The 144,179-nt window shown below is 43.9% G+C and overlaps 1 protein-coding gene across 2 annotated transcripts; it reads right to left on the bottom strand.

Annotated features, from left to right (window-relative positions):
• Nucleotides 1-12,139: 12,139 nt before the first annotated feature.
• On the bottom strand, nucleotides 12,140-74,302 carry Smad1 (SMAD family member 1). Of its 2 annotated transcripts, XM_036187385.1 has the most exons (7): nucleotides 74,070-74,302; nucleotides 47,831-48,391; nucleotides 28,960-29,217; nucleotides 26,315-26,434; nucleotides 22,636-22,857; nucleotides 18,707-18,963; nucleotides 12,140-13,488 (listed from the first exon to the last, which is right to left on the bottom strand). In XM_036187385.1, the coding sequence occupies exons 2-7, from the start codon at nucleotides 48,228-48,230 to the stop codon at nucleotides 13,345-13,347; spliced, it is 1,401 nt and encodes a 466-aa protein (XP_036043278.1). In that variant the 5' UTR covers nucleotides 48,231-48,391; nucleotides 74,070-74,302; the 3' UTR covers nucleotides 12,140-13,344. The 2 variants fall into 2 exon arrangements, with proteins under 2 accessions (XP_036043278.1, XP_036043279.1); XM_036187386.1 differs by lacking the exons at nucleotides 26,315-26,434; nucleotides 28,960-29,217.
• Between the last annotated feature and the right edge of the window lie 69,877 nt (nucleotides 74,303-144,179).

A 144,179-nucleotide genomic window follows, 5' to 3' on the forward strand; every position in this document is an offset into this window, starting at 1 on the left:
TGTATGTACATGTAGCAGGCTTTTTCTTTTGGGCCATCAACCAGCTCCCAAATCATGACATGGAGACTTATTAATGGTTATGAATGCTCAGCCTTAGCTTAGGCTCATTTCTGGCTAGCTCTTTTAACTTGACCTGTTTCTCTTCATCTACATATTTGCCTCAAGGCTTTTTACCTTTCTTTCCTTCTGTGTGTTCTACTTATCCTGCTTCTCATGTCTGCCTGGCTTCTGGCCCCACGTGTGTCCCTCTCTTTCCCCCTCCTCCTCCTCCTCGCGAGCCTAGATTTCTCCTCCTTAGTCTCTCTGTCCACCAGCCCTGTCTATCCTTTCTCTTCCTAGCCATTGGCTGCTCGGCTTGTTATTAGACCAATTAGGTGCCTTGGGCAGGCAAGATGAAACAAATGCAACACATCGTTACATAATTAAACACATATCCTTACATTGTTAAACAAACAAATGCAGCAAAAAAAAATGTAACACAGCTTTACACAGTTAAAGTACTATTCTGCAGCATAAACAAATGTTACACATCTTTGCCTAGTTATAGTAATATTCCACGTGTGTGTATGTGTACTGTGTATGTTTGTGTGTGTATGTATGCATGTGTGTTCGTGTGTATGTATGTGGTGTATATGTGGTGTGTGTGTGTGCACATGTGTGTATGCATGCTCAGTGACCAGAAGTTGACATTTACTCTGAATCATTTTTCTATTTCCTTATCAAACTCAAAGCTCACCAAGACACTGATCTCACTAGCCAGCTTGTTTCAGGGAGCCCTTGTCTTCTTACTCTGAAGATTCTGGCCAGCTACCGCATGCGCCCAGCACTGTTATAGGATTGGAGGACATGAACTCCCATCCACACTTTAGAGCTGTAATCACTGCTGAGCCATCCCCAAGCCCCAGTTAACATTGTCACATTGCTCAGGAGATTATGTAAAGAGTTTGTTTGTTTTGAGACAGGGTCTTACAGTGTAGCCCTGGCTGTCCTGGAACTCACTCTGTAGACCAGGCTGGCCTTGAACTCAGAGATCTGCCTACTTCTGCATCCTGAGTGCTACATTAAAAGTGTGCACCACACCCTGGTTTCATGTGAAGATTTAAGTGTAGTTGAGGGAAGCACAGGGAGGCAGCCTAGATTCCAGTGAAGATTCAGGCCAGTGTTTCAACTGTTCTGCCTACATCTTTAGCACCTGAGAAATTTTCATGGTCCTCTAGGTAAGCAGCTATATGAAATAAGGCCTGCAAATCAAATATTTACTAATAAGAGAAATTAATTTTAAAACCATTCTTTAGTGTCCCTATTTTTACTGTTTATCGATGACAAAGCAAATTTGCATACTAATGAGAAATGTGCTGTAGTTGGAGAGCTTCTCTCCAGGTGCCACCAAACCCCCGAGGTCCCACAACCCACGTATAAAATAATCATACGGACACTTATATTATTTAAACTGCTTGGCCATTAGCTCAGGCCTACCATTGTCTAGCTCTTACTCTTATATTTAGCCCATTTCTATTAATCTATACTTTGCCACATGGCTCGTACCTTACATCTTATCATGGCAGCGGCTGGCAGTATCTCTCCACCCAACCTTCCACTTCCCACCATTCTCCTCTTCCTTGTCCTGCCTACCCTATCCTTCCTGCCTGGCTACTGGCCAATCAGCACTTTATTTATTTTAACCAATCAGAGCAACACATTTGACATACCCAACATCCCACAGCACTTCCCCTTTTCTTTTTTTTTAAAAGCAAGGTTTTAACTTTTATATAGTAAAATTTTAGATAATAAAACAATTATCAAGCAAGAATTACAATATTAAAGAAGATATCCTATCTATCTTATATTTGTGAGTCTAAGGTTTTATATCTAACTTACCTTTTATCATAACTGAGGAAATTATAACTATCAAAAAAAGAAATGAAATGGATAGGTATTAGATATTATGGTAGACTATCATATACATTAGTAAACAAATTTAGTAAAATAGCAGTCTTAGATAATTTGCACTGTTATGAATTCTTATATGTTGATACAAATATAAACTTTTTATATTCCTATTTAAGATAATTTGTATATTGAAACAAATGCAGAACTATGTTTATTATAATGTATACATATTTTTACTCTTATTTGAAATATTTGTATATTGATACAAATGTAAATTTATATCTGTCATACTATATGTATGTTCTACTTCTGTTTAAGATATTATGTATACTGATATATATTTAGGATTATTATCATGTTGCATATTGCTCTATACATTCCTACCTCTGTTAAAGATATTTTGTATATGGTCACAATTTTAAAGTCATTGTCCTTTTACTGTACATTTGCTTACAAACTGTTTGCCTTGTTTACATGAAGCTTTAGTCCTTAGGTTGTTTAGGTAGATAAGACTTACAGATTTATAGTCATAGTCACCTATGCTTGTCATCTCTATAATTATGTTAGTTAGGTTATCCAGATTTATAAATACATAGGTCGGATGGACAGGTAATCTTCATGGACCTAGAGAACATGGCATTTAAATAACTTAGAATTCTGTTGACGTGAGACACAATTGCTCCTGGCAGCACCAATTTGATCCCTAGAGAATGTTGGGCTTCTAAGACATTTCCATTTGGAAGTTTGTCTTCTTGGCACAAAATGGCCTACTGGGCAAAGAGCTGCCCTTGCCTCAACTGCTGACAGTACAGATGCTGTCCTTTCTGGACAAGCGGAACACAAGGAAAGCGACCACTGTACTTTGCCAAGACAGGGTAAGATGGTCTTTCAGAATTCCTGCTTCTGAAAATGGTCTGTCAGATACTCTAGGCCTGTAGCCAATTTGAATGCACTAACGATGCTGAGAAACATTAGGTGACTGTCCAGGCTGCCAGCTGTCTCTATCTACTCTTACAAGACTCCTGAAAGTTGCTTGCGTCCTTCTCCCATTTCTCAGGTATTATTATATTCCTTCTCAGGTCTTTGATGAGGTTAAAGACTAGCAGTTATAGTTACAACTATATAATATCTTAGATAGAATATATTAAGTATTAGACTCAGGTTCTTTAGGATAGGACACCTTTTGGAATGATCTTTGTAACATGCCACCTACCCATGTTCTAAACTTCCCTGGATTTTAGTATGTGTTTTTTGCTTCATATTGTTTGCATTTATTGTAATTCCAACTTATCTAGGTCATTACCCCTCATTACTCCTGGACAATATTTGATAACCATTTCTTTGTATATAGTCTTGTATTAGGTTAGAACCTTCCTATTTAGACAAAAGGGGGAGAGATGTAGTGGGTAGCCATCCCAGCCTTGGCCTGGAAGTTCCAACCCCCATTGAGGCTTCGGTAATGGTCACGCCCACAAGGCGGGGTGGAGGGAGGAAGCTGAAGACCCAGGATCGAGAGGAGAGGCTTCTCTTGGTTCTGGGACCCTGGACGCTGGAGGTAGACCGAGCAGAGTTCTCCAGAGAACACCGCCGGATTGTGCCATACCTTTCCCAGACCCTGCAACCTACCCCTTCATTTGTAAGTTACCCCACAAAATAAACCTCCCTTTTAACTATGTGGAGTGGCCTTAATAATTTCACCAATAATGTGCTTATTTATTTTTACTAAAGAATTAAATCTGGCAGAATATTCGATATTGTTGGATGTGGAACATCTTCAAAGGTTTTCAGTTTCGCTTTTATAATAGCCAAGTCTGAGAACCACTTTGTATAAATATGTAGTATAAGATAGAGAAATACATTTAGAGCATTCTGGAATTTGTACATCCTGTCATAATCTCAAGCCAAAATTTATTGAACAATTATTTCTATGGGACTTAGCATCTCAAACAGCAATTTTAAAATCAAACATTCTTACACAACACACACACACACACACACACACACACACACACACACACACACACATTTGTTCAATACTTACATTGGAATGCCAATAGAAAAATGTTTAGTGTTCGTTTTCTGTTATTAAACCATTATGTTTCTGTAAGAGCAGAAAACTATAGAGTAAAAGCAAAGGCAATTAACAACACTGCACAATCGTCTTGAATCTGAGCTTAGGTGTTTTGGGTGGGGTCTGTTGGCAGCAGTACCATGGCTCGTACTATGCAAAGGGTGAGTGTTTTGTGGTCTGAACCAAGATTGCAGTGAAGTTACACAAGGCAGCAGGGGTGAGCATCGCTAGAAATGCCTCAGACTCATTACGCAGTCCACTTTGAACTAATTTTTGGTCATTGCACATTTACAAACCCTTTATTAACGCCAATTTTTTGTAACCTCCCCATTCAGTCATGTGACCACCTATATGGTAGAGACCCACAATTTACGAAGCTATGGTGGGGGCAAGAGATGCCGCCACCTTAGCCAGGGTGAGAGAGGTAGATCTGAGAAGAAATGGAGGCACTGAGGATGGGTTAAGGGTAGAGGCAGAGGGACTTTCTGATGGTTTTGATGTGGGATGAGTTTCTATATCAACTTGGTAAATGACACTGATTAATAGTGACCAAGAAAGGAAAGATCACACTGTGGGTAGTACTCATGTTAAGTTTGAGGTGACATAGGTCAGGAGAGAAACATCAATTTAGAGCTACAAGTTCCTGAAAGGTGCCTGGCTGAAGACCCCTCCAAGGAGCAGCAGTACATGGGAGGCATTGCAAGCCCTGGGACTGATTGAAGATTGCAGGTCACATTGGGAGAGCGGGTGGATGGAGTAGAGAAGGGCAGTCAGGACCTATAATATTAAACAAAGCACTTCTCTATTAATTATTCCATTAAGAGGAAGACTGAAATTTCACACATTAATTTTAATGGGAATATTTAATGATTGATGACACTAGTTTTGACTTATGGGTAAAAACTTTGGAACTAATTATACTCATTTATCAAAGCATGAGGATGTATTCCTTTATTATTTTCAACTACTTCACAATGCAGAGTATGGATATCACAATAATAGTATGCTATAAAAGTAGTAATTAATGTTTGCATTAAGGGCAGCCTGCAGAAAGGCGGTCTTGGGCTCATGTTCTCCTGAAAAGTGGCAGTTGAGGTTCAGAAATCAATATTTATCGGTCACTTGCAGCACAGGACTGGAGTTTCTCAATTTAAAAGTCACTTTCATGTTTTCTAAGGAATTTGATGGATTCTATTTCCTAAGTCAGAGAAAATCCACCAACTTAAATTTAAGTATAATTTCCACACTGTACACACAACCTTTAATATTCAAACTTGAAAGCAATTATAATAAATTTCCACACACACACACACACACACACACACACACATACACACACACATACACACACACACACACACACACACACACACACACACACAGAGAGAGAGAGAGAGAGAGAGAGAGAGAGAGAGAGAGAGATCTTTTATCATACTAACATAACCATAGTAATATAGCTACTATTAATAACTATTGAGCAGGTACTAGGCATTGGCCAACAGGATTAATTATTCCGAATCTCTACAACATTCATGAAGGGTAGCTCCCTGCCTTTCATATAGAAAACACAGCTGTAATAGATCGGGAGAACTTTCCAGACAGTACTCAGGAGGAAGGGCAGGAGCCCGGATCTGATGCAGGTCTCAGTCCTCAAGCCTTTTCTGCTCCCTTACACATTCTGCTCCGTCTCCTAAGAGATGGAAGCTGGAGTCTGGAATAAATGTAGGCCCTCCCCCCCACTTCGAAGATAGATTAATGCCACAATTCATCAATACTAGAGTCATGCTGGTTTGATCTTTAAAGCACTTTACTGTCATACACAGATTAGCTTTAAAGAAATGTCTGAGTGATGTCACACTTAATGCTTACACTAAAGCAGAATCACACAGCCATAACCATGAAATACACTTACGTTGTCTCTTTCCTCTGAGAAGGCATGACTTACGCTGACTTAAGTTTCTAACTCACGTCCAGGGTGGGATACGAGCACTGGTAGGGACAAGTTAATGGATCTCACTAGGTACAAGTGGTTATTTATATATGATGACCCGAGACAGTAGAGTGTGCTGTGTATTTACGCGCTCACTCATGGCAAAGCAGCTGCCAGATCACCTAGTTACGGATCATACACTTCAGGAGAAGAATAGAAGACTTCCACTTCCTGACCAGAGGAGGTCGGATTACACAACCAAAATAAACCCTTGCCTACAAAGGGAGAGTGAGAACTTGGGATGCAGAACTTCAGGGGAATGAAAGGCTTAAGGAATGGTGGAGGTGCCACACAGGCTGCAAACTGCAAATCCAGTGAGGTGAGAAAATGAGCGGGAGCTGGAGAGGCTTCGGTTCTGTGGGCGTGGCTGGTTGACTCTGAAGCTGATAGTGAGGGTTGAGAGTACAGGGTCTGGTGGAGTGCCCATCAAGACAGAACACTGCCCGGGAATCCTCCCTAGCATTCATGAGGCCAGACTTTCATCCCCTAAACCATAATAACAGGGAATGGTGGCACATATCTGTAATCCCAGCATTTGGAAGGTAGACAGGAGGATCAGAAGTTCAAGGCCATCCTTAGCCACACAGTGAGTCTGTGGCCAGTCTTCTGCAATATATAACTCACTGTTTAAAAAAATATATTTTGGGAGTTGTTAATACTTAATCTTTAATTTCAACTTAGATTTAGAATCACCATGGCAACAAATCTCTGTGCATGCCTGTGAAGGAAGTAGGAAGACCCACCCTTAATGTGGACAGCAGTCTTCCATGGGCTGCAGTCCTCAGCTGAACAAGAAAGCCAGCAGAGCACCGGCATTCATGGCTTTCTGACTACAGATGCAGTGTGGGCAGCCGCCTCAGGCTCCTGCCACACCTTCCCATGCCACACCGTGGTAGACTATGACTTGCAACTGTGAGCCCAAACCCAAGCTGCTTTTGGCAGGTTTTGACCACAGCAAGGAGACGCGTGACTAAGACAGGTCACAGCTCAGCTGCACAGGCATCACCCTACGATGTCGTTGGCTAGGACTTCCCAGGACTGCTTTATCAGCTTCAGCTCTAGGAACCTGACCACACTCTTGTTCTCTGGCTGTTTCAGCTGTGGAAACAGCAACAGCAGGCCTGCTGCCCACCTCAGCGAGGCACACACCGCTTTCTGGGGTGCCTGGTTTGTCAACTGGCCAGCCCCTCTGCAGCAGTCTTTCTTACTTTCCCATCTTCAGCCCAGACACAGCCCTTTCTGTGGATGACTCACCAGGAGACAGGGATCTCACAGCTGTGCTCACACCTCCTGTCCCAGCACAACCTTCCTTCCTGTTTACTCATTTTCCAGCTCTGTTCTCTAACTTTGTCTCCTCCTCACCAGAAAACTTTTCTAGAACTCAAATAGACCGCTTCCACTCCTTTCCGCTCAGACTTCCAAACCTTCACCTGTTGGCTTTATGTCCTACCGCTGCCCTGTCCCCATGGTTAATTGTCAACCTCACAAAATCTAAAATCACCTGGGAGATGGGCACATGAGCATGCCTGTAGAGGATTATGTTGTTCTTTGAGGCAGGAAGACATGGCCACTGTGGGCGGCTTCATTCCCTGGCTGAGCTCCTGGATTGTATAAATGGAGAAATGGAACCACAGCATCGCATAGATTGCCCTCTGTTCCTGACTGTGGATGCCATGTGACCAGCAGCTACAAGATCCGGCCTTGACTTCCTCAAAATGATGGATTCCTTGGATCTTTCTTCCATGTTATTTTGTCAGTGTGTCTTATTACTATAATGGGAAAAGAAGCAAACATACCCCCAAAGCACAGGTCAGCAATGGCTTTGTAATTCCCATCTATTCTCAGGCCTCGCCCTTCTGTCTTGTGTCAGCCCTTCTGTATATCAAACCTTGCTCAGAAACCCTGCTTTCTGTGATTCTTCTCTCTTCCTTTCTGGTATCCTTCACGGAGTTGCAACATGGGTGCATGTTTGATCAAGTGATCAAGTCAATCAAGGGGCTATAATCACAGGAGGAAAAAAAAAACCCATCCTTTGGTCTAATGTACCCAAGATTGTCAATGGTGAGGCTCCTAACTACCCTACACTTACCCAGATCTCGTACTTGTACCTTTCCATTGTTTGCCTTGTATGCATACTTTACCTCACCAGCCTTTTGTGGGTATAATCTCTAGTTAGCATGCAGACAGTGCAGAGGCATCATCTCCAAGGACTGGGTGCATTTTCAGAGGTCAAACCAAACAATGGGACGTCACAGGTACTTTTCATCCAACGCTCCTACCTAGATGCTTCTCCAATTATCCAAATGTTCAACCTTAAATGCTACTTCATCTGTAAAACTTTTATTCATGGCCCTTAAACAAAACCCAACATGATTTCTTCTCTTATTGTTTTCTCCATATTTTGCAGTGTTTATGTTTATACTAAGCGACTTTGGACAAGACAGCTTCTGGGCTGACTTATTCATATAAAAAATGATGTGTAGTTTTGATCTTAAACATCACTGTTGTATGACCCTTTCCCAGGAAGGTGAGCACACAAGTCTCCTTACCTCCGCTAGGGAACCCAAGACAGGCAAAATGACTAGCCACATCAAGTCTGGTGAAGCGGTGAGTCCACTGTGCAAACAGCCTCATCACTGAAGCCTCACCCCAGGGTGGATGACTCCCGTGGCTGTGTAGATGAGGTCACTCTACCTCAGTTAGCCTTCCACTCTATCCCCACTCAAGCAGTAACCAAGACCACATGCAACTTGGGCAGAATTGCCGATAGCTGGGAGGAGAGGCTAGACTCTCAGGAGAGGGTTTGAACTCCTCACTCTCTAGGACAGAACATCACAGACCTGGCTTTCAGAGTTTCTTGCAGGCAATCTGGGCTGTTCTGCTTAAGGTGGTAACAGCTGTTATGCTGACAGCATTTCAGAATGGTCTCTCAGTGGTCTATCGTGTTAAAGGCTTAGCTTGCAGAATTGTGCTATCAGGAGATGGGGAAGTCTTTGAGAGGTGGGAATTAGTTGGAGGTCTTCGGGCCATTGGGGCATGCTTTCAAAGGGGACAGGAGACACCAACCTCACATCCCCCTTGCTGCTCAGCCACAAGGTGAGCAGTTAGTTCATTTCTGCTCTATGCTCCTGTAATGATGCATTGCCCCCTTTGTCCCTTACAGAGGTCTGAAGTCTGCCTCATCAAGTCTCAAATTACCTCCACACTGTGAGCTAAGAATAAACTGTTTCTCTTTATACACTGGCCATCTTAATCATTTATTTCAGCAAGGGATAACAAGAGTTGGGGATGGACTAGTAAGTATCTCCTACATTGTTATGAGGAAGAGAGAAATAATGTGGGGAAGCTGCTGGCTTGGTGCCTACGGCAGACCTGGGCATTCACAAACCACCAGCACCCTCCTCAGTCCACAAGCTTCTGTGCACAGGATCTGACCACTTGTGCCTTTGAAGGAAGAGTCTTCTCCAAATGTAGCTAAATCAAAGCCCTTTCCCAGGCAGACTTAACCAGATTTAATCATTTCCCGAGGAGTTCTATGTGCTTTGTATCTCTAGATGACCCAGTGAGGTTAGCTTTACCATCTCCATTTCACAGACAAGGGGACATGTGCAAGAAACATAGGGAATTTGCTGGTGAGGTCTGGGCACGAGTTCTAATTCTGTCAAACGCCAGGTGGTAGGGCCAGGACAGAACAGTCCACACCACCTTTGTCATTTTCTTGGTTTGTTTTCTTGTTATCTAGACAAATAGTTGCTTTGATTTTTCTCATTCCTTTAACAGAATATTCCCCAAAGACTTGCTCATTAACCTCCCATAGCAGATGAGAATGTTTTCATTAATATTTTACTAGAGTTCCATATAATTGCCCTAAAGCACAAAAGGCCTTCTTACACATCACATGGCACACCCCATGGACTCCATCTAGTAGGTCTCAATGGGTGAGATGATCTTTGTGTTTTATCTAGCACATCTTCAAGGCACTAATAGCGGAATACCCAACTTGCTAACTGCCCAGTAGCCAACAAAGAACTCAAGAACAGCAAAAGCAGTTTTCCACCAGGAAAGGGGAGAACACTTGACCTGAGCTTTTTATTTGTAGATAAATCTCCAGGTATATGTTATTCTTAACGGTAATTTTATTTATTCCCATTTGTCATTTCCATGGGTGTGTGTGTGGGCAGGGCGGGGAGTCCGTGTGCACGCAGAGGTCCAAGGTTGATGTTAGGAATCATTTTTGATGGCTCCTCTCCCTTATTCTTTGAGGCAGGGTCTCTCAGTCAAACCTAGAGCTCATGTATATGGCTAGTCTCCATAGCCAACCTGCTCAGGGCAATCCTGTCTCTTACCTTCTCAGGCTGGAATTGCAGGCGGGCTGCCACACCCACCCACTTATGTGGGTTACAGGGTGTGAACTCTGATCTTCACACTCACCCTTTACCTGCTGCACCCTCTCCCCACTCCAGCTTTAGTAATAATAATAAAAACAAACCAAAAAACTGTCTTACCTGTTACCCACTGATGCTGCTCACTGGCACAAGGAATGACACAGGCTGATGGAAAACAAAGACTACAGAAGGTTCAAGAAAGGTGGTTCCTGTATCTATGACACATTTCTAGGGCATTCGAAGCCTTAGGTGAATGATCCCCGACAAGTGTGCGATGACATCATCCCCCCTTAATGAGCATGGAGAGGTCCACAGGACCTAAGTAGTCCAGCAAAGATGGATAGGAGACTGTCACAGTGCAGGTCTCCTGGCCCAGGCTTTCTTTGCTGGCCATTGATGTTTCTGGAGGCAACAAAAAGAAGCAGAAATTTGGGTGGGCCTGGTCATTGTTTATGGGGAAACATTTTGTAGTTTCAGTGGGTGGGGAGTAAGACATTGTTTTCTTTTAAAGTGGATTTCAAGTGGTGGGGGGCTATAGATCCTTAAATTTTGTGGTTGTATGTAGACAGAAGTTTCTCTAGTCCCACCCAGCCCCACAGCCCTGCAGCCACTTATAAAATAATCAGAGGCTTAATATTAATTGCAAAATCTAATAGCCTATCAGGTTTCTTGCTAGCTAGCTCTTACAACCTAACTCAGCCCGTTTCTACTAATCTATGCATTACCACGTGGCTTACCGGTACTTCGACATCTTGCTTCTCCCAGTGGCAGCTTGGGGGTCTGCCCCACTCTCCTTTCTTCTCTCTCCAGATGGAACGTACCACCTAACCTTCTCTGCCTCACCGTTGGCCAAACAGCTTTATTAATCAACCAATCAGAGCAACACATATTCAGTGTGCAGAAAGACATCCCACAGCAGCTGTGTACCACGTCCAGGAAAGAATATGACACAAAACAGTGGCATTTATGATGACCTCAAATTGTTTCTTTTTCAAACAAATTAAAAAAAATCCCCTTGGTGGGAGAGTAGAGATCATCCCCTCCCAATAAAAACCGCACAATGGTCATCATTTTCTTCCGGGCAGTCTCAGATCTCAGCCCACATTGGCTACATTCTCCCATGGTTACCCTATGCATGCAACTTCAGTTTGGGAATCTACGCTTCCAGTTAACTAAGGGCATCCACCGGCAACTATACTGCCAAAGTTCCATATAGTACAACGTCTACACATCTGTGGGCTGGTGAGATGGCTCAGAGGGTAATGGTGCTCACCGCCAGGCCCGATGACCTGTTTGATCTTTGAAACTCACATCATGGAGGAGGGACTAGCTCCACCAGCTAACCTCTAACCTGTACAGGTGCACCATGGTACATGCTCCTCCCTCAAAAAATTGTTTAAGTTTACACATTTAAATTTTACTATTTTTTGGCCGGGCAGTGGTGGCATACACCTTTAATCCCAGCACTTGGGAGGCAGAGCCAAGTGGATCTCTATGAGTTTGAGGCCAGCCTTGTCTACAGAGTGAGATCCAGGACAGGCACCAAAACTACACAGAGAAACCCTGTTTTGAAAAAACAAACAAACAAACAAACAAACATTTTTTTCTTAATTCCCCCAGTTTTATGGATCCTTTCTCTTCTGATTTTAAATCACTCTGTTCTTTTAGCAAGTCAGGTTCCATGTTTTCGTTTTACTAATTGAGCTTTTTGAATATGGTAGAGAGTACTCAAAAGAGCACCATACCTTACTGATCCAAAATTTTAACATGCAAAGAAAGAAAATGACACATTTTTAATCAAAGTAAGCAATGATGACAGGTTTATTTAAAATTTTCCAGTAGAGAAAACCTGCTAGTGTTGGAATAAAAGTACTCAATGTATAAGAGCAGAGGAGAATAGAAAAAATTAACAGAAGAAAACAAAACCAAACAGTACAAAAAACAAAAACAAAATAAAAATGTTTGAAATGGAGTCCAATCAGGATCTTCTTTAAACCTGTGAATGATGGACAGAGCTACTAGGTTTGGCAAACAATTTATTCGAAAATTAAAGCCTAGGTCTGTGTTGTAAACTCCATAAAAACTGCTCATGAAATTCAAGCTTTCCATATGCTGGGTATGGGAACACAAAGCCAGTTGATTTGCAAATAAGAGGAATTATTCCTTTGCTCTCAGTTACAGGAATTAACCAGCTGCTTGACTGGGTGAGATAGAAGAAAAGAAAGGATAAAACTCTAAAAAACTGAGACACAGCAAATTCAGACACCAGCTTGTTCACTTAAGGCAGCAAACTGAACTTTACGGTATAGTCCACGTTTGCTTGCGGTTTTCATCTCCTCCCCCACCCCACCCCTCAGATACTTCCTAGATCCACTAGCCAGTTAGACTATTCATAACCTCCAAATATTCTGTATATACATATTTAGCAAAGAGCATTTGCCTGACAGCAGGACAGTCAGCATACAGTTTTAGAAAGATTACTATGTATGTCATAAAGATTAACCTTTACTTTGAAAACAAACAAAACCCCCATTTATTTCTAAACAAATAGTTTTAAAATATTATGAACACCCATGAGAAGATGATTCAGTGTGGGCTTGGAACCTGATGAGAAGCACACTCAGAAAGACTATCAACATTAACACTGCCCAACACTCCAGGCGAAAGGATTGCTTACGATCGCTCTTTTTCTTTTTCCTTCTTTTTCTTCTTCTAATAGATCATTTGTCCCTGGCTTGGCCATCTCTTTTTTTTTTTTAACTATGCACAAAAGTCCTGCTAAAAGTCAGCATTTTAGTTGATTATACAACAGAATGTCACAATGTAAACTAAATAGGTTCTTGATATCAACAGCATGTTACCAAGGCTTGTCAATCTCTCAATCCAACAGCTGGTCACAGAGGTCAAGTATTGTCAAGACTCCTCGGTCAGCCCTCATCTTGTCTGACACACCCATCCTTCAAGTACATGCAAGGCTCAATGGTGTGCAAGAGACTAAGGCCTGGCCCTTAAGACACCGATGAAATAGGATTGTGGGGCGAACCCATCTGGGTAAGGACTTTATCCAGCCACTGCAGCGGGCCATGCAGATGTATCTCAATCCAGCAGGGGGTGCTAGTAACATCCTGCCTGTGGTACTCCGCTCCCCAACCCTAGGAAGAAGAAAAAATGGAGTCAATTAACTCCCTCATCACAGGGACTCAGCCTCCTAAATAAAAAGATCATACCATCAGTTCATCAGTTTGGACTCATGGCTATGTCTCACAAGAAAAACAAAAACACCACAAATGCATGGGTAATTTGGTGGGTAACTTTTGGGGATGGACATTGGTCACTGAAAGTCCATCCAAGAGCCCCAGATCACCCATTCTGTTTGGTGTGGTGGTACACATCTTTAATCCCAGCATTTGGGAGGCAGGAGCAGGCACAATTCTGAGAGTTCCAGGCCAGTAGGTACAAAATGAGACCTTGTTTCAAATAAATAAAAATTACTATTCTTGGATAATTAAAGTTTTAAAATAAATTCAATAGTTGTCTGAATAAAGATATTTTAAATATTTATTTCCCATTACATTATTGTTATGTTAAAATTTTATTTTACATTTTATTTATTTATTTATTTTTGGTTTTTTTGAGACAGGGTTTCTCTGTGTAGCTTTGTGCCTTTCCTGGAACTCACTTGGTAGCCCAGGCTGGCCTGGAACTCACAGAGATCTGCCTGGTTCTGCCTCTGGAGTGCTGGGATTAAAGGCATGTGCCACCACTGTCCGGCTTACATTTTATTTTTTAAGACGTTCTTAACCCTGGCTGGCCTGAACTCCCTATTTAGACCAGACTAGCCTTGAACTCAGAGCTTACCCGTCTTACCCCTGAACACTGGAATTAAAAGCATGTGCCATCAAGCATAGCTTTATTTATTTTTTAGTATTTTATTTTAAAAAATCATGTATAAATGTATGTGTTTGAGTTATGCCTGTGGAGTCCTAAAGGTGTTGGGTCCTAGAGCTGGAGTTACAGGCTGTTGTGAGCCACCCCAGCTGGATGCTGGGAACTGAACCCAGGACCTCTGTAAGAGCACTAAACCCTTAACTGAGCAATCCCTTGCCCCTTTATCTGTGTGCCCATGCCCGGAGAGGACACAGATCAACACTGGCTGAGGTCTAAGGGATCCTACCTGTCTTTTATGCTGGAATTACACACAGCACTGCACCCAGCTTTTTGTTGTTGTTGCATTTTTGTGTGTGCATGCACTATAGTGTGCATGTGGAGCTCAGAGAACAGCTCTGTGAAGTCAGTTTTCTCTTTTCACCTTGATACATGTTGTATAGCAATTTCTTCAAAGATAAAACCTTCCATCTTAGAGGGAAGCTCCTTAATTGCCAAATGTTCTATAGGGAGGCGAAACATTCCACCTTATAGGCAAACTCTTTAAAACTCAGGAAGCAAACAACTCAAAAGCTTTAGGAAGTCCCTGAAACTGACAAGAGTCACTAGTTCCCTTCCTCCCCAAAGCTATGATATGAGCAGTAAGGACAGCTGAGACATTAGACCAACTAGGCTGCCTGGAAGAAGAGGCTCAGTCAGACCGACTGAGCCAGGAAGACATGCTCCAGCCTGTTAAGCTGCCTGTGTATTACGTAGTGAGCTCCAGGTTCTCAGCTTCTGTGAGCTGCCACCTGTGCTGCGTTAGGCTCTGGGGGACACAGAGCTGTTTTTGAGTTATTTCTGTTCCTATAAGTCACCCCAATAAAGTTCAATGGTTCACCAAGCTGGACTTCAGTAATATCCATACTCCGGTCTGTCACTGGCTCCCTATCTGGGGTGAGGAGACATTTGTCCATCCCCAAGAACAGCGTCATACAGCATCTCTCACAGGGACTGGACCTGGATTACCAGGCTGTGCAGTAAGAGCCCCCTTGGCGTTTTTCCTCTATGGAATGGGTACTGGGGATCCAAATTCAGGTCCTTATGGTTGCATGGGAGGCATCTCACTGAACAATCTCCTCAGCCCCTATTTTTAATTTTCAGACAGGGTTTTACTCTGTAGCCCAACTGGCCTGAAATTCACTACATAGTCCCATTTGGCTGCAAAGCTGTGGCAATCCTCCGGCCTCAGCCTCCCATGTGCTGGGATTACAGGTGTGGGTCATGCTTGTTTCCTTTCTCCCCATTTCTATGACACTGGGAATGAAACCCAAGGCCTCTCACGTGCTAAGCTACACACTCCACCACTGAGTGACATCCCCAGCCCTGTTAAAGCTACCATCAAATTCTCCCTTTACCCTCAGTAAAAACAGTAAAGGTGATGTCAGATGGACTGACATTCTTCTACCCATCAACACAGATCTCTTGATCTTTCAGTCTCAAAGTTCTTCCTGACACCTAGTCACTGCCTTGAAAAAATAGGTTCCATCATTCTTCAGGCCAAGATGGTGGTTTGCTAGATGGCTTCAGAAAGTCCAGTTAGAACAGTACTACTCCACAGAAGTTACCATGAAAGCAGGTGATGGTCTGTACCTGCACTCTCAGCACTAGTGAGAGGCTGAGGCAGGGGGTGACGACTTCAAGGTCAGTCTGGGCTACACTGAGATTGAGGCTAACCTAGGATATTCAACAGTGGCAGTCACCATACAGGCCTGTCTCTTTAGACAGTGAGTTCTTTGAGGTGGGGCTTGGCCTCTGACCCCAGCATCCAGGACGTTGCCAGCATGAGGCAGAAGCCCCACAAGAACTGTCTGGGCCAAACTTATTTGGGTTTTTCAGATAGGGAAGATTTGGTTTTTTACATTCAAAAATTCTATATTAACACAAAAAATCATCTCAAAAGTAACACAAGATTGCCTTGTAATGTCAGTAAGATGACCTGTGTTGTTTCTCTGAGACACTAAGGACAGGTAAACCGAGGCCCCTCACAGTAGACAACAGTGCTACATTAAGTGTGCAAAGCTTTTGTTACCAAAATATTATTTCTTGTGTGATGATTGTTATGTTACAGTCACTGAGCTTTAAAAAAATTATTATTATGTGTACATGTGCGCATCTATGTGCTTGTGTGTGCAAGTACTCATGGAGGACAAAAGAAGGTGTCAGATTTTTGGAGACAGAGTCACAGGCAATTATGAGCTGCCTGATGTGGGTGCTGAAAACAGGATTCTAGTCCTCTGTAAGAGCAGCAAACAATCTTAACTGCTGAGCCGTCTCTCCAGCCCACCACTTTTTTAGTAGATGTGTCTATCCTAAATCCCAGCCATATCCATCACACCTCGAATAGTCCTCCATGTTAGTGCTTGTTAAATTTTTTATGCTGTGTTAATCTTAAACCCATTGGGAGAGCCAGAGACTTTAGATGCATTTCTTTTTCTCTTGTATTGTCTTTTAGGAATAGTGGTAAAATATTTGCTGAAAGAATGATGTCAATACATTGTGAATGTGTAGCTTTGGGCTGGGGAGATAGCTTGTTGGTTAAGAGTACTTGCTGCTGTTCCAGATGACCTGAGTTTGGTTCTAGGAACCCACAAGTGCTCACAACTGCTTGTAAATCCTGCCACAAGAGATCTGACACCCTCTTCTGGCCTCCATGGGTGTGCACGTGCGTGTACACACACACACACACACACACACACACACACACACACACACACAAAGTAAACAAAAATAAATCTTTAAATATCTTATATTAAAGTGAAGGTTGTTTTTAGCTATACAAAAGTGACAGTTAACTGTTAGTTGTGTAATCAACAGGAAACAAATTGAGGAGAAAGCTCACTGGAGCACAGGAGTCAAAGCTTCTCAAAAATCAATAATCACAGCCTCATCAGGGATCTCGAATTATCAAGGTCCCAATTCCACCTGACCCCATTTTACAGACCAAGAGCAGAAGGTCTGAGAAAGCCCCTGCACCTCAACCAGTTAAAACAGCCACTTAGGAGATGTTCTTCCTTCCAAACAAAAAGCACTTGGGCAAGTCGCTGGACTCATTTTGAAAGTTGTCCGAGCCAAAATGCTAAGTCAAAAATTAAATGGCCCTTGTGAATAATGAACAAGAAGAAACTCTGTGGTCACATTTGCACACAACAGACAGGGTGACTTCTTTAAGGGGTAAAAAAAAGGCCTCCCTTAGTGCTGAAGAGGGGCCACATTCGGCCAGAAGGAAGGAAGACACCTTTGATCTGGACAATGATGAACAAGGCTCTGGAATCACCCCAGTGATGAACACATCACTAAACAGGCCTAACGAGAAGTCGGAGAGCTTTGAAGACAGCCATGAAAGATGACTGTCTCACCCAGGTTTGTAATTAGCTCTCTTCCTCAAGGTAAAGTGGGATAAAGATTTATCTTCGAGACTTCAGAGACAAGTCAGTTACTAGACTGTTCTGTCCCAGATACACATTTAAAAAGTTATTTTTTCCACGGCATCTTCAACATTTTCATTGCTTAGCAGCAGAAGACAGATAAACAACGACTTGGACATTCTCCTTTTTGATACTACAGAACGCTCAGAGAGAATGGCAAAGGCCTTGCTGACTTTTGAATTATACACTGGCACAAGATTTACTAGAAATACTTAAAAAAAAAAAAAAAAACCTGACCAACTAAAAATAATTTCCAGTGTGATTAACTCTTCCACTTTCTTATTTTGTTACATTATCCCCTCCCTGCCCTGTGTGTGAGTGTGTATATACATGTGTGGAGGCAAAGGACAGCTTGAGGGACTTGGTTCTGTCTTTCTATCACATGGGTCCCACTGAGCCACCCCCAGAGCCCTAAAAGTTCATCCTGTGACTGCTGAACTATAACCAATACATGCTGGCATCCTGACCACACTAAAAGCAAAGAAGGAGGATAAAGATGCATTTATTCAGCTCATCTCAGGATGATGATGTATTTAAACTACATTTAAATACATACCATTCTCTATGGCATTACGGTAGCTACAGGGCTGGGGACACAGCGCAGTGGGTGAGTCAGTGGCCTAACATATGAGGGACCCTGCAATGGGGTAGTGGAGGCAAACACTAGCTACTCCAGATGTAGAGCTGATGCATCAGGATTTCAAACTCATCCTCAGCCAGCCAGAGGCCCAAATGGACTATACTAGACCCTCAGTTTGAGCAGGAACAGCAAGATGGCTGGGGGTGGCAGGGAATAAAGGTGCCACAAGCCTGGAGACCTGCACAGTGGGAGGAGAGGACTACAGTCTATGTTCCCATGACAACCTCTTGGACACTGACACTCTTGTTAGATGCTGATAGGAATACATGCCAGGAAGGCATAACTTCAGATACTGTGAGAAAGCATTGGGGGTGGGGGAGGTGGGGGGCGGGGCAGCGGGGTCCAGCCCGAAAGAAATGGTGGACAAGGCTCGCTCACCTTCACGAAGCTCATTCGAATAGTGCACATTTTGGTGAGTTCATATACTGTCTCGAAACCATGGTTCACAGACTGTGCCAGTAGCTGAGCAAACTCTTGGTTGTTGAAGATTTTCAAGCTGCACCCGCTGGGGATCTTGCAGACAGTAGTGGGGTGAAACCCATGATGGTAGTTGCAGTTCCGACTCTGCACAAAGATGCTGCTGTCACTGAGGCACTCGGCATATACCTCTCCTCCAACGTAATAAAGGTGGACTCCTGTGAGAGGGTAAACCATGTCAGTCACAGGCTGAAAGGCACCAGGCAGAGTCAAAGCAGGATGCTCACACAGGCCTTCTGACAAACACCTAGTTAATTGTGTCACCCCTGTGTCAACCACTATGTTCAGGAAATAACAAAGTCTCTCAAAAATAATAAAGCATAACACTTTCATTTTGGTAAGTATTTAATGTCCCACTTGGCCAGAGTTGAAAGTATATTTGCACTCCAAAAATAGAGCGCAATAAAACCTGTAGTGTACTGGGGCATCCTGCAGTCTGAAGTCTTCTGCATGTATGCCAGGGCTAAATTGTTCAGAAAACTTCAGAGAGTGAGAAGGGATGACCAATAAGCACAGAGGAATGAAAACTGGGGTGAAGAATTACAGCTGGGGGCGGTAAGGCATGAGATCTAGTTAAAAACAAGAGCCTTTTAAATAGGAAAAAAAATGTGCTGTGAAATAAGAGCTCGCCAAAATAACTACTAAAAAGAATTGAAAACTTCTTACAACTCAGAATGCTTGGAGTCTGGGCAACACCCTGCCTTCACAGGCTGAAGGGGGAAGGCCTGGATGCCCTCCCAGTAAAGCTGGAGGAGGAGAGAACCAATCTGCAAAGCTGTCCTCTCATGCCCCGCTATCCACTCACAAAATAAATAAAACCAAGTCTTTAAAAGGGAATAATGACCCTCTGGCTAAGCCCCACAAGGTGGTAACAAGTGCCCAGCAAACAGGCAGGTGGTACAGCTTCAAGCCCCGCAGGTGACCCTGGCATGTGACTGTCTGAGGAAACACCATGTGCCTAAGACTCCAGTATCAGTTCTACCCACTGTGGCAGAAATCCATTTTGTTTAGAGATACAGAGAAATATATTTACGAGAAAAAAATACAGAGAAAACTATAAGAGAAAAAAAAAAAAAAAACCTCTTTCCCTGATAATAAAAATGATAACTTTTCATTTTAGAAAATTAAAGCAATATATGAAAATATAAAGAAATATTACCATTTCTTCAGTGACAGAGGAAAATGCTTGTTAATTAATAGTGTGCAGCACTGTGCCTGCTTCCACAATCATAAAGCTTCGGGTGCACACTTTCACATTTCTGTATGACTGCTGCTGTAACTGTTTAACCAGGCTCCCTCGGCGGATCAGTGTTGACACTAATTTTCTATTATTGCAGTCATGACAAATGTCACTGAACCGTTTTTTACTAATAAGAGAGATTCCTGGAACTTAAATGGCTGGATCACATTGCCAAACGATTTTCTAGAATGCTTGTGCTGGTTCACACCCATCAATACTGTGTGAGTGTCTTGAGGATCTGACCCACACCAGCCCTGATCCTAAGCTTGAACCAAAGCAAAGTGTTCATAGCTGGAAAATAATAGAATTGCTTTAACTTGTGCATGGGGCTGGGCAAACGCTCGAGTTAGTGGCCATCTGGGTGTCTCTTGTGGACTCACTGTCTTGATGACTCACCTATTTATCTCACTGACTGGATTGTAGGGTTTTAATCATTTTTTTATGAGTTGTGCATTTAGGGGTAGATATAAATAATTTATTTTGTATTTTCCAGTTACTCCTTTGTCTTTCAATTTTAGTCATTTTATATGTGTATGTGTAGATAGATACATAGGTAAATAGATAGATAAATAGATTTAGATAGGTTTCAGCCTAGAGAAGTTGTGTAGAGAGACAGATACATAGACAGACAGATTAATAAATTAGATGTATGTTTCAATCTAGAGAAGTTTAAAATACTTTAGTTGAATTTCTTATGAATTTTGTTGAGGTAGAAAACTACTTTTCAGAGCAAATATATTTTCATCGATCTTTTTAATTGTTTGCTTTTTACAGACACACACTAATCACTCACATGTGTGCTATACACTCAGGACCTTTAGGAGAAGCTACTGACCTGTTGCCATCCCGAGACTACCCTCTCACGTCAGTAGAGCATGAGTCTAATTTCACTTCACTGTTTTGTCTACACACTGACTGATTTACTTGTAGTTTTACAATATCTTTTTAGCCCTGATGTCACAATTTTTTCTTTACTCATCCATTAAAGTTTTTAACTCTTCTTATTCACTTTTTCAAATAATATTGACATCACACTGTAACCTAACTTGTTCTAAGTCACAAAATAATATAGAAGGACCCAGTGTCTGCTTGAAATGTTTTCACAAAGTTATAGGAAGAATTACCATCCGCTTGAAATGTTTCCACAGAATCAAGCCATGGCTTTAATGAACAAAGGCTGCCTGTATGTGCAGATTTTTCTCTCTCTTAGTATGGCCCTGTGGGAGGAAATGTCACTAGAGGGGCTTTGAGAGTCTAACGTCCTGAGCCATTACTAGTTCACACTCTCGGTGTTATACTTGTGGTTCAAGATGTGAGCCCGGCTTCTACCCTGCCACCCTGCCCCGCCCCTGCCGCCACCATGCTGCCCTGCCATGATAGAACCGTGAGCAAAAATAAACTCTTCATTATCTCTGGATCTTGAATCCAGTCTCAACTATGCACAGATCAAAAATGAGTTTTTAATAGCACCAACATTAACACTCACAGGTTGCCTTCTCGGCGTCATTCAACAGTACAACTATTTACACGATGTGGACTCCGCCGAGTGTGACTCAAAGGGCACCTGAAAGGTGAGGTGCGTAAGTTACACGATACACTGTACTGCTTTAGGTAAGGAAACTGAGCATCCATGGATTTTAGTTCCCACCATGGACAGCCGGACTTCGGTACTTAAACTGTCCAGAGCTGTGTGGTGGGAGCTGGATTCCGAGAGGCACCACCACTTCCGGCTTTTCTTCACTTTCTGCCACATGAGATGCGCCAGGCTCAACCCGTCCCAGCTTTGGAGGCAGCCAGTCCCCTCACTGGAGATAGTCAGCAGCAATGACCTGGACACTAGACGTGCATATCGTTACTTTGTCTCTTTGCCTTTTCAGTGTGCAGTCAGAGGGTGCATTGATAGGCTGGCATAAGGACACATGCACAAGAGCACATCAACACATGTCATGTCATTAAATTATGACTTTACACTGACATTTTCCAAGGAATGCCACACCCTTTCTTGCGTGCACGTTCCTTACTCCACAAGGAGAACTCAGCTCTGAGCACTACCCACACATTTAGTCACTGACTTAATCATATAATAAATACATGTAAATGTTACAGAACTGTTTTAATCTACCACTAACAATTAGCTAAGTCTATTAAGAAGAGGTATTGGGATGGCAAGATGGCTCAATGGGTAAGGGTGCCACCAAGCCTGAAGACTTGAGTTTGATTCCTAGTATCCACATGGTGGAAGGTGAGTACTGACTCCCACAAGTTGTCCTCTGATCAAGGTACTTATGCACACATGCACACGTGCACAACGTGTGTGCATGAACAAACATGTAATAAATAACTGTAAAAATTGTTTTAAAAGATATTTCACTTATAACAAAATTTAATATAGCATAGTGCCCCACAATAACAAATCAATGTCAGCTGGTACTTATCAATATAATGAGAGCTGGAAAACCACTAAGATCATCAATTGGAACAATTTCCAGACAGCAGCATCTGAACATTTGTTGTTTGCCACAGGAATGGCGGAGTCACTTATGGAGTCACAAGAGATGAACGTTTGCAAGAGTGGTAAAGGGAAGCTCACCTTTTCCAATATGTCGCCTGGTGTTTTCAATAGTGGAGTTCCGGTTAACGTTGGAGAGCAGCCCAAGGCAGAAGCGGTTCTTATTGTTGGAAGGATCGGTGAAACCGTCCACCAACACGCTTGTGGAGGAGGCGTGGAACGCTTCGCCCACACGGTTGTTGAGCTCATAGTACACAATAGAGCACCAGTGTTTTGGTTCTTCGTAAGCAACAGCTTGCACATCTGTGAGAGGGGAAAAAAAGGTTCTGCTGCTCACGAGTTGTGCCTGGAGCACCCCCAACCCGAAACCGCATCGTAAACTGGCTGAGTGCTGTGGAATGAAGACAGGCAGGGGCAGCTACGGTGATCACGTGGATCACCTTCTATGAGATCTGAAGTACTTCTTGGTAAGGGTGGCATTCCCCTTTAACTGGGGAGCAGTCTTCTCCAGTGACTGGCAGAAATCCGGATACCAGCCCAGCAAGCCCAGCAATAGCATTTGCTGGATACTAATGACCTATTACTTGCTCATTAACATACAGAAATAATAGAAATCACTCCTGCTGGCACACTACCTACAAGAAATACAAGTGGCCAGTGAAAAAGTGGTACAGGAACAAGAGGGGCCCAGAGATGTGCCGATAGGGCCGGTGAGGAAAGGAACCGCTTTTGGCAAAGCCTTGGCAGACCTCTGCTTTCTCAAAGCACTGAAAATCAGCTTCTCCCTATCGTGAAGAAGCTGCTTGGCTACAGGGGAGCTAGTGCTGGCCGCAGCTCCAGTTCTGCTCAGGAAATCGTGCCAGCTGGCCATTTCCCCGAATGAATCATATCTCTCTCATCCAGATTCCATGCTAACTTCCTTATATTTGCTTCATGCCGAGCAGGTGTGTTTGTCTCTCCCTTCCCAGAATGGGCCAACGATGGAAACTACCCAGCTCTACTGACAGGATGCAGCTCGGTTAGGCCCAATCTCTTAAGACTGATGAATCTCCAAACAGAAAATGCTTCTAACACTTTCAACCAACAGGCTGGGAAATGAGCCCTCTGCAGCAAAACCTCCACTAGCATGCCTTTGAGAGCCCAGGGATACAAGTCACACTATTGTCAACTTAATTAAGTAATTAGATGGGAGTCTCACGGAGTCTCGGTGTACCAATGTGAGAAATGGAAAGAAAATCCACCAGGCTTTGTGAAGGGAGGAGGACTCTGATGCTCTTAGCATAACTGCCCATTATTTGCCCGACATGCTGAAGTAGGCGGGCTGAAAATACACTGCTTCCCTTGTCTTCTAGACAACTCTTCCCCGTCACCCTCTGCTTTCTTCAAGGATCAAAGCTTCAGTGATTCACAAGTGCCAAACCCCAAAGAAGGCTGTGCCATCGGTCACAGAGACCTTTTCTCAGCTATCAGCGCTGTTAAAAATGCGATTCATCTAGCTTACATGTAGACATGTTTTTTCCTATAAAAGTCCAGAAAGGTTTTGTGGGACATATGGTCTTTATCACAACTATTTTACTCTACCTTTGTAACAACAGAAACAAACAACAAACAAACAACCCAGCCATAGATCAGATGTAACAAGTGAACACAACTGTGTTCTAATAAAGCTTTATTTACAAAAACAGACAGTGGGCTGATCTGTCTGTGGGCTGTAATTTGCTGACCCATGCTCTGGGAAAACCATCACAGGTAACAAAAGGAGAAAAGCCAACGTTTTTTCCTTTGAAAATACTAGGTGGTTTTTAAATTGACTCTAACGGGGAACATTTTTAAGGCTATTTAAAAAGAAGATGATCTGAAAAGTAAGTCTCTATTTGGGGGTCATGGGGCTAATCTCATCAGTACCGTTATAGGGTTCACACAGGGTATCTTGCTCCCCAAATAAAAATTCCAAAAATGGGTCAGATAGGGGCTATTCTCTCAATCAGACTCCTTTACTTTTTGACCCCCAATATCTAACGATGACCAAGACCCATAAAATATAGAAAGCCGATAAAGAAAACTTCAAAATAAAACCACTGATTTAAAAGTTATATGTTCTAATTTACTGAACTCTACAACCATGTTTCTTTTAGATTATTATCATCATTTTGAAAATTTATTTTTGGAGCAGTTAGGGTCATGCAGGGATTCCCCATATTCCCTCTCACCACCAAGATCCCCCATCAGAGTGGTACATTCAGTATAACTCAAGAGCCTGCGACATCACCATGCCAGACCAGAGTCTGCTGTTACAGTCACACGTGAGCAGGGCCTGCCACTGTTGTTATTACACTGGTAGACAGGCAGCATCACATTGTAATCCTTAACAACGTCCGAGCCGCCTCTCCCTCACTGAAATGGGGTTAAGAACAAAATAAGACAAATTCAGCAGGTATACTGCTTTTCAATTTCAACTATGTCACACCCAGGCTGAGCACTCGGTGGAGGCCTCCTCCAGAAGTTACTGACTGGGAGCTCTATCTTGCCAGAGCAGCATGGCACTGTACAGCAGTGTGCGTTTGGCACTGGTGGTGGGGTGTCAGTATCTGACTCTTTGCTCCCTTAAGCATACTCAGTTTGCCATTGTGGCCCTGGGAAGCAGGTGGAGTCATCCATACACCAAGTCACTCCCAGGCTGAAATGGGCCCGACGGTAGCTCCTCCTCCCCAGAGAGGGAACATGAACTCCAGTTCCACTTGTAAGTTCTTGAGGGGAGGGGGGTAAAATCTCATCTATTATTATTATTATTATTATTATTATTATTATTATTATTATTATTTTGTAATGAAGTTAGGCACAAGTCCAGAAAGAAGAAAACAACAGTCATTACTTGTTTCAGTGACAGATAAGGGCCATAAAATGGATGAGGCATATGCGAGTCTACTCTGACACAAAGGTGCTGTCGGGAAACCCTGCTATATGGATCACCCATGGGAGTCAGCTTTGCACTACTATAGACGGCCTGTTCCTCTTGGCCCATTTAAAGACACTTCTTGCAGCATGGATCTCAAGTTATTAATTACTGAAGACCTGAACACATGACCATCTAAACAACAGACATTTGTTATGGAAAACAGGACTCAACCATTTCCTCCCCACTGTCTGTATGCTCAAGAGATCTTTAACAACCTCATGGATATACAGGTATGTGAAACAGCTATACAAACCCACATTTATTGGTAATGAATCATAGATAAATGCATTTTAAACAGTTATTTGATATGTATGTATAAATGTATATATGATAATATGTATCAGTTAGCCATTTACTGAAGGTGAAAGCAAATTCGCATGCTAATGACATAGACATACTTGTTTTTTTACATAAACAATAAGTCTTGTCTGAATACTCAACATACAGCAGCTTCCATGTCCTCAGAGTTGACTGACAGTTCGGTTTCCTAACCACTAAAGCTAAGGTTAATCTCATCTACTAACCATGTAGTACAAAATGGCAGAATGCTGCTTAAGGCCATTTCAGAGATCGGTGAAAATTTGAGACCTCCACATTCAATTCTGAGGTCTCATATGAAATTGTGACAGAGTTTAAGTAAAAAGATGGGTTCTAGAGAATTCTTTCCATTAAACTTAAAACAACAACAGAAAACCTGTTTTCCATGTTTCTCAAATAGCTACCTTTTTAAGGTCTACCTGAGTGAAAGTAACATTTGGACATGGACAACTAACTACAAAGGGAGTGAGCAGCGACTTCTTTTACCTCCTCCTCTGTTCATTTCCGAGGGCAGTGAAGGTGCCATCATATTCGTGTCCATTGGCTGAGAGCCATCCTGGGCCATGGGGTCTTCAGGAGGCAGGTAAGCAGGTGGTGGGGTATCAGCTACAAAGTTTGAAAAAAAAATTACATGCTTAGAAATATATTCTGAGTTGAGACTTTTTGTGCATGTGTATACCTGTGCACATATATGCGGATGCATGTGTGCACACATGTATGTAGAGGTCAGAGCATAGCTTGGAGAGTTAGTTCTCTCCATCATGTGGGTTCCAGAGACTGACTTCAGGTTTCTACGAGGGCAGCAAGTGCCTCTGCCCACTGAGCCATCTGGCTAGCCCTCACTTTTGGGGGGGGGGGGGGGGGAAGCAAGGTCTCTCATGGCCTGGAGCTCTAAAGGCATTCTAGGCTGCTTGGCCAGTGAGCCCCGGATCTCCCTGTCCCTGCCTCCCTATGCTGAGATTATTATTACTAATCACTCATACTAAAGCCGCCTCCTTACCTCTATGGTGGCACCTGTCTGCTAGCCTAGTAGCTAGGAAATGAAGGCAGGAAGATGGAGAGATCAAGGCCAACCTTGGCTACATCAGGCCCCCCCCCCCCCCGTTCCCCCTCCAAAAGGCTAGATGCTAAAGACACTGGACTTAAGGTATAGTTTCTGAAAGCAATTGTATGCCCAAACTTTGTTTCCAGTGACATTAGAGTGAGAAGAAAAAAATGTAAGTCGGTCCCAGGAATCCCCTGCCTACCTAAGAGCAGGTCACTTTAGATCCACTGAGAAGAGCATGGAGCATGCTGTCAGGAGCAGACTCTGAGAACCCTGACGCTTGCTCTCACTGGTGTAAAGCTGCCTAACAGGATAGGTGAGGAGAAGCTTTCAGGCCCCAGGTAGCAGGAATCTGCTTTCTGAGCTTGCTACAACCTACTGACTGAGACTTTGTTTCCCCGTGGCTTTAAGCAGTCTCTCAGGATCAACTCTGCCCCAACCATTTGAGCAATAGCTAGCTCAAAAATCCCCAATAACAGAACACTAGGCAATGAATCAGCTTATCTCAGCTGTCTTCTGTTTCAGAATTTACATAGGGCTCTTCTGAACAGTTTCCAGCAAATAATATGATTACTGAAACCACACAGACGAATGCAAGCCTGGCATTTTCTTACTGTGGAACACAGGGCATTCGTTTCCTGCGCTTGAAAACCAAGTTCCTCATTGGCTTGTGAGCCCACCCAGCATGCACAGCAGAGCCTGGAGAACGAAATTTTACCATAGGGAGCCATGAATGCTTGGGTAAATACTCAGAGGCAACCATGGAACCCAAATAACAAACTCTGCTCCTTCAGGGCTCCCTGGCAACTCCTCCCATCTCCGACCAGCAGGCCTCCTGGGGCCCTCTCAGAGGTCTCTCCTCTCACTCCAGCTCCTTGCTGCTGCCACAGCAGAGTTAACTCTTCTTGCCTGGAGCCAGCAGTGAATTTACACAACAGGCTGGTGAAAATTCACTAGCAACCGTGGCACCAGCAGGGCTCCCAGGGGCCAGCGTAGCTGATGGTGCTCTGCCACCCCTGCGGAGCACAGCCCTTCTGTTCTCCTCTAATCCTGGGCAGTCAAGGACAAGACTCTTGATTCTTTTACTGGGGTTGTCCCTGTCAAAAGTCCTCTGAAACTGACCTTTTCCCCACTAACCTGTTCAATCCACCAGGCCCAATGGGCTGGCCAGGGAATGGGTGGATAGGAAACCACAAAATGTTATTAGTTTAGCTACTAAAATAATCTATCTCCCGTCTTCATCCCAAACACAAAAACAATGCAAAATAAATAGGCTGAAAAACAAGTGTTTAAAAAGAAAGGAGAAGAAGCAATGAAGCATGGATCACTTTCAATTCCTGAAGGTTCAACATGGATGTTGAAGTAAAATTTAATTAAAAGCACTTTAAGGGGCTCCCTAAACATGCCTGCCCTGTCTTTTCCCTAACAAAAATATTCATAGATTTCATGATGTTTTGTTTATCATGTTCTTCTTAATGTCAGCTGGCAAGAGCTCTGGCACCAATATTTGAGATGCTTGTTTACTAACCTGTAGTTTGAAAAATATAATCTTCTAATTTATCACTTATTTTGATAACTATTACACCATCCGTTATGACTGAAACAGGAAAATAACTGGTTTTTTTCTTTGCTAAGTTCAACAAGCAGATGGTCTTCAGCACTTTCAGCTGCAATTCCTTGTTGTTAAAAGTACATTTCTTGGGATTACATCACCGGCTAAATGCATCTAATTAAATGGGGGGTGTGATCCCTCGGGAACTAACTCTTCTGTGGCTGCAGTGATGGCAAGGGAGACCTTCAACGTCGGAAATGCTGGCCAAGGCCACTTCTCAGAACAGCACCGTGTGACATGACATTTCCCTTTCAGAGACTGGGACAACCAAGCCACTCCCAGAAGGGTGCAGCAGTTTCAAAACTTTTGAAAACAAGGGGAAAATATAGCAGGAATCAGACAGGCCATCCTCTTCCCCTCGATACACTGTTATTCTGAAGCACTGGCTCATGGGGCTTGTCCAGGGCTCACCCCGACCCCCGCAGGCATGCCCACCCGACTCCCCAAGGCAGGGTCCCAGAAGGCCCCTCCTACCTGGCATCTGGAAAGGGCTGCCTGGGTCTGAGCTGGTCGGGGAGTGAGGGTAGGTGCTGCTGCTGCCGCCCGGAGAGTTGGGGTAGCTGCTGTTGGGTGAGTGGGGAAACGGGTGGCTGCTGGGCTGCTGGAAGGAATCTGGAAATGTGGCGTTCAGTGGCATGTGAGGCTCATTCTGCCCCAGGTTGCGGAACTGCGCCAGAAGGCTGTGCTGAGGGTTATACTCGCTGTGCCTGGGAACCAGCACTGGAGGAAGGACTGGGCTCGGAAAGAAAACAGAGAGTGAGAAAAGTGAAAACCAGTGACCACCTCATAGGAGGTGAGGGCAGCGACCTGAACTCCACCCCGCTATCAGGAAAGTGACTCTCCACTCCAGAGTACAGCCTAGATCACAGGACCTCAGCCTACAGCAGCACCACTGGGAAGCCTCAGGACAGTTTCAGATTAAAATTAGTTGCTTTATTCCATTTTTAATTTTCCTATTCACAAAAAAGCTAAAGCATAATTAACAACATATATCACCAGCTAGCCGGATGGCTTCATGGGTAAAAGGGTTTGTCATACAGTGGAAGACCTGACCCCTGGACCTCAGGTAAAGGTGGAAGGACAGAACTGATTCCACAGTTGGTCTTGACCTCCACATGTGCGCTATGGCATGTGTACCCTTCACACACACACGCACGCACGCACGCACGCACGCACGCGCACACACGGCCCTGTGGCATACACTCACGATCCCAGTACTCAGGAGGGAGGCTAAGGCAAAGGGATCTGAGGCTGGACTCCAGCCTGGGCCACTCTATTTACATACGTACATATGACCACTGATACTCTCACGGAACAGTCTGCTCAAATCTGAGTTGATATGTATTGAATGGTATTATTTACCATTACGTGTTTTAATCGACACATTAACTCCTTTTTAAAATAAAAAGCAGTAAACAATGAGCACGTGACACCAAAGCCCAGGGAAGGCAGGCAGTTACACAGCCTCTGACGTTCGGGGATGTCCTGGCAGCCATACTTGGAAGCATCCTTTCTGTGAGGACTTGGATGAATGCACCCACTTCTCTGTGGTCCTCAATACCACACAACAGGGCCAAGGAGGATGCAGAGGTATAGTTATATTTGCCAACTGAAAACTCATGACAGGCCTAAGAGGTCGGCAGCTAGACAGAAGCAAAAAGAGCTGTCTCTGGGAAGCTGAGAGCCTGGGCGATGGAATTAGTCCTGCTAACCACAGAAAATCCTGGCAGAGCCGTCACCATATGGCGCCCTAGGAGGGATGGCTGCCTAATGTTGACTTATAGAAACCTACTTGGGGAACGCCGCCAGACCCCAATGAGTCCTTTAGTGACAAAGACCTTTGGAGGCCCCCCTGTTCTTGTGGACTCCAAACAGTAGAGAAAAGCAACATGTGTTAAAACTGTACGAGAGAAGGAAGGGGATTTAAATTGGCTACTGTGAATGGTGACCAGGACCCCCAGTGCACTTCCCTAAGGGAACGTTTGATGACAATAGACGTGGAGGTGGCTCTCCAGGAACCCTGTTCCTGCTCTACAGTGCTTCTACTGGAAGGCAGGCACAACATACGGGCTGTCACTGACTTAGCTGCGAACCTGGTAAAATAGATTTGGGAAAGTATTAAAATTCCTCACACTACATCTCATTTGTCCATTATTATAAAGTGATAACACTTGTGGATTTCCCGTGCTATTTGAGTATAATAATATGACATTTCTAGAATAGTGATGGGACCTGTCCAAAGCAAGACATTTCCTACTTCTGCCTTCCAACAGTCAACTGAGGTGGACACTACGTCAAAGAAACCCCTGGCAAAGGCCTCCTACTGCCAGCAGAACCTATCTCATTTGTGCTCTGAAACACAGCCCAGTATCTCCAATTTTTGATGGACGGACCAACATTCTTTGTCTTTTAGCCGCTGCAGCCTGAGTTAGCACTTCTGAACTGGCCACCCCAATCACTTGTTCCTTCTCTTGTTTTCTTCCTTTTTCTTTTCTTTGGAGACTAGGCCTCATGGGGACCATGCTGCCCCTGAATGTGCTAGGTAGCTGAGAACAACCTTCCAGGTGCTGGGACTCCAGGCATGTGCCAGCCTGCCCGGCTTTCCCAGCCTGCCTTTCCTGGTCATCAGCTAGAGGTCCAGCTAACTACTTGCAACAAAATGCGACATCGGCAGCGTTCCCTTCATTAAGCAGACTCTTCTTCCTAAGGCACCTATTTTGGCAGCTCTCAATGCCTAACAGCTTCAAGATCGGGACCGTGACTGTTCCTACTGCCAGCAGGTGGCGGTGGCCATGGGAGGGCACTGCACTTCCGCACCCCAAGATCTGCACAGTCCTGCTGTCATCTGCGTCAAGGACAGTGCTGAGATGGGCCCAGTACATCACAGAGATCAATCAGTGTTTAGATGACCGTGGACATGAACTGTGGAGCACAGCGAAGACGCTCTAGATGGATGAATGTGACAAGTGGCCTTTTTCTCATCTCTGACTGTTTTATGTTTCCATGGTGCTGTGGGTCAAACTTGGTGCCTTGTATACACTAAGCATGGACATTACCATTAAACTACACTGTAAGAGACTCTGTCTCTGCTGACGGAGGCCCAGGAACCTCTAGTAATCTAAGCTATTCTAAATCTATAGCCAGATGCACAAATCTTCAAATAAACAGAATGTTATAACCCCCTGACCCGTCTTTGGCTCAACATTATACTTGTGAGATTCACTCAGTTTTATGAATTATTCTATGTGTCTTTAATTTATCTGATGATACAGTTTTACCTCCAGATGACCTGTGATGTTTCCAGGAAGGCATTATTATATTAAAGCTGCTGTGACCATTCTTTTCAGTCACTTCTTATTTTGAGATAAATTCCCATAGTAGTTAACTCTTGTTTATCCCCTGTAGCCAGCCAGATTCATCCACTTTCATTTTTCTCTTTTACCTTTAAAACTTATCATTATCACCATCATTATGATGATGATTGTGTGTGTGTGTGGGGGGGGGTGCCATGTGCAGAGCGTGTGGAGGTCACAGGACTTCATGGAATCAGTTCTAACCTTCTACCTTTACATGGGTTCTGGGGTTGAACTCAGGTCTCCAAGTCTGCACGGCAAGCCCCATTACCCAACGAGCCTTCTCACCTGCCTGATTCCCCCATTTTTAAGTCTGCCACATTTACTCAGTCATTCACTCTCTTCCCTTCTGCTCCAAACACTTCACACCCACCCCAAATACTCTGAGAGCAGGTAATGTACACTGTCTGCTCCTTAACTCCACAACAGTCAGGAGTAACTGGTACATAGGCAGACTGACTTCCACACACACGAGGCCATTACTGACACAGTAACCACAGATGTATTTATCAGTGATTTTACAGATTGCCTATCAACATGGGTTCCTCTGATAGTTCTTTATAATTAAACCCCACGGTTCTAGGCTAACATACTATGCAGATGTTACATCCTTCTCTAGGTACATACCCTGAAGCCAATCACATTTGCCTGTTTCCTTTCAACTGTTTGGTTAGACTATTGCCCAGTTCACCTACCATCCACAACTATCGCGTCTTTTTGTAATTACCAGTCAGCAGACCCTCCAGACTGAGTAAACTTTCCATTTCTCATCAGACTTCATCCACCCTGAGTATAGATTTTTGCTTGGGTCAACCTTTGCTCAGATGGTTGTAACATGACTTTTCTTTCATTCCATTACCCTTATTTTTTTTAAAGATTTATTTATTTATTTATTTATTTATTTATTATGTATACAGCAGTCTGTCTGTAAGTATGCCTGCAGCCAGAAGAGGGCACTAGACTCATTACAGGAGGTTGTGTGGTTGAACTCAGGACCTCTGAAAGAACAGTGCTCTTAACCGCTGAGCCATGTCTCCAGCTCCACCCTTATTTCTGAGTACACAAGGAGGGCTTCCCCACCCCTGCCTCTTGCTCATCTCTAACACCCACTGGCATGGATTTGAAATTCTTGATAAACGGGCTGAAATGTTCCCATTCTTATCTATTTTTGTGGCTCACTGTGTCCGACAGTTGGCCACAGCTTGCTCTTTATGCTTTTTAAAACATACTACCACTCTTCAAGCATCTCTCCGATTTTTGAAAGCCGGGGCTTCTGGCTTCTGCCTCACTTCCTCCTCTTCATCTCTGGGGCCCTGGTTCCTGTTAATAGGAACATCATAGACTCTGAAGCCACACTAACTCTAAGCTGTGTGTGTGCACATTGGGGGGGAGGGGTGCAGAAGCACTTTGTATGCAATGCTCTCCCCAAGTCCAACCCAGCTCATCTACACTGTATTTCCCTTCCTTCATTATTACATAGTTAATCGTTTGGAATTTCTGAGACAGTATCTCATGTAGACCAGGTTAGCCTCAAACTTGTAGCCAAGGATGACTTTGAACTCCTGATCCTCCTGCTTCCACTTCCCACACATAGGGATTATTATAGGCATGGGTCAACATGCCTGGCCCAGTTTCAATACATTTATGAATTCCCTTAAATATACTAATTTCTTCAAAACGACTATATTCATACCAGCTTATAAACTACACCTAGGAATTTGTTTTCTTTTTACATTTATTTTTATGTGCAGAATACTCGGACCCATTTTCATTTGCTCAAAGTCTGTTTGGGCACCTTTGGTGTTAAGCTTACTGACACAATTCATTGTTAGTCCTTACTGATCTCCCCAACCCTTGTAAACCCAGAAAACACTAACATGATTTTGAAGGTCAGAACAATACATCTCCCATCTCTTCTGTTCAGCTCCCTCTTCTAACCTCCTCACAGGGTAGCTGCCCAGCTTCCTGTTTGGTCATCCTTCTTGTGTTGTGTTCATGTGTGCATGTGTGTGTGTTATGAATTTGAGTTATAAAATCTTGTATACCCATGCTGGATGGAAGAATTCATCCCTGCACCCTTCTGGGACATGCAGAGTTTCTCAGTTTATTGATTTAGGTTTCTGATCCACTGGTTTTATTTGTGATGTAAGGAATGCATCTATTTTTTCTGAATGGTTAGCCAGCCACCTTAAATGCCACTGATACGAGGCTACCTCTGTCCTGGGGAGTGAGCTGCTGACTTTTCCACAATGTTCTGTGTGTGTTCCGTTTTCAGACATTTCGTTCTGCTCTAGTCTGTGGCCATGCCACTGTTTTTGTTGTTGGTGGTGTTTTTTAATTACTTTTGGTTAACTGTGTACGTTTGGTTTTTCAAGACAGGGTTTCTCTGTGTAACCTTGGCTGTCCTGGAACTCACTCTGTAGGCCAGGCTGGCCTTAAACTCACAGAGATGCTCCTGCCTCTGGCTCCTGAGAGCTGGGATTAAAGGCATGCGCCACCTCTGCCCGGCCCACACCACCATATTAACAAAGGGTTTCAATGCCTGACAGGCCCAGCTCCTGTTGGTTTGCCCTGTGTTTAGCTGCACGCTTCTCTTTCCAAAGAGCTCTAGTCACCACCGTAGGCCTTCTGGAAACAAAACAGTTGAGTCTTTATTGAGATGCCATCACATTTACAAGTTAACAGTAAAGATCAGTATCTTGGTGTGGAAATGCCTTCTTTAGAATGAGGAAGAGCTGAATAAGAGGTGGAGGCAGGAGGCGGTTGAGTGCAAAGCTAGGCTAGGCTACAGAATGAGTGCTAGTCCAGCTTGGGAGTCTTCAAAAAACGAAAGAGGCTAGAGAGAAGGCCCAGGGTCAAGAGTGCACACTGCTCTTCCAGTTCTTACACTCACATGGATAACTCCAGTTCCCAGGGATCCTTCTCCTGGGCTCTGGTCTCCTGCATGCATGTGCACAGTTAAAGGGGAAGCCATGAGGAGAGCTTAGCATGCATGAGGGCCCAGCGTCATCCCCAGGACTGGAAAACAAAAAGCACCATGAAGGTCTGTTCACGTCAATGGTGGCTTTGTGATCTGTCTGTATTAGTTTCCTAGGGCAGCTGTAACAAAATCCCAAAGAGTGGTGACTGAAATAACAGAAATTCATTTTCCTGTGGTCCTGGAGGCATCTGAGATGACAGTAGTGCCGAGCTGGCTTCAGCTGACACCTGTCCTAAGCTCTAACGGTCTTCTTTCCTGGTGTACCTTGGCGTGGCCTAAGCCCGTCTTGTAAGGATGTTAGCAGACTACATTAGCACTCCCGCTCCCCACAATGCCTTCATCTCAGTTTATCTTCTCCTTAAAGGCCCTGTCTCTAAAACCCACATTCCGAGGTACTTGGGGGTAAGAGCTCCAATATGAATTTAGGGACACACAACCTAGTTCATGCAGGTGCATGGGGTGCCTGAGGTGCCTTCGGAGTTCTCGAATCCTAACCTCACTTAAGGGCAGCATGCCTGGTTGGGAACGGCTGCAATCCTTGCATTTCTGGAAACGCTTCTTTCTGCAAGACACCTCTGAGAAGCCAGATTCCAAACTTGCTTCCTAAACATTATCTTTTTGCTTCAGCCCTGAGGTTTATCCTTGGATGTGGAGCCGGATGGATTTCCTAAGCCAGGTTGTGTGTTCAGAGAACCCTGAGAACTAACACCCTGACCTGCTTGAGCTCTGGGCCGCTCCTGAAACAGGGGCCTGGCTGAGTGGGGCTTTTCTCACCTAGCTGACAACTGCCTGGAGTGAGTGAGTTGTGTGTGTGTGTGTGTGTGTGTGTGTGTGTGTGTGTGTGTGTGGTGTAGGTTCATGTAAACATGTATGTGGAGACCAGAGGTTGACATCTGCTGTTTTCCTCAATCATTTTCCCACTTTACCTTTTGAGACAAGGTCTTACTCATTTGGCTAGACTGGCTGGATCTCAAGCTATAGGGATCTCGCTCTACCTCCCCAGTGCTGGGATTCCAGGCACATGCTGCCTGGGAACCCTGCTTTATGTGGGGGAACTGTGTGGTGGTATTGTGTTCCCTGAAATATTGTGTGTTCCCCGAAATAAACTTATCTGGGGTCAGAGAACAGGACGGCCACAAGATTAAACATGAGGATAGGCAGTGGTAGCACACACCTTTAATCCTAGCATTTCAGAGACAGAAATACCTCTGGATCTCTGAGTTCAAGGCCACATTAGAAACAGCCAGGCATGGTGACACACGCCTTTAATCCCAGAAATCCAGCCTTTAATCCCAGGGAGTGATGGCAGAAAGTAGAAAGATATATAAGGGGAGAAGACCAGAAACTAGAAGCATTTGGCTGGTTAAGCTTTTAGGCTTTGGAGCAAGCAGCAGTTCAGCTGAGATTCATTTGGATGAGGATTCAGAAGCTTGCAGTCTGAGGAAACAAGACCAGCTGAGGAACTGGCGAGGTGAGGAAACTGTGGCTTGTTCTGTCTCTCTGATCTTCCAGCAGTCACCCCAATAACTGGCCTCGGGTTTGATTTTATTAATAAGACCTGTTAAGATTCATGCTACAGTACTGGGGACCTAAATTCAGGTCTGCAGGTTTGTGCAGGAAGCACTTTGCCAACATCTCTCTGCCAAGTCTTTAAAGACAAAGACATTTACTTTATGGTTATATGTGCATCTGTGAATCCCTGAAGCTGGAATTATAGGCAGTCATAAGCTCAATATGGGCGCTGGGAATTGTACGTGGATCCTCTGTAAGAGCAGTGTATGCTCTCAGCCACTGAACCCTCTCTCCAGTCCCCTGGCTTAGGTCTTAGGATGCTCTCTCCTCTTGACCTTTTGGAAGGACGGAGTCAGAACACTCCTTTCCTTACCACTGTTGCCTCTGCTTCCAAACTCTGTATCTCCTTCCATGAAAAATTAAAATCCCTTTCCCGTCAACAGGAAAACCACACTAAGTCTAAAGCTGCAGTCTGCTGAAGTCTGAAGAGACACATGTGACTCTGCTGTGGACTCCACTTTCCTGCGTCGCCAAGGCACATGGGAAAGGCACAATCAGGAACAGCTAAAATTATACGGCAGCGCTCAACAGCATTCCTGTTCACCTCAGACTGCAGCTTTGTCCAGACTTCAGGCATAGCCTGAAATTCTACACTGAATGGTCAGTGGCAAAGTGTTCTGGTCTACCCTGACGAGTCTTCAGCTGTGCTGACCCTCCAAATGTTCTCCAAAAGGCAGCTGATTTCTGCTTTAACACACAAGAGGGTTCTCACGATGAAGCTGCCAGCCCCTTGTCTGTGTGTCCACGGAGACAGACTGGCAATCAAGCTTCCTAAATGCTTCTCGCCTGGTCCTGCAAGTGCAGGGCATGTTCAGCTTAGTGACCTGAGCAGAGTGACTACCTTTGGGGCTCTGAGCAAACCACCAGCCTTCTCGGGGTTTCACACTCGTCACCTCCCATAAAAAGAGCACTGCTCTGCTCAGGCAGCCCCACTCCAGATGATGTGCGTCTTCTGCCCTGACCTGTGCACACCTGATTCTAGTTTAGCAGTATGCCGTGCAAAGCTCCATCCAGGTAACATCTCCGGACACTGCTCCGGGGTTGCCTAAGAGCAGAGAGGTGGCCCAACCGCCCTGTAGCAGTTCTTACCAAAAGGGCAAGTTGCCAGAGCAGCTGCTTAAGACAGATGTCCCCGATAGAGTATACTGGGTGACCTTGTGGGCAGAAACCTTTCACGTAAGGGGGGGGGGGGTGGGTATGTAAGATGGTTTTTCAAATTAATAGTATGTATGCTTATAAAATAAATCTCCTTACTTCAAGATATGTGTTGGGAACTGAAGAAATGGTTCTCTAAATCTTAATCAAGGTTAAATTTTAACAGCAATAAACAAGAGCTAAAAACCCTTTATCTTTCTGTTTATTACTGGTGGTGAGATGAGGGTGGGCAGGGTTTGAAATAATAGATAAGGTCCCCTGAGCTGGGCAATAAAAGTCAACAGGAGGGCTCCACCACAGGGTGTTTCCACACCGATTCTTCACATCTGTGATCTGTCTTGCACAGGGAAGCAGGCTCAGCCTGGCTAAGTAGATCATTCTGGACCTAGTGTCTGGTCAGAGGGGCCACGGCTTGAATCAAAGCCTGTTCATGGCCAGGGTTTTCTTCCTAGTCCTTCAAAACTGAGGGCAGCTTGTAGAAGTCACTTCAAAAATTCTCTTTCCAGGTGTGTGTGTGTGTGTGTGTGTGTGTGTGTGTGTGTGTGTGTGTGTGTAAAAGAGAGGGAGAGAAAGACTGGGTTGTTTACCTCAATTGTTTCTCTATTTTTTGAGACAGGCTCTTTCACAACCTGGAGTTCACTATTTTGGCTAGACTGGCTGGACCAGTGAGCCCCCATGCTTGCCTGTCCCCGCCCCCGCCCCCCAGTACTGGGATTATAGCCATGTGCCATCACGCCAGGTTTTTTCTGTGTGCTGAGGACTGAACTCAGGTCCTCCTGTTTGTACAGCACTTTACTAAACCATCTCCCCACACCGTGGTTTTGAGAACCACATTATCAGACTGTTTTAACCAAGGAAGACACTGTAGTGTTTACCTGTAGGAATGTAGCAATCACTCTGAAGAAGTATATTCGCAGAGGGCAAAAGTGCAAACACAATCCCAGCACAACTAGAGAAATGAATTGTATTCAATACCAGTATCAAGCTTTAAAATAAAAGCCAAACATTCAATTTACTTTAAAAATACCTTAAATATAACTTCGGAAAACTCAACTTCCTGGAAAATGGCAGGCCAGTGATTTCTGGCCCACCACTGATGATCCTATGAAATGTGTCTCCATGAGACTGTGCCCACAGCACGCTGGCTATGACTGGAGGCCTAACTGAGGTCCCCGCTCTCACCTGTCTTTGGGGTAAGCTCACCCTCCCCACACAGCCGTCCCAGGCTTCTGCAGTCTCCTCTCTGTCTCTGCTCACCTCCAACTCTCAGTTCCTTGTCTGTCGCAGCCACCTCCCCTGCTTGCCCTCCACCCCTGCAGGAACTCCTTCCTCCCAGTGCCCCACTGCGGCTGGCTGCACAGGCTTTCCTGGTGACAACAGCCATGTTTTGCTACTCATTTGATACCCTCCACCTGGTAAAGCATCATGCCCCTGAGGGTGGAACTCTTGTTCCTTCTTGTGTATCACCCAGAGTCTGACATATAAAAAGGCCCTTAGTGTGTTTTCAGGTAATATGCTTGAGCTTTACTTCAATTCCTGGCCTGTTTAAGTCGATGACTACAGTGCAGCCTTCTCCAAATGGGCTGCTCCTCAGTCTCTTCTCTTCCTGCTCTTAGCCCAGTGCCCTTTCCTTTGCTAAACATCTGTTTGCTTCAATTCCAGAGAAGACAGGTACTAGGTTATAAACGACTACAGAGGTGTCTAAGGCAGAAAAAAATCTTAGTGTACAAGCTAAAGCTATCATAGCAGGAGTTTTTTAAAAAAAAAAACAACATCGTGGGCAATGCATGAGAGATAACAATATGGTTTTAGTTTTGGATTTCCAATACTTAGGATTTTGCTTAACTATTTATTAGACAAGTATCAGGGGTGGTTTGTTTATTAAACCTTATTTCCTTTTTTTAATAGTGAAACTGGAACAAGGACACTTCTGTCTGACACACAGGACATGCTGACTGCTGTACCATGTGTTAACTCATCAACTCCCCCAACAACCCTGCTCTTCTTACACATTACCATGTTAACCATGCCTCACAGAAAAGAAAACTGAGAGGCTGGAGAGCTGGCTCAGCAGTCAAGAGTATGGACTGTCCTTGCAGAAGACCAGAGTTTGGCTCATCTAGGGGAGATCCAAGGCATCGAGCCTCTATGGGCATCTGCACTCATATGCACATGCAGACAAACATCTAAATACAGGGGATTCTAAAAAGGGTAAAAATAAATCTTAAGGTAGTGGGAATGGAGGGACAGGGAGAGCAAGTAACTTACCTGAGAATATGGAACCAACACCGAATGGAGTTAGGTTACCTACGGTTATACAGCTAAGATGCAGTGGGTCAGGGTTCAAGCCTGGGCAACCTGGCTCCACAGTGAAGCTCTGGACCACCTTAGTCTTAAGGAAGTTTCTGAGCAGTTGACTCAGCTACCTAACAGCCCACTGACATGTTCACAATGACCCCAAACGGCTTTGCTTGATGAATAACCACAGTTCACTTAATTATGTTCAGCTTATTCTGAGTTCAAATCAGAGCCAGCAAATCTGCTCTGTGAAGCTGATACACTGTTTTCTAATGATGAGTACTGATGGATGGAAACTAAACACAGACACAACTTCCTAAGCACCCAAGACGCAGGCACCGATGCTCCCAACTCTCCTCTTTCAGCCACTCTACAGGCTGGCTGCCCACAGGCATTCGGATCACATGCTCTAATGCTTGTAACTCTGGCTCCTTCCTTAAAGAGAAGCCAACTGCTTCCTGGTTCATGGGAAGCAGTCTCACGCAGTGATCAGTGGCGGGTTTGAACTTGGATTCCAGCTCTCCGGTTGTTCATTACTCCATCTCAGCAGCCCTTGGCACCTGCTCCCCCAGGTCAGAAGCAAAGGAGAATGCATGTGTGGTGGTAAACACTGTAGGGCAAAAAGTGGCCACTGAGAGTCACCACCACTATTTTCATTGTGCTAATTACCACCAGTTTTCTGGGGGCATTGGCTTCACGAAGACTTGTTCACATCGCAAATTTCATGATATTCTACGATGATATGGTTTCTCCTCACTTGCACAGGCTACATCATTCTCAAGAATGCTAGTGCAGAGGCCTTGTCACACACTGTGATCAAAAACCACATCACACAACCCTCTTCAGGTGGTCAATCTCAACCTTCAAGGAAGTTATGTGAGTGGCCCTTGGAAGACAAGCCAGTGGCCCATGGTCAAACTGCCCAAGCTGGAAGCCTAAGCCTGATCGTCCCTATCATGCTTTCACATCATTACTAAAGGGAATTGGTCTCTCTTTACATGGCCTTTTCTTCCTACCGTCTACCTGGGCCAATACCCTCTCACTGAAATTACATGTGAGCTTTGAGGATTTCTTACCCCTCACCACCAACAGTTTACAATCTACTTCTGTTTTAAGGACTTTCTTGATCAAACGGCTTCAAATCTGGGGCAGCTTCTTGTTTCTGCTGTCACGTGGTGTATGCAAGCTTCTGACCAGTTCTCCTAGCTTGCCATGGTACTCCTGGGATTACAGACATGGGCTTTTTTTAAGGGCTTCCTGAAGGCATTTGGCTTTAAAGAAGGAACAAAACCAAACCAAACTAAACCCATGGGTTCCAGCTGCAGAAACCATAAGGAAGACTATGCCTCAAAAGCAAGGTGGAAGGAGGGAACTAACTCCTGAGACATTACCCTCTGACCTCAGCATGGACTCTGGGACATGTGTCAACCCTTCAAATTCTCTTCCTACGCCTCCTTCTGACCGACCCTTTCAGAGACGGGGTGGAGCGGGAGGTCTGTAGGTCATCTTATGGTTTGTTGGGGTTTCTTTGGCTAACACAAACAACAGAAAATCAGCTGAAAAGGGGGGAGTATTCTACTTATTTATTTGGGCTCACGGTGTTCAGCGGTTTCAGGCTGGCTGGCTTGGTTCTGTGGGCCTGTGGGGACACAGCACGCCACAGCTGGAGCACACAGGGAGCTGTGTGTCAGCAGGAAGGAACTAGCAAGGAAGGGTGTCAGTCAGTCCCAACACCCTTCAAGAGCACATCCTCCGTGCCCTGCCTTCCTTTAGGCACCACCAGCCGTGGCATGCACGGGTTGCTGTCATCTCCCCAGACTGACACAGGGTGCATCTGTGTGACAGCAATGCCTACAGAGAACATGTTCGCTAGTTTCCCCTGCTCTGAGCCAATCCTTTCACTTGTTTTCCTTGGCCTGCTTCATTACGACAGTCACTTACTTTATTCTCTCTCTACCTAAAAACTGATTACAGTCCTTTGTCCAGGGCTGGGAGATGGTTCTGTTGGTAAAAAGTGTGGCTTATAAGCATGAAGACCTGAATTCCATCCCTAGAATCCACATAATGCCAGGCACAATAACTCATGCTTAGCATCCCCTCTCGGCACTGGGGAGGAAGGGACAGGAGGAGCCCTGAAGCTCACAGGCCAGATAGTCAAGCTGGCGAGTATCAACCTTGGTGAGAGACTGCTGCAAAGGAAGTGGACTGTGTTCCTGAGAATGGCACCCCAGGCTGTGCTCTGGCCTCCAAATGCACACATACACATAAAAAATCCTTGGGATATCAGACACATGTAAACATCTCTGCGCTGCACCATGGGCCAGTGTCACTAGAACTCGGTGTCCAGGTGTGTCACACTTGAGGAAGTCCTCTCTGCTATTCTAGGTTTATGAGTTAAGTTCGCCCTCCGTCCATACCTGTCCTTCAATTTAGCATACACTACTAAAAGTACATGCCAGTCTTTTTTGATGGGCACAGTTCCTGTAGAGCCAGCCCTGTGTTTATTATAAATGTCAGAAGGAAGAGAAATCTAGGTGTACTGGAACACAGCGCACGCTCTCTCAATTTTTATAGTTAGCATAGTTAACTTCAAAATCTTTGTAATGAACACATCTTGGTATCTGCTTTATAACCTCAAAACCTTTAAGCAAAGTCAATGCTTGCCCCCAACCCAGCAAACCTACTACACAGGCACTCTGGGATGTAATGATGGGATTACATCCCAATTAACTTTGAGGTCCACACTCTAGGTTGGAAATGCACTCTTGCCTAAGCCGCCTAGCTCAGAGCTCAACTGTGCAGCGCCCTGGGGACGTCAGCGCCCTTGGCAATTTCAACAGATGATGTGTCTGACTGGAAATGGCACTCCATGCTAGTGCCCACTGCACACTGCTGGCCCGGGAAAGAGTCACTAGGTGCAAATCATTTCTGCACCATCACACCAGGTCCCTGGGCGTCGGAGGGCGAAGCAACCGGAGGGACTGAGTTGTGAGACAAACTGATGATCTTTCACAGAACACTTTCACTTGTTTGGTTGGACTTTTTGTTTGTTTGTTTGTTTTTTGAGACAGGGTTTCTCTGCATAGCCTGGCTGTCCAGGAACTCACGTAGAGACCAGGTTGGCCTTGAACTCACAGAGATCTGCCTGCCTCTGCCTCTGGAGTGCCGGGATTAAAGGTGTGCCCCACCACCGCCTCACCGACAGGACACTTTTTAAGTTGAGATTATTACAGATTCATCACCAGAGTCTGACACCAAACTGTCAAATATCCTGGTTTGCTGCCTGCCTTACATCCATTCCCCTGCCCTATTCCTGCTGGGCAATAATGAATCTTTCTCCAGTTCTATAAGGTTCGAAACGTCCTCTTCCAGGTAAAATTTACCAAGCCACACCACAAATCACAGGATGAAGAGACAGCTGGAGTCGGAGCCCATATTCAGCCAACAGGTGGGGAGGCTTTCCAGAATATTTCCATTTTAACAAGCCAGCAACATTCTTTAACAGACTCCATTTGTTTAGGGGGTCTTATGAGACAGGCTGTTACTATGTGTCCCCAAACTCTCAAGTCTCTGCCTCAGCCTGAGTGCTGGGAATATAGGTGTGTGTTGGCACACCTGACAATCTCAGAAGTTTAAGCTCAGGTTTGATAAGGACTTCCATGGTGAAGTTCAAAGTGCAAAAACATAATTTTAAAGGATCATGTGAGGGAAAACAAGAGGCCAGGAGCCAGGAAACCCCCATTAAGGCACATTGGGAGCAGCGGACAGCAGTCAAATGGTCTTCTCAATACCACAATTAGGTGACTTACTCAGCCTCGGTCAGCACATACTTTGGGAAAAGAAAAAGAGAAGCAATATTTAATCTGACCACTAATAAGCAGATTCCACTCCAAAGGCTAGTAAAAGTCTGAGCAAACAGTCAGACTGCTATGGCAGCAGTAAGCTCAGGGTCTCAGATCTCTGGGAACTTTCTATTTCCTGCAAGTGTCTCCATGTGTGTGGGAGAAAAACCCAAACATGCTCTTGCAAGATGTATGTTTCCACAATGGCCAGAGTACAGCCTTCCACAGAAAGGTCTCTGCTTCACACATGCCACCGAAGCTGTGGTGAACACAGGGTTAACGTTTCTGCCGTGCTGGGGTTTCCCTGCCCCCATTTTCACACTGTTTTATCCATAACAAAATACATACCACAGGTCAACAGGAAACTATAGTTACTTAAATTGATGAAATTATTTGGGGGCAAAGAAATAGAAAGCAAAGATAGTCAAAGGAAATGACAAAATCTGCACTGAGCCAAATGAAAACAGAATCAACTATCTTTCTCTCAGTAACCTTGATGACTACCTGAAGGAAAAATCTAGAAAGAGCAGGCCAATTTTCTATATGTATCAGAACAAGAAAACCCCCAAATGCTGAATGACTTAAAAGACTAATCCACTAGCACCTTGTGAATGGAGAACCTCACCAGTTCAGAGGGGCTTGACTGGCCTGGATATTCAACCAGGGGTCAACAATCTTAGCATGAATATCAGAGTCCCGGCAACCCATGGCTGTCACGTATCACATACATGGCTTCTGAGAGGATACAATACCACTTCACAGCATGAAAGACAAGCGTCAAAACCCTGGTATATTTAGACCAAATACATCTCAGCCTTGCCCTCAAGGGAGCTCCAGAACTGTCCTGTGGATGCCTCGTAAGGTTCCTGGCTGAAGAGGAGAAAGAACATGAAGCCTGGAGTCATACTTCACCTCTCCACCTGATCAAACCTTTACCTTAGAACTGCATCTGCGATGGCATCCCTTTCATCTTACATCAGCAAGGAAATGACCAGAGAGGGGGAGTCGGTTTCCAAAGACTTCAAACGCGCTGAAACCTCATCTCTAGAGAGCAGACGGCCATATGAATAAACTAGTCACAGCATTTTCAGTGATCAGCAATAGTCCCTGTCGCTGCCCTACACTTTCTTCACCCAGAGATGAGCTGAACAGGAACTGACTGTGAAGCAAAGCTCGGTTGCTGTGGGAAAGGCATGATCTCTCTGGGGAAGGAAAAAGGTGGGATCGAGGATGGGTCCCAACTACACGGATCTCTAAGTTTCGACGTGAAGGAGAAAGAGAAGTGAGCTGGACCATGAGAGGAGGTAGGAGTTACAGAGCAAAAGGCCTTGAGTGCCTGCAGAGAACTCAAGCCCAGAGCCATGGAGAAAACGGAAAAGAAGTGGGACGGGCGCTGGAGCACTACGAATGAGCAACAGGCCTCTCTGTCAGGACCAAATTTAGCAGATTACGGTAGGGGTTGCCAGGCAGGGGCTGCAGCAGCGCAGGGCAAAATGCAGGCAGGCTGTGGCAGAGGGAGGACAAGGTGGTTAGAAAGGACACACACCCACAGCATTCTCAACAGTGGTCTCAGGTGTGAGAGTACTTCCCAAGTTCAAACCCCTCTGCTCTCCAGGTGACTGACACCTAAGGCCCTCGACATGGAGGAGTTACTTTAATTACTTGAGTGACATTAAAATTTTCCCTGTGGACCGAAACACATGTACCCAGAGTCCAATTTGAATGTATTCCTTGCAAAGTTCTTTTCATTCTCTGAGACTCCCGTCTCCATTTCTGTTTCAGACTGAAAGAAAACCATGTGTCTGTATATGACCTGTTCCTCAAAGTGAAGAACAACAAGACCTACAAACAGGAAAGAACGCTAATACTGAAGCTAACAAGAACCCAGCAAGGTTGCTAGGGAAAGGGGAAATGTAGTCTTAGCCCAGAGCAACCTGTGACGGTGTCGTTTTCAAAGGGGCCAACAAAAAGTCACCGGGAAATAAAGTCATGTAAGAAGTGTACAGTGAAAACTTACAGAATACTAAATAATACGTGTGATGGATAATTCTATCCATCCATCCCAAATGAAATTCCAACAGAGAGGGTCCTTCACAGCACTAGACAAGGGAATCATGAAAGAGTACATTATAGAATCACACAGCATGATACGGAATGAACATGACAATCGGCTCCAGGAAAATCTAATGTCATTATATAATATTTGAAAATATACAAAATGGTATGTGTTCTTATGGACAAATGTATTAGTATAAAATATGCATGGAGATGAATGTCAAATTCAGAACAGTAGTTACGAACAGAAATGTAATCAGAGGGAAACACGTGATTTTAGTTTAAATGCTCTCTTTCTTAAATTAGGCAGTGGACACTAATATTAGCAAATTATTCCCTAGTCTTTACTTTTTACTTGACTTAAATATTCCACAAATAGACAAAATGCCCTTGGTGACAAACACATCCCACGTGTCAAGCTGGATGTCTGCCATCACTGAAACAACACCTCTACCCCCCAGGGCCTGAAGTTCCTAAGGGAGGAAGATCACCTGGCCGTCCAGGAGCAGGAACAGGGAGGGAGGGAAGCCCCGTGAAACTGACACCATCTATATTTGGGGACCCTCAGAAACCACCAGCTAAGTGAACCAATCCACCAGCAAAATCATCCTGAACCACAGTGCGACATTTCATGCTTCAATACAGAACCACCTGCCAATTGATCTGCCTGTCCAGACATGGAGTCAAACTCAAGGGCAAACTATATAAATTCAAAATGTAGTGGTTTATATCCACGGAAGACCGGCACCAGAGCTCCCCTGGATGCCCTCGTCTGCAGATGTTCAAGTCCCTTATATCACATGGCACGGTACTTGTGTGGAGCCTGTATCTGTCTGTCCTCCACTTTAAATCGGCTCTGAACAATGCCTAACATGATAGAAATGCTGTGCAGACAGTCACACAGTTGCTTCGAGAATAAGGGGGGCTTCTGTCTCTCGCTGGCTCCTTCCAGCACAAGGGACAGACAGATCCACCCCGACACTAAGGGAGTGGAGCCCATCACTGAGGCTGAGCTATGCTGGCCACAAAGCTGAGATCAGGCCAACGTAAGCCAACCTGTCTGAAGACCTCAGCATCTCTACGTGGTGGCTCTCGTATGGAGTCAGAGGCCTGGTGAAGAGAAAGCAGGCCCACCCCATCAAGAGCTGCTGAACCCTGAGCCCCAGGAAGAATGGCGTCCACTCACTCTTCAACCACCAAAACTGAAAGAGAAAGTATCAGAAGGAAGGGTTGGCCTGCTCAATAGAGACAGGGTTCCTTTTCTAAGTATATTCATCTGCAGCTGATTCTACGTATGGATGCAGAATCCACAGACGCGAGCGGCCGACTACAGCCTCTACCACAGCCCAAGACCACACGTAAAGACAGATCTCTAAAGTAACAGCATCAAATCCCCACACAGCAGAACAAAGTCCCACCAGGCACACACCACGGCCCACTTCCACACAGACAACAAAAAGAGCTGCCGCGAAGGCTGAAGTGGTGCTACTCACAGCCGCCCCACCGGCCTGTCCTTCAGGGCACACGCAAGAGACGCACTGCACAGCTAACCTTGCTGAAAGACATACAGAACCCATGTGGACCTTACGAAGCAAAGTCAGACGCAAAACCCAATCTTCAGAAGCCGACTCTAAGAAATAAGATCACTCAGAGGGGGAGCCTGGTCACATGTATGAAATACTCCAGGGCTGCTGAAATTTGACCGGAATGCACCCCCAAACGTTCAGGTGCCTAGTGGGAAGTCTCCCCGTGACTGGAGGGGACAGTGGGGCCCCAGCTCCGCCACCACTGCACCCCAGGATGCTGAGGTGCCACGGGACAGAGCCCCGGAGCCAGTGGGACTAAGGACTGCCACTTTCAAAATCATAACCAAAGGGAACCTTTATCAAGAGACTGTTACAGATGCTTGTCACAGGGAGCGGAGGCTGAGCAACATACAAGAGTTCCTGTGCTCTTTCCCTTTACACGCGCCTGTACGGACACACACAAAACTCCCCTAAATAGTTTGGAGTTAGTTACAGCCCCGGCAGAAAGGTGTTTTTGTTCTGACCTCACAGGACTCATGGGCACACAAAGTGCACCCCACTCACCAGGGCTCTCCACTCGCTTATAGTGGTAGGGGTTGATGCAGACCTCCTTCTGCTTGGAGCCGAAAGGAAACTCACAACACTCCAGAGGCTTCAGTTCATGGTGGCTCTGCAGGTCGGGCCAGCGCCACACGCGGCAATAAATGACGTGAGGCAATCCCTTCCGGTGGGACACCTGCAGCCTGCCATCCAGGGAGCGGGGAATGGTGACACAGTTACTCGGCTGCCCGGGGCAGCTCAGGGCCTTCTCCAGCTCCTCCATGGCCCCTTTCTTTTTCTTCAGCTTTTTCACCAAAGCGTCCACGGCTTTCTCTGCCCATTTTTCTTCTTCGTCACCCTGTTTCCACCCTAGCAGTCTCTTCACAGCTGGACTTGTGAAGGAAAACAAACTGGTCACATTCATAGTGATTGCTGTGGTTCTTCACACTCCTCAGACACAGAGCAGCGGGGGAGGCCAGAAGAGACTCCAGCTCATTTACATAGATTCTCTTGAGTTCCTCAGGCAGTTCTGAAAAGTAGAAAATACTGTTCCTCCTCTTCCAAAAGGGGACCCAAAGTTAGCACCTGCAAAAGAAAGGAGAGGAAACTGGCTTTAAAAGTACCTCTAGACACGTCACAATGAACTAATTATTAAGTACCAGGTACTAATTACTCAAGTCTTTCTCTGTACAGGTGGTCCCCGGCTCACACTGTTCATCTTCACAATTCCGTGGCTTTGACAGAGATGCAAGCCTTTGCTGCTAAGCTCCTGAGCCTATGATGTTCTCCTAAAACTCATACATTAAAGCCGAAGTGCCCACGGAGACCCACTGTACTCGGGCTTAGAGCCGCTAAGGAACTCACTAGGGCTAAATTAGATTATAAAGGTGGGGCCTTAAGGCAACAGGATTGGCGGCTTTACAAGAGGGTGAGAACAGGCTGCTCAGAGCAGCACCATGCCCTGGACAAAGGTCAGGTGAGTGTTTCAGGCAGAGCTATCCACTCAGGCAATTTGCATATCACCACCTCAAATGTGTATGCAAGTGACAAGCCTCAACAGAAACCTGCCGAGAAGCAAAACAAGGATTCCAAGCCACAAGCCTAGCAGGAGATGGACATGCTAACTGATAGCAAGAGCAGGCAGACTCAGTGGAGAGTGCGACCCAACTTACACGGAAACCAGCATGGAAAGGAGTACAGTCACTGGGGATGTAAGATATAGGGGCAAAGGAACCAGTGGAAGGCCTGGAGTGCCTGCCTCATAGACGCTGGGCGGGGGTGGGGGTGGGGGGTGAGTCCTGTGCTCAGAGCCCACACTAAAAGCCAGGAGTGATGGGCCGGCTTTTAGCCCCAGCCCCAGGGGCGGGGGGGGGGGGGGGGGGGGGGGGGGGACAGGTGGGTTTCTGAACTTGCTGCCTGGCCAGCCTAGACCAACTGGTGAGCTCCACGTCTCAGAAAAGAACAAAACAAGCAAGGTGAACAACTCTTGATAGCTGCAGCTTGTGCGTACAGCCACACTATCGACAATAATTAAGATCTCTTTGTCTTCGGATAGCTAAGGTATCAACAATAATTTGTGATTAGAAATAACCCCATTTTAGCCACGAGTCATGAAGAAATGACAGTGGAGACCAAGTATTTTTTAACTGAATGATTATAAAAATATGACATCAAAAATAGTAAGATGTAGCTGGGCAGTGGTGCCACACGCTTTTAATCCCAGGCAGAAGCAGTCAAATCTCTGAGTTCAAGGCCAGCTTGGTCTACAGAGGATAGCCAGGGTTACACAGAGAAACCCTGTCTTGAAAAACCAAAAATAAATAAATAAAAAGTAAGATGTGACAAGCCATAATCAAATGGAAATTTAGCCGGGCAGTGGTGGTGCACACCTTTAATCCCAGCACTTGGGAGGCAGAGGCAGGTGGATTTCTGTGAGTTCGAGGCCAGCCTGGTATCCAAAGCGAGTTCCAGGAAAGGTGCAAAGCTACACAGAGAAACCCTGTCTCAAAAAAACCAAAAACCAAAACCAAAACCAAAAAAAAAAAAAAAAAAAAAAAAAAAAGGAAATTTATAGCTAAAATGCACTTACTGGGAGAAAAAAAAGTCTGGGTAGGTGAATAATGATTTGAGCCCAAAAAATACAAGGAATTGAGAAATTATTTGTTAAAGTATACTAGAGGAAACATAATCAAAACACTAATAAAATTGTATTATCTCTCAGCAAGACTGATCAGTAATCTAGAAAAAGCACAAATGACCAATAAGAATAAATTGGGGACAATCTTCCTGGTCCTCAATCTTAAAATAAAAATGATTATGAATGGTCACTGTAGCAAACGGGGATAATCTGCACTTTTGTCTTCCTGACTAGAGGAAATGACCTGGCCACTCCATCACAGACTGTTCCTATCTTCGGAGCACAGCATGGTACCTGGTACAGACAGATTCTCAGTAACTGTTTGAGGACTGGGCTCCCAAGGACTTACACTAAGATGAAAAGCCTGCGTCCTCCCTGAGTCCCTCCAAGGGAAAGGCTTCACTCAGCAAAGACTATTTGTCCTTTCAGAGAGCTTCACCCTAATTTACTAGTTATTTTGAAGTTTTCACTTAACAGGACAGAGAAGAGAAAACAAAAAGGGAAGCCATTATCAGACGTCACACTCGGTTAGCACCTACCTATTGATATGGTAATTCACTCTTTTTTTTTTTCCCCTCCAGAACTGGAAAGACTGCTTCCTTCCAGACCCCCAGAAGCAAATTAGAGGCCCTGAGTTTCTTCCAGCCCTTTTCTTTTACCCCCAAAATAGCTTTTTAATATTTTAACCACTGACTTTCAAATAGAAGGGCTTATTTATCTCAAAATCAGTTGAGGGTTATTTTCTGACGATGGTGTACCATAGGAAGTGAGTGTGTTGGGACAGAAGGCAATGCCTAAGAACCAGGATACTGGATCTTTATTCTCCTCAAAACAGCTATCCCAAGTGCCTAGAACCAGGGCATTGGGGTGGGGGTGACCAACACCCTGAAAGGAAGAACCAGGGTGCAAACATCCAAGTAGCTCCTCGGAGCAAATGGCTAATCCAATGCCAGCCCCCAGGACGAGCTGTCCTCTACTGCTGCTCCAGGGCCTCATCCAGAAGGACCGCTGACAAAGTCCCAAGGACACGCAACATGGTGCCTGTTGTCAAACACACAGAAGCAAGGGTACAGGCTGATCCTTGCACGTGTGTCCCCAAAGTCTCACGTTGAAACCCCAACTCCTTATAGAATTAGGTGTGGCCCCTGGAGGGGGTTGGTCACAGGAACGAAGCTTCCACACTCTCCCTGCCTTCTCCCTTCTGGGGTGCTACGGGAAGATGCTGCACTCACTGGAGGAAGCACCCCAACTGTCAGGCTTGGTCTTGGGGTATCACCGGCTCCAGTACTGCCTGGCACATGGGCTTGAATAGAGTCAAATGCTAATACAGAGAAGAGAAGACAAAAGAAGCGAAGGCACAACTCCAGGGATTTCGGGAAGTTTCTCCAAAGCACACGCCTCAGACAGCCCTGAAGGAGGTGTGGGACTAGAAACAGACTGAATTCTGAGCACTTCCTATCACCCAGCTTAATCTTACCAACAAACTCTGAAAAAGGCTTCCATTTCTTACTTTAGACACGAGAAAGTAAAACTGTGAAAACTTCAATGTTTTGTTCCACTCCACGTCTGTGAGAGGCAGAACCAAGGTCGGAACCCCCTTCCCTAACTCTACCGCACAGACTGTTAAAGCCAGGTCCTAAACATCTTCACTGAGACATGGGACAGGAATCCTAAAGGGTCAACCCCTGCGGCGATGACAGCAGGCACAGCAGCAGTGAAGACTGAACTGAAGCAAAGCCCTTCAAGATCTGAGGGCCTCTGCACACACCAGGCTGGGAGCAACACAGTGGGCACCTGCAGGCTAGGTCTGGATGACACTCACAAGAATTAAACCAAGAGATCACAAGCCTAGGAATATACGCAGAACAGCCATGAAAACACACAGACTGACAACTGACCTTTGCTTCCAAGAGTCGGGGCTTTTCCAGGTGCACGTCAAAAAGGGAACCCACCTCATGTGAGCAGCTCAAAAAACGAGTTCCACAGACTCAGCAACACAACCAGATTTCTTTCTGTCCTGTTTTGTACTTCCTGCCTTAGTTTATGTCAGAAGCTAAGTGGCCTTATCAATTTTAAATGCAACATAAAAACATGAGTCAGCATACACAGATTCCCTTCCCTCCAGTGCAAATACAAACATTTCACACTGACCAAAAAAAAAAAAAAATCATCCAGTGAGGAACACCCCCAGGCAGCCACTCAGCCACCTCATCAGAAGTTTAAATTTACCTGCAGAGAATATTCCTAAGCTGGAAAGGAAAAAAAAAACCCACACCAAGATTTTTATCAGAATTATTTATAATAGGAAAATAATTAGCTATACAAACATCCACTGTGTGGATTGTGTCAGCTCTGAAGCTCCCAACCCTACTGAGGAACAGACTCTATGAGAGCAAGAGAGTCCAGAGCACTGTGTGAGTGTGCCCAACAGTATCGGCAAGAGGGTCCAGAGCACTGTGTGAGTGTGCCCAACAGCAACAGCAAGAGGGTCCAGAGCACTGTGTGAGTGTGCCCAACAGTAACGGCAAGAGGGTCCAGAGCACTGTGTGAGTGTGCCCAACAGTAACAGCAGCAGTACTCGGGGTTTAAAGACTAGAAACGTCCCCCTTCCCCACCACACATGCGCGCGCGCGCGCGCACACACACACACACACACACACACACACACACACACACACGCGCGCACATGCGCACACCAGGAACTGAAGAAGCCTGCATTATGTACTCAGAAGTCAGATGATGTGAGGGGCAGGAGACAGCTCAGCAGTTAAGAGCTGGGACTATTTTTGCAGAACCGAGTTCGGTTCCCAGCACCCACATTCAGTGGTTCACAACTGACATCTCCAGTTCCAGGGGATCCAATGCCTCTAGCCTCAAGCCTCTGTGGGTACCTGTACTCACATGCATCCCCACACACATAACTGGACTGACAGTGTGACCCAGCTCCAAAAATAATAAAAGGATAACTTAAAAATGGTTCTTAATTCATAACTTCTCTTATAAACTCTCAATCATAGGACTTCCAAGTCAGACATTAGAATATTCAACTTTAAATGGCTAACTCTGAAATTTATGGGGTGTTCTTATCATTAAAGGGGTGAAATTTAAGCTACTCTTAATTGCTACATAATTTGCTTTGTATTAGAGGAAACAGAACCAGCCAATCACCTAGTAAAGAAACACATCATTACCCAATTGTGTAAATATCGGCAAACTAGTCTCTGTGTTCAATGCCCGAAATTCCTCAGAAAGTTTTAACAGTCATACTGGCTTGTATCTGAAGTCCATCCTCCACATCTATGAGTTCTGTATCTGTGGACTCAACCAACAGCTGATGTTTTAAGAAAATGGATCTTGGGCAGGCAAGATAGCCCACAATCCTGGCAATCCTGTAAAAGTGCAAGTGTAAGGAGAGAACTGTCTCCATACAGGTGTCCTCTGACCTACACACACACACACACACACACACACACACACACTCATCCCTAAAATGCACCGGCACCTATCATTTACACTCTCCTTAAACCACAGGGCAGAACTCTTTACTAAGCAGCCTCACTGAGTTAGGTGCTTTGGGTACACAGATGTGAGCAGCACCGGAAGACGTGCAGCTTACGGAGGTCCTCTGGTTTCCTCAGAGCCCTGGAGTCCATCTCCACAGGTAGGAAGCCTGATGGACCTTTAATAAGAGGAAGAGAAATGAGACACTCAAGCCTGGGCTTGGACAGTTCTAACCCTGGGAACCAGTGGACTAGATGAAAAGCAGGACTCCACATGTACTGAGGGACAATTATACTTTCTAGTAAGAATGTTTCGTAAAATGAAGAAAATCCAAGGCTCACACTACCTTTAAAGAGTAACTGACAGGTTAGTGCTCAGCTACACAGGAGGCAGGCCGCCCACTTCTCATCTCTGACCCATTCCTTAACTAATGGCACAATATCAGGGCCTAATGATCAAGAGGACTGGGCCAAACAAAAAGCACAGGGTATTAATTAACTTTACTTTGAAACTGCATAACAGCTGAGCAGGTTATTCATGAAAAAAAGTTCACAAAGATTTTGTTTGATCCTTTTTTTTTTGGGGGGGGGGGGGTCTGTGTAGTTTTGGTGCCAGTCCTGGATCGCTCTCTGTAGATCAGGCTGGCTTCGAACTCACAGGGATCCGCCTGGCTCTGCTGGGATTATAGGTGTGTGCCACCACTGTGCAGCCTGATCCATACTTTCAAAGAAAGTTTTTTTCTAATAAATAACTCAATAAATAAACTGGGCCTGTTTCCAGACTACACCAGACAGATCCTGTGGGCACAGAGAATAAGCAAAATCTGCGGAGAGGCTTGTAGGCCTGCGTCAGTTGTTTTTTTTAATATAGGAAACTATCTTGTCATAGACCCTGGACATCACAGCAGCCTGAGAGATCCACCCATACAGCCCGCGTGGCTCTCAGCCTTCCTAATGCTGGGACCCTTTCGCTCACGTTGTGGTGACACCGACCATAAAGCTATTTCGCTGCTACTTCATAGCTGTAATTTTGCTACTCTTATTAATTGTAATGCAAATATGTGTTTTCTGGTGGTCTCCTGTGAAAGGGTCATTCACAAAGGGGTCATGACCCACGGGCTGAGAACCACTGGTCTGGAGTCAACAGTGGAGTTCTGAATCAGCATCAGAGATAGACACAGCCTCCTCCAGCATCCAATTCACCAGCCAAGGAGGAGAATTCTTGCCTCCTCCGAAATATGTAAACTGGAACATCCAGAAGGAGACAAAGAGGAGCATACCAGGGCCTCTATAATCTAACTTCCATTACTCTAAGATGGATTTTAAAATATTTAATTCCCCACACTCCCGGAAACAATGCGCTAACTAAAGACGAGATGCTGCAGGGTCCAAGGAGAATTTCTTTTTCACAAGCTTACTGACAGTAATATACCATAAAACAAAAATCCTGTAATTCAGTAAGTACAATGAGGGTTTTTGGTAAGAGTAAGATGGGGAAGTAAAAAAATGGGTACAAAAAACCATCGTTATAATCATTAGGTCTACATGAAATTAGGCTACTGGATTAACCAGAACTTCAGAAGGCCAAGAGCTCAAAACTTTCAATAAAGTCAAGTATTTTAAAAGCAAGACAGAATTCTCAGTTCTCATGGAATAGCCCACACAGGGGCTTCCCAGAAATGGCTACACCGCCATAGCCTGACAAAGACACCGGCTTTGGTAAATTAATCTTGATTGTCAACTTGATTGGGTTAGGAAGTACCTCAATTAGTTACCCACACCTCTGGGCCTGTCAGGGAGTTTTCCAGAGAAGATAAACTGAGCGCTGCCCTGATTGTGGGCAGCCCTTCCTATAGGTTGGGGTCCAAGACAGATTAAAAGGGTGAGGGGAATGGCTAGGCAGAGTGATGTACCCCTTTCTGAGTTAGAAGCCATCCTAATCTATATACACGCACATACACACACACACCCACCTTGCTCATACAGAGGTCAGAGGTCAACTTTCGGAAGTCAGTTCCCACCTTCCACCATGGGCTGGGACTCTAGCCTTCTACCTACTGGCCCCTGATCCATATTAAAAAGACTATTTCATTGCTAGAAAGTTAGAGTAAAATGAACTTGTAGTCAAGTCCCAAGAAAAAAATATTTTTACAAAATTCCTATGTAAGAAAACAATATGAAGATGCGCAGAGATCACAGGACTCTCCGCTGGTCCTAGTCATTCATGGACTGATGAGGTAGAGTATCTAGTTTGCCTTGCTTTCATAAAAAAATACACCTTTCCAGAGTTTGGGTTTTCCCCAATGGGGGAGGGGTAGCAGGCGAGGAAAGAAGAAGGACCCCAGGAGGGAGGGAGCTCAGCTGGACCAGGAGCCTTAGGGGGAGCATCAACTGCACTTTTCTGTCTCAGTGTGACAGGCTTGGGCGCTGCCATATGGTCTCTGAGGAGTGTCGATTAGGCAGGAGACCTGGAGGTCAGCAGAGTGTGAATCCCAGATCACCACTTACAAGCCTACTAGGGCCATGACACTGCAAATGTCATCAAAAGTAGTGTCCCCTTGATGAAAAAGAATCAAAGAGTTTGTCACAACAACAGGGTTTCTCGGGATGCAACTACTTAGATACTCAGGTATGTGTCTCGGTGTGGCTTGCCGCTATTAGAAAACAACCCCTCCTCCTCCTCTGCATACACAAATCCTTTTCCCCACGGGGCGCTGGTTCGTGTCAACAGACTCCCCGAGGAACTGCAAGTTTCAGGATTTTTTTCTCCTTAGATAATTACTCCTTTGGTTGAGGAAATCATCCCAATTCAAAGTTTCCTTACTGTCCCCAACTTCAACCACCAGACTTGGAATTTCTTCATCTCCTTAACATTTCCCCGAAACTCTACTGGGTTCTTTAATCAGCATGAAGGGACGTTGGGCTGATCCAGGTCCCTACAACCTCCTGAAAAAGCCCACCAGGGTCCTCACTCCTGAAATACAGGAGAGCCTTAGTCATCTCAACAACAACAACACAACACAACAAAACACTATTCTCTTTTTATTGTTATCTTGAACAGCAATTTTACACAGTGAGACCCTGTCTCAAAAAGCAAAACAAAAAAGCCCAAGAAAGAAAAAAAAAGTTTATGAATCAGGTTTTTAAAAACAAGTAATTCAAACAGCAAACCCACAGATGCAGTGGGATTTGAGCCCAGGAGGAAAAGGCATCCCTTCCCTTCCAACTCCGGCTGCCCAGCATCGTTGGGAACACACTTGTCTGTTTCTCTGAACTTGCAGGTGCTGTTTGTGAGAGCGGCCCATCTGTGGGGCGTGCTGGCGTACCCAGAGCAGGACAGCATGAACTCTCTCCCTATATTTAGATCCTTCAGCTCCGCTCTTAATTGCTTAATTTAATCAGGACCCTCTAGAAGGGAAACACATCCATGTCCATCACGGGATCAAAGGAAACATCTTTACGAGTTATATCCTTTTGCAAACCAACATATGGTCTCACGCCTCTCTCCCAATTGTTGAACCCCTCCTGTGGGAAGAGCATGGAATTTTATTTCTTTTTATCACTTGAAAAAATCACTTCCCTGCTAATTCAGTCAAGCTGGGCGGAGGCCACTTCCTCCACAGGTGAGAGAGATAAAACTTGTTGCTTTGACACTGTCAGGAATTTTAACATTAACCGTTTACTTTACGTTTTCAAAATGGAAACAAATGCTAAAACCAAAGTTAGCTAGGGCCTGTTTTTCAGGCTTTTAAATGAAGTCTTTTTTTTTTTTTAAATGATTTAACCATTTTATGATAGTTTTTAAATAAAAAAACAAGAGTCCTTAACTTGAAAGGGCCTCAACTGCTGCTCCCCACTGTAGGGTTGCTGCCTCTTCTGACTCTCAGTTACTTTACCACAGCATGCTGATGCCACCACCAACCTGACTGGGTTGTTACAAGGATTAAATGTGAATATATAATAAGATTGGTCTGGAAACAGTAGCATGCTGAACATTTGAATATATTCCATTAATGGAGCCATTTGCCAAGTGATGCTCTTTGGATATACTGCTTATATATGTAAAATGAAATTTGTTCATTTCCTTTCTGCTTAATTAAGTTCTAACATTATCTTTTAATACTTAAAAAGAAGAAGGTATCTACCACAGTTATTAAATTCACTCAACAAACACCGAGGATGTGCCAAGAATTATTGTAAGTACTGAGACAAGGACAGTGTTCGGAAACCTATGGGCCTGTATTCTGGTGTCAAGGACACCTCATGGAGAACACGCCCTGAAAGGAGACCCAGGAAGCAAGGCAAACAGGAACAAGTGCAAAAGCCAGCCTGCCATGTCCCGGAGAGCCAGGAGTCCAGTATGGCTGGAGTGGGGGAATGGACGGGGAGGGAGGGGGCGAGGGGGCAAGCAGGGACCAGCCTGAGTGGGAACTGCTGAAGATCTGGGCCCAATGGAGACTTGCAGTTTAACAGGATTACTACAGCCTGCTGGGCTGTGACAGAGTGAAGGTGGCATCCAGTAAGACATAGGTGTTAAAGGTCTGGACCAGCAAGTATGTGAGAAGTGCTCAGACTTCGGAAGGCTGTGTCCTGAGAAGAAAGTCATGGGTAAAGAACACTGCTCGTGCAAATAGAGAAAACAGTTAAATATAGGGAGAGACCTACTTACTTCTCAGAGGATGAAACCCAGTATTATGGTGACCAGGAGACTGAATCTCAAACCTAAGACAGGAGGGAGGAGACCAATGCGCAGTGAGTGACTGACGGGGAGGGAGGGAGTAGTGAGCCTCTGGGAGCTGGTTCTTCCAGGGGTTGGTAGAAAATGGTCTGGAGGTAGCAAAGCAAAGGTTGAGAGGGTGCTGAGAGAAATTCATCGTCACCAGAGGAACGAGAGTGAAGGTCCGCCTTCATACCTAGCTCTAGAGAACACAGACATCTAACAACACCAGCTATAAACCCATTGGGGAACATGTTATTACTAAAAAGGCAAAAAGAAGAGATACATTCATGAGTCACAGAAAAAAGAACCTTCGCTACAAATCAGTGTCTCTCCCATGAAACCTCGTCAAAACCTCTAAAAGAGAAGCCTGTCTCTGTGCAGAGGATGTGCTTCTGCAGACCTTGTCAGAAACAAGCAAAACTGACCGTCGCTGGGAGCTGGTGGTGCGGGAGCCAACCACTTCTTTTACCAGATTCTTGTTTTCACGTTTAAAACCCAACAAGGAACGCCGAAAGTAGGTAAAGGGTCCATTCTGCAGCGCCTCAGAAGGCAGCATGGTGACCAACAGGTTCTACGACTGAATTTTACATCTACCAAGGGGAAAGGCTCTGAGGGGCATTGGCACGGACTGGGGGCCACTCAACAGGAACTTCAGAGATGCACGGTACAACCCTGTGCCCAGTTTAGAGATCACGACTTGCCTAGAAAAACAACATGGGTGAAACTGAATTCTTTTTTTTTAAGCAATTCCCCTAAATGATCAAAAATTCAATTTTATGAAATGGTATCCAACCCAGTCCTCTTTCCACCAACAGTTCATCAACACCAATATTCCCAACACAGACAATTATTACCCAGAAAAGGGGGGACTGTTCTCTATTACCTGAACATCTTCAACAGCAAAGGTGAGTTGGGAAAACCAGTTTGTGGAGATGAACTTTGGAGAACCCCTGAAACCGGGCTGAGTGAGTCCCACAGAATCAATGGCAGCCTACTGTCAACCTTCCAATCTTGGAGGACCACTGCACATGTGGCCGCTTCAAGCCAGGCTGCTTCAAGCTGGAGTGTTCACTTTTGTTCAGTCAGGAAGAGTTCCCTCCACCTGAGAGCTAACAGACGCCATCTCCCCCCCCCCCCCCTCCCCGCTATGGCCTCCCTGTCCCATAACCGAGGCCTTTCTGCCTCAGATCAAGTCCAGTCCTATCCAGTAACCCCCTGTAAAACTTACCAGTCAGAAGGACAGACACAGCACAATGCTCTCAGGAAGGCTTGAGAACCCATTCCCTCCAGTACCTGCTCAATTATTGGACAGCTTTAACACCCACTGGTCCATACTTGAACAAATTCTTGAAGGGCTCCCCACCAACCCAAAAAAGCACAGAAGCAAGGAACAAGTATGAGCGTTCCTACCACCACGGAGCTTGCAGAATAAGTATGGAGGGAAGGAAGTGTGAGCCACACGGTGAGGAAACGGAGACGGCAGTCTACTGTGGATGGCCAGCGCCGTCTCTCTGTCTCTCTGCAGCCATACCTCCCCTGCGTATCTAGGCTATATGGCTCCCTTCCGATGGAAATCCGAAAGAAGTCAAGGAACACTGAAGCAGTCACAGGCACCAATTCCCTCCTCCCCAATGGGAATCCTGTAAGGTCTGCATTACTTTAGAGGCTGAAAACCAAGACCCAAACGCTGGCCAAGGGACTCACTGAGGCCACCCAACCTCCATATTCCTCCCATCCCCCCTTCCTGAAAACACCACCCACTCCGTTTGCTGCATAAAGCGTGAGGATTTGTTTAGTATTTCATTTTAATTCCTCCGACTCCTTCCCTTCCTAACTTACTTCTGTTTTATTGTTCTCCTTCTCGGTATGCCCCCATCTTAGAACAAGGACAAATCACAGGTCTTGTGAGGATGGCCATGACAAAATTCAACTCACTTTTACCTACAGAGCTTTGACGGAAGTGGAGCAAGACAGAAGCGTCACACCAGCAGCCCGAACAGGTTCCGCTCCTGGTGTCCCTCTCTTAGCTGTCTGTGGAATACTAAACTCCCTTTTAGAAATTCATTTTCTGGGGGCTGGAGAGATGGCTCAGAGCTTAAGAGCACTGACTATTCTTCCAGAGGTCTTGAGTTCAATTCCCAGCAACCACATGGTGGCTCACAACCATCTGTAATGAGATCTGGTGCCCTCTTCTGTATACATAATAAATAAATAAATCTTAAAAAAAAAAAAAAGAAAAGAAATTCATTTTCTGGGCTGACAATACTAGCTGGCAGGTAGAGGCTGCCAATTACAACTCAAGTTGCATCCCTGGGACCCACATACTGGAAGGAGAAACGTGATTCCTGAAAGTTGTTCTCTGACCTCCAAGTGTGCACCATGGCACACATGCACATACCCACTGACACACATATACATACATAAATGAATAAATAGAATTAAAATTTTTTATTTTCAAAGCCTTTTATTAAAAATATAAAACAGTGCATAAATAAACTACCAGGCTCATTTCCTGATCTTGGGATAATACTTTACCAATTGAGCAAGCATAGAGGTGAAGAAAATTTAGTCAAGAACTTTTTCAAGCATCTTATTTTAGTAAAGATAAAAATATTACAACTGTCATTGTACAGCCTAGCACGCAGCTGCAAGTCCCAGGCTGTCTGGACTCTGAAGGGGGGAGGTAGGAAGTAGGGGTGAAGGGTGGAGGGAAAGGCAAAGCCGGTATGGCAGTCCTACCCCTTTGGTGACATCACTTCCGTTATCCTCCTGCCTCCTCATCCCCCTTCCATGCCCAAGACTTTCCCACCTCAGCATGACACCAGTTTAGACGCATCCCTGCCCCTCCCCCCACCCCCGGTTCCCACAAGCCAAATGCAGTCCGCAAGCCCTGCCTCCAGACTGTGCCAACTAAACAACCTCCCAGACATGGCCAGGGGACCATGCTCGGTTCCACCACACCTCTCCTCTTTTTCTCTTCACCGTCTAAGCACCTGAGGCCTCAGTGGCTTTACTTTGCATTGCTAACTATTCAACTTGAGGTGTTTCTGGTTCCCGCTAGGATAGACGGAATGATGTCCAATACACACACCCTTTCTCTTTAAATTATGGGGGAGTGTGTGTGTGCGCGTGCGTGCAATCCCTGAAAAGGCCTGTCGAAGGCATTGGTGACTAAATTGCCTGAGGCAGGTGCTAGGAACCAAATGTGGGTCCTCTGCAGGAGCAGGAAGTGCTGTTAACAGATGGGCAATCATCTCTCCAGCCCATATACCTTCTAATTCTTCTCTCCTCAGAGAAAAACAGAGCAACAGTCCTCAGTGTCTAACTGATGTGCTTCAGCACTTACAATGGCCCTACACCCTACCACGGGCTCCCAAGCATGAAAGCCACCCAAACACGAAAGCCACTCATGGTCATACCCACAAGGCACTTACAACATAACATGGTAGATTTCCTAACATGTTTTCAAAAACATCAACGCGGAAAAATGCACTCAGTACATGGCCAGTGTGCCAGGCGGACACCTGACTGTAGCCAGGCTCCCTGGACAGCCAGCTGTCCTGTGTGGCTGGTGTTGATGGACTCTGAGGAGCCGGCCAGGTGGGAACCACTGTGCTTTTGCAGAGATCATGAAGACACCCTGCATACCCTCAAGGAACACAGGTTAACATGATAACTGAAATAAAAGGTATTACAACAGAGCTAGACTCGACAAGCAGGTTTGTGCTGTTCCTCAGAGCTGCAAGCTCCTTAGTCCAAGTCCTGTATTTATGATCCTTTATCCCAACTTTATCAAACTGTACAAGATATGCAGTAAATATAAATATACATTTTAGGCATTCAGAAGCTTGCTAGAGAATTAGCTAAGGAAAAAGGTAGGCTGTCAGGAACCGCTTTCCCAGACAGGCAAGAAAGCTCAAAAGCTGATGACCTGAGTTCAATGCCCTGGAGCCAGACAGTCGAAGGAGAAAACCTGCGCTTTCATGTTGTCCTCTGACCTCCACAGGCACAGCATGGCATGCACACATGCATAAAAATACACATACAATAAATAATCAATCTAGAACACCCTACCAATTCATCAAACTCCCTCCCCAATCCCTTGATTATGAGACTACCCCAAGCATACATGAACTGCCTTCAAACTCAGCTCCATAATATTAACAGCAACCCGTCACACAACCTTTCATATTGCTGTCATACCAGCTAGATTGCCTCCTCAGGTAGGAACTACACACTTTTCTGTCCCTCCCAAGCCACAGTCTTGTGCAGGACGCTAAGGAGAAATGCAGTGTCTGTTGAGTTGGTTAATACTGACTTAAAACCCAAAATCACAACACCAGATGTGTCCTCTGAGAAGGAGGCTTTCCTGGAACACAGAACATCTCATCCTATACAATCTGATGACTCTCTTTAAGGGCAGATAATGGTCATCTAGTTTTTGTGCCAATCATCTAGATGATAAGTCCATTTTTTTTTCAGTTAGCATAAAAAGCACTTCAAACCTATCAAACATTCTCTCAAGCTTGAACAAACTAAACAGAAATTAACTAAAGACAACAGGGAAAACAAGGAGGTTCTTACTAACCCCTCCAGACTGCACAGCCAGCAAGGGCTGTCCACAAAACAGGAAGCTGGAACAGGAGACGGCGGCAAGTACACACTACCAACTGTCCTCAGCTCTTAAAAGGGGGCATGCCTAATTTCTACAGTTATTTTATTTCCCATCAGGAAAAGCTACCTGGCCAGGGAGATGGAGAACAGGTAAAAGTGCTCGCCTGACAAGCTTGATGATTTGAGTTCGATGCTCAGAACCAAGTAAGAAAGAAGCCAGCTGTGGTCGTGTACATCTATAATGCCAGCACTCTAGTAGGAGCTCACAGACCAACCATATTGGAGTAAGCAGTGCAGAGACAGGAACATCAATGCCTCAAACAAGGAAACAAGGAGGACTGATCCCCAAAGGCTGTGCACAGACCTACACACACACACACACACACACACACACACACACACACACACACACTTAAAAAGTCACTACATTTACAAAAATTAACGTCTCAACATTCATTCTTCCTGTCCAATTAGCTCCAAGTGTTTGGGTGGTACATCTGACCAAACCACACCAATCCAGCGTCCCTCCTCCTATCACTCTGGAAGAGACTTCAAGGATACAGAGGGGAAGGCTGCAGGCGAGGCTAGGAGCGTACAGGTGAGATAGGAAGCCTTCCTCTCCACCTGGAAATATTTTTAGGCAATTTACAGGAAAGGCGATGGTGAGGAGCTAGACAAGTTCTGTCTAGTAGCTATGCAAGAGCCTTGTACCAAAGGCTGAGGCAGGACGGAATTTGACTCAGCTGGGTCGGGATCTCACCTATCATCATCAGACCTCCTTCTGGGCAGTGTATGAAAAGTCTTTTAGAACCCCTGACCACTAACTATTATCTGTAACAGAAAACCAGGGGTCTAAATCTGGATGCCTTTTTAACTTGAGAAGAAGTTTTACTGCATAAAGGGATTCTTCATAAACCAGTCCGTCTCCATAATCAAAGCCATATTCCAAGCCATCCTGTATCTCATATAAATGAGTATATGCCACTGTGATATCTAATACTACGGCACAAGCAGGAGATAGGGGTGGGTATTTCACAATGTCCTAGGGAAGATGAGTTATCTTCAAGGCTCATTAATCTTGCCAGCTGACTGAGCAACGTGCATGTGCAGGAGCCCTAACAGGGCCAGAAATGCTAAATTCTAGGTAGGTGACCCCTGACCCCAAGGCCTGTCGTGGAGGGAAGCAGGCTACTGTGGAGGAAATGTGTGTTTACATGTAGCTTACAACCCCTGCAACCCCTGATTCCAGCAGGCTGCTCTGAAATACTGGGCCCCTTTCCTCTGTTCCCAGTGTTCCCAGACACACACATTCTGATTCACAATGACACTGCTCCCCTGCCTCCCAGTGACGAGCTGGTGCAGGGCACTTCATCAGCCTGTGTTTCATCTGTTTGTAAATTGCTGGCGAAGGTTCTTTTGGGGCATTGCTTCCCGCTGCATTTGGAAGGTTCTTACAGGCCACAGCAACACTGTGGAGACCTGCTGTCAGGCTGTCTGCATATCTGATGCACCATTGACATTTGTCATACCCAAAGCTTTTCTCCTCTGGTTTTGTCCCTTGGAGCCACATCCAGAGGGATCTGCAGTTCCTTCAGACTGCCAAACGCCAACCTTCTTCCCATGTAACATGGGAAGGACCTTGCTAGGATGAGTCTGTGCTGTCAGAGTGGGACAACATTTAACACTAAGGAATGATGCAAAGAGGCCAAGACTCGGATATTCAATCCCAGTACTGGGGTGGGAGGCCAATTAAAAAGGGCATGGATAAATTCAGAATACTAATTTTTAAAGGCTTTGAGCAATTTCAATAACTTACCTTAGCTCTTTAAAGGGATTCATCCCTGAGTTCAGTTACCATATTTTCTAAAAACCATCATCAGCAACTGTCCAGGAAATGCTTTACAAATTTCCAGACTTGGTTCCCACCACTTTCTTTCTCCAAGATTCCTGTCACTCCCTATTCTGCAACCATTTGGTTCTTTAGACTCCTCACCCCAGCACCCCTTTATCCGGACTGGATGCAATACCGTCCTCATTAACATTCTCTACTGCAAAAACACTGATTTGTATAAACAGTTACCACAGCCGAATATTCAGGATGTGGCCGGTCCCACGCCGAACATTTCATGTGCTAAGCACTTGCCGCTGAGAGACGCAACTCGTCCTACATTTGAACACTACTTTAACATCTCTAAAGCCACAAAGTCCTACATTTGAACACTACTTTAACATCTCTAAAGCCACAAAGAGTATGATTCCTAGATCACCATGTTTAACTGGACAGGCGCTTTTCCTCGGTAGAACATGAAGTAACATCTTAAACTGGATAAAATACAAAAACATGTATTTCCTATTCATAGCAATCCCTGGGCTGTGCTGTCCTCTCCACTTCTCTTCTAGGGAGGCAGAACCACAAGCTCACAGCAGTTTTCCAAAAGTGACAATGTGATCTTACACCCAGGCGACCATCGCCCGGCAATGCGGTCAGCACAGCCATTGTGCATGCTGCTGTGGTGCTTCCTCCTGTGACCTGGGTCCTGCTCAGACATTACAGGGTCGGGATTTTGTCGTCTGTGCTTCAGATCATAATCACACTGTTTTGAATCGATGTCCTTGGTCTCTTCCACCTCTCCATACAAAGTCTCATATTAAAAAAAATAAGGGACTAGCAGGAGTCTAAGAACCTATTTCTCATTTCTTCATACACTCATTCTCTCCACAGCTACAGTCACTTACTTAATTATGCCTTTTCCCCTTAGCCCAAGTGACAGGCGCGCCCTCTCTCCGACCCTCCTTTGGACTCTAGCATGGAGTCCTGGTTTCTTTACTCCTCTGATGCTACTATATCTTTCTTACAGTCGCTTCTGACTACTTCAGACATGCCTCTTCCGAGGTGTGAGCTTGGATGGAAAACTGAACCTCTGTGCTGTGCCTTCCCCCTTGGTTCTCTCTGGGTGCACAGCAGGTGGCTAGAGGCACAACACTCCCCTCATCCTGCACAAAGATCCCACAAAAAGTGCTGAGCTCTGCATGTCTAACTTACCTACACAACCTAACTAGGCATCCCACTGGAAATGCAACACATCAATCCTAACTTATCACCTGTACAAGCCTTTTAGCCCTCACTACCATGTACTGGTGCACCAGTTTCCCAGATGACCAGAGGTTCGTGGTCATCTCTGGCATCTTTCTGGTAATTTCACAGCCATGTAATGGCCAAGTCTTCATTAGTTTGTTGTTGTTGTTCTTTACCAGTTTCATCAAAGATTAATCATCACATGAAAGAAAGCTTTAAAAAAAAAAGAAAAGAAAAGAAAAAAGCTGCATCCAGCATCTACTGACTCAGTTCCAAACTCAAGTCCAAGTTTTTGCATTGACTTCCTGACGCTTCTGCATTCTGGCACACAACAAGACCTCCAGGTGTTCATCTCAACTTTGGCACATTCCCCTCCTATCTCAGGCTCCGTTAGGAATGCCCACCAAGGTCAGGCGGGTCAGCTCACTAGAGGGTAAGCCTGTGCTCCTCGTTCTGACAGCCACACACTGCTAATGGAAACAGCGAAGCACAAGTTAGCTGACCCACATAAGGCCGTTCCTCGGCTCCATCAGCCACACTCTGTGCTGGGCAGTCACCTGTGGCTACGGCTCTGGTGGCAGAGGACACCTGCCCCACCACAGAATTTCCACTGGACAGGACTGCTGTGGGATCACTCACTCCTGCTCACCCACTGTGCTCCCTACCGATACAGGCCCCATGTACTTCTACCCCACAGGAGTCCTCCATGAGCTGTGAGGCTAAACCCTAGGTTGCTCTGTAACAATTCGTACAGTGTTACTGATTTCTTTTCTTTCATTTTTTATGTGTCTTCTCATGAATTACTGTAACTCTTAAAACTAAAAAACAAAAACAAAAAAAACAAAAACAAAAACAAAAAACCACTAACTACACTACTACACCAAAAATCACCAAATAAGGGGCTTATTTAAATATCTCTCTTCCATTAAAAAGTTTTCTTTCAGTCTAAACAAATAAAAGCCCTTGCATTTAACTAAATGAACAACTTAATTTAATGCCTAATTATAGTAGCTGAAGATAACTAGCTACCTTTTTTTTCTGTGGTGTTTGAAACTGAAAGGAAAAATGTCTGTACAGTACTCTGCACAGAGAAACCACAGACAGACAGACAGACAGAGGAAGAATAAATAGTTTGGATAACCATACCCTCAAACTATCTGAGACTGTAAGAAAAGGAGCAGAGCACAGGAGCCCTCAAATTAAAGAAAGCTGCAGATAAAGCATCCAAAATGTGACATCATAACTTGTTCCTGAGTCAACAAGTAGCCCTTTTCTCTCCCTTTCGAAAACATGACCATGAACATTCTTTGACACTCGAGCTAAGGAACATACGGATGTTTAATTGCTGGTTCTCTGCTGTGTTCTCTCCTTCCATGCAGGCGTGTTTCTAATAACAATAACAACAATAGTGGGAGGAGGAGGAGGAGGAAGAGGAGGAGGAGGAGGAGGAGGGGGAAGAAGGAGAAACTGCCACTACCACCAAGCTCCCACACCACACATGTGGGTTCTTCAAAGAGAAACACAGGCTTCTTCTTAGACACTTGGAACCACGCAGAGATGAGATGTAGGAGAATCAACAGGCAAGGACTCCGGGAGCCTGAGAGCACTGATGCTTTCTTCTCAGGAGGGAATCCTTCCTCAAATTCTGTTTTCAGTTTATAATGAAAATTGCAAGGCTGCTACCCTGTCCAAATATGGCAGTTCCCAGTGCTTCCTCCAAAACTGAAGTGCTCGCTGAGGTTGAACTATTCAGGAAAGTTTTCACTCTTCGTCCTCTATGCAACTGAACACCCTGGACATCCTGCTCATTTCTGCAAACAGGCCGGCAAGAGCCTCCAATGCTGTTTTGTGGACCAACTGTGCCCCATCTCAGCACACGCTGAAATGAACGATTTGGATCCCAATGGTTACAATACCATGCTTCTTAGCCCCATCGATTCCCTTAAGAGAGGCAGCTGCAGAATTGAGTGCTGAAAACACTTCATGTGCTTTTGCTACAGATCAGATCACTGATGACCAGATTAGAGTATTCCTACTACCAGATAATGGCAAAAGGGGACACAGTGTGAAATGACCAAACACAGCCTATAGTCTTGGTACCAAAATTACAGACCACACATAGAGATACCAAGATATTTCACCAACCTCAACATCATTTTGACTTAAATTTCCTCCATCTTTCTATAGCTCAACTACCTACCCTCTTTCTTCCCAGACCTTTCCAACTCTCTCCCTACTACCCACCTTGCTCCCTAGAGATCCTAAACTTCAGCTGGTGAGCTGGTGCTGTTCTAGAAGGTCCAAAGGACTGCATGTATTTCTTAGTATGTCATAACTGTCTGATTTAATTCGAACTTTGGCCACCCATTTCTAATAAGATCTTGTTGATTAAATCAGACATGAGGTTTTTCATTTCAATTTCTAGAATGAAAAAAAATCAATTTTAATCTGTTGAAAGCAAACATTTCTCTATGGTTGTCAGATTTAATTGCTACTTAGCTCAAAAAATGTTAGGTATAAAAACATCAATATCATGCCCCCCCCCAAAAAAATTCTTTCTTCCCCTTCCCAAAAGATCCAAGATGTGCTCAGTTCAATGCCTCAGGAACACTAAGTGTAACAGGAAAAAAACAAATAAATGACCCCTCAATACTCAGAGGATCCAGGCCTAGCTTTCGGTTTCAATCAGATAGATGGGAAACATCACCCAAGCCAGGTAACTTCTCTGGGCCTCAGACTGCCCAACTTAGAAGGAACTGACTGGATTAGAAACCTTTTAAATTAATGTTTAACAATAAGCATCTTTAGTCTCTGACGCCCTTGGCAAAACAGTCTCAATGGTGGACTTCACCTGAGCACATAGACTTATGCACACATACTCACAACTACATATCAACATTTCTGGATCAGAAGAAGGGAGTAAAAAGATGTCAGAACCATGTTAACATCAGATTTGCAAACAGCTCAGACCCTTCCTCAAAAAGGCTAGGAGCAAGTAAGTTGTGAGACTTTCTACAAAAGCTGACACCATCCTTAAAAATAAAGTCTCCAAGGAATCTGCAGTGAACTATTCTCACCTCAGCTGCTGGGTTTCACTGCTCAGGGGGAGCAGAACAGTTCTGAGGAGACACAGGAACAAGACTACGGCGACTTTGTTCCACAGCATCGTCGGCTTGGGCTTGGCCACAGAGAGCAAGGGCGGGATTACAGAAACGCAGGGCACCGCTGACTGGATCTGTAGAGCATTACCTTACTGTCAAACTCGCCTTCCAGCCATGTGCGGGCTTAGATAAGCATGAACTCCCGTTTCTCTCTTCTACACAGGGGTGACAGGAGAAAGCACCCCCCAAAACAGCATGACACAGACTGAATTTGTCTAAAGGCCTACAACGTAAAAGTAGAGTCATGTCCACACAGACAAAGCAAAGCCTATTGGGTATTCCAAATCCCAGGTTAACTGAAGCCGAGGGTCTCCAAAAAAAAGACAGGCAACATGTTGTAGCCAAACTCAAAATCAAAGGCATAAGGAATTCAAGGTGTTTCTGGCAGCCTCTGCTAATGGCATCGAAGCTTTGAATTGGAACACGCAACAGCTTTGCCTGTTCTTGCTCTCATGCCACACAGTAACAGAGGGCAACACATCAGCTCGGGTCGGAGACTATCATGCTAAGAACTGCAGTGTGTTTTTGTTTTGTTTTGCTTTTTTTTTTAACTACAGACACCAAATTTTCAACTCTGCAGGACTGCAAAGCCTTGGTACAGCAAGAAGGCTCAGCGGGTAAAGGTGCCTACACCCTGATCAACCTGAGTTTGGTTCCTGGAGCCCATAAAGGGAAGAAGACTCAGCGGGTAAAGGTGCCTACACCCTGATCAACCTGAGTTTGGTTCCTGGAGCCCATAAAGGGAAGAAGGCTCAGCGGGTAAAGGTGCCTACACCCTGATCAACCTGAGTTTGGTTCCTGGAGCCCATAAAGGGAAGAAGGCTCAGCGGGTAAAGGTGCCTACACCCTGATCAACCTGAGTTTGGTTCCTGGAGCCCATAAAGGGAAGAAGGCTCAGCAGGTAAAGGTGCCTACACCCTGATCAACCTGAGTTTGGTTCCTGGAGCCCATAAAGGGAAGAAGACTCAGCGGGGCTGTCCTTAACCTTTACAGGTTGTGCCCCCCAACACACACACACCCCCACACACATAAATGCTTTTTTGAAAGTAATAGTTTAGTTAGGGAAAACAAAGACTTTCAATGTTTTCCTATACCACCTCTCAGCATGTATTAAAATAGTATCCCTGGAATGTGTTGTGTTAGAATGTTTGATTCTAAAAACCGATGTTTGAGTGGCTGACTTGGGTTTTATAAAAACATACAATGAATCTGACTTGTGATTAGGCTAGAATTTCCAATAATTTCTAAGATAGCCCTAAACTACTACCATTTTATACCACATATGTAGGTTGAAGTGGGACTTTCAGCGTCAACAATTATAAAATCAAAGTATCGATCCACTCTGAGAAAATCTAGAGAGGCTCCATGTACTGTACTATCAAATATCCAGCCAATTTTAATGTTAAATAAACAAGCACATTCATCTGGTTATAGAAAATTCAGTTTCCTCTTTAGTAAGTGGTAAAATAATATGTATACCAAAGAATTATCTTCAAATAAATTTGAATTCTTTATATTTAATTTATTTAAGGAGGGTGGGGGTCAGGGGCAACTTGTGAGAGTGAATTCTCTCCTTCCTTCTATCATGTAGGTTCTAGGCTCAAACTCAGGTCACCAGCCTTGCTGAGCCATCCTGCCGGCCTTTAATATTGCACATCTCTTACTGACTTACTGTCAGTAAGTATTTGATTTGTAGACCTGTTTCATATACCTGTATACTCAGGGTCACAGATAAACTTCTTGGGCAAGAGGGGAGTTTGAGAGACAGAGAGTTTTAAGAGGCCCCGTTCTAAACAGAGAACAAACAAAACAGTTAAGAATGAAGGTCAGGGCGGAGTCAGGTAGCTGGGTTCATACCCCAGCCTGGACCATAAATCACAACTTGTTAGCTGTGGAGCCTGAAGCAACACAAACCTTCTGCCTCAGTTTCTTTACCTGTAAGATAGGAGGTGGGCAGAGATCCCAGGCTTAAATAATTTAGAACCACTATAAACAATGCTGGCACACAGTAAAAGTTCAGAAAGAAAGGGGGAAAACCCTTACAATAATATTCATCTATGGAGGACTCTCAATCAGGGACACAATGACAAATAAGATCTACCTTTCTGAAGAGCAGTTATCTGTACAGAGGAAGGTCCTGGGTCACTCTTTAGATTCTAGAAGTCGAGAACTTTCTGTGAGGATAAAATCACCCCATACACATTCCATTCAACATGGCAGTCACATAAAGCTCCTGAAATGTGGGTGGTACAGACAACACGCTAGCTTAAGTTATGACTCATTATACAGACAAGGCTATCCCTACCTTATTGGACAGCATATCTAAATTGAGTATGTTTTATAAAAACTTAAGCAAAAGCAAGGATCTCCCCCTTGAGCTGCCATTATGTTTTCAGTAGAACCTGGTAACTATGACTTGTTTAAGCAGTAACATGTTGACTCACATATCAATACAGTGAAAGCTTAGAGCTAATAAATGATCAGAAACAAAGTGTGTGATCCTCTGGTATTTTAGACGATCCAGAAGGCCAAAGTTAAATTCACACTGACATAAGCAAGCTCTGATACACAGATCAGAACTGCAAAGGTCCCTATCCCCACCCCAAAGCATCAACTGAAAAGCTATGTCGTCTTCAATGAGATGCAACATCTCTGCCATTTGCTTTATCTCCTCTCCCTCAGAAATCACAGTTCAGAGTGCTGCTTCCGTTTTCAGAAACACTAGGGTCCTTGACCATCTCCCCTTTCCATTATAAACAAAATCCATGTACCACCCGTATCTGAACTACAACGCCAGACTCCTGCTTAGCTGCCCCTGTAATATGGTTTCATTATGATGACTGAACTAACAGGCTGACATCATAGACTTTTACAGGCTGACCCCATGTCATCCTGATGTATCATTTTGCACCAGTTCAGTGCTGTAAATCAATTTAAGATCTCAAGCAGGTTGAAAAGGCTGGTAATGACGCTCTCTCTGCCTCCCTAGAGACTCTACATTATACACAACTTACATTATTTATAAAGTCTCAGCGATGCCTCCATTAGCCTTGCAAGACCACACAAATGAGATCTTTTATACACACACAACTTGGCCTTGATTATGTAGGCTACTACTAAAGCTTAAATATGCTCATCTAATTACATCAGGGTTTATTCTTCTTCCAACCTACCACATTATTGCATTTTATCTTGAGGCCAGTATCACTGGAAATCAAGATTAAAAACCAAAATTGTGTTTTTAACTAGTATGTGCAGCTGGGACTAAGATTTACTTCCTCTTAATGCTCACATGAACTTAACAGAAAAAAAAAAAAAAATTAAATGACATGATGAACGAGAGGTTAACATTTTTAATTGCCTAAAAAGAAGGAAAAAAAAATGACTTGTTATTCCTCGGCAACGTAAAGGCCATCATCTCGCTACAGGCACGAAGCTGGGAGATACTGCAAAGCAGGAATGTGTTTGGTTACTACCTATAGTTGCTAGGGTCAAAACTAAATCAAGGACAAATCCCTAGCCTCCAAAGAAACCTGATCTTCCTTGGGAGCCTCTCGAATCCCACCCCCAGAAAAATCATCTCTCAAGACTCGGGTTTACACCTTCCTAAAAAATGCAAAATCACACACACAGCCCACCACCTTCACAGAAATATCATGTAACTGAAAATGAGAGAAGCGGGGACGGGGAGGGTAAACAAACGTCAAGTCAGTGCAGCCGATTTAGGCCTGGCACCTACATCATAGTAAGGCTGGTGGGAGAAAAAAAAATGCTTTGCACTAATTGAAAACACCGAGGCAGTGAACATCGGCTCTGCCTCGACTCTGTGAATTGTTCCAGCACAGCTCATCTGCTTCCGGGACAACTTAAAGTGGTAATTATAAACAAGATGAAAAATGAACCTGTCAGGGAACAGTTTTCTCATTGTGCTGAGGTGTGGGCACGTTACCCACCACAGGCCCTTGTGGGGAGAGATGTTGTAAAGGGCACGCTGTGATTTCGCTCCAGCAACAGGAAGACATTACAGAAACCAAGCAACCCTTCCAGCCGCGCTCTGAAAACTTCAGATGTCACCCAAGAGCCCAGGAGAGGGAGAAGAGAGGGGCCGGGGCGACAACACTCCACACGATGCTCTCCTACATGGCTGAGGCCGGGGCTGGGGTTTTCAGACGGAAGGCTCTGAGCTGGAGTCTGTGGTGCCGGGCATTTAGAAAAACTGCATGCGCCTCCGAATAAACAAAAGCCGCGACTACCACGGTGCCGAGATGTGGCCGCCGCCGGTCCCTCCCGGCTCCCCAGGGCACCTCGGGGAGACGCTGTCCCCGCAGCCCTCGCTCGCAGTCCGCAGAGCGGCCGCACAGGCCCGCGCTCTCACGCCCACCGCCCCCACCCCGGACAGAAACACTAACAAAGACGGTCGGGACGAGAACAGTTGTTCCCGGCTCTCGGAACGCGCAGTGAAGCAATCGAATCCGGTAAAGGGAAAGGAATGAGGCGACACTGGGCGACGCAGGGGGTGTAGGCGGAAGGAGGGAGGGGGGAGAAAGACGCGAGGCCGCCAGACCTTTGAATAAACCAGAGGGAACTGTGCTGCGAACTTTCCTTCACCCCGACCCCCAAAACAGGCTGAGTGGGGACCCCGAGGGGCGCGCGCACCCATCCAGGGAGACCCGAGCGGAGCGGAGCGCTGTCCCAGCGAGGGTCTGCAGGCCGGGGCGGGGACACAATGGGGCTGCGGCCCGATGCGGAACGGGGTCCCCGGAGAGCTGGGCACGCCCGACAAAGACGCGGGGAGACAGGAGAGGAGGTCCGGCGGCAGGTTCGCGGCCGCAAGGCGCCATCATGGGGGGTGGGGGATGGAACCGCGTCCAGGAGCTCGTCCCAGATTCCCCCAGAGCGGGTCCCCGAGTCTCTCCCGGATCCTCCCCGGAGCCCTCCCCGGATCGCCCCCGGGAGCCCGTCCCGGATCCCCCTGGAGCTGGTCCCTGTCCCGGTGTGCCCAGCGCGGCGCAGGACAAGTCCCTCTCGAGTCAGCTCGGGTACGCTCGGCTTTACCCGCTCGGCGGCGCGCCCATCGGCGGGGACGCACGAGACCGGGCGCCGGGTCCCGCGCTTCGCTCCGCTCCTCTCCGCTCCCGGCCGCAGTCCACGAGCCCCGGCCCTGGCCTCGCCGTGGTGCGCCCGCTCGCTCCCAGAGCCTGGATTGATCTGGTCGCGCTGGCGTCAGGCAGTCGGAACCGCCCAGCCTCCACAGCCCGCCTGCCAATACCCGGCTCACAACCCGCCCGCCCGCCGCTCGCCCTCGCTCACACGCGCACCGCGCGCGCCCGCTGCCGCCTAGGGATCCTCTCCAAATTCCCGGCCCGCGCCTGCCTCCGACTCTGAGGTCCCTGCTTAGCTGCCAGTCAAGTTCCAAAGCCTGTGTTTATTTTCGGACACGACCACCGAACCCACCCAATCGTCTTACAAACGCCTTTTAATGGCCCTACAATCACTGACCCAGTGATTTACAGGCCCTCCAAGTGGCGTGTGCCCCAGATTAGGTGACCTGTTAACTACTGCTATGGCTTACACCAACCTCGCACTAGGTAGATGCATTTGTTGCTAGTACGTACCCTTGCTGCGTCAAATGACAGAAGCCATTTGTATGTTTAATACAAGGTCTCTGGTAGCCCAGAATGACCTTGAACTCGCTTTGTAGGAGGAAAAGACCTTGAACTTCTGCCCCTCACCCTGAGTGCTGCGCGACCACATGCTTTTATTTATAAGGTTCTGGGATCACACCCACGGCCTCATACCTGCCAGGCAAGCACCTTACAGTTGAGCTTCGCCCAGCCTTTTAGTTTGCTTGCTTTGCGACAGTCAGAGTTTCTCTGCATAGCCCAGGCTGGCCTTGAAGAGGGAAGTATCCTCTTAGTGCTGTAAATTTTTGGTGCAATCTTTTAGATGACATAGAGAATTGCCTCTGCTCTCCGCAAACAGCAACAACAACACAAAGGAGCTCACATCTTCCTGATCTGTTCAGACACCAAAAATACCTTCTTTAAACAATCCACTTCTCTCTCGGTAGGTTTCTGGAAGCTGGCATGAAATCTTGGCCAATTATCATAATGTTGAGTTATGTTCAGAGAAGAACTATTGTAGGAGTAAATGCCCCACAAACCAAAAAAAGAAAAAAATCATTGCCAGCGATATAAAGAAAATACCAAAGGCTACTACAAATTAATGATACTTTCCAATTATTCCTGTACCTTTACATGCTTAGCATTCCACTTAAAAGTCTTATTAATTATTTAAGTATTATATCTGTATTCCATATTTAATTATTCAAAGGAAATGCAACAAATCCCATAAACCCATAAAATGCCATTTATAAATTATACATAAGAATATTTCTGCTAATTAAATTTCTTTTTTCATTAAACTATTTGAGCACTTACTGGTCAATTCTTGGAGCTCATCTTATTTTCCTTAAAAGCAGCGTTTGACGTACTTGGTTGTCCTCTGGTCCCGTGTGCGACAGCTGGGTGAGCCTGGCTAATGCCACTCCATCGTCCCACCTGCTGCAGAACCTCTTCTGATGAAAAGGATGAGGAATATCCTTACACAGGAACATTATTCAGCCACAGAAAGGGGTGAAGTACTCAGCACCAAGTCAGCCAGGTGTGATAGCGCTTACCTGCTATCTCAGCAAAAGGATGAACAGTTCAAGGTCATCCTTGACTATATAGTAACTTCAAGGCCATCTTGGCCCGAATGAGACAGTCTCAAAAACAAAACAAAAGCAACCAAACAACAGGGCATTCTACCAGACTGAGAAGGAAAGACCATACTTTTTTTTGCTTCATTCATGTGAGATGTTCATAGTAGACGAATCCACAGGGACAGAAAGTTGCCTGGGATTGGGTGTTGCAGTGCAGGATTGAGGAACCTGGGATGATCACTAAAGGTTACAGGGTGGTAAAAGGCTTCTAAAATAATAAAAATCTGATGGCTGTGTAACTGTATGGATACAGTAAAAGTCATAGAATTTTATATTTTGAATGACTGCATTATATGATTGTGAATTTTATCGCTATAAAAAGCTGTTAAAAAAAAAAGGCAGAGAACTAAAGGCAGTGCACGTTCTTGATTAAATCCTAGAGGGAGGGCTGGAGAGACAACTCAGCAGTTAAGAGCGCTGGCTGCTCTTCCAGAGAACCTGGGTTCAATTCCCAGCACCCGCAGGGCAGCTCAAAACTGTAACTTCAGTTCCAGGAGATCCAACACTCTCTTCTGGCCTCCAAGTGCACCAGATATGCACATGTCAGCAAAAACACCTAAACACATATAATAAAAATAAATTTAAAAATCCTAGAAGAGAGGTATACAGTGGCATTATATAATTGTCCATTAAAATAATTTGTAATACTACAGATAGCCTTTCTTAGTGTAGTTCTGGTATCCCTAAATGATAATTATTAATATTATACACACTGTTAATTTTATCTGACCCTGTACAAGTTATTTCTTTAAGTGGTAATACAAATTTAGATAATCTTTCAAAAAGGTAATTTTTGAGATAGTTGTAAATTCTGACTAACCTCACTATTATAGTAATTTCATTTATTTAAAAAAAAAAAAAACACTTGGATTCTCATTTCACTCAGAATAAAAGCTCATAGCACGTGCAGAGGCCCTGTATGATCTACCTTCTCTACCATCCTTTCCCCTCCAACCTGGTTTTCTCTCTTGCTCTCTTCCTCACGTCATCCTGGCCACCTCCATCTTCCCGATGGATGTGGCTCCATCTTAGTTCTAATGTAGTGTCATTACCTCCCTGGAAAGGCCTGCCCAGAGACGTCCATGAAGCTTTCCCCACCCTGTGTGTCTTCGCTCACATCAGGCCTACCCTGCCCCGTGCCTGAACCTCCTGCTGCTCTCACCTCCACACTCACACGTGGTTATCACTGTCTGGAGCTGTTGTCATCCCTCCGTCCTGTAAAAATATCTTAGCTAACCAGAGGCCTGGGTGGGCTCACGGTTTTGTTTGCTTGTTTGTTTATTTTGCCTGCTTCCATTACTTAATGCCATCAGAATCTAGCTGCTTTGGCCTTCTAGTGTGGACTGAAAACCAGCATCCTTCGGGGCTTCAGCAGCGGACTGGCCACGCTGAGGCCTGTGAACCGGCAGAATCTGAACTCTGTTGTGCTGATGACCACAGTTGGGTTACCCAAGCCCTTCATGTAAGCCAACCTAATACATTCCTTTCATAACGCATATTCATCCTATTCCTTTCTGCTAGACTAATATGGTTCCCAACCCTGGCAGCAGAGGAAAGGGCACGTCTGCTCCATAGACTCTTGGAAGATCAAAAGCTAGAGCAGTGGTATAGGGAGAAACCAGGGCCGGGAGGGACCACAGGGAGGCATGGTTGTACCCAAGCTAGAAGCTGCGGGAATGTGAGCCCCAGGGAGGTCTCTTTGTGCTGTTTTCTACTTTCTATGAACTGTCCCAGGAATGCTTCCTGAGAATGGGAGAGGGTAGCCAGGAGGCTAGCGGGTAGAAGAGAGAAGAGTGTCCTAAACACTCATCTTCGGAGAGTCAGGAAGCAGCTGAAGTATGGAAATGTGTTGGGAGTGCCAGGCCACCCTGCTAAGTACCCATCTGAGGTTAGCAATCATAACTTTGAAGCAAACCTAGTCAGCCAAGTTCAGTTGACCAAAGGAGGCTGAGCTGGGCTTCACAGAAGCAGGGGCTCTGCAGGTGAGTGTGATGGAGAGGACCAAGAGCCAGACACTAGACGGCGGCAAGGGAGTGACCACATGGAACTGGGTGGTGAGATCGAGGAGAGGCCACGAGATGTCCGGAAGGTGGTAAGGTCAGTGGATTGGCAGTGTCCAGTGGGCTTTGTGAATTTCTAGAGTTGAGGGGCATTCTCAATGCTGGCAAGCAGTCTGAGAAAGGGCTGCCTGAGACTCTCAGTCGACAGAGCTTACTAAGCATGAGGGCACCGTACTGAACTCTGAAAGCATCCCCTATGAGGTGCAAGCCATCCTCATCATCTTTAGATGACACCAGAACCCATTTGATTAGGGTTTGTGAGGAGGATGAAGATAGCTGTGGCTTTGTGTTTGCTGGTCGCCTGCCCTTGTTCCTAGCCCTCCACACAGTTATTAACCCCTTAGTCCCTCAAAACAACACAATAAGGAGCATGTACTACCCTTGTAGAGGACCTGTGTTGGGCTCCCAGTACTCACACTGGTAGCTTATAGTTTCCTGTAATTCCAACTCCAGGGAATTAGATGCCCTCTTCTGGCCTTCACAGGCATCTACATGCAGGTCTATGTACCCTCCCACCTCCATACATGTTATTAACAATAAAAATAAATCTTTTTTAGTGTGGATGACATTATTTCTGCTTTTCATATGAGACGCTAAGGTGCCAACTGCTAAGTGACTAGCTGCTGGTCACACAAGTGTGTTGATGCCTCTCTGGTATTCAGCATGGCCTCTACCTGTAGCAGATGCACTACAGGTATGCCATGTTCTTTCCCCCTATTTCACAGTTTCTGTCTCCAAGCCAAGAGTTTTAGGCGAATTCACATCAAAAGAACAATGAACTTTTGAAAGTGCCTGAATGATTTTTAAAAAAATTTTTCAGTAGGTTTACCTCTAGTAGCAATTCGCTTTTGGTAGGTTTGTATCCACATACCCGAAGAATGACTTTTAATACAAAACCTAAATAAGCCATGGCTTAAAGAAGACCCCAGGGAGGATTCGAGTACTGCAGGACAACTCAAGGCATTAAAACAAAGTCCTCTGCCATTTTCTTGGCTTTTCCTTAATGGCTAGTTACAAAACAGCTGCTGCAGCCTCTGTAGAAGAGCTGATCTGAGCCTGAAGCCCCTTTAAGCAAAACACTGCTTACCAGTACGGCAGGCAGGCAGGCAGCAGGTGACTGATGTCACTGCCAGCCTCTACCAGCACTGGCTGGTGACAGTCCCCCTATGGTCTTTCCTATCTGCAAGCAAGGCTAGAGAATGTCCTTTTAATCTGGCTATATGTCCCTGTGAGGAAGAAGGTGAGGGTGAAGGCAGCAAGCTCATGAGCCTGAAGGACACATGGGGAAGGGGTGGCTGTGTGTGATGTGTGCACACACTGTGTTCAAATGTGCTTCCAGGAAACTCACTGTTAGATGTCTTTATTACTCTCGGCCTTGTGTTTTGAGACAGTTTTTCTCTATGAACATTTCAGCTACGTTGGCTGGTCAGCAAGCTCTTGGGCTCACCTGGTTCTGCACCCCACCCCACCCCAGTGCTGTGGTTACCTGCACTCACAGCCATACCCTGCTTTAAATGGATACCGGATTCAAACTCGAACCCTCTTGTACAGCAAGCACCCTTACCCACCAACGCATCTCCCCAGGCCCAGTTTTCAAGTTTTTGTGGACTTATTTAACATGCGCATGTGGAAGTTACTCATGGTGGGAGCATCTGCAGCAACTACAGCAAAACTGGATGAACACTGTGAGCTGAGGCCCTTCCCTCTCTCTGTGCAAAGCCGGCTGTTAAACATTTACCAGCACACCAGAACCGGGGAGCAGCCGGGACTTCCTGCTACAAGAGGCCGTTCCCCCTCCTTACCTTCATCAGTTATTTCTGACTCATGAGTCAAATTTATTAATGATTAAGCAGGTAAATTTTTAAGTGCTGGCCATAATACCATCCCGCTTCTTCCTTCCATAGTGGTTCTAGGCTCATCCACTTACATTCGCTCCTGTCCTCCCCTTAGAGAGAGTACACCATTCTTTGCTAGTAGGTTGGAAAGCTGTTGACACATCCATTCAACTCTTAGTTTTAAATATCCTGAAATATTAGTCTAGTAATATTTGGACATGTTCAGAAACAGTCTCTGATTTTATATTCTAGCTGTCACTAAGACAATCTACTTTTCTAAGGGATAATCTAACTCAAGCATGCCACTTGCTGTAAAATAATTCCTGCTTTCAAAATTAGTCCCGTGCTGTGCACTGGGCCTGCACTGGGCCTGGTGGTACACGTCTTTACCCCAGCACTCAGGAGCAGAGGCAGGCAGAGCTCTGTGAGTTCAAGGCCAACCAGAGCCACATAATGAGACCCCTGTCACACATGTACACACACACTCACATATACACATACATACACACACATATACACACTCACATAGACACACTCACACACACACACTCACATAGACAGACACACTCACACACACTCACACACACTCACATAGACAGACACACTCACACACACACTCACACACACACACACACTCACATAGACACACACACTCACATAGATACACACTCACATAGACATACACACTCACACTCACACACACACACACACACACACACACAACTGTGTGGAAAAAGAAGGTGCTTGAAGTGCTATTGTCTCTTCTTAGTAATAAGAAAAGACAAATGGCCGCTGCTGTTGTTTGTTTGTTTGTTTCCTGGCTCCATGAAAGTCAGTCTTCAAGGAGGAGCCTTCAGGTCAGTTCCAGCTCAGGGCCTCTGGGCCCACGTCAGAAGAGCATGCTGTCTTCTGCATAGGGACTTACCTTCCAGCTCTGGGGCAGCCAAGGGCAACGGCAATAGTCTATCATGTTTGAGGGGTCTGCTGGACAATCCTGACCAAAACTCAAAAGGAGACTTGTCACCCCTGCTGTTGGGGTATTTGATAGACAGTCTTTGGCTCTTGGTGGGAACATTTTCAGCACAGATGGGGAAATTTCATTTAAACTATACATGTATATCTATATACTGGTTTACAGGTAGTATTGGTATTTTTAGGTAGCTAGTTAATAGTTCGATTCCTCCTGACTTTTTCAGACATCCTTACTGTTATCTTACCCCCACCCCTACCCTGTTCCTAATTAGAGTTCTACTCTGTTGTTCCCATTTTCTACTTCAGATTACATGTGCCCTGCCACCCCCTTTTTGTCCCCTAGCTCTTGAAATGGTCCCCCTAACCCCCATGATTCCCTGTTGTCCCCAAGCCCCAGCAATGATCCCCTTGGACGCCCGATGGCCCCCCATTGTCCCCATAGCCCCTGCAATAGTGTTATCCTAGACCCTATGGTGGTCCCCATTGCTCCCCTAGCTCCCACAATGGCCCTTGACTTTCCTGGTTTCTGTAGTTACTCCAGGTTGGAGATGTAAAGCTCAGTGTGAGGCTCCACGGCTGCCATTCCAAATGCCAGTTCTAACTGTTAATTTCCACGCACGATATGATTATTCTATTAACAAGGTTTTTATATATAATAAGTTTAAAAAGCGAACATGCATGCATACATTTGCTTGCTCTTCTAAGTGTAAAGTCAAATCGGAAAGCTAAGGTGGACGTCTAAACGGGACTGTCACCTATGTGGTGGCTGGAAGATGTGGTCTTAGCTCTGTGGCCAGCTTGGCCCATCTGTCATGTCCCCCAGGGACAGTCAGCAGAGCTCCATCTCCAGCAGTTCCCCTGTAGTAGGTCAGAGGCAGGGGGACAGGCTACTTCCTATGCAGTTGGAAAAGCAGGACCTCCTCACAGGATAGTGTCCTTCTCTTGTCTTCCTCCAGGATTTCCCTACAGGAAGGCTAGCACAGGTTAGCACAGGCTAGCACAGGTTACTACTGCACTTTTCCATTTAGCAGGTTGGTTTAGTTGTGTTTCCCCAGCTGAACCGAGGGATGGGTGAGCTCTCTAAAGTTTGGATTTTTAGAAGCTCAAACATTAAACTTATTGTAGTTGTATCACCACAATAGCCATCTCTATTAAATTAGAGAAAGAATATATGGGAACATTATTGCGGGAATCCTGGTAAGGGAGAGAGGAAAAGCTCTATCTGGTGAGCCCTTGCTGAGTGTCTGCTGCACGCTGGACACAGCTCATGGCCTTGGGCTGCCTATGATGTACAGAGGCTTCGTTTTGGACTGGGAGTTGTGTCACTACTGGGGACACATGAGCAAAGGACATAGGTTAAAATGTGGTCATTTAAATGTCAAGAAAAATCACACAGTGAGGAATAGGGATGTCAGAGGCTGGGTGGGGGTCTGTTTTAGCAGATGGTGAGAAAGACTTCTCTGAGGCCTTTGAGCTAAGGTACAGACAATGCAGATACCAAACAAGTGACAGATCGTGCCTGAACCCTTACCAGGACTTCAGATGTTATTCTAAGCATGGTGGGAAATTATCATACCAGGGAAAGAAGGCCTGGGATTACTTCTCCAGGATCCTTAATAGAAAAATAAGAACTACCAAAAAAAATTGAATTGACCCCAAAAGGCCATGGCCGTTAAATTTGAATGCTTTATGTAAACCCACAAGAGAGATAGTAGATAGGCAGGCTACACAGAACGCAGTGGATGTCTCACTAATCCCTTTGTCATCAGTGTGATCAAATACCGTTGAAGGGAGGGAGGGAAGGTTTGTGCTGCTCACAGTTTGAGGGTACAGTCCATGAAGGTGAGGGAGGCCTGGAGGCCAGAGAGTGATGCCACTGATCACGTGGCATCTGCAATCAGGAAGCCCTGAGGGGTGATGTTGGTGCTCAGCTCCCATTCTCCTGTTCACCAATTCACTGACACCCCGCCATTGAAATGATGCCACTCACACTTCAATGTTTATTCCCACCTAGTTAACCTAATCTAGACACTCCTGCACAGCTACACACTGGGAATCATCTCCTAGGTCTCTGGATTCTACCCAGTTCACGATAGTGGCCATTACACTCAAGTGGGCCGGTGCTTGGTGGTCACAAACAGGTGCTTTGGGCAGGGCTATTGAGACCGTTGGGTCGAAACACCAGGGCACTTTGGGGAGATTAATGAGAACTTCAGCTGGACTGCAGTTAGGCAAGGTTGTTTTCATTATTTTATTTTTATTATTATTTAGAGTACTTTCATGCTGTGGCAAGTGTGCGAAGGTTAGAGACTGAGGTACTGGAGTCTGTTCTCTACAACCACGCAGGTTCTTCCCAAGGTCAAGACCAGGTTGTCAGATTCAGCAGCAAACACTTTAATCCACTGAGTCATCTCACTGGCCCCAGAAAAGGTAGCATTTGAGAGATGTTCATCTCACATTTCATATTTCTCAGCCATTCCTCCCACAACTGGAAAATGAAGAATAAATAATAAACATGCTCCAACATCTTCCATATTAAAAATACAGACATAAAACATTATAAAAAATATAGTATGCACCTTGAGGCTCCCATTTACCTCCTGCTCTCTGCTTTCTACCTGCACATTGTTCTGTGACAAGGCTTTTCCTGGGGGAGACACAACACACGCATCTGTTCATCCCAGTTAAGATTCTGTACTTTGATCTGATCAAAGTACAGATACCACCAAAGTCCAACTTGGTGAACCAGTGAGTTTTCTTGGGATTACTTTCAGGAATATGGTCAAGGGGTAACTTACATGAGGAAATAACTAAATACAGCTGTTTCACCAAAGCCCACTCCAGCATGGATGACAGCTCACAGAGCTGGAAACCTTGTGCACACTATATACCCTACAGGCAGTTCAACAGGCTAGAGAGTGGCCTCTCCAGGTGCCTCAGTCAGGCTAAACCTCTTCCAGGCAGCTGGTCTGGTCTCAGAGTTTTCTTGGCAGCTCTCTTTGTCTGGGAATGACTGTCAGCTTTTATTGCTTACTCTGACAGGGAGGAGTTTCGTGAATCTGGTCAGTTTCAGGGACTTCCTTAAGCTCTTTTGAGCTGTTTACCTTCCTGCTTAAGGAGCTTCCTACAAGATGGAATGTTTTAACCTCTGAGGACACTGTTATACAGCAAAGAGACACCACATGCCCTTCCCCACCCACCATGATGAACCACATCCCTTCTTATACTGTGAGCCAAGATAGACCTTGATTTCCTCAATTTGCTTCTGTCAGACATTTCATCACAGCAAGAGAACTAACGAAGACACCCATCTCCTCAGCACCATTGATAACCCAGCTTCTGTTTATGCCATGTTGCTTGAGTACTCTTAATGAGCCAGGCACTGCACCCTGCTGGATGGACTCTGTGTACAGTTATCCTTGGCTACAATGTCCTGGGCCTCCATACTGCCGAATCTGAATTCAGACTTTTCAGTCTTCATTTTGTTGAATGGCCCAGATTCACTATGCATTAATCTTTCTTTCACAGTCCGAAAGTTTGGCTTTTCAAAACGCTGGAATTAAATCATCTGTTCATTCCTAGAGGACTAGTTAACAAGTGGAATGTTTTGGAGGCATGATAAGGAATTAAAATTGTTTCTATGCTATAGGGTATATCAAGTGAAGAAAGTAAAGTAGAAAAAATGTGTATACTATGATATTGTTTATCTTTAAAAGGTAGCAGGCTGGAGTTGAAAAAATGATTCAGTGGTTTGGAGTGCTTGCTGCTCTCTCAGAGGCACCGCAGTCCGCTCTCAGCTCCCATGTCGGGCGGTTCACAACAACCTGTAACTCCAGCTCTAGGGAGTCAGACCCTCTCCTCTGGTCTCTGCTGTTACACACATTCATGCATGCTTGCACAATGCATGCATACACAAATACACATGCGAATAAAAGAAATCTTTGCAAAAGCTTGTGGCCTGGGAGGATGCAAACGCTTGCTCTCAACTTAAAGGACAGTGAAAGGATGAACCAGAACACATTGAAAAGTTGCATAGGTTTGAAAAAGAGAGAAATCGAATGGAAACTGGACTTTTTCTGACTATACCATGTTCTGTGAATATAACATTGAACCATGGTTATAGTTTATGTAATTATAAAGCAAAAATATTCTTTTGAAGAAGTAAAAAATAAAAATGAAACTAATCCACCTGTGGATGCAGCCTGTGACACAAAGGGGAATTATTTTAAGTATCTTATGAAAATACAGTCACCTTGCTAGGCATAGAAGCACACACTTTTAGTCCCGTCACTTGGGAGACAGAAGCTGGCAGAACTCTGTGAGTTTGAGGCTAGCCTGGTCTACATATAAAGTTCCAGGACAGACAAGGCTATGAGACCATATGTCAAAAACAAAAACAGGCAAAACAAAAAGATACAGTTGCCTGATGTAATTCTTTAGTAAGATACAATCTAAGGACAAAGAGAACTGACAAAGAAGGAAAGAAATAAGAAGACTATTCCCTAGTCACATCATTAATAATACTTGACATTTTGAATTTTAAATTGTAATAAAATACAAGACAAAACTAATTATTTTAACCTTGTTACAAACCATGACTGGGATTGCCAGGACTCTGGAGCCCGATGAGCCGTGGGAGTTCATCTACTAACTTGTACTCTTTGCTTCATCTGTAGAATTATTTCCCCATGTCACAAGCTTCTGAGAGGTTCGGAGTCTACATATGCCAGGCTGCGTTGTCATGACTGAGAAGTAGAGACAACACTTAGCAGGTAATGATGTTTACAATTCATATGGATTTCCTTGTTAGTGAAGGACCATTCAGATGTCTGAAAAGCACTGTGCCAAAAGAATACACTGGAAGAGAGAGTTTTACATAACAGCATAGTTAATACGGAGGAAATGTAGACAAGTAGAATACAGTCAACCAAATTATGATATGTATTCAACACACACACACACACACACACACACACACACACACACACACTACATTAACAGTGAGTTACATAGTTTGCAACAAAAACTTGAGTCCTACTCATTTAAATTTTGTTTGAATTTAAACCAACAAAAAAGACATTGGTTCATTCACAAATATTAGATCACTGTCTTTAACTGTCAACTTGACATAGCCTAGAGTCACCTAAGAAGGAAATCTCAGTTGAGGGATTGTCCAGTCTGATTGGTGTGTGGGCATGTCTGTCTGTCTGTCTGCCTGTGTGTGTGTGGGGGGGGACAATGATTTCTGTTTAATGTAGAAGAGCACAGTCCACTGTGGGCAGCACCATCCTCTGGGCAGGTGGGCTTAAGCTGCCTTAGAAAGTTAACTGTTAGCCAGCCTGCAGGGGAACCAGCAAGCACTATTCCTCCACGGTTTCTGCTTCAGGTTCCTCCTAGAGTTTCTGCTCCAACCTTCCACAATGATGGACTGTGACCTGTATGCTAAAATAAGCCCTTTCCTCTGCTAACTTGCTTTTGGTCAGAGTGTCTTATCACAGCAGCAGAAAGGAAGCCAGAACAATTTTAACTGTGCACGGTGTTTTGAACACGTTGCTACCCTCTAGCAGCTCACAGGAAGGAGTCTCACACACAGGACAATTCATACAGATGGGTAACACTGGGAGCCAACGCCAAATTAGCACATTTGTAAGTCCCAGACATCCTTTGCCATTGTTTTGTATTGCCTTTGCATGTGCCATCTCCTCTCTATGAGCTATCTAAGGACAGCAATGTAGTCAAAACATCTTAGCACAAGATCTTTGCAGGGTGTCATTTTCTCAGCTTCCCAAATGCCTGTGCTTTGAAATCTCCCTACTTAAAGGCCTCCAGTTGATTTTGGTTTTTTGTTTGTTTGTTTGTCTGTTTTTTTGTTTTTTTCTTTCCTGAATTAGATATAAATGTTTTTGTCTTTTAAATATGGTATCCTATGCATCCCAGGCTGGTCTCAAACCTGTGATCCTCCTGCCTCAGGTTCCAAAGTACTGGAATATAGGTATGTACCATCTCAAGGTATAAACATTTTAGCCAAGAGAGGTGCTGTGGCTTTTCAAAATTCCACTCTTCCAAAACTCTTCCACATACCAAATAGCAAGAACTATTTCTGGCTACTTTACTTATTTATTTAAATTTATTATGTGATGGTAAATGTCAGAATAAGAAAATGTGATAAGGAGTCCCAGAAAACCCCCATCAATATGCTTTCCCACAATACAACAATCTAGTTTTTTTAATAAAATAAATTCCATTCCTTCACACAGGCAAATTGACTCAGCAGGTAGAGGCACTTGCTTCTATACCTATTAACCCAAGTTCAATTCCCAGGTGAGACCCAAGGGTGGAGGAGAGAACTGACTCCTAAAAGTTGTCCTCTGGCCTCCACAGACATGTTATAGTGTGAGCCCTCCTCTCCATCTCTAATAAATATTCTTCCTTCTCAATAGGTATGGGCAACCCTGCCTCTTTCAGTTACTCTTTGGTGAAATAAAAATGATAGTGAATTTTCAGTGCAGGCGTCCTGGGATCGGCAGCTTCCTTTATCTGGAGCCTCCCACTCCTCTCTCCTGAGCTGCAGGTAGACTAACTCAAGTAAGTGTCTCTCCTAGTGCTGGCCCTACAACTACAGAGTACTGGCCTTAGGTTAGTCAACACCAGCTAACCCACAAATGAAGGGCAGCGTAGTCTGGAATGAGTCTTAGGATGCCTCTTCTGTTGTATGTCATGGTCAGTGTGCTAGAATATCTGGCATCAGACCCAGAAAATCAAGATCGACTTCCTCTCCTTCAAAATTTTCACTTCCTCTCTGTGGGGATACTCCTCCGTGGGAGAATTCTCTTTGCTTCAATTTAGCTCATGGGACCTGGACGGAAGCCCTCTGCCACACAGGCCTTCTTCCCAGAACATGCGTACCAATGTGCTCCTGCTTCTCACTCCCCAGGGAGATTCTTAGTGAGCAGAAATGAAGCAGCATTCATCTTCAATCCCCTTTGTCCTACTTGGATGCTTTCAAGTCCACTGACTCACTGGATCACTTATTTGTCCAGTGGATAGTTACAGCATCTATGAGGCTATAGGTGGACAAGCCACGCAAGACTCCTGCTTCCGTGGAAGTGATGTCCTGTGGATCCCAGGAATACCCAGGGAGGTGGCTCCCAAGAGGCAGCCTGCTAGTGTTGGAAAAAGCACCTTGAAGAGCTGAATTGCACAAGACTGCTTCTTCCAAGGACTCCCACGCCTCTCCTCTGGGTCCATTTTTCTCACAGATGAATGGTGTGCTTTCTTTTTGTCACCTCCTCCCCACGTGCAGGAATTATGAACGAACTGCATGCAGGTGTTGGGAGAGTACATCTAAGAAAACTCAGCGGAGACTGTCAGGGGATGACTCACTCTGTAGAGATTCATGTCACCCATGTGTCTGGAATGATCTTTATTAGCCTGCAATGCAAACACAGTACTCCACTTTTAAGTGTTTGAGCACCCTCCTCCACCACCCTACAGCTTACTGAGTTGGAAGGATCCCAGTCTTGCTATAGAGAGCCAGGAAGAGAGAGAAAACAGAAGTGTCTTTGCCACCAGAAGTTAAAGATGGACCCTGAACATTCCAATGTTAAGGGCATTTGCTCCTGGGTACTGGACCCAGTTTGTTTCCTCCCATGCCTCCCATGCCATCACTTGAGCTCTGAGGCCACATATGTTTTAGATTGTACATGCTCGGTCATTCCCCATAATGCTTAGCACTTTACCAGTTGGGCCAAGGCTAGAAAAGAACCAGCTACAGTATGCCATGCTGGAAAACACCATTCCCACAAAAAACTGGTTTCATCTGTCTTAGTATGTTGGGCCACACAGGCACATCCTGCCAGGAGTCATACAAATGCACACATACACAGGGGAAAGGTCACATTTCTTACTAACAAGCACACTCAGTTGGGAACACGGACACCTACACACAAATGCTCACAGGAAAGGATTGTCTGCCCCGTGTTTTCAGGGCATGGAGGGCTCTTAATTGATTCATTTCAATGAAGCACTATTCTTAAGAGAACTTGTCCTCCTCCCAAGCCTCTGCTAACAACTATTCTACTGTTGAGTCCTGGACAACCAATGTTTTAAGATTCCATATTGGTGATATCATGGAGTGTTTGTCCTTCTGTGTAAGGCTTATTTCATTTAACACAGCATCTTTCAATTCCATTCATGTTCTCACAAACTCAAGGATTTCATCCGTTCTTGTAGCTGAACAGATTTTCATCGTGTTTATTACTGGATTCTCTTTACCCCATCCATTAGTCGACACTTACATTGTTTTTATTGAAAGCCTTACATGTTTAAAGACTATGAAACAAGTTTGTGCACATTAAGAAATTCTAGGGAGCTAGAGAAATGGTCAGTGTCTAAGAGAGCATACCGCCAATGCAGAGGACTCAGATTTGCTTGCCAGAAGCCATGTTAGGCAGCTCATAACTAGAGGAACAGTTCTGACCTCCAGGGGCACTCACATGTGCACATACCCACACAATACAGGTTGCTTAACAATAAAATAAGTCTTGCCGGGCGGTGGTGGCACACACCTTTAATCCCAGCACTCGGGAGGCAGAGCCAGGTGGATCTCTGTGAGTTCGAGGCCAGCCTGGTCTACAGAGCGAGATCTAGGACAGGCACCAAAAACTACACAGAGAAACCCTGTCTCAAAAATATATATATATATAAATAAATAACTCTTTAAAAAAGAAATTCCAAAGTACAAAGATATTCTACTCACCTGCTGCTAAGTGTCTTTTTGGAGTTACTGAGCCCACACTCATTCCTTAGCCGTGTGGCCTGACTCATCCTCTGCTATGCTAGAACCTTTCTGAGGTCCTGAGGCAAACCTTCCACACAGTCATTCTATGGGCCTCTTACTCTGCAGCCTTCTGGCTACAGCGACCTCTTCTTTTGCAGACATTCTTGCTCTCTTGAGCTGTTACAACATCCTGGTCCTTCCTCTGCCTTCAGGAGTCTCCTTTGTCCCAGGGCTGCCCAGGGGGCTTTTCCTTCCCTTCCTTCAATCCGCTCCCTCCCTCGGGATCTCCCCGGAGGACAGAGGACACCTTCAGCTCCCAGGACTGTAAACATGTTGACTTCACCTGTCTGACATGAACTCACCTCTGGCTGCTTGTCACAGCTGCGATTTTATTTCAGAGTCAGCTTGTCACAGCCACAGCCTCCTCCTTACATCTATTTCTACTAATGTTCTTGCACTTTGGGGCCAGAGGGGTGACATGCTGGTCATTTTTCCTCCAGTGCCCTGTGGATTCCTCCAAGGATCTGTCCCCTCCTCTTCCTTCTTGGTTCTAAGCTCATCCATCTCCCCGCTGTCTGACTGCAGGATTTATTTATGTTTTCTTGTTTGTGTTAAACCAAAGGACAGAGCATTAACTTTTGTTATAGCCTTTTCAAACAGAACGTTCTTATTGATTTCCTGTGCCCTCTTTTTCCACATTCACATCACACGCCTTCTGTCCTCTTCTCTCCCCCGCGTCTTTCCCTTCTTGACCACCTTTTTAGCTCTTCTGTTTTTCAGCCTTTCCCCAGGACTCAATGGTCTGCAGATGAGAACGAACATTCAATTTTTATCTTTCTGGGTTTGGATATCTCTGCTTAAGACACAGTTTTCCTTCAAATTTCATAATTTATTTTCTTTATAGCTAAATAAATACAACATTTTCATTATCTATTCATCTGTTGTACATCTAGGCTCTTCCATTTTTTTGCTACTGTGAACAGAGCAGCAGTAGACAGGCCCCTGTGGCAGGATGCAAGTCCTTTGGGTATATAACCGGAAATGGTGCAGCTGGGTCACACTGTTGTTCTAATTTAAACTTTTGTGGAAACTTCATAACAATTTAAAAAAATGATTTATATTTCAAAATTGTGTGTGCAGGTGTCCACAGAGGCCAGAGGCATCAGATGCCCCAGAGTTGGAGCTATACATGTTTGTAAGTCATCTGACACGGGTGCTGGGAACACCTGACATGGGTCCTCTGGAAGAGCAAGAGGTGCTTTTAACCACTGAGCCATCTCTCCAGCCCTCCCAGTACTGGTTCCTGTAATGGGTATTGGTTTACAATCCCACCAATAGTGATAAATGTTTCCATGTCCCCAGATCCTCAGCAGTAGTTGCTGTTAGATTTCTGGATGCTAGCTAGCTATTTGATTGGCATGAGATGGAATTGCAAAGTATTTAAATTTGCATTTCTTTTTTTAAACTTTCTTTTTATTTATTCAATGTGTCAATTATGCATCTTAATCCCATTCATTTCCCTGTCTCTTTGCGTCTGCCCTCTGCCCCTTCAACACACCCCCAATAAAGAAAATTTAAGAAAAAAAAGGAAAAGAATTAAAAATCTTGTCATAGAAGCTGTAGTGTGACACAGTGAGTCACACAGTAAATCACCCCCCCCCTGTCTATGTATCTTTACTTGCAAGTGTTCATTGCAAAGAATTATTGACCTCATTTGAGGCCTCTGGATTTGCATTTTCTTAATGACTAGGGATGTTGAACATTTTTAAAACCTCTTATTGGCCATTTGTATTTATTCTTTTGAAAAACTGTTCATTTTATTAGCCCGTTGTTGATTGACAGTTTTAGTGGAAGATGTTTAAATTTGCAGTTCTTTATATAAATATTCTATATATTAGTCACCTGTCTGATTTTAACGCATTCTATAGGATGTCTGTTCACCTTGCTGATAGTTCCTTTTGCTGTACACAAAGGTTTTTACTTCATGTAGTCTAATTTGCTGATTTTGAGGCATTTCTTGTGCCATTAGAGTCCTGTTTTGTACACTTATCTGTAACAATTTCAGTGTTTCAGGTTTTAAATCAAGGTCCTTGGTCCACTTTGAACTGATTTTTGTGCAGATTAAAGATGTGGACCTAATTTTATTCTTTTGTAGGTAGATATCCAGTTTTGTTGAAACTGTTTGTTGAATAGGGTCTTTTCCCACTATCCATTTTTGACACCTTTGTGAAAAAATTAGGTGACGAAAGATGCATAGTCTGTGTGTGTGAGAGAGAGAGAGACAGAGACAGAGACACAGAGACAGAGAGAGACAGAGACAGAGACACAGAGAGGTGCTAGTGCCATGCAGTTTTTGTCACTATAGCTCAGTAGTATAGTCTGAGGTCAGGTGCTATGATAATTGCAACAGTATTGTGCTTACTCAGAGTTATTCCAGCTATCTGTGATCTTCTGTGTTTCACGTGTTCTGTGATCTTCTGTGTTTGCACATGTTCTGTGATCTGTTTTCACATGTTCTGTGATTGTCTGTGTTTTCACGTGTTCTGTGATCTTCTGTGTTTGCACATGTTCTGTGATCTTCTGTTTTCACATGTTCTGTGATCTTCTGTTTTCACATGTTCTGTGATCTTCTGTGTTTGCACATGTTCTGTGATCTTCTGCATTTCACGTGTTCTGTGATCTTCTGTGTTTCACGTGTTCTGTGATCTTCTGTGTTTCACGTGTTCTGTGATCTTCTGTGTTTCACGTGTTCTGTGATCTCCTGTGTTTCACGTGTTCTGTGATCTTCTGTGTTTCACGTGTTCTGTGATCTCTGTGTTTCACATGTTCTGTGATCTGTTTTCACATGTTCTGTGATTGTCTGTGTTTTCACATGTTCTGTGATCTTCTGTGTTTGCACATGTTCTGTGATCTTCTGTTTTCACATGTTCTGTGATTGTCTGTGTTTTCACATGTTCTGTGATCTTCTGCATTTCACATGTTCTGTGATCTTCTGCATTTCACGTGTTCTGTGATCTTCTGCATTTCACGTGTTCTGTGATCTTCTGCATTTCATGTGTTCTGTGATCTTCTGCGTTTCACGTGTTCTGTGATCTTCTGCGTTTCACGTGTTCTGTGATCTTCTGCATTTCACATGTTCTGTGATCTCCTGTGTTTCACGTGTTCTGTGATCTCCTGTGTTTCACGTGTTCTGTGATCTCCTGTGTTTCACGTGTTCTGTGATCTCCTGTGTTTCACGTGTTCTGTGATCTCCTGTGTTTCACGTGTTCTGTGATCTCCTGTGTTTCACGTGTTCTGTGATCTCCTGTGTTTCACGTGTTCTGTGATCTCCTGTGTTTCACGTGTTCTGTGATCTCCTGTGTTTCACGTGTTCTGTGATCTCCTGTGTTTCACGTGTTCTGTGATCTCCTGTGTTTCACGTGTTCTGTGATCTCCTGTGTTTCACGTGTTCTGTGATCTCCTGTGTTTCACGTGTTCTGTGATCTCCTGTGTTTCACGTGTTCTGTGATCTCCTGTGTTTCACGTGTTCTGTGATCTCCTGTGTTTCACGTGTTCTGTGATCTCCTGTGGTGTTTCACGTGTTCTGTGATCTCCTGTGTTTCACGTGTTCTGTGATTTCCAGAGAGCAGTACATGGTCATATGGCCAACCTCACACCAGTCTCCTTCACTTGTGTCCTTTAACAGCTCCTGCATTTTAAATGTAGGAGTTTTTCTCGAGTTCCCAACTCTTCTTTCAATCTCAGGAATACAGTTTTCATCTCAATCTTTACATTTCTTATCTTTGCTCCGTTTGGATCTTTACTGTTTCATGTCTGTTCTAAAAATGCTTTTTGTTTTGTTTGTTGTTTTTACCTTCTAGAGCATATGGAGAGCATTGCTGTGCTTCCTTAACATCCTCAAGTTCTCCTCCACATCATAGGTCATACTTGCCCCTTGTCTTTGAGCTATTTTCTTCTGGAAATTTTGATGGCATATGAGGCATTATGAATTTTCTATTGCTGTACTCTGGGTATTTCTTGAAATATTCTCACACTGTTCTAGGATTCATTTAAGTGCCAGCAGATAGGCTGACAGTTTCCAGAGCTTAATAGGTAGGGCCAAAACAGACTTTAAGGCCAGTTTGGCCCTGTTCTGAAGCATTGCTTTTTCAAATACTCTATTGGGTGCCTTGTACAGGTTGTATCACTGTGTGTGATCTGTGGGGAATTCTCTGATCCTCTCTAGTGACTTAAAAATTATTTATTTATTTACTCACACACATGTGTAATTGGACTTTTTCTGTCCCATCAGCCAGTTCCCAAATAACCACACAGAGACTTATTATTAATTATGAAAGCTCAGCTGATAGCCTAGGACTGTTTCTAACTAGTTATTATAACTTAAATCAACCCATTTCTGTTGATCTGCATTCTCCCACATGGCTTTTACCTCTATCTCATCTGTGTGTCTGACTGATTCTGCCTCTGGATAACTTCTCTCTGTGTCTCTGCCCTTCTTCTCAGCATCCTCTCTGTCCTAAAAGTCTTATCTAGCTATTGGCCATTCAGCTTTTTATTAAACCAATCCAAATGACAAATCTTCATAGTATACTAAAAGATTATTCCATGACACATATGTGTACGTGTGAGTGCGTGCGTGCGTGTGTGTGCGCGCACACCATGGTACATGTTTGGAGGTCAGAGGACAGCTTGCAAACGTCATTTCTCTCCTTCCACCCTGTGAGTTCTGAAGATCAAGCTCACATCATCAGGCTCAGCAAGTGCCTTTAAAACCACCCAAAACATTTTGTCAGACCTCTGGTGGCCCTTTCTGTGGCTCTCAGTATAAGCATGCACAGATCAGTAATTCACTGAAAACTCATGGGATCCCCTCTGCAGACATCTGAAACTCTAAGTAACCATCTCTCTGGTACATGAGCCTACAGATTTTGGCTGCCTACATACCCATCTGTGTCTCCTTAACTCCAGGAGCCACCAGGCTATGATGCCTTATTCTGGTACTACAGCCTGGCAACTTTCCAAGCACTAAATTTTGATCATCCTGGGACTTGCCATGATAATTTCTCTCTCAGGGATTGCTGTCCCATGTCACTTTATGTTCAGTGTCTTGAAATGTTGTGTTTAACACTGAATCCTTGGATAATCTGGAATGCATTTTTCCTTTGAATTGGTACACAGTAGGGCTTATGAATGCGACTATGTCTTCTCTCCCATTGTGACTGGATTTGGAGATGTACATAAAGGTCAAATGAGGTCACCAGGGCAGGTACCTGATCCAGGGAGGCTTTACCTTTAAGAAGAAAGTAACACATCACTGATGTATGTGTGCAGAGGCAAGGGGCTTTGAGCTTAGTGGCCATCTGCAAGCCGAGGGTGGAAGGGTCTCTGGAAGGATCCTGCTGGCACCTAGATCTTGCACTGCTAGCTTCCAGAACTGTGGGAAAATAAATGTATAACATTTAAGAAATCTGGCTCATAATACAGAACTATTGTAGCTCTAGAGTATTTATGCAGCAACACTCCAACTTTATTGGTGGATAACCAGTATACTAATTGGTTTTGTTTTTGTTTTGAGACAGCATCTGAATATGTAGCTCCTGCTGGCCTGGAATTCACTTTATGGATCAGGCTACTTTCCAACTCACAGAGAGACATCTGCCTCTGTCTCCAGAATGCTCGTATTAAAGGTGTGTGCCACCAAGTCCAACCAAATCAATGGTCTTATTTTTCTGCAATGCAGCCTCTGCCATACCCCACTTCTCTGGTTTCTGAGCTCTCTATTCTAGCCTACTGATCAATACATTGTCTCTTACACTAAAATGATGCTATCCTAGTTGCTAGAATCTTCAAAGCTTTAACACCAAATGGGAAATTCATCTGATTAATTCTTTATCAAGGCTACTGATGGCTCTTGGTTCTGGGGAGATGGCTCTGTGGGTAAAGTGTTTGTTGCACAAACATTGGGACCTGAGACCAGATCCCCAGAACCCATGTAAAACCCAGGTGCATCATTACACATCTACAACCCCAGCACTATGGAGGCAGAGACAGGTAGATGCCAGGGCTCACTGGCCAGCCACTAGAGCTAAATCAGTGAGTCCCAGGTTCAGTGAGAGACCCTGTCTCAAAACATACAATGGATAATAGAGGAAGACACTCAGTGGTAACCTCTGATATCCACTCCTGCACACACATGTGTGCTGATTCATGCATCCCCCATCATACCTGTGTACACATATGCAACACAGACACACATACAACACACACAGGGGCAGGGAGCATACTGGTGATTCTTCTGAACGGGTATTGGAATTAGTTGCCAAGAACCACCAAAAGCATCATGGGAGTTTCAATTATGCTACACTGAAACTGTAGATCAATTTGGAGAGTGTTAATATATTTAAACCATTGTTGTCCTGTGTTAGCCTGACTTTTTGTCTCTGTAACCTAACATCTGTGATAACAGTTTCAGGGAAGAAAGATTAATTTCAGCTCGTGTTAATGGAGATCTAAAATCATGGACATCTGCCTCTATTGTTTGAAGCAAAACAGTGGAGTGATATAAAGCTGTCCACATCGTGACAATCAGGAGGCATGGCAGGAGAGGACACCTGTGCTAGTGGATCTCCCCCTCACCTTTTCCGTCACCCAGTTTACTGGATGGTGCCACCTACATTCAGGGCAGTCCCACCTCTGCCCCCATCTCTGGACACATCATCACAGACTCACCCAACACTATGCTGTACTGATCTCCCAGGCCTTTCAATCTAATCAAGTTGACGGTCAAGATGAACTGTACTTCCTTTTCATGAATGTGGGATCAATCACAATGCATTGAGATTTTCTTTAACATTTTACAATACAATTTTATAGGATAGTCATGAAAGTCTTACACTTTTTGTGAGGTTTATTCTTAAATACATTTTAATAATTGTTTTAAATGGATTTTTAAAAGTTTTCAATTTCAATTTTTAATCAAGCTGATTTCTCATAGTTCATGCATTCTATCCAAATCAATAAAAAGAACAAAAATGTGACTTTATTTTCTAAGAATATCATTAGGTAATACAGTAATTTAAAGAATCAATCAAAGTAAAATAGACATATGTGATATAATGCAATATACAGATTGTGCTTCCCAATCCAAGTTCATGTTATAGTGCATACTAGTCAACACAACATGTTCTGTGGTGACTTAGGCACATAGACTAACAAAGCCTTTTGAGAATTCTGTTTAGATCTATAGCTCATAATGTGGTTGTACTGTCTGTTTCTTGATAGGTTGCTTTTTGAGTTCTTGTGTTTTCTAGCTATAAACCCTCTGTGGAATATGTAGCTTGTAAAGATTTTCTCACATTCTGTGGGCTGTTTTCCTTGAGTGCCTGGTTGTTTTCTGTACAGAAGCTTTTCAGTTCTATGAGGTCCCATTTGTCAACTGTTTGCCTTATTTCCTGGGTGGCAGTCTTATTTAGAAAGTCCTTATTCATGTCTGTATCTTGTGAGGCGCTCGCTACCTTCCCTTCCAGCAGTTTCTGGTGCATGTTGAGGGCTTTGGACTTGATTTTTCTTGATAAGGCTGGGAGCTAAGGGTCTAGTTTCATTCTTCTACATGTTCACGTCTAGTTTTCTCAACACTGGTGAAGATGTCTTTTCTTTATTGTATGTTTTTGGCATCCTTGTTAAGTGTGGCTGTAAGTCTGGGTCTTCTGTTCTAGTCCATTACATTTCCGTTTTTATGCCAGTTACTATGGTGTTTATGTTATTATGGTCTGTAGTATATCTTGAGACTGGGTATGGTAATGCCTCTAGAGTTATTCTTTTTGCATTGGATTGCCTTAGTTATCCAGGGTCTTTTGTGTTTCCATATGAATTTTAAGATAATTTTTTTCTTTGAAGAATGACACAGGGATTTTGATTGGGATTATATCAAATCTGGATAATGCTTTTGGTAGTATGATCATTTTCCAATATTAATTCTACCAACCCATAAGCATGGGAAGCTTTTCCATACACTTGATTGCTTCCATTTCTTTCTGAAGAGTTTAAAGTTTTCATTATAGAGGTATTTCACCTCCTTGGCTAGATTAACTCCAAGATATTTTTCAAAGCTACTGCCAATGGGATTGTTCCCTATTTTCTTTCTCATTTTTTTTTTTTTTTGTTGTTGTTGCAGGATATTTGATTGCACTATGAAACTTGGAGACTGTGTTAATAAAATCAACCTTGGATCAGGGGGTGGAGCCAGTGACTAGCTGACATGAATTAATCATAGAGAGGATGGAGGACCCAGGAAGAAGGATAGAGATGCACAAGAAGGAGTAGGGAGGGACTTAGAGATTTGCAGTCTTTTTGATTTGGGACACATGGAGAGACATTCTCTTGCTGAGTCTCTGGCCAAAAGGAAGGCCAACTGGTTGCTTCTCAGCCCTTCTGAGTTATCAGGTTTTCACCCCAACATCTGATTGCAGAGCAATAGTTAATATCAGTAGATTCAGATGTAACCACTAAGCCAACAGAAAAATAACATTTTGTATGTTAATTTTGTATCCTGCCAATTTTTTGAAAGTTCTAGGGGTTTTCTGGTGCAGTTTTTAGTTTTTAGTTTCTTATGATTATATCATCTGCAAGCAAAGATAATTTGACTTATATTCTTATTTGTATCCCTTTTATGTCTTTCTCTTGTCTTATATGGAAAAGAAGTGGGGGCAATGTTACTTCTTTGAGTTTTTCTCCATTTAGCATGATATTGGCCATGAGTTGGTTATATACAGCCTTTACTGTGTTGAAGTAGGTTTCCTCCAACACTAGTCTTTCTAGGACTTTTATTATGAAGGGATGTTGGATTTTTGTCAAAGGTTGTTTTTGTATCTATTAAGATGATCATGTGGTTTTTGTCTTTATTTCCATCTATATGATTTATTATTTTTAGCCACTTGGACAGGCTGAACTATTCTTGCTTCTCTGGAAAAAAGCTAACTTGATTATGGTGAATGATTTTTTTTTAATACGTTCTTGTATTTGTTTGCAATTATTTTGTTGAGAATTGTAGTGGATGGGCATCCCAGCATTGGCCTGGAAGTTCCAACCCCCACTGAGGCTTCAGTAATGGTCACACCCACAAGGCGGGGCAGAGGAGGAAGCGGAAGACGAAGGATCGGGAAGGACTCGCTCTCTTGGTTCCGGGACGCGGGACGCGAGAGGTGGACCGAGCAGAGTTCTCCAGTGAACGCCGCCAGACTACCCGATACCTTTGCCAGACTCTGCGACCTACCCCTTCATTTGTAAGTTACCCCACAAAATAAACTTCCCTTTTAACTACGTGGAGTGGCCTTAATAATTTCACCAATATCTGGCGCCCAACGTGGGGCAAATTCCAAAGGCCCAGGCGGCTCGCACCCTCAGCCTCCTCCTGGCTGGCGGCTGGCGGGCACCTAAAAACGCCTGCAAAGTTCCATTTAACCAGGGGACGCCTACACAGTCCCATTCCCGAAAAAGGGAACAGCAAGTCGGTGTCAGTTTCCTGGCTTAGCCCCCAGACCAGCGAAAACCGCTGTGAGTGAGGCATTCCCACTCCTCCCTGAGTGCCGGCTCCCTGCCACCTTGGCTCCGGTGGCTCCTGCCTTCAGCTGCCGCCAGCCAAGGTCACTAGCAGGCCTTGCTTTGGAGCTATACCAACGCCTCCTGCTGGCTGAAAAGTGCTACTGCACCCCCCAAAACCACGGAAAGGTAAGCTTCTTTCAAGTAAAAGTACTTGATAATTTTACACCTTAAAACTGACTAACAAATCTTGAGTAATTCTTGTAATATGGCTGACAACATTACCTCACAAGAATTTAAAAACCTTTTTGCCTGTATGATAAATGACATTTTCCTGGAAATATACGACCTCCCTAAGACATATCTGGCCTGTACCATTTTGACATTCATTGTAATAATTCACACAGTGTTCAAACACTGGTTTAATAGTAAGAACAAAGATGAGTCATTGTTGGGACTGATACAGGCTTTAAAAATTAACAATGAAGGCTTACAGAAAAAGATTCTGTCTATGGAATCTGCTGACCAGGACTTACATAAAAAGATTCTCTCTCTGGAATCTGCTAACCGAGACTTACGAGTTTTAAAAGATAGCAATGAAGACTTACAGAAAAAGATTCTCTTTCTGGAATCTGCTAACCAGGAATTACAGGTTTTAAAAGATAACAATGAGGACTTACATAAAAAGATTCTCTCTCTGGAATCTGCTAACCAAGATTTACAAGTTTTAAAAGATAGCAATGAAGACTTACAAAAAAAGATTCTCTTTCTGGAATCTGCTAACCAGGAATTACAGGTTTTAAAAGATAGCAATGAGGACTTACATAAAAAGATTCTCTCTCTGGAATCTGCTAACAAGAATTTACAAAACAAGCTTGTACCCAAAATTGCTTTTATTGATAATAAATATGAGTATTTAATGGATAGAACACTAACTCTCCAGAGTGAAGTTGTAGCTACTCAGACACTATATAAGAAAAAAAAATTATCATTACTTGATAAGATAAGGTCCATGGAATCATGTGTTTCAGAAGAACATAAAAACTTCCATGATTCCATGAAAAATCTGGAATCCCTTACAAGAGAGGAGGTTTACTCCCTGAAACAGACCCTAGGAGCTCGTTTACAAGCCCTGGAGGAAACTCTCAATAAACATGACAAGGGACCTAATAAGCAGAAGGGCAAGACCATACAGGTTGTAACATCTCCAAATGGCTCTCATACAATGGCTTATCCTGTTATCATCCATGAGAAGCCAGCAGATGACACACACCCCGAGCCATATACGACATATACATTACAGCCAATTTCAACAAGGGACTTTAAAAATATAAAGGAAGCAGTAGTTACATATGGGATACACTCCACATATGTAAAACAGATGTTAAATTTAACAATCAAAGGTTGGGGTAGGGTTCTGTTTTTGTCTTTCCAGGATAATGGAAATACCCATCTTCCAAAAATCATAAGGCCTTGGATATCCGGATGTTTACAGCAGAAAGAAAGAATCTATTGGTACCAATCTACACAGGGTAAAATATCACTGTCTAATATCTATATCTCCATCAATCTAGAATAGTTGTGGTTCCAATTTAATCATAAACCAAGCTGGCTTTGGAGATGGAACTGGCTCACTCCTTCTCTAAACCCAAGCATATTGATAAAAGAAAAGGTTGAGAGATTCTTCAGTCCCATATCAGAAGAGCCCTCTGGTGTGAGACAGAAGGAAACCAATTATAAGGGACCATTATCTTCAAGATTCTAATTCTCTCCATGCTTACTCTTGATTTCTTGGAATCCTTTCTTACATGTCATGACATCTTTAAATCCAAACCTTCCATTCTGATAAAAAATAAGTTTTTTCCAATAGCAATCTCTGAAGTCTCCAGAAGGAAGATGGGGCCCCAACAACAACAACAACTCTACCCAATCCAGAATGATGCCATGGTAATCATCATCATACTACACTTCTTGCCAAAATTTCAGACAGTCTTACCCATTACTCTGAGAGTTGCTGCAGAATCTACAGTTAGTCTAACTGAGATTTAACTATCTGAGCTTTCTCACAATACCCAACAGAGATACCATCTCTCCCTAAACAGCAGGAAGCAATTCTAAGAAAACGACGCCCCTTCTCCCTAAGGTTCATATTTCTCAGGGTTATGGTTCTAGGGTTGGGGGTGGAAGAAACTGTTAAACTCAGTACTCTCCTTAAGGAAAGAAAATATGTCTCAAAAAAAAAAAAACATGGGAAAAGAAGAAATGGAATGAATAGGTATAAGATATTATGGTAGACTGTCATATACATTAGTAAACAAATTTAGTAATATAGCAGCCTTTGCACTGTTATGAATTCTTATATGTTGATAAAATTATAAACTTTTTACATTCCTATTTAAGATAATTTGTATATTGATACAAATACAGAACTATGTTTGTTATATTGTACACATATTTTTACTCTCATGTGAAATATTTGTATATTGATACAAATGTGAATTTATATCTGTCATACTGTATGTATGTTCTACTTCTGTTTAAGATATTCTGTATACTGATATATATTTAGGATTTGCACTATACATTCCTACCTCTGTTAAAGTTATTTTGTGTATTGTCACAATTTAAAGTCATTGTCCTTTTACTGTACATTTGCTTACAGACTGTTTGCCTTATTTATAGGAAGCTTAGTCCTTAGGTTGTTTAGGTAGATAAGACTTACATAGTTATTGTCACCTATGCTTGTCATCTCTATAATTATGTTAGTTAGGTTATCCAGATTTATAAATACATAGGTCAGATGGACAGGTAATCTTCAAACACTTCATGGACCTAGAGAACATGGCATTTAAATGACTTAGAATTCTGTTGACGTGAGACATAATTGCTCCTGGCAGCACCAATTTGATCCCGAGAGAATGTTGGGCTTCTAAGACATTTCCATTTGGAAGTTTGTCTTCTTGGCACAAAATGGCCTACTGGGCAAAGAACTGCCCTCGCCTCAACTGCTGACAGTACAAATGCTGTCCTTTCTGGACAAGCGGGACACAAGGAAAGCGACCACTATACTTTGCCAAGACAGGGTAAGATGGTCTTTCAGAATTCCTGCTTCTGAAAATGGTCTGTCAGATACTCTAGGCCTGTAGCCAATTTGAATGCACCAACGATACTGAGAAACGTTAGGTGACTGTCCAGGCTGCTAGCTGTCTCTGTCTACTCTTGCAAGACTCCCAAAAGTTGCTTGCGTCCTTCTCTCATTTCTCATATATTATTATATTCCTTCTCAGGTCTTTGATGAGGTTGGAGATTAGCAGTTATAGTTACAACTTAGTATATATACATATATAATATCTTAGATAGGATATATTATGTATTAGACTCAGGTTCTTTAGGATAGGACACCTTTTGGAATGATCTTTGTAACACGCCACCTACCCATGCCCTAGACTTCCCTGGATTTTACTATGTGTTTTTTGCTTGATATTGTTTGTACTTATTGTAATTCCAACTTATCTAGGTCATTATCCCTCATCACTCCTGGACAATATTTGATAACCATCTCTTTGTATATAGTCTTGTATTAGGTTAGAACTTTCTTATTTAGACAAAAGGGGGAGATGTAGTGGATAGGCATCCCAGCATTGGCCTGGAAGTTCCAACCCCCACTGAGGCTTCAGTAATGGTCACACCCACAAGGCGGGGCAGAGGAGGAAGCGGAAGACGAAGGATCGGGAAGGACTCGCTCTCTTGGTTCCGGGACGCGGGACGCGAGACGCGAGAGGTGGACCGAGCAGAGTTCTCCAGTGAACGCCGCCAGACTACCCGATACCTTTGCCAGACTCTGCGACCTACCCCTTCATTTGTAAGTTACCCCACAAAATAAACTTCCCTTTTAACTACGTGGAGTGGCCTTAATAATTTCACCAATAGAGAATTTTTGGATTTTTGTTTATGAGGGGTATTGGTCTATAGCTCTCTCTTGTTTTGCTGTGTGCTTATCTATTTTTAGTGTTGGGGTGGTAATGGCTTCATGGAAGCAGTTTAGAGTGCCCCTTATGTTTCTATTTTGTAGGACACTTTTAGAAGCTCTGCTGTAGCTCTTCTCTAAAGGTCTGGTAGAATTTTGCTGTGAATCTACCTGTACTGAGCTTTTTGAGATAGTAGTTTTCTTTTTATTTTTATTTTTTAGATTTTGAAACTTTATTTTATATATATGAATGTTTTGCCTGCTTGTATGTATATGCATCACTTGCAAACTTTATGCCCCAAGAGGCCAGAAAAGGGGGTTGGATGCCCTGGAACTGAAGTAACAGGTGGTTGTGAGCCACTATGCAGGTGCTGGGAATCGAACCTGGATCCTCTACAAGAGCAGCAATGCTCTAAACCAGTGAGCCAGCCCCAGTAGATTCTTTTTATGACTACTTCAATTCCTTCTCTTGTTGTAGGTCTGTTTAAATTGTTGATTTAACTTGCATGAGTCATTCAGATGTATCTAGAAATTCATCTATTTCTTTCAGGTTTAGCAACTTATCATTAAGTTGTTTATTTGTGCTCTTTCTGATAGTTTTTTTAAGATTTATTTATTTACTATGTATACAGCATGTATGACTTGCAGGCCAGAAGAGGGCACCTGATCTCATTACGGACGGTTGTGAGCGACCATGTGGTTGCTGGGAATTGAACTCAGGACCTCTGTAAGAACAGTCAGTGCTCTTAACCTCTGAGCCATCTCTCCAGCCCTCTTTCTGATATTTTTAAATGTAGAAACTTGGAGGTATATGTTCCCTTAAAAGACTGTTTTCACTGTATCCAAGAGGTTTGTATATTGGGTAAATTTTTAAAATTTGTTTCTTGATTTCTTCAATGTCCCATTTATTAGTGTGTCGTTTGTCTCCATGAGTTTGTGTATTTCATGGACTTTCTTTTTTCTGTTTATTTTAAGCTTTATTACACAGTGATCAGATAGAATACATGAAGTCATTCCAATTTTTCTAATTTGGGGAGATTTTCTTTGTGTCCCAGTGTGTAGTCTACTTTAGAGAAACTTCCCTGGGTTTCTCAGACGTGCCTTCTATAGTGTTTGGGTAGAATATTCTGTAGGTGTCTTTTGTTGTCTACGATTTATCTAGCTCCAATGTTTCTCTATTAATTTTTTTCTGGATATCTACTCATTGACAAAAGTAGAATATTCAAGTCACCATTTGAGTTTAGTGAATATAGTTTAGAATTGTAATGTCCTCTCGATGAAATGTTCCCTTGATCATAATAAAGTGACCATTTTATTTCTTTTGATTAGTTTTATCTATTTTACCAGATGTTAGATTAATGCTGCCTGCTTATTTCCTGGCCCCATTTTCTTGGAATACTTTTTCTGTCCTTTTGTTCAAAGGTAGTGCTTATCCTTGACAGTGATGTGTGGTTTTTACAAATGACAAAAAAAAAAAGAGCCTATTTCTTTTTTTTTAAATTACATTTATTTGTGCATATACATGTGCATGTGTGTATATGAATGTGTGTATTTGTGTGTGCATGCACATGCTGCAGCACATCTGTGGAAGTGAAGAGAAGAAAGTGTAGGAAGTAGATGCTTCCCTTCAGGCTTGACAACAAGCCCTTTTTTATTTTTTATTTTTATTTCTATTTTCCGAGACAGGGTTTCTCTGTGTAGCTTTGCGCCTTTCCTGGAACTCACTTGGTAGCCCAGGCTGGCCTGGAATTCACAGAGATCCTCCTGCCTCTGCCTCCCGAGTACTGGGATTAAAGGCATGTACCACCACCGCCCTGCTGACAACAAGCCCTCTTAGCTGCTAAGCCACCTTGCCAGCCCTCCATCCTGTTTTCTAACCCTATCAGCTAGCTTCTGTCTTTTGACTAGGAAATTGAAGCCACTAACAGTCAGCATTCTTATTGAGAGGAGTCTGTTCATTGCTGTCCTGTTGTTGATTTTGTGGTGTTTGCTTTCTTAGTCCTGCTTTGCATAACAGCGCTACTCCACCATGGCTTACAGGTTTCTCTGCAGCCTCTTCAGAGTGCTTATTCTTTTCTTTTGTGTGAACCTTTCCTTCCAGGATTCTCTGTACAGCTGGCTTGTCACTCATAAACTCTTAGCCTGTGTCTGTCATGAAAACCTTTCCTTGTCCTTCAGTGATGCTGGATAGTTCTGCCAGGTAATGTACTCTGGGTTCAGATCGATGGTCTCTTAGAACCTGAACCATGTTGTTCCAGACTTCTCTGACTTTTAAGCTTTTTACTGAGAAACCAGACATATTCTGATGGATCTGCCTTCTATGTGACTTGAGTCTTCTCTGTTGCCGCTTTCAATCCCATCTCTTTGTTCTGCATTGTTTAGTCTTTTAACTATAATATAATGAGGGCACTTATTTTCCAGATCTGTCTATTTGGTGTTTGGTATACTTTATATATATATATATGAATGGACATCTTTTTCTCTAGATGTAGGAAGTTTCTTCTAGATTTTGCTGGAAATATTTCCTATGCTTTTGATCTGGAATCCTTCTCCTTCTTTTATTCCTATAACTCACAGATTTGGTCTTTCCCTGATGTACTGAAGTTCTTGTATACTCCATATGCAGGTTTTTAAAATGTATCACTTTCTTCGATTGAGTGAACCACTTCTTCTACCTTACCTTCAAGCTCTAACATTCTGTTTTTGTTTTTTGTTTGTTTTATTGTTGTTGTGGTGGTTAATGTTGCTGGTTTTTAGTTTTTGTTTTTTTTCGAGACAGGGTTTCTCTGTGTAGCTTTGCGCCTGTCCTGGAACTAGCTCTGTAGCCCAGGCTAGCCTCAAACTCACAGAGATCTGCCTGCCTCTGCCTTCTGAGTGCTGGGATTAAAGGCGTGCGCCACCACCGCCCGGCATGTTCTGTTTTTTATGTGATCCATTCTGTCGGGGATCCCTCCCCTGAGCTTTTTATTAGACTTACTGAATTTTTCATTTACAGCTTAATTTTGGTCTGAGTTTTCTTCAGTATTTCTCTCTCTTCATTGAGTTAAATGTTCAATGAAGATCTCTTAGTTCATTCAGCTGTTCATTTGTTTTCTTGGCCTTCAACCAGTTCTTTCTTCCTGTCCTTAAAGAAGTTGTTTACATCCTGTTTGAGTCCTTTAGTATTTTTATAATTGTTCTTTTGAAGTCTGGGTCTTGAATTTCACCTAAGTCATTCCCATCAGCCATGCCGTATTTGCTACGGAAATAGTCATTTCAGTGGAGACACATCATCTTCATTTTTCCGTGTCTCTCTTGAGATGGCATCATGACATCCTTTTTAGGTCATTGATTGGATCTTTTGCTGTGGGTTCTCAGCCCCCGGAGGTCAGAATTGCAAAGCATGGCAGTGGGCTGGGTGTTCAGGGAATCCTGAAGGTGCTGAGCCAAAGTGAATGGTTCTTTTACTGGGACCTGGGGGAGAGTCCTGAGATGGAGTATGGTACCGGGTGAATTGGGAACAAAGATGAAGAGAACAAATCATCAGATGCTGAGAGAAAGTCTCAGGGTGTGGTAGAGAGTTAGGCACCTGGGGAAGGTTGAGGGAAGACAGGGCAGAGCCAAGTGGGCAGCAGATCATTTCCAGGTCTGGCCACAGGGGCTGCATGCTCAGAGAGGTATAAATGGACATTGAGTAGCCGTCTTCCCTTTGTGGTTGGTCTATATAAATAAGTAAGAGTTTTGTGTTTTTACCACCTTGCCAAACTATTAATTTCAGTATGGCTTTTTTTAGAGTTTTTATGTATGTCATTTATGAAAATGACATTGTTCCTTTCCATCCTTGTCTCTGTTACTCTTTACTCTTGGTTTGTTGTGCTGGCTTTGGAGGACCAGAAGGGGATATTTTTGTATTGTTCCTAATTTTGAAAGAGATATTTTCAATATTCTCTTGATTATTTTAGGGAGCCTGGTGAGATGGCTCAGTGGGAAAAATGCTTGTTGTGTAAGCATGAGGATCTACATAATTATTAATAAGTTTTTATTCTACATCTGTTGAAATGACCACATTGCTCCCTTCCTTAATACATTTTTGGTAATTTACATTTATGTATTTTCTAATAATAATAATCATACATTCCTGGGATAAGCATACAACCCAGTCATGAAGTATATTTTTGGACATATTAGATTTGGTTTGCTAATATTTTATTTAGAAATTTACATCATATTTCTAAATTTGATTGCCTTTTCTTTTGATGATCTCTTTTCTTACACCTTTCTGTTTTTGGTTCAGCGTTGAACTGCCCCATAAGATGTATTCCCAAGTTTTTCATTTCCTAACATTTGGTAAAGGCTGTGCGTATATAGATAGATACATTTTAAATTACATTTAACGTGTTACTATTTTTTCTAATTTTAATTTAAGAAATACATGCATTCTATTTTCAAATAGGTCAGCTGTGCTGTTTATACCCCTCCTTCCTACTAGAACAACTTTGTTCACTAACCCACCACTTCCTGCTCAATGTTATGAGATTTGTTTTTTAGAGCTTTCAAATTAAGCGTTGGCTCTATGGCCCTTTCTGCTCTTGAGCTTATGGTCTCCGTCTGCTGCTCTCCGTCTGCAGCCTTGTTCTGCTCTGCTTCTGGATTATTCTGGACATTCTTTGGATTTGTTTTCTGCCCTGCACTTTTTCTATTAAGTACTTCCCCGCATACTCATTTTATTCTCATTCCCCAAACTATTTCTGTTTTGTTTTGTTTTTCTGAGCAGGGTTTCATATAACCAGGGATCAAACCGGCTAAGTAGTTAAGAATGACCTCCTGCATCTACCTCCTGGGACTGGGGTTACAGGTGTACACAAACATACCTGGTTTTTATTCTACGAGGTTTGAAATGTACATGTTTCGATAGTATAATCAATAATCAAGTCTGTGTTTTTAAACTAATTTTAACTTTTGACTGTGCTTTGGTTGTCTAATTTTTAATTCATTTAATTTCTAAACTACTAATAATATCCCACGATCCAATCCACATGAATGTGTATTTTTCCCCCACAAAACTTAAATGACTTGGAGTGGAGATAGTCTCAAATAATGCTCAGCCAGAAAAACTGTCTGATGTGACTATTGTCCATTTCGTTGAAAGAGTTAACAAAACAAAATACATAATTTTTTAGGTTGAAGCAAGCAAGGCTCTCATGGTTCTTTCCCTCACATGGTCAATTATCCTAGCCATGACACTGACATCTCCTGTCAGTCCATAGTCACCAGGAGTCACCAGGAGAGCCGTGGAGCAGTCAAGGCTTAGGATCCCCTAGTGACTGTGCTGTGTGCCCTGGAAAGAGTGGGGGCCTGAATCTATGGGGCCCAGAGCTAGAGAAGAGAGAGACATGTTGTCAATGAGAATAACAATAGATCGGACTGCTGGTTTTCATGTGCTCCACCTACTGCAAATGTACTATAGCTCCTTGACTGAGCACATTTTCTATATCTGAAAAGAAGCCCCCAATTCCTCCATAGTAACGCCTCTTAGCTAGCGCTGAGGTTGTTCCTATAGAGAGTTACTCCAGTGTTCCATCACTTCTAGACCATGGCATAGTCCCATGTTGTGGGGCTAGTCTCACATCTCCTTCACTATGGAGGCCTCCTGACTATGTCTTCTATGGGATTCCCTAATGGTCTGTATCATTGTTCTGCACATTTGTTGGACATTACCTAGGTCTTTTTTTTTAAAAAGATCCTTCTTTTAGTGTGGATATGTGTGTGATGTCACATGTGCACAGGTGCTTGTGGAGGCCAGAAGGGACATCAGATTCCTAAGAGATGGAGTTACAGGCAGTTGTGAGCCACCTGATGTGGGTGCTGGGAGCCAAACAGGTCCTCAGGAAGAGCAGCCAGTGTGCTTAACCACTGATCATCTCTCTTATCACTAGAAGACTTTTAACAATTGAGCTCTGGCGCTGTGCCAGGCATGCTGGCTAGTGTTCGGTTGTGATGTTTCCTTTACCTACCGAGCAGGAAGAGTCGTTCTCGATCTTCCTCTTGACTTCCTTGTGTTGGGGCTGCTCTCATACTGCTTACAGAACTTCAGGAACTCTGAGAGCCGATGCCATGATGGATCTTGGTGCGGACAGATGTGCTGGAGGAGGAGTGTTGTTCTTCTAGTGGAACTCTAGCCTTCGTCTGGGGCTCAAATCTTTCAGAGCCTCCCCTAAGCCTAACTGTTCGGCTGCATTTCTTGTGCCAGTTCAAAACACACCCTCATGCCAAGTTCTACCCTAAACTCTACTGCCGTGCAGTGTCAGTTTCTTCTTTGGAAACTCGGCTCAATAGTCCCTTTTTTAGAATCTCAACACGTTCGCCTTGAAACCCTTCATCCTGCCATTCCTGTGAAGAACAGTAGAGCTCCGCACTGTAGGAGCTTTCTTCAAACACTCTCATGAACTTCACTCTCTCCCCTTTCCAAACCTCCTCCTTGCAGCTCCTATCGACTGCCTTCTTCTTGCTCCCTCTTCCTTCCTTGCTTCCTCTTCCTTTTCTCCCAGTGTGTTGGTCTGAGCCCACTGAGGCCTGGGACCAGACGTTCCTTCTCTAGCTTCCCATTCCCATTTGGACCTATCACGGGAGGCTCCGTCAAGAGCCCAGCCACTGTTCTGAAGTGGATTTAGAGGAAGATGGTGTAGGGAGTTGTAGCTCACCTGGACTTGAAAGCAGTATTTCTTAAGCCTTTCTGATCTTAAGACTAAACTCAGGCTGTTAAAGACAGGTTCCTAAAGGCCAGCGCCCCTGAGGCTCCTTGAGGGAGAAAGGCAGAAGCCTGTTACTGCTGCCCCTGGAACAGGATGGTGAGCCAAGATCTGTGTGTAACAGTGTTAACATCTATGGTGGCTGGGCTGGAGGGCTAGCTCAGGCAATGGTCCCAATCTGTCCTCTCATCCTGGTACACCTAACTTTCCCTTCTCTTGTCCATTTCTTTTTACATTTTTCTCCTTTTTTAAATAATATTTTATCTTTGAGATTATGATAAAATTACATCATTTCTCCCTCAAAGCTCTACCATGCATTACCCCACCTACCCCCTCTTTCAGAATTTCACCTCTTTTCCATTAATTATTGCTGTTAGAAATGTATGTGTATACATGTATTATATTCTTGTATTACATGTATAATATTCTTACATTATATAAGTGTCACCTCCTTAGTCCATATAATGTTACTTGCATGCATATGCTTTCAGGGCTGACCACTGGGGTTGGCTATCTGATAGCAGGCTCTTCGCTGGGGAAGCTGTTCCTCTCACTCTTAGCTCTCCTTAGCTGCCTGTAGTTCTTTGTGTAGGGTTGAGGCTTGGGTTGTCCACTGGTGTCCTTGTTTAGGGCATGTCCCATGTGGTGAGATTTTAGACATTTCTGAGAGACACACTCTTAATCTTCCTGTTCTCCCTCTTACAGTCTCTCTGCCCCCTTCTCTGCCACGATCCCTGAGCCTTGGGTGTGGTTACGTTGCACTTCTGGTTTGTTTGTTTACTGCAGGGCTGGGGACTGAGCCCTTGACCAGGCAAACATTCTGTCACTGAGTTAGGCCTTGTTTCTAGACCGTTGTTTCTATCTACTGAATAAGATTCCTTGATCGACATTCACTATCAATCAGAGAATCTGTGCTTTTATCCCCAGCTCTCCACCCTAATAAGCACTTCAGAGAAGGTTTTAAAAAAAGGAAAGAAAGGAAGGAAGGAAGGAAGGAAGGAAGGAAGGAAGGAAGGGAGGGAAGGAGAGAGGGAGGGAGGGAGGGAGGGAGGGAGAGAGATATCAACGTAATTTGTCTTTTCTAGGAACCTAGATCATCCTTCTTGTTTGTTGAGAATATTACTTATTCAGTGAACTTTTGGTAAATGAGGATAGATAAGAGAGGGTCCGAGTCCTGTGCTTTCCAAACAGCTGTTGGTAACAACCCTCAAGAAGAGTTAGAGATGTAGTTATTTTCTTACCAACGATGGTGACAGCATGACCCAGCATTTGTCCCAACAGTTGACTTACATCCAGGCTTGGGAAGACTCTCACTTATCTGGAGCCACTCCCAGGAACACCCTGCATACAATCCTGATTCAAAAGAAAGTTTTACAACTAGTGGGCTCTCCCATGCATGCTCCCAGGGACAGTCTGGCCGGAATATGAACCAGGCTCAGTTTAGAGGCATCAATGCACTTAGGTAGAAGCCAGCTGTCATGCACTGTGCTGGAGGCAGTATTCCAGCCAGGCGCAGGCTCTCCAGTCGTTTCTGGCTGGCCCCAATTTGTTGCCTGAAGGTGGATTGCAGAACCTCTGATGTATTGCCAGAGGGGTCACTGGAGGGTTGTGTGTTTCTCAAAGGTACTGTCACCTTCCTGTCTCTGCCCATAAGTCATGGCTCTGAAATGCAGGTACTGGCAAAAATGACTGCAGCTGCCTAGGGCTTCTTAAGACAAGTCCCTCAGATCTTCTGCCATCTGTCTAATAATATGTGGGGAAAGTGTGTGTGTGTGTGTGTGTGTGTGTGTGTGTGTGTGTGTGTGTGTGAATACTGAGTGAGCACAGACACTGGAATCTAGATACGTCAGTGGTTTTGTCAGAAAGTCACAGCTTGACCCAGTGGAGCCTTGCTTCCACCAATGGGGGAAATCCTATTGGTTAACACTAGAAATGGCAAGACAGAGGCAAGAATAAGCTTCAGATCTGTGTGTAGATGTTCCACTCGGGTGGGCGCAAGTAAAAGCCAAATTCTAGTCTTCGCTTTGCTCGCCTGGGGATCCAAATACCCGGCCTAGAGAAGGCATCTTTTCTTAATTGGTCAGTCAAAAGGAGAGGCAGCTTTGCAAACAATCAGGGATTTGCATGAGAGTCCCCTTCCCTGATAGGGCACTCTGTGTGCTGACTGTGGCCCTATAGGAAGAAGGATGTTGTGTTGTTATATCTAAGCCTCAGTGACCAACCCAGTGAATTTCTCGGTGATGGGAGACACGTGTAAGTTTGTTGAACTTATTCTCTGAGATCTTCACACATGCATACGTCACGCCTTTATTCACTCCCAGTTCCCAGTCCTCCAGTCCCCACTGTCACATCTCCAACTTAATGAGCTTTCAATTTTTTAATGACCCATTGGGTCCAGTTAGTGCTACCTGTATTGCACAAGTGTGGGGCCATCCACTAGGCCCTGCCAGTAGCCATCCCCCAGAGAAAAGTGACTCTCCCTTCCCCAGCAGCCACCAACTGCCAATGGCTCCTTAGCAATTATGCAGCACACATCTTTAAATGCTTAGCATTCATCACAGGTTCCAGCCTCTCTTAGCTTTTGACACAGAAGAACCTTTGGAGTCCCTGGAGGCAAATTTTAATTTGTACCAAGTGTTCAGAAAGAGACTGCCCCGCAGGTAGACAGGTGTTTCCTAACACAGGTGAGCCAAGCCTGGTAGTGGGAACAAGACAATTTGTGGCTCTCAGAAGAAGCCACATTTCTCAAAGAGTAAGGCCAAGAGGTGAAATTGTTCTGTTTCTTCATTTTCTAGTGTTTAACTAAAATGTCAGCTCTTTGTGTCTGTGGGCAAAGCATAGGGCCAATTGTTTTCTGACGCCATCTAACCTTGCTCTGGATGTCTACAAGCAACACAGCCATGGGATAGCTGAGGCTCCTCCTGCTTTCCTGGACAAGTCGTCCATAAACAGAGATGTTTCTAAAACATCAACACTGCATTTCTACGAATCCAGTGTTTCTTTTCTTTCCTTTTTTATTTATATAACACTTTTACTTTGTTTTTCTTTTAGATTTGTTGTTTTTGAGGCAGTTTCTTTGTATAGCCTTGGCTGTCCTGGAACTCACTCTGTAGACCAGGTTGGCCTTGAAATCACAGAGATCTGCCTGCCTCTGCCTGGTGAGTGCTAGGATTGAAGGCGTGCACCACCACTGTCTGGCAACATTTTTACTTATAAAAAATGACACATCTGGGTTCAATTCCCAGCAGCTGCATGGCAGTTCACAACTGTCTGTAACTCTAGTTGCAGGAGATCCAGTGTCCTTTTCTGGCCTCCACAGGAACGAGGCACACACATGGTGCACAGACAGATATGCAGGCAAAATACCCACATACATAAATTAAATAAATAAATAATTTTTTTAAAAAAATGACACATCTTAACAGAAAAACACTCTGCTAAGAAAATAGCATGCACTGTTCCCTGTATTACCGACTATTGGTTTAATTATTAAGGCCACTCCACGTAGTTAAAAGGGAGGTATATTTTGTGGAGTAACTTACAAATGAAGGGATAGGTTGCAGGGTCTGGGAAAGGTGAAGCTCAGTCCAGTGGTGTTCTCTGGAGAAGTCTGTCTGCTCAGTCTACCTCCAGCCTGCAGGGTCCAGGAACCAAGAGAGCCGGCCCATACGGATCTCGGGACTTCAGGGGTCCTCTCTTGGCTCTGCCTTGTAGTTGAGACAGTTTACCAAAGCCTCAATGGGGGTGGCACTTCCAGGTCAGAGCTGGAACACTACAACTGACCTAGCTCTCAGCTGGCTGATTAGAGTCTTTCTCTACAATGTATCCTCTTAGTCCTGGGGAGAAGGCCTCATCCAGGAGTCACATATGCAGAAGGTGTGAAGTATTGCTTAGGAAAACCTCTTCTGGGTTATGAAGAAATCTTGGGCACATACACAAATACATACACACACACACACACACACACACACACACACACACACACACACACACACACACAGACAAGGAAGCCAGGAATCCACCAGGTAACACCCAAATGCTATGTTTCTGTGGCACCTTTTCATATGGTTTCACTCCTGATTAATTTGAAAGGTTAATTAAGTACCTACTATGTGCTGCACCCAGAACCTTTAATAAATGCTAAATATATAAGGACATATAAGACACAATTGCTAGGGGCTGGAGAGATGGCTCAGTTGTTAAGAGTACTGGCTGTTTTTCAAGAGGACTAGGGTTCAATTCCCAGCACCCACATGGTGGCTTACAACTGTCTGAAACTCCAGTTCTTTGATAAAGAAAATCTATAAAAACCTACAGAGACAGGTTTCTCTGTGCAGCCCTGACTGTCCTGGAACTCCCTCTGTAGACCATACTAGCCTCGAACTACAAGATCCGCCTGCCTCTGCCTCCTGAGTGCTGAGATTAAAGGCGTGCGTCACCACTGTTCGGGTGTACAATTTTTAATTGTAAAAGTACTAATACTTTCCCTCTTAAAAGCATGAATAAGTCAAGGATATCTGCTCTCACTAATTAATATTATATTGAATGTTAAAATCAATTTCATAAATCAATTTTTAAAAAGGTATCTAGATTATAAAGAAAGAAGCTGATGTGTAACCCATTTGAAGAAGACATTGTTTACACAGAACTAATGAGTGATTTACCACGCTTTAAAGATGTGATATCAATATAAATAACTTAACTTTCTTTCCACATACTAGAAATGAACAATTAGATATTAAAATGTGTAAAGTATTGTTCATTACAGCATTAAACAATGTGAACATTTAGGGTTCCATATCAAACAACTCATCTAAGTCTTATACTCTATAAAACGTTAAGTGCCAGTCATGGTGGCATACGCCTATATTCCCAGAAGCAGGTGAGAGAGTTCCAGGCTAGTCAGAGCTACACCTTATGTCAAAAGCTTGTAAAATATTGCTGAACAATAAAGCTGTATAACACAAACTAGAAGGTATGTTCAGAAATTAAAAAAAAAAAACTCAATATTTTAAAGATGTCAGTTCTGAAATTTCTCTAGGATTCAATCACCGCCAATCAAAATCTTAGCATATTTTTAAAAATTAAAATTGTCAGGATGTGGAGGATACAGCTCAGTGATAGTGAGTTTGCTTAACATCTGGGAAACTCCAAGTTCCATTCCCAGGACCAAAATACATAAGTACACACAAGCAAAGTCCCTTTTGCCATGAAAGATAACATGGGCACAGGTTCTCCAGAAGAAGTCGTAGACATCTCTGTGAGCTCTGACATCTGATGAAGGATTGCATAGAATGAATAGAAAGCTCTCAAATTAAGTAGAAAAAAAAGCCTACCACAACCAAATGAAAGAGGAGACAGAGGATTTTAATGAACTTGAGGTATACAACCAAAAGGTATAGTCCTGACAAAACAAAAACAGACAGGAAAAGATGGTGACCTGCCGTGGCCTCACTGGGGCAGTGGGATGAAGGTCTTCATTCACATCTGCACACCAAGCATGCTACAGAATTATCTCTACAGCTTCTAAGTTCATTGTCTTGACTGTGCTGATGATTCCACAGATGGAAGTATGTCCCTTTATCAAATTTTATACTTTAAGTAGGTGTGGGTAATTGTATGGTAACTATACTCCCATAAAGCAGTTTTTTGTTTGTCTTATAGGACTGGGGACTGAACCCAAGACCTTGCACTCGGCTATGTCCTCAGCTCCCAGGGTCTCATAAGTAGCTCAGCCTGGCCTCAAGTTCATGGCTGTCCCGTGTTAGCATCCAAAGTGCTAGGTTTTAGGTGTAGACCACCACGCCGGACAACAAGGCTATGTCTTGTTTCATTAAGTTTGTTTCTGCATGTTACTCAGAAGGCTACACGTATTCACTGTATCAAGAGCAACATGACACCGTCAAGTGGTCCAGTATCTTCAGTTTCCAGAGGGCCTGCTTTCACATGAAGTGTTTAAATCTAATTACCTGTCTCAACACGATTGTAACGAATTAGTCCCCCTGCATTTTTAATATGCTAAAAATATGTTTTATCCTGGTGCTCTTCTCTTATATTCAACTATTTGTGAAAGAAAGAAAATTAACTTTCGCCTGTGCTGTGGCACTGGATATAGTAAAAAGACCATTAAAAAGGCAAATATAGCCTACCTCAAAATAGAAAAAACAAAGGGCAATTTGATGTACAATTAGGATTATGTCGGCCTGGTTTTGTGCCATAGATTGAATTTCTTCTGCCTTTAAGAATTTTGTTTTTTGTTTTTTGTTTTTCGAGACAGGGTTTCTCTGTAGCTTTGGAGTCTGTCCTGGAACTCACTTTGTAGACCAGGCTGGCCTCGAACTCACAGAGATCCACCTGCCTCTACCTCCCGAGTGCTGGGATTACAGGCGTGCACCACCACTACCCGGCCAAGAATGGTGTTTTAAATATTTCAAGCCTGGAGCTAGAGAATTGACTCAGCAGTTAAGAGCACTTGCTGCTCTTGCAAAGGACCCTGATTTGTTCCCAGCACCCACGCGGCTGCTCACAACCATTTGTAAATCCAGTTCCAGGGAACCTAACACCTCTTCTGACCTCAGAGGGCACCAGGCATGCACATGGTGCAGATACATACATACATGTAGGCAAAACACTTAACATACATACAAGAAATCAGTCTCTAAGAAATTAAATAGTCTCAGCCTGACAAAGAAGGTGAGTGTTCTGGGTGCTTTTATGTCAGCTTGACTCTATCTACAGTCATCTGAGAGGAGGGACCCTCAATAGAGAAAACGCCTCCAGAAGATCCAGTGGTAGGCAAACATGTGGGGCATTTCCTTAATGTGATTGATAGGGAGGCCCCAGCCATTGTGGGTGGTGACATTCCTGTGCTGCTGGTCCTGGGTTCTATAAGAAAGCAGGCTGAGCAAGCCATGATGAGCAAGGCAGTAAGCAGCACCCCTCCATGGCCTCTGCATTAGTTCTTGTCTCCAGGTTCTCATCATTTGAATTCCTGTCCTGACTTCCTTTGATGATGAAGTGGGTGTGTAAGCCAAATCCACCCCTCTCCCTTCAACTTGCTTTTGGTCGTGATGTTTTATCACAGCAATAGCAGCCCTGACTAAGAAGGCGAGAATCTCGTTTCCACGTCGCCATGGCTTGCATGCATTTGGTGCTGTGTGGCACATTGACAAGGCAGGATAGAGCTCACTGATGGCCATGGGAAGTCACCTTTCTGGAATGAAGTCCTGTTATCTGTAGAATGAAGGTGATGCTACTTCCCTAGGGTGGGTTGCTCTGAGGTTGCAATGCTGAGCCTCTTAAAGCTCCCGTCTTATAACATTTTCTAGATGCTTTTGAGTAAATCACATCTGTTGATTTTCATGGCAACTTTGATTTCAAAGGAAGTATGCCAAAAAGTATTAAATAAAGTAGCCATCATTTGAAATAAGTGTTCAACCACTTTTGTTCGATCACTAATTTGAACAAAGTCTTATTGCTGGAGAATTATCAAACTTGTTTTGCTGTAGACTCGGCTTATTTGGCCTTAATCCTACCTGCATTTCAAGTAACAATTTAATAATGGCATCCTTTAAGCTCCTCTGTGCTCAGTTTTGCCTATACAGACATTACTTCAGACTGATTTTTACCCTATGGCATGACTGTGGCAACTGCTGTTATACCTGATATAAGTACTTTAAAAGGAGGAAAGACTTGATTTGGCTCATGATCTGAGATAGGGTGTTGTGGACTATTATTTCAAGGTATGTTACTTTTGTTTATGCTCTGGAATGTTTGTTTAATGATGCTAAGATGTGTTGATTAAAAAAAATTCACCTGAGGTCAGGAGGCTGAGTGAGCAACTAGCTGACAGGAAGTGGTAGGGAGGAGCCAGGTGAGAAAAGAATTTTAAGGAGAGGAGAGGAGAAGCACAAGGGATTTTTGGAGGTTGTGAGCAAGGAGAGGAGGTGAGCTACTTGCTATTCAGCCTCTGAAGAGCAGACTTCCACCTGAAGCTTTGAATCTTGAGTTCTTTAGAGGGAGAGAGGTTTAGTTAAGTTCTCTTTGTAGCTTTGCAAGAGTTGGAGCCACAGGGAACAGATTCCCCTTTGGCTATGGCCCTTGCGGTGTAACCACTACAGGGAGTGGTGGAGTTGCAGTTGCTGATCCAGACAGCTGTGGCTTAAAGGCAGCAAACATTTTAAAAAGGACAATGATTGGCACCCAAAGTGGGGAATCAAATTGTTGGATCATTGTTTTTTACTTCTTTTGGGGGGTGCTTATTATGACTTATGAATGCCTGGCCTTAGCTTAGCTTAGTTTCTAGCCAGCTTTCCTTAACTTAAATGATCACATCTACTTTTTGCTGCTGGGCATCTCCCACTCTCTTGCCTCTGTAAATCTTGCTCTTATATGGTGGCTTGCTGGCTGTGTAGCTGGGTGGTTGACCCCTGGAGTCCTCCTCCTTCTCTGGCTGCTAGATCTTTTCACTCCTCCATCTCTTTTTTTCTCCCTAGATTTCTCCCTCTATCTATACTCACTGCCTGCCAACCGCGCCTATCCTTCCTCCTGCCTTGCTATTAGTTATTCAGTTCTTTATTAGACCATCAGGTGTTTCAGACAGGCACAGTAACACAGCTTCACAGAGTTAAGCAAATGCAACATAAACAAAAATAACACACCTTAAATACTATTCTACTGCAATAGTGGTTTCATTCTGTGGTCAGTTGGCTTCACTGCTTTTGACTGTGCAGGTCAGAACATCGCAGGGGGTGCTGTCCCTCTCAGAGTGGCTGGAACACAAAGATAAAGAAAGGAAGAGGTCAGGGTCCTAATGCTCTCTTCAGAGGTAAACACACATGACACACCTTTCTTCCACTAGTCCCTCCCTCCTAAAGATTGCATTGCTTCCCAATGGCACCAGAGGCTGGAGAACAAGCCTTTAGCATATGGTTTTGGGTGCCATCCAAGATCCCAACCTTAAAATATGGCTACTTGTCTTTGATGCTAATTTGCAATCTTTTATGTAAATGTATCTTGTTTAGTCATCATGCACTTTTCACTAATGTAGTAACTGTCTGCTGGAAAGGAGAAATAACTATTTGCTGCACAGCTTTGGACTTGATCTGACTGAAGCAACAGGGGATGAAGAGATGACAGACACAGGGAATGCAAAGCTAGGACTGGTTGGTCCGTGTGCTCAGGTGTAGTCTGCAAGATTGGCTGATCTCAGTGGGTGATCTTTGGAGAACAGTCTCAAGCTGCACTCCTCCAGGAGGAGGAAGCTGTGGTAGCACTCTCTGCACATGCTTGTTTTAGGTGAAGGTCTACTGTTCATCAACATCCACACTGGGACCAGGGGAAGTTCTTGCCATTCCTCTGAGCCTGACCCCAGGAAGGCCCAGCCATCCCTGTGGGTCTGAGGCATTGATGGCCTTGACATGGCTATGCTCATGTCAACAATGCACATTTGCTCAAGACTTTTTCCACTCCCCACAACCATTTACTAGTAATCCTCAATAATACAACCATAGGCCTGGCGGTGGTGGTGCACACGTTTAGTCCCAGCACTCAGGAGGCAGAGGCAGGCAGATTTCTCTGAGTTTGAGGCCAGCCTGGTCTACAAAGTGAGTTCCAGGACAGGCAGGACTGTAACACAGAGAAGCCCTGTCTCGAAAAACCATAATAACAACAACAACAACAACAATAATAATAATAATAATAATAATAAACAACTATAGAATCTGAGGTGGTAAGTTCAAAGTTAATTATAAGAATAACTCATAAATGTATTTCTGCATCACAAGAAGGACTGAGTATCAAAGTCCTGTGTTCTTGATGGATGTGTGTATGCCCACAGAGGCATATCCTCTGATTTGTCTGTCATTTTAGAAGTGTACATGTATCATCACGTGTCTCAATGGGATTTTTGCTTGGCTTTTGTTGTTTGTTTGTTTTGGGTTTTTTAAAAGGCTAAGTGGAAACTACTTTTGTTTTGTTTTTAAATCAAATTATACTGGCGCTGTGTGAGAAAGTAACACAGTGTTTTCATGGCAAGGACTTTGTCTTTTATTTTAAATAATAATTTGTATGTTTTTCCATTGAAATTGGTACCTCAATATTAATGAAGTGAGTATTGTCAAAGAATGTTTTTGAAAAAAATTACATAGATAGATAACCTTAGCATTTATAAAGATAATTATCCTGTCAGGAAAAAGAAGGTCACCACCTTAAGTATAGTGTTTAAGTTCACTCAAGGTCATCTGTTTTAAAAGAAGACAATGAAAATTACATATAATTCATAGCAAACTGAATGCAGCAGTAACTTTTCTCACTGATTCGAGGACCGAGAAGTCATCAGACCCATAGCGAGCACTTTTGTGCTATTGCTCAGAGATACTCAGCTAATAGCATCATTGTTTTTTTTCCATGAAGCATACAATACATGTTTTGCCTACAGGTAAGGTCTAGCTCCTGATAAATTTGGAACATTAGAGTTCTTTGTTGTAAACTATTTTTCAAATACTTAACATAGGATTCATTTTTCTTTCATCATGTGACTCTGAAACCCTAACAAGAAAAAAATGACCATCAATAAAGGATGTCGGTGTTTGATGTCTTTGGAAAGCAGGCAGGCAGGTAGGTAGGTAGCAGGCACACACACAGAGGAAAAATACTTAACTGAACATCTGTCACTTTCTCTCAGACTTGGGTGTGGTCGTAAAACACTGAAGACACAGCAATAATCAAATATTGACAATCAGATTTAGACTTAGTGAACATTTTAAGTGGCCAAAATGAAATATAAAATCACAAAACATATCAGAAAGACCTGCTTATGGAATGCAATCTTAATTTGGGTGAGTTATTTTGTACATGATGAGAACCCATCCTACAGTTGATGCTAGTTTTAATGTAAAAGAGTTCATCTCAGGGAAGCCAGTCTTTTGCCAGAAGCCCTTCCCTTTTCAGATGGTGTGTCTGGACTTTGATAAGCACTGTGGACAGGTCCCTGATGATGTGTTGGCCTCAGGTTGTCCTTTGTCATTTTGACTGTCTTTGCATTCTCCAATGCTCAGCTAAGTATGCAGGGATTTAGAGACATTTGTGCTCTAGAGATTCCAATAAGTGATTGGGGAACGTCTGGTCATCCTGAACACAAACAGCCACCACTACTCTTGTTTCTACAAATATTTGCTGAACTTACCATGTGCAACATAATTTCTGGCTACACACAAGACGCATTCTCTTCCTTAAAGGAGGTGCCATCAAGAAAGCGATACACAAATATTTTCATCTCAAGTAACCAAATGATAAGGTTTTGCGCAAAGGAGAAGATGTTTGCAGCTCCCCTTTCATTGAACAATTTGGAATATGCCTGCAAGTATTGAGTACTTACTAGATACTAACTAGAGATAAGAAATGCTGTCGGTGCCATTCCAGAAGCTATGCTAGGCATGTGCAAGTGAAGCTCTGACAGCCAGCTAGTTGACAGTCAGACCCCGTCTTCAGACAGGCGTAAGCACACACCTGGGAAAATATGGGGATTCATAAATGTGGTGTGTGCCAGAGCAGAAGGAAAACAGATAGCCAAATTGCTACTGCTCTTAAGAGACAGTTTTTCTATCTATTGATAGGATCAGATATTTTGTCTAATTATGCCAAAGAACCATTTTCCCCGATTTAGGATGAATTTGATGATAGTTTTTTTTTTCCTTTTTAAAAATTTATTATAGTTGTGTTTTAATTTTATACATCAGCCATGGGTTCCCCTGTCCTCCCCCCTCTCACCCCCACCCCCACCTTCCCCCCATCCCTTCCCCTCCATTCCCATCTCCTCCAGGGCCAAGACTCCCCTGGGGATTCATTTAAACTTGGTGGATTCAGTACAGGCAGGTCCAGTCCCCTCCTTCCAGGCTGAGCAAAGTGTCCCTGTGGTTCCAAACAGCCAGCTCATGCACTAAGGACAGGTCCTGGTCCCACAGCCTGGGTGCCTCCCAAACAGTTCAAACTATTCAATTGTCTCACTTATCCATTGATGATAGGTTTTAATATTTCACTAGGTGGTCATTCCCTTGAGGCTCTATGGCAAATGTTGTCCTGGCAACATTAAAGACTTCAGTTTCTTAATACAATGGGATTAATTATAAGAATCAGATATGCAACCTAATTTTAAAGAAATGTGAAATTGGACAAAAAATGTAACCATAAAAATAATTATATAGGCCAATAAGATTGGTAAGAAACACTAAACCATCCATTAAAATACTTTATGTATGGAAAATCACAAGTTCAAGGCCATCCTAGGATGCTTAGTGAGTTCCAGTTTATCCTGGGGTAACTTGGTTCCTTATCTGGAAAAAAATAAAAAAGAAAAAGAAAAAAAAAAGCCAAAATATCTTCTGTAGGCTATAATGAAGGAGAAAGATAAAGTATTAAATTTGGGGGATTTCTTACTGATGACGTATCCCTGAGCTGGTTAGCAGGGAGAAATGGGAGGGAGACCCTTAATAATTGATAGGTGGGACTTTAGGAGGGAGAAAAGAGTGGAATTACAAACAAAAGCTGACCAATCAGGGTAAGAAGAGTAAGAAAAAGAAAAACAGAAATTGAACCAGCAGGAAAGATCTGAAGCATAAGCCAAGTCGAAGGTCCTGTAAGATGGCCTCAGTCCTAGCACAAATGAGATGGTCATTTCTGGGGCTGGACTCCTCTCAGGCCAAACAAACACTCCTTTCCTGACCCTGCCCCCCAGGACCTCAGAATATGACTGACTTTTGATACAGGATATTTTAACAGATAATTGTTTAAAATAAGGATATTTCATGGGTCCTAGTGCAGTCTGACTGGTGTCCTTATAAGCTGAAGAAATCTGGCCAGACAAGGAGACCCCAAGGACATAGATACAGAGGGACAACCAGGGACCACACAGGGATAAGACAGCTTTGTACAAGGCAAGGAGAAGACACCAGACCTCCAGGCACCTTGATCTCAGAGTTCTAGCCTCCAGAATGAGAAAATAAAGATCTGTTAAAAAACAACAACAACAACAACAACACAGCATTTATTCAAGAAGATAAATAGAAACGTGAGCATTATGGGGGAGAAATGAAAAAAACAGGAAGTGGCCCAAATAGAGTCTTTAGGGATAAAACATAAATTCTGTGGAAAATCACAGTGAATGGAATTAACAATGCAGTAGATATTGCAAATGTAAAAATAGTGGACTTGAAGCTTGGCACTGGAAATCATTCATATAAGACAGAAAAAAGAGGAAGGATATGAACAGAATGTCAGTAACTGGAGAATGAGGTCATGCTGCTCAACACACTTGAAATTGTAATTCCTCTTCCTCTCTAAAAACAGCCTAGGTTAAAGGGGGAACAGAAATTCTATTTAAAAAATAATAATCAAATAAAAAATAAAATAATAAAGTAAATTTCCTAAAATTTACTTTAAAACATTTCTAATTTGATGGAAACTATAAACTCAGATTCAAGAAGCTCGCTGAGAGCCGAGCAGAAAACACGAAGGAAACTGTAAAGGTACACGTTCTAGCTTGTTTCTCGTTGCTGTGATAAACACCATGGCCAAAAGCAACTTGGGGAGGAAAGGGTTTTTCTTCATATAGGTTCAGTTCATCATCGAGGGGGTCAGGGCAGAAGCTCAAGGTGAGAGCCTGGACCCAAACCCTGAAAGAGAAGCCGAATGGAGGGCCGTTGCACACTGGCTCGCACTCTCTTCCTTGCCCAGCAGAGGCCATCTGCCTAGGAATGATACCACCCAGAGTGGGAAAGGCACTCCTGTACCAGTAAACAATGAAGACAACACCCCATTGGCAAAGCCCTCTTTGGAGTTGTTGGTCAGGGTGAGCCAAGAGTCTCCCCAAACATTACAGGCCATGGCCATTGCTCTTGGTTGTCTCAAAGAGGCAGAAGGTGAGTTGCTGTTGCTGAAGACACATGCACTTTAGACACAGGACCCAGAGGCCCCTGATCTGGAGCTGACCTGAAGGCCTCCTCCCCGAGTACTAGCTTCCATGGTACAAGAAGGCACCATGCCAGCTTCCAAAGGAGGGAAGCAACCAACAGTCCTACCCAGCAGTGGCACCTAGGAACCAGCATGGCATAACCCTAAGGGTGAAGTAGTTGCATGTATATCTCAGCAGTAGCCAATAGCTTTCTAATTGGACTTAGGACCCACTCAACCAAAAGGAAACCATGCCTGGGTACTAGAAATCTAGACAACTACCCAAGACTAGTGAAGCCATGGGGAGGAGAACCTATAACCACCACTTTACTAAACCAGCACAATCCCTAACTGCATTCTAAATATCTGTCCTTACACCAACAGATGAGTGTGGTCCTCATCCCACATCAAGGAAACTTCTTTGTGTAATAGATAGCATTACAGAAAACCACAACCAATCAAAATGTAGAGCTGGCTGGGCGGTGGTGGCGCACGCCTGTAATCCCAGCACTCGGGAGGCAGAGTTCGAGGCCAGCCTGGGCAACCAAGTGAGTTCCAGGAAAGGCGCAAAGCTACACAAGAAAACCCTGTCTCAAAAAAAAAAAAAAAAAAAAAAAAAAATAGCCCCGTGGATACATCCACAAAACAACTCTTGACCCTAAGGTTCAAGTTACCACTGTGGAAGAAGTAGACAGAATGATTTTAAGAGCCAGAGAAGTAGGAGTTTACTGTGAGATTATGTCTCCTGGTAATGTCAGAAGCTACACAATAAAGTCTCATAACTTGACTGCCTAAACATGACCTAAACAAGGACAAACTAGACTTGCCGAAGTGGACAGGGGAAGGCCACAGGCCTCAGCCATACATGAGAACTAAAAGGCACTGAGGAATACTGAGAGCAGAGAAACCGTCTTCCCCAAGGAGGAGTGCAGTTATCCAACACCAAATAGTCAGCCCTGTGTGTGTGTGTGTGTGTGTAACAGTTAGTGAAAAAAGAGGCCATGAGTTTTAAAGAGAGCAAGGAGTTATATGGTAAGGCTTTGGGGGAGGGAAAGGAAGAAATGGTGTAATTATAATCTTAATAATAATAGTATTTTTAAAAAAAAAAAAAAAAAAAAAGAAAGAAAATTCTCCACTAACATGCTCACAGGCCAATCTGAGCAGTTGTTCAGTTGAGGTGACTCCCAGGTGACTAGAACTTTGTGTCAAGTTGGCAGCTGAATTTAATTATGACATCATGCTATAGTAAACACACTAGAAATAATAAAGTGCAAATATCTTAGACACTGTCAGAGAAAACAAGAATGTGTGAGATAGAAAAATAATACGCAGTAGCCTTCTATGGTTGCCATAACAAAGCACCACACACTGGCTGACCAAGACAATAGCGATTAGTCCCCTTTGGAGGCTGAAGTCATAGGGTTTAACAGAGCTGGGCTCTGGTGGGACTGTCTTCTGGCTTGTGCTGGGCTGGCTTCTAACTGCTCTCGCATCTCCGCATACACACATGGGGACACACATGGGGATGAGTTCCCCCTCCTTTAGGGCCACCAGTCCTCTACAATCAGAACCCAAAGCTCACGAGGTAATTTAAGCCCAAATACTCTCCCCAAACTCCATGTCCAAAAACAGTAACATTGGCTTTGGAACTTCACCATATGGTTTAGGTGGCATGGGGGAGAGCAGAGCTCTATTTAGCCCATAGAGAAGATGAGAAGCAGTCTTCACATAAAAACAATGAAGGATAGAACCTGGTGCAATTGTATTTTTTTTAAAGATGTTTCATACACATATAATTTTAGATAATATTTAATCATGAAACTAGTACTATAAGAAATGAAAAGGAAGTCAGGCTAAAAAAATTGATTCTGGATAAAAATTTGGATCTTACGAATGAATGAAAAGTACCAGTATGGTGAATGTGTGAGTAAATATGGTTTTCTAGTTTTAAGTCTCTTTAAAATACAACTGTTAAAAGTGACGGAGCACTACAGAGTTTATAATACATGCAGGATTGACGTGTGTGCTGCTGTAACACACAGGTAGAGTGGGGTGCACACACGTTGCTGGAAGTTTCCGAGAACGCCTTGTCTGAAAATAGGGTCTCGCGAGGAAAATGCACTGCACCCCAAAGCAGCCACTAGGAAGTCTGAAATTGCTCATGGTAGCAGCACTAACGCTGAGTTGGAATGGCGGGGCAGTTAGCATGAGTTCTGCACGGAATGACAGAGTCTGGGGGAAAGCCAGGAGGGGAGTGGGGAAATATGAATATGATCAAATAAATAGTGTGCATGTGTGAGCATGTAGTGATGGAACCCACTATTTCACTCAGTGAATGTAAGCCAGTGAAAACACAGAAACATGAGTAAAAATCAAATGGGACTGGAAAGACGCTTTAGAGGAGGCGTGCACACTGCACTTGCAGAGGATCAGAAACTAATTCCCATCCCCTACTCCAGCTCCAATGCCCTCTTCTGATCTCCAAAGGCACCTGCAGTCATGTGTACATATCCACATATAGATTCACATACATACATATAGTTGAAAAAAAGAATAAAATAAAAGCCAATAAAACCCAATTCAAAAATAAATAGGAAGGAAACAAACTACAAAAAAGAAACAAATACCAGACAGGGGAAAAAAAGAAAGATGGGAGATTTAATATGACTTATTTACTCACCAATTAGTGGTTCTAATTTTTATAGGATTGATGTTCTTATAAAGAAACAACTCTCTTTCCTCTCCTCTCCCCTCCCCTCCTTTCCCTCCCCTCCCCTTCTGCTCCTCTCCCCTCCCTTCCCCTCTCCTCTCCCCTCCTCTTTACCTCTCCCTTCTCTCCCCTCCTTCCCTCCCCTCTTCTCCAAGTGTGCATGCTGAGAAAGGCCACAAGAAAGAGCAGCTGGAAGGAGCCAGTTTGCCTGCATGCAACATGGAATAATGGTTCTTGATATTCTGAAGCCACCATGTTACCTTAAGCTTCTTAGTTTAAAAGAACTGAGAGCTGTTTTCTTACAGATCTGGAGGCCAGAATCCTGGAACCAAGAGTCAGTGGATCCTGCATGGTCCTCAGAAGCCTCAAGGAGAGAAGTCTTACTCCCCTGCTTCCTGTGGGGCCTGCTCTTTCACTCTCTGCCACCTCTCTTCCCACTCACCACTTCTTCTGTGTCTTCCTCATAAGGACACTTGTCATTGGATCCAGGGACTGCCTGGACTATTCAGGATCATGTCATTTTAAAACTGTTAATTACATCTGTAAAGACTGATTTTTCCAACAAAGGTCACATGCACGAGTCGTGTGTGTCTTGGTGTGGACACATCTTTCCGACCTGCCATTTCACTCCCTCCCTGGAGTCTCCTGAGAAGGCGCCTGGAGGTTTAAATGAGACACTTTTCTGAAGCATGTTTCTAGAATAATTTTTAAATGTTGGTGATTTCAGTTAAATAACTTTCATTACCCTTCATGACAGACAACCTTGTAAAATGGACACGAAATGCCAATTTTGTGAATTAACTCTAAAGTTTAAAAGTTTAATCAAGACATCGGTGGTTTCAAAAAATAAAATTGACATTAAGAAAATAAAGCCATTTGCAAACATTCAAAAGTGTGACACATGCAGGAAAAAATTAAATAAAACATTAGCAGGACATTGATGAAAGAGACTTTAAAGGGCCTAATTCAATGCAGATACAAACAATACCCTCCGCTTTGCAGGCTCAATATTAATGAGTTAGTTCTTCCGAGAGCAATTTATAGAGTCAAGATTCAATGCAGTCCCAGTCAAAATGCAGCAGGTTCTTTGTTAGAGATGGCTAAGCTGATTAAAATACATATGAAAAAGCCAAGCAATTGTTTAAAAATTAAAGGAAAGAAGGGGAAAGGGGATTAAATTGGATGACATACGCATTAAAAGTTACAGTAACCAAAGATATGCAGGCTGACACAGGCAGACATGTGTTCAATGAAACAGATAAAGGAAGTCAGAAAGCTGTTTAGATCCAAGCGGCCCACAGAGTTCTCACCAGGGTGTGCCAAGGGAAGGGATGTTGTTCATATCTGGTGCTGAAGTAATTAGATGTCCCTATAATACAAATAAAATGTTACTTTCATGTAATACTCAAAATTTAAGTCAAATTAGATCATAGACCTTTAACTTAGAGATAAAAGTCTAATAAATTTAGAAGCTCATGAAAGGTAAAACTCCTAGTGAATCTGGGTTAGTTGCTGATTCCTTAGATACACCAACCCTAAGAGAAAGAAAGAAAAAAAAAAGAAACTGAGCCTCACTAAAATAAAATCTCTTAATATTCACAATCACTGTTCAGTACAATAAGAATTCTCATGTGTTGTTGGTAGATACATGAAATGGCAAAGCCACGTTGGAAAATGGGTTAACATTTTCTTCTAAAGTTAGATATGCTCTTACAATGTGACCAAACCAATTTATTTCTCTGCACATGTACAAGAGAACTTAAAATGTGCATCACACAGAGGTCTAAGAATGTTGCATAGAAGCAACCTCATCAGTATAGACAAAAACTAGAAACACAAACATCCACTGACTGGAAAGTCTGTAGTACATCTTTATAAAAGCATCCTACTCAGCAAGAAAAAAAAAAAAAAGATGAACTGCTGATACACACAATGATATGGATAAATCTTCAAATAATGTATGAAATGAAAAGAGTGTGGCAGGGAGTATGCCCCTCCAAAGATGTCCGTACCTCAATTTCTGACAAAAAGAACTTGTTAATAAGGTTAAGTATTGGTGAAATTATTAAGGCCACTCCACGTAGTTAAAAGGGAGGTTTATTTTGTGGGGTAACTTACAAATGAAGGGATAAGTTGTAGGGTCTGGCAAAGGTATGACACAGTCTGGCGGTGTTCTCTGGAGAACTCTGCTCAGTCTACCTCCAGTGTCCAGCGGCCCAGAACCAAGAGCGCGACCTCCTCTTGATCCTCTGTCTTCCGCTCCCTCCTCTGCCCCGCCTTGTGGGCGTGATCATTACCGAAGCCTCAATGGGGGTTGGAACTTCCAGGGCAATGCTGGGATGGCTATCCACTACAGTTAAGGATTTTGATTTTTTTAAAAAAATTATTTAGCCGGGTGGTGGTGGCACAGGCCTTTAATCCCAGGAGACAAAGGCAGGAAGATCTCTGTGAGTTCGAGGCCAGGTCTGTTTACAGGGTGAGTTCCAGGACAGCCAGGACAACAGAGAGAAATCCTGTCTTGAAAAATCAAAAACAAACAAACAAACAAAAAGTATCCTAGATTATTCTATTTTAACTGGCAAAAAAAGAGATTTTTTTCAAATGTCATTAAGTTGCTTTAATGTAAGAAGCATGTCCTAGGTATTTAGGTGGACCCTGCTTATCCCCAGCTGGAATCAGAGACATAGTGAAAGGATGTAATAGTCTGCTTCTGTGTGGACATGATAAAATGCTCTGACCAAAGCAACTTGGGGAGTGGGGGTGGGGAATGGGGAGGGAGTCTATTTGTACAGTCCATTATCTAGGGAGTTAGAGCAGGAACCTGGAGGCAGGAACTGGAGCAGAGAAACAGAAGGTCACTGTTCACGGGCTTGCTTTCCCTGGCTTACTCAGTTACCTTTCTTATACCGCCCAAGCTCCACAGTGGACTGGGCCTTCACGCTTCAATCAGCAAGATGCCCCTGTGGAATGCCCACAGGCAGGTCTGATAGAGCATTTCCTCAGATGAACTTCCCCTTCCCAGTGACTCTAGTTTGTGAAAGGTTAACAAAAACGATCCAGGATAACAGAAAACAGAATGATCCAAGATGCAAGCTAGCTTGAACAAGAAGGACTTCCATGGGCTCATCTGTTTGAATTCATGGTCCCTCATTAGTGGAACTGTTTGGGAAAGACTAGGAGGCGTGGCCTTGCTGGAGGAGGTTTCAAGAGTCCGTGCCAGCCCCCCCCCCCCCCCCCCCCCCCCCGCCTATAGTTTATAGATCAGATGGGAAGCAGCTGTCAGCTCTCAACTTCTCCAGCATGACCCCTGATGCCACATTCCCCACCATGATGATCAGGGACTCATGCTCTGAAACTGTAAACAGTTTTTTGTTTTTTGTTTTTTAAATGCATCTTCTTCTAAGTTTCCTTGGTCGTGGTGTCTCTTCATAGAAACAACAGTAACTAAGACAGGATGTAAGAGAGATTGGTATGTCATTGCTGGCTCTGAGATACAGGGTCACATGTGCAGTGCCTCAGGAGGAACCTGGAGGAAAAGGAAGTCAGCAGGGGGACAGATACCTCAGTCCCAAGGCTGGTGGGGAATCCTGCTGCACCCTGAATGAGCCAGAAATACTCTCCAGAGAGAAGTGCTGGCTGCCTTGTGCTTTTGGCTCTTGTCAGATCTGAGTGTTGTGGCCACACCACGAGACCCCGAGCAAGACCACCACAGAGCCGATATCTGATGCAAAACACACAGGGGTTTATTGGTAACAAGCAAGCCTGGGCTTGGTCTGTGTCCAACACTCGACACAGCGGGTGGAGGAGGACGCCCCTGAGCTCTCGGGGTGAGGGGTTTTTAGAGGAAAACTGCAAACGGTGGTAAGCCTTGGTGTCATGACTGGGTGAGGTGTGCAACCTTTGAATGTACTGGTTGGGGGTTACAGTTATCATTTTTGGGCAGGCCTGGACAAGTCCCAGGCTCTGTCCTTGAGCTGCCATGGGGCCTGGCTGGCCTCACACATTCACATTGACCCACACATGTAGCTCTAAGTTGGTGAGGGGTCCCAGACAGTAAACAACTGGCTGAACCTTGAGCAGTCAGAGTACGTGCAGAAGGGAGCTACTGCAAGGACTAGGTCTTTTGTTCATGGCCCTCCCAGAAACTGCTGCTCAAGTCTCAGGAAACTGAAACTGAGGCCTGATCTCCGAGAGAAGACTGAGCAGCCTGTTATGGCATCTGCTTGGTCCTTTCATAAGCAGAGGATCACACTCCTCCCAGACCTCAGAAACACAGAACTCTGTTTCTGACATTCTGTTACCACTTAACAGAGGCTAATATAAGGAGCCAAGCAGAAATGAGAGCATCCAGTATGATTCTGCCAGAAAATTCTTGAACAGATGAAACTAGTGATAGAAAGCAGGAGTGGGCTGCTGGATCCGAGGAGCCTCCTATAGGAGGCCAACTGCAAAGGGTCCCAAAGAACTTTCAGGAGGGTCGGAAAACCACATAATTGTGGTTGGTTTTGTGATGTGGGTATTCGTCAAAATTCAACATGTCACAAGCTGTATCAGTTAATTTTCTTGTTGTCGTGACAGGCTAGCTGACAAGGGCAACCTATGGAGGGAAAGGTCTATTTGGGTCACAGTCACCATGATAGAGGCATGGCAGGAGAGTACATCTGCTCACACTGTACTGCTTACACTGCACTGCTCATGCTGCATCTGCTCACTGCATCTGCTTACTCTGCATCTGCTCACTGCATCATCTACTCACTCTGCATCTGCTCACTCTGCATTTACTTACTCTGCACTGCTCACACTGCATCTGCTCACACTGCATCTACTCACTCTGCATCTACTCACTCTGCATCTACTCACTCTGCATCTACTCACACTGCATCTACTCACTCTGCATCTGCTCACACTGCATCTGCTCACACTGCATCTGCTCACACTGCATCTACTCACACTGCATCTACTCACTCTGCATCTGCTCACTCTGCATCTGCTCACACTGCATCTGCTCACACTGCATCTACTCACTCTGCATTTACTCACTCTGCATCTACTCACACTGCATCTACTCACTCTGCATCTGCTCACACTGCATCTGCTCACACTGCATCTGCTCACACTGCATCTACTCACTCTGCATCTGCTCACACTGCACCTGCTCACACTGCATCTGCTCACACTGCATCTACTCACTCTGCATCTACTCACTCTGCATCTACTCACACTGCATCTGCTCACACTGCATCTGCTCACTCTGCATCTACTCATACTGAATCTGTTCACACTGCAGCTGCTCACACTACACTGCTCATACTGCAGCTTCTCATACTGTACTGCTCACACTGCAGCTGCTCACTTTGCATCTGCTCACACTACACTGCTCATATTTCTTCTCCTCACTCTGCAGCTGCTCACACTGCACCTGCTGTCAGGAAGCAGAGGGTGATGGGCTGGTGCTCAATGGGCTTTCTCTTTTCTTTCAGTCCAGAACTCCAGCCCAGAGAATGGTGCTACCCACATTAAGGGAGACCTCCCTTGCTTGATGAACTGACTCTAGACATTCCCTCACAGGCATGCCCAGAGGTTTGTCTCCTAGGTGAGTCTGGATCTTGTCTAGCTTATAATCAATATTAACCATCTCACATACTTAGGGTGATTTTATTTTATTTCATGTCACTTTACCTGAATAAAACTGACACACAATAACAAGTTCTACTTGTCTTTTGACATCCAGGGACTCTGTTGCAAATGTCTTAAAAATAAAAACAATAGTGTAGTCACTACCTCATGCAGACATTCATATTATGGTGCTGGGTAGAGTTTCGATCATCTCAAAGATGCTGATAATAGTGTATGAGGGCTGGCAAGATGGCTCAATGGGTTAAGGTGCCTGCCACATACACCTGATGACATGAATTCAGTCCCTAGAATTACAGTGGAAAGAAAGAACTGACTCCTGAAAGTTTTCTCTAACCTCCACACTTGTAACACACACACACACACACACACACACACACACACACACACACACACACACAAATAGAAATACAAATATAAAGACAGTGATCCTTTAGAAAACATGAAATGACTGGGTGGTGGTGCTACATACCTTTAATTCCAGCGCTCAGGAAGTAGGGGCAGGTGGATCTCTGTGAGTTTGAGGCCAGCCTATCTACAGAGCAAGTTCCAGGACAGCCAGGGCTACAAAGAGAAACTGTCTCAAAAAACCAAAAACAAACAAAAATGAGATGGTTGCCACACACTGATACTAATGTTACTGGTGGCTGTGTAGTCAAGCATAGGACAGTCACACCCGCACATACACTCAAGCATGTGTTGAAAGATAGATCTCCCACCCCCCAACACACACACAACTCTTAAGGTTTGTGCTATTGCTAGTGAGATAGGAATTCATACAAAACACATTGGTTTGGTCTGTGGTGTCAACATAAGCTCACTACAGGTGAAACTCTCTTGGTATCAGAGGATGGATCTGGTAAATTTATATGGGGCATCTCATTGTTAGCTCAAAACTCCTAGGATGGCTGAGTGGGGGGTTCAAGGATGGAACCCTAGGACTTGAGAGGCAGAGGCAGGAAGATTTCCATGAACTTGTGATCAACTTGGACCATAGTTAGTCTCTGTGTCAAAAACCAAAACTTCAAACCTCACAAACAACTTCTAGAGCCATGTAACTGAGGCGAACGTTAGGGCCTGGAGGAGAGTAAATCCAGTAGAATAATTTATTGTGCTTGTTTGAAACAAATTCTGATCAATTATGCTTCTGTTGCTTGACATCTGCTTGGTGACAGATTTCTCTGCCCATCCCTTCATCCCACAGGGGAAGGTACGAGAATTCTAGTGTTCTCTCAATAGCAACAACAGGAGATTCTACCCTTAACAGGTCCTGTCTCCATGAGACCCTCGGCCTGAGACCACTCTAATAAGCACAATTAAGGAAAAACAACCTACACCAGTCTCCTCTTTGATCCCAAAGTCCTAGGACCACCCCACTTTCCCACAAAGCCTTGCCATAACAGACCTCTCCATCTCCCCTTGGTATGTACAGCATCACCCACTTCAATAGCTGGACCAGATTTGGGGTGTTAATCCATTTCCTTCCATCCTTACGCCTGGGGTGAGGACTCTGCATGCACTTCCCATTTTCAGTTGAGGGAACCGGGACTTGAGGTTGAAGGTCACACAGGGAGTAGCAGAGTTAGATGTGACCCCCAGGACCACACTCAACAAAGTCAGCCTTCTGTTGGCCAAAGCACGTTGACACTGGTGACCAGCGGCCCCCAGTCAAGGTGCTGTGCTTCTGTGTTGTAAGGTATGTGGGAATGCTTGGGTGCTTGGTAAAGGCTCCTTGACAAGAGTCGGGAGCAGCTAGGCTCAGGGTCCAATAGTTGAGGCTCCTTTTGTGTTGGACAATCAGAGTTCCAGCTGAGTTCTAGCAAGGCTCGCTGGTCAGTCTGGCAGGACAAAGAAGTGTTTGAGGAATGTCCCCTTTGACCCTCTCCTGGTATTAGGTGGCCCAGAGATCTGCACACTGTATCCAGACAAAGAAGCAGAAGACTTCAAATGTCTTTCCAAAAGAGGCAGATGACCACCTGTTAGAGAATGTATCATGTAGTTTTGATGTCCTCTTGCTGCTAGGGAAGCCTCCAGGGAGGGAAGGATCATCACGAAGCCTTTCTGGAATTTTGGCAGCAGGAGGCCTCGATGACTTGGGATCCGCTATGAACAGAACCAATTCATTCAAAAAAAATTTAAAAAACGAATGAAAAAACAAAAATCGGGCCATCTAGCTCAGCAGGTATAGGGGCTTGCAGGACCCAAGTTCAATCCCCAAGACCCACATGGGAGAACAAACTACTTTTTCAAGTTGTTCTCTGACTTCCATATGTGTTGTGGCACGCACACACACATACACAGATAGCCAAGGTTAAATTAACCAGGACTCCCCTGTTCCTATCCTTTTCTATATCTTTGCATTGTGGTGTGTGTGCGTGGTGTGTGTGTGTGTGTGTGTGTGTGTGTGTGTGTGTGTGTGTGTCTGTGTGTCTGTCTGTCTGTCTGTCTGTCTTCAGCCCACTGTATCTCTGGATGACTAGTTTGGATCATTCTTTCTGTCATGAGGTTCCTGTTTTATACAGGTCTCTCTCCTGTCACCACAACCAGAAGATATCATGTTCTATCTTGTAAAAACTCATCATTCCAGTCATTGTTTCTAACAAGCTTGATAAGTAATGGGAAGTTCTGAAGAATTTTCCTGGCACTTCATCACCTTCAATATGTAAAAAGTGTGTGTAAATACTAATTATGTCCTTGAACAAAACACAATAGAATTGGAACATAATTTCTTCACTCCTGGGGATTTTGTAGACCCAATTTCATGTTTGAAGATTAGAAGAATAGAATTCTTTCCTTCAATATGTGAAAGACAGAAATTGTGACTTGTTCTAGAATAGTCTCTGAGGATCAAAACTAATTCACTTTTATGGTAAAAACAATAAGTATTAATAAAACACTGTCAAAGAAGATATGAAATACCAAATACAGCTGGGAAAACCATGGCACAGAGCTGTGTTCCTGATCTCGAAATATGCTTTGTGTCTGAGACCCACAGCTGCCTCCACACTCACAGAGGAACTGCTGCTATGCATGTCTTTCTCCTGGAAGTCTATTCCATGTGACTTTTTCTCTGTTCTGAAACAACATGTACATGGGGCAAGAGAGGGCTGACCAAAGGGAGCTGGAGTCAGCTCACAACATTTGGCTCTTTTTGGCATTGGAGGAAGGACCAACCTTTTTATTATTAAGAACAGCAGGGTTCTCTCTGTTCCTGGAACATGTGCTGTGTTGAGCAGCTGTGTGTCCAGGGAACCCCTCTGTCACGGAAAGAGTGCTCCAAGTGTTTGTCCCATCACCTTCTCCTCAGAGAGCTCTGGAGTGTTCTAGCCTGCTTCCATTCCTCCTAAGAATAGGCACCCAGGGAATCAAGGAGCCTACTCAAGAAATTCTAATGAAACCAAGTGTGAGACAGCTGTAGATTAGCTCTCTCCACCCAAATACCAGCTGGGGAATGATTGGTAAAACGCAGGTTTTTATTGTTGAATTTTTCTACACTGAAGTGATACAAGTGTGATTTAAGTATGAATCACTTTCGGAGCAAGTGAGAATTTACAAGTCCATGATCACATTCTTTCTGAAGATCACTGAGAGAAGCCAAGCCTGTGTCCTTTTCTTTTCCCTCAGGCAAGTCCCCTCACAATTGGAAGTTTCACTAGATACTGGTTTTCAACATATTGAAATTAATCAATATGGAATAATTCAAACAAAATTATTTTTTAAATATTTATTTATTTAGTGGTGTGTGTGTGTGATGTGATGTGTATGTGGTGTGTGTACTGTGGTATATGTGTGTATGTGGTGTGTGTGTGGTATATGTGTGTGTATGGCATGTGTGTGGCGTGATGTATGTGTATGTGGTGTGGTATGTGTTTATGTATATGTGGTGTGCATGTGTGTGTGTGGGGGGGGTGGTGTGGTGTAGTGTGTGTGTGTGTGTGGTGTGGTGTGGTGTGTGTGTATGTGTGGTGTGGTGGGTGTGTGTGTATGTGTGGTGTGGTGTAGTGTGTATGTATGTGCGGTGTGGTGTGTGTGTGTGTGTGTGTGTGTGTGTGTGTGTGGTGTTTGATGCCTATGTGTGAGTGTGGGCACATGCAGAGCCACAGACCTCATGTGGAGCCAGAGGACAACTTGTGAGGGCCGTTTCTTTCCTTCTCCATGAGTTCTGTGGGTGTCAGGCTTGGTTGGCAAGGGCTTTTACTAGCTAAGTACTTGCTGGCCCTCAACCCAAATTATTTTTTTCTTTTATTTTACAGCATGTGTGTGTGCGCATGTACATGCACTCTTGTATACATGCCATGCACACGTGTGGAGATCAGAGGATTCTTTGGGGAGCTGGTTCTTGCCTTCAATCACGTGGTTTCTGGGTATTGAACTAAGGTCATCAGGCTCAATGGCAGGCACCCTTACCCACTGAACCACCCCACCAGCCCTCAACCCAGACTTTTAGAAGAACCAAAAAGAGACCATCTCTTTCCTACATCCTGAAGTGTGGTGTGACCACTGGTGCCATCAACAGGAACTACTGGACTGCACACACACCCTGGGATGGGAACAGTCTTTCCTTATCCTCTTTGAATGTGAAGGTGCTGGTGTCTTGACTGAAGAGCTCATGTTCTGTGCACCACGGTGGATACTGAAGTAAGAGGAATACACAAGACGCACACTGTCCACTCACTCGGGAAGTTCCTCAGACCTAGAGGTCAAGTGCCATCCTTGTCTATCCTTGCATGAACAACACTGTGAAGCCAACTGACGGGTGGTGGTGCCATGTGGAGGTTCCAGGGTGTGGAGATGCAGGCAGCTTTGTCCCTGAGAAAGGGCTGCTGTCCTCTGGCCCCGTCTCCACAGAGACAGCACTGGTATAACCCACAGCCCCTCTTCAGTTTGCTTCTCCCCCAGCATTGCCTGAAAGAAACAAAACATGTAGCTTCCAGTGAGACCAAAGCTTGAGCTTAAACAAAGATGAAAGTTGCTATTGGAGGGACCCTGCAGTACTGACCTGTTTTCCCTGTGGTTTCTCAGCTTAAACCCACAATTCTTGTGTCTTTCCCAGGGTCCCTGAAGCAAGAAATGAGAGGCATTTCTGTGATCCTAGTTTAGTCCTAGGCTAGCCCTCAGAAAAACTGAGTCTGGAGATAGTCCTCCCTGGTCAGGTGTCAGGGAACATCTATTATTTTGCCTCTGAGTCATTTCTCCAAATATGAGTCACCTAGGGGACATTTATTAAAAATAAAAACCAGCTGGTATGGTGGTGAATGCCTTAAATCCCAGCACTTGGAAGTCAGAGGCAGGCAGATCTCTGTTGAGTTCAAGGCCAGTCTGGTCTACATAATGGGTTCTAGGCCAGCTAGAGCAACATATTGAGATCCTATCTCTAATTTTTTTTAAGAATAGAAGTAAAGATTCCAGAGTAGACAGATGTCTCAACAGGTGGAGATGCTTGCTACCAAGCTTGATGACAAGATCATCTTGGAAACAGTGATATCCTTCCTTAAGGAACCTTGCTGTCTCACATCATGGACTCCACAGTTCATGCTGAGATATGTTGTTTGGGGCATGGCTCAAACTTAGTGGAGAACCTAGTAGAAAGAAGGAAGGAAGGAAAGAAGGGAGGAAGGGAGGGAGGGAGGGAAGAAAAAGAAGGACTTCAAAAGGACTTGAGGCTGGCTGCTGGAATTTCTCCAAGGCTCAGCTTTCATTGTGTTCCTCAGTAACTTCACCACTTACCACAGCTGATCGGAGGCACAAAAGAACTGGGCCACCCTGAACTCAGTTTCAGTGCCTACACGTGCCCTTTCACTCGCCCATTTAACAGACCCTCAGGGCTCAACGAGTTCCCCATCACTGAGTAACGCTGGAAGCTGTGCTCCATATGCTGTGTGCCTTGAAAAATGAATCAGTAAGAAACCATGATGTCAGGGGAGATGGCTCAGTGGTTGGGTGTTCGCCCCTCTTATAGAGGGCCCAGGTCAGTTCCCAGCATTCACATCAGACAGTTCACAACCTCTTGTGACTTCACATCCAGAGTCCTCTTCTGGCCTCTGTAAACATCCTCATATATATGAGTGTACACACACACACACACACACACACACACACACACACACACTTTAAGATGGTGATGTCTACCTCATGCTGGCTTACAGTGGAAGAAAAGGTGAGTTTAAGAGACTGTGACAAATAAGAAAATCTGTGACTAGATCTGTTTACAAGTGAGAACCATCACATTGTCCTTCAATCCTCATTTTTTTTAACTTCACAGTCCCAGTGTACCCCTAGAGCAGATGTCTGCTACGGTTTGGATCTTAATACTCTGGTGCGACTCCCTTCCCCAGAGCAATGGCACTGAGGGGTGCGCCCTGGAAATCTTTAGGTCCTTAGAGGCATGCTCTCGGGGACTGTTGGACCACACTGTCTTCCCTCTCTGTTTATTTCTGGCCATGAGGTCAGTGGTTTTGCCATTTGAGGGCTTCTGCCATGCTACACCATCTCACCACAGTCCCCAGAACGACAGCGACAACAGATCACGTGCTGGAAGCTCCAGGCTGCAAGGGCAAACATTTCCTTTTTGTTCTGTGGCTGATCCTTAGGCACTTGTTCACAGTGTTGGTAGAGCGCACTGTCTTCAGATGAATTCACAGAGAGAAGAGCCCTGCTCTGTGGTGTGTTTGTATAGCATACTGTACATTTAACCACTCATATGCATTGGACGAGATGTTTATTCCTGCTTTGCAGTGTGCTGTTTATATGGTGCATTAGAATTACTATATTCTATTATAATATGTATTATAATTTATATTAGTGCACTAAAAGTACAATTGTGGAGAATTTTCCACCTATGGAAATATTTCCCATTTGTCATTTATAATAATTTAAAAATTGGGAAGAGGACTTCCAGGGAAGATGGTGGATTAGAAATTGCTGCCATGTGAGCTGATGAAATAGAAGAATCAGAACAAGAAATCACAGATTCTTTCTCTTTGAGAGGAGTAGCTGACCGAACTAATAAACCTAGACGAGAGTGCCTCTGAAGAGAAGGCTCCAGTTGGCATCCAGTCACACCACAGCGCTCTTGCTGGCCAGGATCAGCAGCAATGCCAATGCAGTGCTCTCTTCTTCCTGGTACCATAATCACAAGAAGAGCTGGAGAGCCACCAACCAGACTGCAGATGTAGCCAGAGGTATACAAGACACAGACAGACCAACAGACCAACAGTATATGCTGTGAAGATGGAGACAGAGTGTGACAGGGGACCTGAAGCTGAGGTTTTCCATGAGTGCCCTAGACGGCACAGCCTAAGAAAGAACCACCTTTGCCACTGCCCTGGTGACACACGAGAACACAGGAAGTGCCCTGAAAAGTCTTCCTGGTGGGCATGAATAAAGCCAATAGATGCATAGAGAGTTTGCAGAAACAAGTATAAACACAAGTGGGTAGGCCTTCCATACCCCGGCCCCATGGCCTCAGAAAGCCCAAAATGCAAAGAATCGTTCCCCAAACCAGAGACTAAGCACTGGTGGGCAGGGGTTTCAGACTAAGGAATTTCAGTAGAGCGGAGAATCTCAAACAGAAAGTCAAGGGGCAGGAAGGTCTCCCCGTCTGTGGACAGCTGAGAAGACAGTTGGGGCAGGAAGGTCTCCCCGTCTGTGGACAGCTGAGAAGACAGTTGGGGCAGGAAGGTCTCCCCGTCTGTGGACAGCTGAGAAGACAGTCAAGGAACATGGAGAAACCACACTCATCCCAAGTGGGAGAAACTGATTGAGGTCATAGTTCTCCATACTGTGTTCTTTATCTTATTTACGCTTTTGACTTCAGTTTCTCAGCTGATTTGTTCTAGCTGTGTCTGGTTTGAACAGGCTTTCTCGCCCATCTGTTCTGTGCACCTCCTGTCTTCTCCTCATTAACTCCAACCCATATGTGTTCTGTCTCTTGTACTTACTCACTCTTTCCCCCTTTCTTATGCTCTCTGTTTTACTGCCTACTTGCTATTTTCCTTAGCTCTAAAAAACTACAAACTGTATGTTTTCTATCCAGTGCCCTAAGGTTGCTGTTTAAGCACCTTCTCAGAGAGACAAATTAAGTGCACAAACACCTCCCACTTCAAGTCACACCAGAGCTGTTGTCACTATGTCTGGACTGCGGTTGGCTTCTGCTGTAAATAGTAGTGACGACTATAAATCCCAGTGAGGACAGATAGCTCAGAAGACTTGTGTAAAATAAACACACAGAAAGAATGAGGGAAGGGGGAAATAAAAACAGGAACAGTTCATCAGATGCACAAAACACAACACACACACACACACACACACACACACACACACACACACACACACACTGTGACACGTCCACAAGTCACAGCTCTTCAAGAACAGAAGACAAAGACAACAAGATTGCTGAAGGACAGAAAGGGATGTTAGAGTTCCAGTTCTAAGAAGACCCAATGACTGCAGAGGCGACTCGAGTAAGCAGATGAACAAAACAAGAACATTTATTCAGGGCCCAGATGAGGAAAGCAGCAGAGTGGATGGACCTGTCATTTGGAGGAAAAGTTCAGTAAGGGAACCGAATCTCTGATAAACACCAGGTAGAGATGCTAGAAAGGAAGAACCAATGAAATGAGAAGCATGGTGGAAAAACACCAGCACCAAATTTACCAAGTGGGAGAAAAGACCTGAGGATGGGGCACAGGGCTGAGAAAACACTAAACATATCAATAAAAATGGGGCTGGGCGCAGAGCTGGGCGGGGTGGCTCTTGCCTCTAATTCCATCACTCAGAAGGCCAGGAAAGAAAATCGATGGATTTGAGGTCCACATGGTCTACTTAGTAAGTTCAATGCTAGCCTGAGATACAAAGTGAGAACCCTTTTCTTATAACCCCCCAAAATAAATGAATAAAAATAACTAAACAAATATAAATATGACAAAAACATGTAAGAACAGGAATATGATCAAAAGACCAAACCCAAAATATCCCAGGATGAAAGAAAGGGCTGAGATAATGCTAAAGGAATGGAGGATCTAGTCAATGAAATTATAGCATAAATTTTTCCCCAGTTTAAAGAGAAAAAAATGGACAGGCAAAAATAATAGGTGTTTTAAACTCTAAAAAGACATGACTGGAAAAGAACCTCCCTATGACACAGTCAACATGCAAAAATACAAAGTAAAGAAAATGTTTAAAGCTGTAAAGGGAAAATTCTAACAAAGACAAACAACAGAACTATAGCAGATCTCTCACAGGAAGAAAAATAGAGAATGATACATTTTAAAACCACTATACCCAACAGTTATATTTTTTAAATTAATGCAAAAATAAAAACATTTCAAGACAAACACAAAGTAGGGCAATTCATGACAGTCACACCATCACTACACAAAATCCATAAGGGAATCCTATGCACAGAAGAAGAGGAGAGATGGTCCATTCACAAAAATATAGGAAAAAAATACATTTTCTTGAGAGGTTTAGATGAACATAGGAGTGACTAATATAAATCCATGACATCCAACACTGTAATCCACCAACTTGTAAGGAAGGAAGAAAACAAATAATAATAATCCAACCAACCAGAAAAACACCCAAGAGAGTCACAGGAAATAGCAAATACATCTCAACAATAACCTTAAATGCAAATAACCTCTGATTGCCATTTTAAAGAAGCAGATTACTTGGCTACATTAGGAAATAATATTCAATCATTTGTTGTCTCCAAGAACCACACCACACTAGCAAAGACATGCAGAGATTGAGAGTCCAAGGATGGACATCAATTTATGAAGCAGATGGAAACTAGAAGCAAGCTGGTTCGCTATTTTAATTGCAGACAAAGGAAATTTCAAACCAAAACTAGCGAGAGAAAAAAAAATAAAGAAGAGTACTATATATTCACAAAGTGAAAAAATCACCAAGAAGATATAAAAATTGTAAGTATTTGTGTCTTAAATATTGGGGATACCAATTGATTACAATAGACACTAAATGGCAGAATGATTCAGATAGGTCTTGATGAAATAATAGTAGATTTCATGTCCTGCTCTCATGGTTAGCTAGTTTTTCCAAACTTAAAAAAAAAAAAAAATCAACAAGGAAACTTCATAGCAAAGTTATACCATAAGTCAACTGGATTTAACAGCTATTTGTGGAATATCCACCCAACAGATATGGAATGCACATTCTTTTAAGGCCCTTGGAAATCTTCTCTAAAATGTATCACATTATAGGCCACAAAGCAAGCCTGAACCAATGCAAAAGAATCAAAATAATAAACTAGAAGTCAATACCAGGAAAGACCATAGAAACTACATCAATACTTGGAGAGTGAATAATACACTTTTGAATGAACAGTGGTTCACTGAAGAAATAAGAAAGAAAATTTAATTATGCCCAAGATCACATGAAAATGAAAGCACAACTTATTAGAACTTTTGGGATACACCTAAGGCAGTTCTAAGAGAAAAGTTTGTAACTGCAATTGCTTATTTAAAAAAAAACTAGAGCTAGCTCAAATAAATAATGATGCACTTCAGGCCTTAGAAAACCAAGAACAAATGAAACCCAAATGTAACAGGCAGAAAAAAAAATGATAAAGACCATGGCAGGGGTTCATGAAATAGAGAATAAATATTACACAAAATCAATAAAAGATTTGTTTAATTGTAAAAAATAAATTGATAAAATCCAGCTAAAGTAACCAAAAGAAAGAAGGAAGACTCAAATGAATAAAATTAGAGGTGAAACAGAAAAGATATGTTAGCTGGGCTTGGTGGCACACACCTTTAATTGCAGCACTAGGGAGGCAGAGGCAGAGGCAGAGGCAGGCAGATCTCTGTGACTTTGAGGCCAGTATGATCTACAAAGGAAGTTCCAGGACATCCAGGGCTGTTACACAGAGAAATCCTGTCTTGAAAAACAAAACAAGCAAATAAACAAAAAAGATATTACAACAAACTCCAATGAAGTTCAAAGATTTCTTAAGAAATATTTTTAAAAACTTTTATTCCAAAAGACTGGAAAATCTAAAATGAATGGATACATCCCTAAATACATATGACCTACCAAAAATAAACCAAAATGATATAATGGGTGTACATAGACCCATAACAGGCAATGATACTGAAATAATAATTAAGTCTTTCTACAAAGAAAAGCCCAAGACATGACAAATTCTCAGTTAAATTCTACCAAACTTTATTTTTTTAAGTTATGTATATGTCTGTGTGTATGTACATGTGTGTGCAAATGCCCAAAGAGGCATTAGACTTCTCTAGAACTGGAATCACAGCAGTTGTGATTTGTATGCTAGGGACTGAACTTGGTCCTCTGAAAGAGCAGTATGTGCTCTTGAACATCAAAACACCTCTCCAGCCTTCTACCAAACCTTTAAGGATGTCCTAATAATGTCAGTATTTCTCAAATTGGTAAAATAGAAATAGAAGAAATGCTACCAAACATATTCTAAGAAGCCAGTATATCCCTGATTGCAAAATCAGATATGGACAAACAAAAAATAAAACTAAAGACCAATTTTCCTGATTAATATAGGCACAAAAATCGTCAACAAAATATATGCAAATCAATTCAAGAAAACATTAATGACCAAGTTGGTTTAGTCATAGGGATGCAAGGATGATTCAATAGATGCTAATCAGTAAGAGTAATGCAACACATAATGCATTTAAAGACAAAAAATCACAGGGTTGTTTCAACAGACCAGGAAATGGTCTTTGACAAAGTTGAACATCCATTCATAATAGAGGTCCCCAAGAAACTTATAAGAAAAGGAACGTATCTCAACATACTGCATGGCAAACCTATAGCTAACATGATCCTAAATGGAGGGAACAGCATTTTCTCTAAAATCTGGAATGTAACAAGGCCCACCTTTCCACTCTTATTCAATGTTCAAAATCTTGGCTTTGTATAGACAATATTCTACATTTAAAAGACTGTAAAACTTCAGCATAAAACTCTCAGAATTGATGAACATTTTCAGCAAAGCAGCAAAATACAAAATCTATAAAAATGAGTAGCTTTTCAATATACCTATAACAAGAAGAAAACAAAGTGAAAATAAAAATACGTAGGAATAAACCTAGCCAAGGAGGTAAAAGATCTCTACAATGAAAACTTTAAAATACCAAGGAAGGGAAATGAAGGTGACTCTAGAGATGGGAAGCCTTTCTGTGCTGTGGATCAGCAGAATTGATATTGTGGGAATGGTTATGTTACCA

Source organism: Onychomys torridus, chromosome 5 (assembly GCF_903995425.1).
Source record: "Onychomys torridus chromosome 5, mOncTor1.1, whole genome shotgun sequence".
NCBI lineage: Eukaryota > Metazoa > Chordata > Mammalia > Rodentia > Cricetidae > Onychomys > Onychomys torridus.

Bases quoted from the DNA above. Each gene is read 5' to 3' on its own strand.
- Smad1 (XM_036187385.1), bottom strand. From the start codon at position 48,230: ATGAATGTGACCAGTTTGTTTTCCTTCACAAGTCCAGCTGTGAAGAGA. The intron at 26,435-28,959 runs GTAGGAGGGGCC...CAAACTTTGTAG, and splicing joins CAGCCCTTTCCAGATGCCAG to CTGATACCCCACCACCTGCT. The intron at 13,489-18,706 runs GTGAGCGAGCCT...TCTTCTTCCTAG, and splicing joins TTCGAATGAGCTTCGTGAAG to GGTTGGGGAGCGGAGTACCA.